General features: G+C 43.0%; 7 protein-coding genes and 2 long non-coding RNA genes across 24 annotated transcripts in view; 6 read left to right on the forward strand and 3 right to left on the reverse strand.

Moving 5' to 3' along the window:
• The first annotated feature begins 27,523 nt into the window (after positions 1–27,523).
• On the forward strand, positions 27,524–30,728 carry msx3 (muscle segment homeobox 3). Its single transcript, XM_064317506.1, has 2 exons — positions 27,524–28,124; positions 28,679–30,728. Exons 1-2 carry the CDS (start codon positions 27,725–27,727, stop codon positions 29,092–29,094), a joined length of 816 nt encoding a protein of 271 aa, XP_064173576.1. The 5' UTR covers positions 27,524–27,724; the 3' UTR covers positions 29,095–30,728.
• Positions 30,729–32,094: 1,366 nt separating this feature from the next.
• On the reverse strand, positions 32,095–36,716 carry znf511 (zinc finger protein 511). 2 transcript variants are annotated; one of them, XM_064317505.1, is made up of 6 exons: positions 36,348–36,716; positions 36,077–36,150; positions 35,164–35,365; positions 34,454–34,578; positions 33,721–33,897; positions 32,095–32,310 (listed from the first exon to the last, which is right to left on the reverse strand). In XM_064317505.1, the coding sequence occupies exons 1-6, from the start codon at positions 36,564–36,566 to the stop codon at positions 32,241–32,243; spliced, it is 867 nt and encodes a 288-aa protein (XP_064173575.1). In that variant the 5' UTR covers positions 36,567–36,716; the 3' UTR covers positions 32,095–32,240. The 2 variants fall into 2 exon arrangements, with proteins under 2 accessions (XP_064173575.1, XP_064173574.1); XM_064317504.1 differs by having other exon boundaries at positions 33,721–33,900; positions 36,348–36,715.
• A 3,763-nt stretch (positions 36,717–40,479) lies between these two features.
• adam8a (ADAM metallopeptidase domain 8a) lies at positions 40,480–57,768 on the forward strand. Of its 2 annotated transcripts, none has more exons than XM_064317425.1 (25): positions 40,480–40,637; positions 41,071–41,177; positions 42,133–42,206; positions 42,714–42,792; positions 43,977–44,053; positions 46,914–47,097; positions 47,619–47,684; positions 47,832–47,903; positions 48,200–48,369; positions 48,954–49,035; positions 49,303–49,445; positions 49,582–49,759; positions 50,460–50,549; positions 50,927–51,122; positions 52,736–52,838; positions 53,501–53,672; positions 53,942–54,022; positions 54,133–54,217; positions 54,417–54,537; positions 55,304–55,478; positions 55,572–55,616; positions 55,758–55,814; positions 56,256–56,318; positions 56,592–56,657; positions 57,429–57,768. In XM_064317425.1, the coding sequence occupies exons 1-25, from the start codon at positions 40,589–40,591 to the stop codon at positions 57,477–57,479; spliced, it is 2,586 nt and encodes an 861-aa protein (XP_064173495.1). In that variant the 5' UTR covers positions 40,480–40,588; the 3' UTR covers positions 57,480–57,768. The 2 variants fall into 2 exon arrangements, with proteins under 2 accessions (XP_064173495.1, XP_064173496.1); XM_064317426.1 differs by having other exon boundaries at positions 56,256–56,306; positions 56,586–56,657.
• A 1,174-nt stretch (positions 57,769–58,942) lies between these two features.
• spef1 (sperm flagellar 1) lies at positions 58,943–68,694 on the forward strand. Its single transcript, XM_064317626.1, has 7 exons — positions 58,943–59,143; positions 59,587–59,698; positions 60,333–60,486; positions 60,817–60,859; positions 64,681–64,768; positions 65,688–65,790; positions 67,139–68,694. The coding sequence occupies exons 1-7, from the start codon at positions 59,035–59,037 to the stop codon at positions 67,250–67,252; spliced, it is 723 nt and encodes a 240-aa protein (XP_064173696.1). The 5' UTR covers positions 58,943–59,034; the 3' UTR covers positions 67,253–68,694.
• A 990-nt stretch (positions 68,695–69,684) lies between these two features.
• Positions 69,685–78,526, forward strand: LOC135244934 (uncharacterized). The gene is made up of 2 exons (XR_010327097.1): positions 69,685–70,954; positions 76,330–78,526. It is a non-coding gene; the product is annotated as an uncharacterized LOC135244934 (long non-coding RNA).
• Positions 78,527–83,209: 4,683 nt separating this feature from the next.
• Positions 83,210–91,741, reverse strand: erlin1 (ER lipid raft associated 1). Of its 2 annotated transcripts, none has more exons than XM_064316746.1 (12): positions 91,574–91,741; positions 90,259–90,372; positions 88,077–88,158; positions 87,835–87,881; positions 87,140–87,201; positions 86,918–87,043; positions 86,725–86,798; positions 86,438–86,496; positions 85,234–85,325; positions 84,678–84,767; positions 84,515–84,594; positions 83,210–83,887 (listed from the first exon to the last, which is right to left on the reverse strand). In XM_064316746.1, the coding sequence occupies exons 2-12, from the start codon at positions 90,369–90,371 to the stop codon at positions 83,651–83,653; spliced, it is 1,062 nt and encodes a 353-aa protein (XP_064172816.1). In that variant the 5' UTR covers position 90,372; positions 91,574–91,741; the 3' UTR covers positions 83,210–83,650. The 2 variants fall into 2 exon arrangements, with proteins under 2 accessions (XP_064172816.1, XP_064172817.1); XM_064316747.1 differs by lacking the exon at positions 91,574–91,741 and adding an exon at positions 91,224–91,396.
• An 8,141-nt stretch (positions 91,742–99,882) lies between these two features.
• Positions 99,883–110,926, forward strand: LOC135245325 (tissue-type plasminogen activator-like). 8 transcript variants are annotated; one of them, XM_064318333.1, is made up of 12 exons: positions 99,884–100,005; positions 102,572–102,660; positions 103,332–103,371; positions 103,692–103,790; positions 103,892–104,045; positions 105,019–105,146; positions 105,865–106,060; positions 106,568–106,719; positions 107,636–107,776; positions 108,827–108,975; positions 109,927–110,128; positions 110,187–110,926. In XM_064318333.1, the coding sequence occupies exons 2-11, from the start codon at positions 102,604–102,606 to the stop codon at positions 110,119–110,121; spliced, it is 1,311 nt and encodes a 436-aa protein (XP_064174403.1). In that variant the 5' UTR covers positions 99,884–100,005; positions 102,572–102,603; the 3' UTR covers positions 110,122–110,128; positions 110,187–110,926. The 8 variants fall into 8 exon arrangements, with proteins under 8 accessions (XP_064174405.1, XP_064174403.1, XP_064174406.1 ...); XM_064318335.1 differs by lacking the exon at positions 110,187–110,926 and having other exon boundaries at positions 99,883–100,005; positions 103,344–103,371; positions 109,927–110,178; XM_064318336.1 differs by lacking the exon at positions 110,187–110,926 and having other exon boundaries at positions 105,019–105,131; positions 109,927–110,177.
• Positions 110,927–113,018: 2,092 nt separating this feature from the next.
• On the reverse strand, positions 113,019–118,610 carry LOC135245344 (uncharacterized). Its single transcript, XR_010327197.1, has 2 exons — positions 118,487–118,610; positions 113,019–113,472 (listed from the first exon to the last, which is right to left on the reverse strand). It is a non-coding gene; the product is annotated as an uncharacterized LOC135245344 (long non-coding RNA).
• A 179-nt stretch (positions 118,611–118,789) lies between these two features.
• LOC135245316 (vinculin-like) overlaps positions 118,790–142,698 on the forward strand; it is a 54,505-nt gene continuing 30,596 nt past the window's right edge. For 4 of the 6 annotated variants that reach the window (XM_064318310.1, XM_064318313.1, XM_064318311.1 and 1 more), the window contains exons 1-2: positions 118,790–119,149; positions 138,149–138,219. In XM_064318310.1, the coding sequence (XP_064174380.1) occupies positions 118,982–119,149; positions 138,149–138,219 (239 nt within the window). In that variant the 5' untranslated portion in view covers positions 118,790–118,981. Of the gene's footprint in view, positions 119,150–136,809; positions 136,966–138,148; positions 138,322–142,698 lie in introns of those variants that run through there. The other 2 variants (XM_064318314.1, XM_064318316.1) reach the window with 2 other exon arrangements.

Here is a 142,698-nt window from a genome sequence, read left to right on the forward strand (position 1 = left end):
CACTGCTGCACTGCACAGCTCTGGACATCAGCATTAGATGGAGTGATTCTTGTGCAATGAGGTGGGGAGGATCCTGCCACCTGAATTCCTGAAGTTGAAGGCACTTAAGCTCCACCCCACCAGCCTGCTGGCTCCGCCCCACATGCTAGATGGCTCCGCCCCACAGGCCCACTAGGCCATAGTCACAGCACTGAGAGCCAGCGCTATAGCTCAATGAGTCGTCTGACCACCCCGAAAATAACACCTTGAAAGAGGGTTCAAAAGAGAGACCCTGACATTACCCAAAAAAACATTTTGCACCTGTTTACAACTGAAATGAACACGACCTTTAGAATGAATTACACCAGTAAGCAGAAAAGTAATCAAAGGAAAAAAAAATTCAGTAGCCATAAAAAACATCATGATTCATGGAAAGCAGCCCAGAATCTGTCTGGGTTTATTCCATCAGAGCCACTTTGATCATTTTGATAACAACATGCTACTATGGGTTTTTTAAAAAGCTAATACACATATGGTTAACGATTCCATTTACGCACTGTCTGCCAGAGAATATAAGCTTTACTTTTAACAGATGGAATAAACTCTAGTGACTTTGCTACAGTAAAGGTCACGTGTGAGAAATAGCTACACAAGGTCAACTGTGGGGCCTTATGAGTTCATGAATTTTAAATCTCTCCCTCTGTATTTGAAAAACACTTGGCTCTCATAATTCAGCTCCAAATCAAGGCTGGCACAGCATCGTCAAGCAGAGACGTCAAGGGAGGGGGGAAAAAAAGAGTTTTGTTTGCATGTGAAAGTCGCCTGCATTTCAACGATTTTTGAATTATGCTGGAGATCATGCTGTTCGAGTTTGGAAGGAAGCCTCTCGAAGGCCTATCAGATTTCATGAATTCTGCTCTTTCATCCTTATGAAATAAATGTGTGCTCTATCTCAGACATTATGAACACGAACTGACCTCTTCAAAGGTCCTGCTGGTTCGTGTTTTTTTGCCAATAATCTTAATTCCACTGCAGGAGCTAAAACGAAGAAGAAGAAAAAAATCTAAGTTGAAACATTTGACGTCCTTTGTGTCAAGCTATGTATTGGAGGGGAAAAAATGTATAAGTGAATCCACAGCAGTACGTTTGAAATACTTCCATGAATATAGAATTTGCTTTACACAATACATGTTTCAGTACTGGAAAATGGTAATTCACATTTCTAAATATAGTTGCTCACAGACTCACATTGTAGATTGACTAATGCTGGGGTAGGAAATCCCAATGTGACCCACAGACCGAAGCACTGAAATGAACTACAGCCTACTGTAGTTAAATAGGCGATGGTAAAGTCTTCATATTTTATAATATAATATAAAATAATAAAAATGAGGAGTGCATTAACATGTTTACAAAGTCAGCGTGTAATCGTACTACTATTTTTCGAACATAAAAAAAATTATAAAATGGAAAATCTCATCCGGGCAAGTCTCATCTGGACTGCACTTAATTAATTAAACGAGCCGCGTTTAAGGCTCGATCTCGGGTTCCCGGTCGGCGAGTTAGGGTGTTAGCAGTTCGCCGCGCGAGCGCGCCGTATTCTCCTGTTTCCCGGGAAGCGCCGCAGAAGCGACGTGCTTGTTTTCTGCTCTTCGGGAGAAGGCTGCACGTCTGCGCAGCATCTAGACCCGAGGACCAGCCGCGCAGAGAGGCTCTCCCCCGCTAACAGAAAACACGCTTTCCCGCATTTCCCCGCGAGCTTCGCTCGAAGGCTTCGCAGCGATCACAAAAAAAATAAAACAGGGTGTTTTGCGGGCTCGTGTCCTCGTTCCAAATCCATTTGATCCTGCACTTTTATGACTTGTCCTCTTAAAAACGTCGGCCCGGGAGATTTGCGGCAGTTTGAAATCTGCGGCGCATTCGCGGGACGCGGCGTAAGAATATTCGAAACATCGGTCGCGCCCGACGTCCATTGATTGCAATTGGCTAAGACAGTGCGTTGACACCCCCCCGTAAATGCAATTCTCTCCAGACTTCACACTTTAATTGGGCTGGTGCCACAGCCCCACAGTCTGGGGTCGAGGGTGGGAGGGTAGGGGGGGGTAGGGGGGGTAGGGGGATTGGGTCCACAGAGCCACTGTTGCACCGAGCATTCGACTCTCTCGATGGCCATGACTCCAACTCATTTTTGCCGTGAATCTTTCCTCATGAATCTTTCACAAAATCCCTAGAAGCTGCCTGCCTGGTTACTGTGGACCATTCTGGCGGGAGCATCTGGCCCGCAGTCACCAAGTGCGTTTCTGTGGCCACACTTTTGCACAAATGCCCTTCTCTGCTATGACCACGAATGTGATCTCCATCACCGTGGCGATTATGATTGGGTCCTTATGGCCTCCAGGGGCAATTTTCAGCCAAGTTAAGTTCATAAGTTATGTCCAAAATGGCAAATGAATGGAGCCTAAAGTGAAGGGCTGATTATGATTATAGTCTGGTTATTGTGATAATTGTGAATACTGTTAAGAGTTACTCTATGGTGGTGATTATCACTATTGTTGTTACTTATTTTGCATGATATAGCTAAAAATCGCATCATTAGGTCGTAGAAACTTGTGAAAGTCGGCGCGAGAAACACATAAAACCAATCGCTATGGGAGTCCCCCCAGACCCGGGTTATTGGGCGAATTTATTTCAAAGGCCGCGGGGATGAAGATCACAGCGCTGATAGCCACCACATGCGTCTCATCACGCTAATTGAAGCAGCCTGCTAAGCCCCAGATGAACAGGACAAAACCAACAGCTATCGCGGAGACAGAAACAACGTCGGGCCTCATGACTGACGTTCTGTAATGAAAAGCAGCCCTTAGCGTGGGCTAACGGGCTAGGTGTCCTCCTGAAGCAGGCTATCTGCGTCCTCAAACGTGACAAAGAGGATCCGGAGAAGAGCAACTACAAAAAAAATATTGTCGCTATTAATTAAATATTACCCTAATACCGTCACTCAAGTGTTCTTCACTCAGTAAGACAGTTCATGTTGCCGTTATCATACTGGCTGTCTATTTTTTGTCTTGTCATTTCAGTCAATTACAGACAGCATCTATATGGTATAACAGCAGTGCCTATATGGCTCATTAATTAAACTACTTAGAAGTAGGCCTACTTCTTCTATGTAATTATTCAGGGACATAATTTCAAGAAGTATTCTGAGATTCAGTGGTTTTAAAAGTTTACAGTGTACAATATGCATCGATGTGAAATATTCACCCTGAATGGGTCTACAAAAGCTCTACTATTTTTACTATTATTTTACTATTATTCTAAATGATAAATTAAATTTTTTATGCATCAAATGTAAGACATGACATGTTTGATTATCTATATGCATGCACTACAATTCTGTATAATACCAGTACAACAGAACTGCATAACAATTTTCTGCATTCAAAAGAGAAAAAAATGTGCATAACATAATTAGATAATTACATTTAATTTACATCCATACCATGTCTAAATCATTTTCAGCTAAAGAAAGGGAGACAAAAACAGCCTTTTGATTTATTACAATTTAAAAAAAAAATTCTTTACTTTTGATTATTTTGAAGTGTTTTTTTATGGTCCTTCTTACATTTGTTTTAAATCAAATTGCATTTATTTGTGTTTATTGTGTATTAAGAGCCAGTTCTCTGAGGAAGTAAGCACTTAATTACAGGAGAGGTTGGGCACTCCCAGAGAGATGAAACACCATAAATCTTGCAGTGATGCCTGATCAGCGCAAAATATTTTCTACACTTTATAGACAAATAAATGCAAATGAGGATGATGATGATGATGATGATGATTGTTATTATTATTATCATTATTATTTTGTTTATTGACTTCATGAAATCATATGGATCATTAAACATTGTTTTTTTCACAGCAAAACACTTCACTTTTTAAAATTTTTATCTTGCTGAGGGTTTTAGAGCATTAATAATTGCATTGGAAGGCTTAAAAAGTAAATGGTTGCATAATATAGACCTTTAAAAATAGTATGAGCAGCGATGGTTTCTGCTTTTATTGTATTTGTTTCAATGACAAACTACTCTTGCAAGCCAGAGAAAATTCAGATTAAGCATGCAATGGTTAAAATATATATATATATATATTTTAAATGCCTAAGACCTTGAAAGATAATCTATTCTAAAAATGTGTGTGTGGGGGGGGGGGGGCATATCTATAATAATGCAGGTACTTTAATAAATCAGATACCTGAACATGCATCTTTATACCACAAAAACATGTTTGTTTTCAGGCAAAGTTTAAATTTGCCTTTAATATTATTTGTCTTTACAATGTAAACATACTGCATTTTAATATCATGCATAGAGTAAACACTGAAAAGCCGCAAGCCAGATATGTTTCCAGTTGTTTTCATTTATCCATATAAATCAAAGGGAATCTTTCTCAGAACCAAAGACTGATTCAACCAAGGTGCAGACAGAAACACGGGAAAAAAAGAAAGGTCTAAGCCTGATTTTCTTGCAACATATATGTCATATATACATATATACACACATGTCTTCGACTGAAATGTGTGTATATTACATATGTAACATTTTTGTTAATTGTTTGGAGAGGTAGAATAATTTAACGGTGAAGGAAGCTGGTTTGTAAATCAAAGCTTTTGGGATTAAAACCCAGCCACAGCATTGCTGTTGTATTCGTAAGAAAGGTCCTTAGCCTGGATTACTTCAGTAAAAATGCCCTGCTGTATAAACGGATTGTGGCAATATAATGTGTGTAAGTTGCACTAGATAAGCTCATGTGCAAAATTTTAAATAATAAAATATCGGCCAGTTAAATTGTCTCAATTAAGTGAGGATAGTTATTTGTTGTTTCAGGACTCAAACCAGATCAATGTTAATCCACCGGTTAATGAATCAGGTTTTAACTGCCATTGCACTGGCAAAAGAAGCAGGGAGAAAGACAGAATTGTATTGGAAGCAGGTACAACACAAAGCATGGATTGCAATTACCTGGCAAATGATGACAGTGTCAATTGAGCGTTTGACTAACCAGCCGATCATAGCAATGAAAAGAACTAAGATCAGCCAAAACCGTGCGCCCTCAGGACCAAAATTTTGGGGGAAACACCCCTCGACACGAGATTGTTTCATTCTGGGCTCACGCTGGAATAACAGTCTTTATTTCCGAACCTTTGTGAGGGCTACCACAGGCCCCTGGCAACAAGCCGTTCGCGGGATGTTTTTTATTTAGTTTCGGAACCCTTGTGGCTTCAAGGTCTCGCAGTGAGTTACGAGACTTGACGTCTTTAAAAAAACATACATCCAAGGTCAAAGATGGCGCTCATTAAGAGATATTACGCTAACATAACTCAGGAGGCTAAAACGCTACGTTCAGTTAAGCTCACGGACCTAATCATTGGTCTTAAGCTCCTTGACTCCAGCACAAAATATCTAGGCTTTTCCTGCTTTGGATACCGATAATTCTTTTTTTTTTGCTTTCATCATCTTAGACGCTGCTCACGGTGTTTCATTATTTCAACAAAAATCGGACAATAGCTTCAGTTTCAAAGCCATAGCCAATTGCTCTGCAAGAAACCAAATCTTCAGTAAAGTCTTTTTTTGTTAGCTTTTCAAAACAGTTGGTGAATTAATTTGCATTACACTTAGGTAGGTAGGACCAACTAAATATTTTCTCATTTTCTCAAACGCATTCCGTTTTAACTTCAAGAAAAAATTTAAATGAATCTCATATGCTCAATGATAATTTAAAGTAATGAAAAGTAAAAGTTTTTTTTCGGCATTGCAGAATCTCAGAAGGCTCTTTGATGGTAGCAGTCCCAAGTGAAAAGGCCTCACATTTCACTCTCTCAGCAGTATATGACAGGGCAGATCATATCTTGAAATTACCGAGAGGTCAGATGCACTTAGCGAGCATGTCAGCTGCACCTCCTGGCCGTATCAAAGGGGCTCACAGGGACTGCTGTCTACTGTATTTCAACATCACAGAGAGCTTTTTTTTTTATTGAAAAAAGAGGCAGTCACTTCACAACATGGTAATGTCCACCTCACAAATGTTTGCTTGTTTGCCATAAAGGCTTCACCAGACCTGGGTCAGATTATTCCTGGAAAGCACGTTTAACCCTTTAGACACCAGTACAATTTCTGCCGGTTACTGACAGTTTAAAAAAATCATTTATGAATCTCATTAAATGCAGCAGGAGATCTGGAATAAAAGGAGGCAACAGTTTCATAGGTACTCATGCCAGTAAAATGTCTTGACAATGTTGTATTTCAGTTAACTGTATTTGAAGACCTTGGGGCCGTAGTCTCAAGGAGACTGGTTGTTTTCGCCAGGAAGGTTGCCAGTTTGAACCCTTTGGGGGGCACAGCCATTGTGACATTAAGCACTTAACCTGAACTGCTGAAAAAATCAAGATTATGTGCCATGCAATTTGTTTTTAAAGAAGGAATCTGCCATGCAAAAAAAAAAAAAAAAGGTAATTAATTGCACTTTATGTCACAGTTCACCTCATTGGAGAAAGAGGCTCCTGTGACGGCATTCCACTTGCGGTTGCGGTGCGGTCATGTGACTTCCTGTAACGAAAAACTGGACGACCTCATTAATGATGCAGGCAGCCGGGTTTGTGTGCCGTTTCCTTTAAAAAAAAGAAGAAAGAAAACGAATGGAAACGTCGAGCTAATGACAATGGCTGCTGCCTCTCGTTGTTGCGGTCCAGGTTTACGTTCCTTTCAGATGGCTGGTATATGTGCACACATGTACCATCTTTGAGATGGCTGGTATATATGCACACATGTACCATCTTTGAGATGGCTGGTACATGTGCACACATGTACCATCTTACCATCCAGAGTACAAAAAATCTGTGTACTATGCTACAGTACAAGAGCCCCTCTCTGCATGGGCCACTTGAAAGCCTGGGGAGGGCTTTTAATTTGTCATCTTATATTGGAGCAACTATCAATTATTTTGTTAATGGTTACATTACATATTTTTGTTCTATGATTATCTAATTATCTACGAAAAATGTTCAGTTTGAGGCAATTACACTGAACAATGTTTTGACACCCCGCAAGATCTGAACAATACTCTGACATCCATTCAGCCTCAAAAACACTTCATAGGATTGACTTTTATTATGAAGTTAATTTTATTAGACCCCCCAACCACCCTCAAAGCATTCAACGAAATACTTACGTTCAGCGAAGGGAACCCATTTACCTGCAACAGAGGAGGCGTTCTAATCATTTGCCCAAAACGATCAGCCGCTCCGATTTATTAATGGACACTCTGAGGAAATGATTCGTATTTTAAATGAATCACCGTATCAAAATTGAAACGAGTAAAAAAAAAATAACAGTGTATATCGGTCAGCCAATCAATCAATCAATACATATAGCAAAGAAACATTGATATGCACTGCAATCTGATGAGGCATGTTCTAACCTTCAAAGGCCCCAGTTCAGTGCTAAGTTGGACCCCCCCCTTTGCATGCCATAACTGTGTTACTGTGAAATTTGATCTGGTGATGCCTTCTCTACCAATTTAATCTGATGTGTGTCACCTCTACACTACTCTAGTCCAAGTTTGTGTAATTATGAAAAGGCTTGCAGTTATGAAATATGCTGACTATAATGTAATTTGTGTACAATTATATTGGTGATCATATCATGACATCATCAGTATATGTAATATTATTGCTGAATCTTTAAAATGTATTTTAAAGTGTGTGTGTGTGCCTCGTCTGAGTTGCAGAACATTGCGTTGGGAAACGGTGAGTTGCAAAACCGCACGGCAGAGGAGGGATTGCTCAACTCGGCACGGCCTCAGAATAGAACAGCTTTCAGTTCTCCTGATCTCAGTGTCAAACTCCAGCAAGTCTCTGGGAGTCCACAGAAATGCCTGCCCCTTCTTTCTTTATATAAATTGCTTTGCGTAAATAATGTAAGATTGAAAAAGGTTTCTGCTTAACTGGATCACAATTACATTATTTGTTTGTACGGTCTCCTGAAAATATCCCCTGGGGGGAGAAGTTTCCTTGGCAGAAAGTTGCATTTAATATGTCTCTAAATTGTTACCAGCTGCCGTGCCCACAGGACGTTTTTTCTACGCTCTTAAAACCTCAAAGCAAATAAGTGAAGTAATATGCGATATTCAGAGACGCAGTCTGCATTACCGCAGCCCGTCCGTACGCTCCTGTGGATTTAGTTCTTCGGAATGCCTCTGCTATCTACGCTGTAAAATGTAGTAGATACGTGCGTGTTTATCTGAGGATATGAATAGGCCTCACATACAGTAAATGCCATATTTCGGGTATTAGAATGGCGCAGTCGTCGAAGCTAGTTCTTACGAGTGCAGGTTGAGCCCCGTGGCGTGGACATCACTAGATTAAATCCGAGCTACATCGTTAGCTTATTAGCATTTGTTCCACCACTTCACCATACCGTGCCGTGCTACACTGTAACCCGAAACCAAGACCCCCAGGATCTGTTAATGCTTGCAGTGCCAACAGAGCTGCATTGTAGCTAGTTCTGAGGACTAAATTTTGTTTCTGCTGTTTCTCGGCTAGGTAGCAGATGAACCCAACATGAACTGATGGGTGGAGCTAGCAATATTAGAGACCCCAGCTACTGAAATCTTGCACTTGGGTCCAGTAGTATTGCTGGTTCTCCATTGATTGGTCAAACCAAAATCCATCAGCATACCAGTACCAATATGTATTCACTTTAGCTAGCACCTCCAACTGACTTATAAGTTCTCCCATTGTTACAGTTCTCAAAGCATTCTGGGGGGGGAAAAACAGAGACTAGTTTGGCAAAGCAAACATAGGTTCGGATCAAAGTGGTTCTCGTATCACTTGTGGTAAGGAAAAACACCCTGTGACTGGGAGTCTGCAAAAGCCAGGTCTGGGTGCTACCAGGCTAAAGGTGAGCACACCTATTTTTCTATGTGCCCTTTGAAGTTCAGACCCAGACAGCCTAAACTTCACATTTCACTATCCCAGATATATACAATGAGACATGAGGTCATATCTACTGTTAAAACATCAGATGTCATTCAGCGAACATGATACTTGTCTGCGCCATCTCAAGGCCATAGCCAAGAGTTGCTCATTTGCTTCAGTTTAGAAAAATGGATTCGGGCACATCACATCCTGCAAAACCCTCTTTGTGGTTTCCTTTACGGTGGCGAAGTTGCCGTTTCTCAGCCACTCAATCCGAGGCTCACGTCGCCCGCAGACGACTTCATAAGCCTTTTTCAAGCTGCTACGGGGATAGCCCGCGATACACAGTATAAGTAATAAGGCGGCACAAGTAAGAGATGTATATTATCTTAAAGGTTGTGTAACATGTGGGGGAAGATCTGAGGAAGATCTTACCTCCTTATTGCCCTCCCAGTCATTACGCAAGCCTGTCTGCCCACAGCCACGCTAAGCCTCCACTTCGTAACTGAAATGCAATTATGTCATTCGACAGGAAACCAAACAACGTTCGGCAAAACGGAACAGAGGGAGGGCGGCTCGGAATGAGGGTTGTTATTCCCGGGAAATAAGGTGGGAGGCCCATGATGAAAATGATGAAAAAAGGTGAACAGGTACACAAAAAGTTATTTTTAAAAAAGGCATAGATTCTACTGTCGACCTCAAAGTGTATTTCTGTACTAATTGTGTTCCGTTCTCATAAGCACTAGGGGAGCCCATATTTCCCATATTTGCTCTATAGTCCCTTACGCTGCCTATTCAGTCATTATATAACTTCTTATGTGAACCAACAAACACGATCCCTGGAGATCAGAATCGCAGTCAGCCTCTGACACCGGCCAATGAAATCGGAGAATAAACTTGAGGCTCTGAACGTCCAATTACAGCATCAGCTCTCCCGGTTTGCTAAGTGCAGACCGTCAAACCGCAGATGTGTGTGTGTGTGTTCCTACAGCCATTCCCTCCGCTGGCTTTCACAATTCATACGCCCCAACCCCCACCACCCCACCCCACCTCACCTGCACTTACTACCAAACTAATCTACAATTGATCTCAGTTAAAAATACAGCAATTAACAAAAAAAAAAAAAATGTTTGGATTAAGGTTAAGAGTGGAAAAAGGTTTTGGAGGGAAATGTCTGCGGTTGTAGGAATGATGACAGTCAACTTTAAGTAAGCAAACGAGGCTTGAGACATTCATAAAGTTAGAGAAAGGGGGCGATTGGTGAAAACTCTCTTCAGCGATGCAGAAATGCAGTGTTTCACGAGGAGAAAAAACAGCAGTCCCTTATTTTATGTCTAAATGTAAAATTAAATGAGAGAACAGTGGTGATGTCACCATTTTTCTTATTTCCAGTTGCTTCTCTCATTTATGTTTAGAGTTTGTATGAAGGTGACACACAATTTTATCATCCCTGGTAAAAGTTTAAGGGTTTAAGCCATAAGACCACAAATAAGTGATTAGAAGGTTCTTAAATGAACGTTCCAATGTTGATGTAACATCCACTACTGGTAAAGCAATGAAGTTCTAGAACACTGACTTAGAATTTTGAAAAAATACATACAAAAAACATATTTTGAAACAACAAAGGGTTAAAGGAGTAGGTTAAAAATGGAGTTTGAATCAAGAGACCCAGCCGATCACCCTCAACTCCCTGTGCGAGACCCAGACGCAGGGACCAGTGAAACCACCGGGGTGGGCGGGGTGGACGTGTCATCATTACAACCCCGGGGGGGGCGGGGCAGGGGCAAAACGATTTGCCTCTCGAGGGGCTTCAAAAGAGGGCAATTACACTGAAGCAACCAAAACGAACAGATACCCCGGGTTTGAGAAAACACAGGAGGCCTTTGAGGGGAGCGCCACACCTTATGAGTAATAGGGGCCTGGATGATAATTACGGGATTTGGGAATCGGGGGAGGGAGGGGTGGCAGGGGGTGAAACATTGTACCCTTGGACCAAAGGAGAACTGAGGCAACCATTGGCTCTGATTGGATACAAAAAAAAAGAGGAGGGGGGGGGGGGTTGGCGGGGGGCGGGGGGAATAGGGAGATGGCTGGTAGGAGCAGAGCCGTGTGTTTAGAGTAGGCGTTCATTGTGAGCCCCCGCTCGGGGACAGCGGCACATACGAAGTCGCCCCCCCCCCACCCCACCCCACCCCATTGAACGGGCCTGAAAGAGCCTTTGATTGGAGATGGCTTTGGCAGGAGAGCTCACCTGCAGAGAGGGGTCTATAGCCTTTTTACAGGCTCCAGCAGCTGCCAGGGCTGTAAGTCTGGGCACCTAGTGGGGCGAAGAATGGGAGATGTGGAGCTTTTCACTGCCACGCCACTTAGTAACAGAAGGCATGTGCCAAGCCTGCGAAAAGCCAGAATGAAAAGTACCCTTCGGAGTTGACTAAATATCTGGGGGAGAGACTTTTATCCACCCCCCCCAAAACCACCCTTCTCCCCTCTTCAACGCCCCCCAACCCCCCTTCAAGCCTTCTGTAAAGGACAATGGGCCATTCCAAGGATCCGCACCACAGAAATATATCAACAATCGCCAGGGAGAGGGTAAAGAACTGGGGCGAAGTGTGGAAGCCATCAATTACACAGAGCAAAAAGTTAAAAGTCCCCCGGTGGGGCAGGGGTATTAGAATGCAGAGATATGCCCCACGCTGTGGTCAGGAGGGCGGCAGCCCAGAGAATGCGTTGAATGGACGAGGGACCTGGAGTGAAGCCTCTTTTTTTCTACATATACAAAAACAGCAGAGTAAAAACGCCACTGCATGAGCTTTGTAGAAACTCTGGTTTGGAAAGAGTTTCTACAAAGCTCCCCTTAACAGCACTCTTCCAGAGAAGAAATTCAATTTTATTCTGGGAAAAAGCAGCTCTAAACTTGACCAAAGTTTCTGATAGGTTTGAATAATATTAGGTTAATGGAGTTGTTCTTTGTTTTTTTAAACTGCTTAACTGCTTTAAAAGGTGAACTACAGCTGGGGTGGTGCGATATGAAACTGGTTGTTTGGTTGGATATCAATATGCTGCTTCACAATGAAGAGCCACCAGCTCACTGACAGAAGAGCGCACAGAATTCAAGGCTGAAAGTTTAGATTTTCTACTTTTATCAGAAACCAATTTTTAAAAAGGCGCAAGAGGGTTTTTTATTTTTAAAAAGGGATATTAAAAACACGCCCTTGTGGTCTTTTGGTATGTTGCAGAAATGGCTGACACACGGACTGTGTGCCGAGCGCACAAAGGTTCATCAATTCAAGCATCTCCCAGCAGCTAATTTATGATGCCCTCAAAGCAATTTTCACAGTCAGAAAAGTGCAATTGTATTTTCCAGCTCATTAAGCACCAGCACCACAAAGAGTTCCCTCACCATAACCCTCCACCCCCATCCCCGAAACCCCTCCCCCAGTATCCCCCTCCCCCAACCCCCGGCTCCTCCCCCCTCCTGCGTCAAACAGAGAGAGAGCAAGAAAGACAGAGAGCGAGAGAGAGAGAGAGAGAGAGAGAGAGAGGCACAGAGGGACAGAGAGAGCTATAAGCTAGAGCAACATATTAAACAAAACCTTCACTGCTCCGCTGGACACTTTCTCGTGTGTAAACGGACCTGTGCGATTGGCTGGAGATGCCGCACATTGCAAACCCCCCCCCGTCCCCCCGCCCCCCCGTCCGTCCGTCCCGCGCCAGGCCGCTCTCGGCGAAAGTGGGTTTTTTTTTTTTTAACGGCTGTTTATTCAGGGGGGCGTTTAACATTCCTCCCTCCCTATTGTTCAGGGGTGCATGGGAGGGCCTGATCGGAGACTCGGGACAATCCAGCCAAACTCCTATTTGTTCAGTTCCTTTCTTACGGGCGATCGCAGTATGAGCCGCGATCGCGTAAACATCTGTTCTGTCAGGGCTCCGGGCTTCTGCGCAAAGGGCAAATTTATCGCTCCCTTCTCTTGGCTCCGGGAGCAACCGCTGAAATAGCAATGGGGCTGGAAGAAAGCTAGTTATGTGTACTGTATATATATATATATAAAGAGAGAGAGATAGAGAGAGAAAGAGAGGGGGGAGAGGGTGAGGGAGAGAGAGGGAGAGATAGAGAGAGAGGGGGGAGGGAGAGAGAGAGAGAGAGAGAGAGAGAGGAGCAGAGTGAGAGACAGAGACACATAGAGATTATTATAAACTAGATGAGCATGTTGTTTTTGATTAAACCTTGAGCGCTGGAGCTATATCCCCTATGAGTGCATGAGGAGTTTCTCAGCAAGAGGGCCATTTGACCCAGCATAAAAAAATAATTGTCTTAAGAGCCCTGTTCCATTGTCCCTGTCTTAATCCTACCGATATCCCTGAACAGAAACAGATGGACTGCAGCAGCACTAATGCCTCGTGACATCATCAGGTACACACATACACAACTGGCAGTTACCTGAGCCAGCTCACTCAAGGAGGCTTCACGTCAGAAAGCCCAGTTGCTTCACATCATAATGTACCTGAGAGATGGTGAAGGCAGGTGAATAGTAGAGAATGAAGGTAAGTGTTCAAGTTTAGGTGAGTGTTTAGGGGGTGTGGAATTGTGGAGGTCTGTAGGTGTGGGGGGGGGGGCACCTTGGACAATTTGGCTATCCATCATAGGGCACACACACTCATACCTATGGGCAATTAGCCTCCAATTAACCTACTGCATGTCTTTGGACCGTGGAAGGAAACCAGAGTACCCGGAGGACACAGTGAGAACATACACACTCCACACAGGACGTTTCTGCCTCAGGATTTGAACTGGGAGCTTTCTTAATGTGAGGCAACAGTGCTACACCACCTCACCTCTGTGCCACCCTTCCATCCTTCAGAACATTTAAAGAAATACGGAAAATATTTATAATTGTGTTGATTTCTGGCCGCACATTGAAACTGCTGTGAGTTTCGGTGTGTCATGAATATTTTTATGGCACAATGAGGAGGGGAAACAAACATCAGGAAGTCCAAAAATGTTCTGCAGAGTAAAAGATACATCAACTGTAAACGGTAGAATGAACTATTAAAATGCTCTTGGGTTACACTGTTTCACGAAATAGGTTAAGGACAGCCGACAGCAGGTATTTGTCGGTATTCTGATGTGCTGAACAATGATTAAGGAGTTCAGCTTTGTAGCAGATGTCATACATATGGGTACATGCGCTGTAACTTTAACCGTCTAAAACGGTTAGCCATTACCCTCTGCCTCCTGAAGATCACACCAATCCAAAACTCACACACCGGAGAGAGAGGCACTTCAGAGTTAACGCCGCTTCAGTCGGTCCAAAGTGTTCCTTCTAGCTTCTGGCGAAACAGGCATTCTTTCATGCCAAACGTAGTGCCGCTCAATAATATACACAATAATTTTTTTCAGCAAATACAAGTTGCTCGCTTCATTTCCATACGGCGTTAAATCTAAGGAAACTGTAAGTCAGTGACCACGGACCAGCAATTGCAAGAATGCTTATAAATAGTTACAGTGCAGTCCGAAAGTATTTGGACAGTGAAACTATTTTTCTTGTCTTGGCTCTGTACTCCAGCACACCGGATTTGAAATGAAACAGTGAATATGAGGTTAAACTGCAGACAGTCAGCTTTAATTTGTGGGTATTTACATCCATATTGGGTAAACCATGTAGGATTTACAGGACTTTTAATACATTATATTATCGAACATAAGAGGAGTTGACCTCATTCTGGCAACTTTTATTTAAATCAAATAAAACCAAGGACACAAAATGAATCCTTTATTTTTGCTTATTAAATTACCAGAAAGTTTATCTTAAAGTAAAAACGGTCCATTTTCCAATGTTTGGTATCTTCATGTGCTGCGGAGAACACTGAACTGAGTTTAGCATGCTTGAGAATGTGTGAGCCAGAGCCTTTAAGCATGAAAAGGTGGGCATTTTAAAGAGTAATCGAACCAATCAGTCAGAAGCATGCGTGCCAGTATTTCATTAAACTAATTTTTGTTTGCTATAAACTTACTTTCAGTTGCTGTATTGTGAGTAAAATCAGCACTGGATTAATCTTCGGGGTTTCATTGAATTGCATATGCCCTTACACCCTTAAAAAGAGCTTGTGACTGAATTTGATATCTTTTCTCTTTTCCATTCATTAGTTGGCAAAGGAAGAATTAGTGATAAAGCATTGAATCACTGGGGGGCAGAACATGGAGTTATCAATTCCACACCCACTGATCCACCACCCCACTCAAAAAACATCATTTTGTAAGTACGAATGTCTTCCCTGGTTCATATTTCTGCGATGAACGTCTGCGCACAATGGGCTGCTTTCAGTCGCATCGATTACAGAGGCCACGTGAAGCCGCCCGCGATTTTAATCCATGGAGGAGACGCGGTGAATCGTCTATTAACCAGCAGAAGCACAAAAACGATGAAAGGCCCTCTCGAAACAAAGCGGTCGCTTGTAAAATACGATCAGGATAAAGCCAAAATGGCATTTTAAAAGAAGTTCTTTTTATAGAACTCACTCCAAACCTCTCCAGAGTTTAATTGCCATTTTTTTTTAACCACTGCTTGGAAATTTATCTAATTTAAGATTATGAGATAAAGTGGAGATAAACTTAACATACGCAAACACATTTATATATGCTGCATTTTTGTATCCCCGCCCACTGTGTGTGTGTGTAAGCATTCATTTCTGTCCATATGTTCCAGTGATCTGCAGTACCACTATTAAAGTAGAGATAAGGAACTGCCACCTAAATTCAAAAGGAATCAAATAAATCATTTTTTCAAATAAAGTAAATCAGCCAGTATTTCACAGCACTTTGGATTCAAGATTCCTCTTCATATGGAGTAAATCATTTCTACAAAACTGAAATCTGATAGATTGAACGTTCCCAAGGAAGACACCATTTCAAGAATGCTTATCCCTTTCCATAAGTCAGTTATACAGACTCCTTTACTCGTTCTTAAAAGAAAAACCAAAGAATTTTTCAAGTGTGCCTTAAGGCAAGGGTGGGCATTTCAGGGATTCTGCAGGACTAGGATCCCCCAGGCCGAAAACATACAGTATCAATTACCGCCAATAGAATCCAACAGTGACAGGTGAGATGACTTTCCACCCAGAAGGGTGACTTCAATTAAGCAATTAAGGGCCGACCCAAACAAAAGCACCTGGTTCTGTTCGGGTTCCGCCGCCCTGGTCCCGGAGAGCCGCAGGGTCTGCTGATTTTCATTTTCACCCCAAAATCAGCAACAAACTCCTGGACTCCTGGAACCATGTGAGGTGTGGGGTAATTGTGAAATAAACCGCTTTCATTGATCCAGTAAGTGCTGGGGAACAATGAAAACCAGCAGGCCCTGCAGCCCCGCAGCCCTCCAGGACCAGGGTTGTGTAGCCCTTCATCTGGGCTAGGGGTCGTTCCAACCAATTATTCAGCTGTGCTTTTATGAACCGCTGTACGTAATGATGCCGATTCGCTGCTGTGTTTCGCCACGGTAACAGCACTGTCACCAAGGAAACACGAACCGCCGCTGTGGCCGATAACGTTATGATAAACATCAGGTTAAATAAATGAGGGGGATCTTTTGGGAGTCCTGAAGCAGATCAGCACCATACAGCTCTGGTCTACATTCAGTCTGATCATGCGTTTTAAAGGCTAAAAATGGGGCAATGCAGATTTTAGGATGTTTTGGACTCATTTGTGTGCCTTGACAAAGACTATAAGGCTTATAAAATAGGGAATGTTCTACAGCAGACAAACTGAACTTGAAAAGTTAAAATAATAGAGGTGGCTATCTGAGGAGTCTAAAGAGGCTGTTGCAGAAACAAGATTGATTTACCTATATATATATATCAGCAGTGTTACCAAACTGCAACTAAAAAATAAACTTGTTTCAAATGTGTTAAAATTTGTGATAGAAAAAAAATGTATTGTGGCCTTTTGGTATGGCAACTTATTGTTGCTTCTCTTGACTTTTTTTTTCTCTTCTTCAAACCAAAATCCCAGCAGGAGGTATTCTTTAGAACTGTTTTTGAGTCACAAGTTAAACGGTTAGTTAAAAGTCCCCGTTGCATGCTTTGCTCATAGTAGAAAAATAAATTGAGCATGTGCTCCATAACTAATTTGCATTACATTTTGTAACTGTATCTAATTACCAAAATATTCATCGGGTATATTTTGTCTTTAATATGTTGCGATCCCTCCTGTGGATCTGACAACAGTGACATTGTGTTTATTGTCTGGGAGTATTTTGAGTTGGTCTGTAACTAATTTCCTTTTGAATGATAATATAGTCTGTGAAGAAGACCCAATGAAATTAGAACTCAGGGGCCTCAGAGCTTGGGAGAAAGCAGAGGAAGATTAAAGAAAAACAGGAAAAAAGAAAAAAAATATTTCAAATAAATTGCAGTACAGTGACATACAATGAAGACTACAGTAAAACTGACTTGTTAAAATGATTTTAGCCATTGCAGTGTCCTCAAACCCCATCATATTTTAGATGATACATTGCACTGCCATACCAGAAAAAAAGAAGAAAATTCTAGATGTAATATGGCTGTTTCTTATGCAGTGGTCTGTAGCCTGACGTGGTGAGTAGCTAGGCAGAAAGCTGAAAGGAGGATTGATACTGTGGCCTGACGCTTTTGCGAAAACGAATGTATTGTCTGTCTGGCTTCTGGTGAGGAAGTAAGATAGGGAGAGAGCAAGAGAAATAAAGAGAGAGACAGAGAGAGGGAGAGAGAGTGAGGGAGGGGGGAGGGAAAGAGAGGAGCATTTAAGTGTGGTCACATTCCTTGGTTACTCTCGGAGCCACAAAGTGGCCACAATTAGTTTTCGGGTCCATATATTCAAATGTATGTAATCTTCTCCATTGTCCTCGGCCTCTCCACATAATTTCTGGAGGGTTTCCATGGTGATAGTCCAGAGGAAACAGTCCATCGTAATCTCTGCGGCATGCCTAAAAAGTCGTTTCTCACTCGGTGCACTGGTGTACCGTTCCAAGAATGCAGTAAAGCGCCAGGATTTTGCGGGAAGAGCCCATCTCTGTAAGTCTGAGGTTAAGCAAGCTGCGAACGTTTTACTTCCCACCATTCGGGTCTGAGGTTTACCTCGCACGAAGGAATTGGACACGTTCTGAGATCTCATTTTGCATCATCTGTGTAGCACCATCTGATTTTTGAACACTGAATTCAGGGGTGTACTAAAGGACTTGAATTTTAGTTTGAATGCTGTTTTTGTTTCAAGCAGCTACCCTATCAAAATGAGACAATCTTCTTCCTTCAGAAGATTCATTTTAGTCTGCATAATCGTGCATCCGCAAAAAACGCAATCATCTTAATGCGGGCATGTTTTTGAAAGAAGTCAATGGTTTTTCAGGTTAGGTCAAGCTGCTGTCAAATAAAAGGCCAAGATGCTCTCTGTTCTTATGTGTCACCCCGAGGCCAGAGAGATTAGTGGCTGTCCTGAGGTAAATGCCTTCAATGCTCTTTACCTGGAAATCTTAATGTGATGCAGAGAGGTAGAACCTGGCAGTCCGCGGTTTTATGAAACTTAAACACACCAGGTTTCACTCCTGACACAAGGTTTTAACGAAAAAGAGCTAATGGACTAATGCTGGTCAGATAAAGGGACAAAACCAGCAGAAATAACTCTCTATTATTTGATTCATAAGCACAGGGAATATGGTTAAAATTTAACAAAGCAGAGCTCCTTTTGCGCCACTGACCCAGTCGGGTGATTGAAATCGATGACCTCAGAATTCCTTACGTTACACGGCGAGTTATTCCAGATCCGCCAGAACCATGACAGAGAAACCCCACAGTGCATAATGACGGAAGACCTATTTTTGGGATTTTATGTTAACTTCATGCTCTTGATGTTCAATTTATCCAGTTATTTATTTACTTAATCTGACATTTTTCGGTGAATATTTTTCACTGTGGTCGAATATGAGAGCATCGACGCATACAGCTGCTGTTTGGAAAGTGTGGCCAGAATAATTGGTCTGAACAAAACGGCAGTGTGATAAACGGGGCTTGCGACCAAAGGTTTGCGGGTTTGATTCCCACACAGGAACACTGCCGCTGTGTCCTTGAGCAAGGTACCCGGCCCGGCTTTCTTCAGTATACAGCATATCCAGCCGTATAAACGGATACTATGTAAAGGAAGAGAAAAAATAATGCAGAAGTTGTGCAAGTGGCTCTGGGTAATATGATGTAATTTAATGTGATTTAATTGGCTTAAAAATGTTCTCTCCCTTCAGTGGAGCTGCTTATTGGCCAGCAATAGAGGATTGTGGTTGTACTGGGCAGCTCCCAGGTGTGAATGTGTATGAGTGTGAAGCAGGGCGTTCCTGCAAAAGAGCGTCCGTGCTCAGTTGAACCTACCCTGGGCAAATAAAGGTTAAATAAAAGTAAAATAAAAAGGCCTGTCATACACGCGCTGGCCCTGCAGGGGGCGGGGCAGTGAGCCCCTGGGTGGCTCCGCGCCGATTTTCATCCCCGGCGCCGCCCGCCCGGCCCGTCACGTCAACGGCCCGTCTCTCGCACCGGCTCACCACGAGCCCCCTCCCGCAGCCCTTTGTGTCTCCGTCTGGTACCGCCGGGGTTTAGGGTTCCCGTTCCCGTCCCCCCCCCACCCCCCCTGCACCCCTCGCCCCAGGTGTAATTCAGCAAACGCCCCTCTCCGAGTGCACTTTCATGGGCATTGTGTGAGAATCCCTCCGCTAGGCTACATTACCTGAGGCTCGGGAACCCACCCCTCCATTAGGCCAAAGCGGCGATCCCAGCTCTCTGTGCAGTGTGATGGCAGACGCCCCGCTGGCCAGATAGGGGTCCCGTTCGGAGGGGTCCCATGGTTTTGGACAGGCAACTGGTAAAACAGTCTGCCAAGCGCCTGTGGCATGCTTCCGGGTTATGCTGGAGTATTGTGATATGTGATTAGAATGTTCTTAACTGAACATTCTAGTGCTGATGTAACAATCATTACTGGTAATTGAAAGCAATGTTGTAGTTCTAGAACACAGACTTGTGAAAAAAAACATTCCAAAAAACTTACGCAAGGACCTCTCCACACACAATAGAGAGAGGAAGGCCAAGCCTTGACAAGGCTGTGACAGACCGCACCCACTCTGCTCCAACGAGAGGGCCTGGGACACGCCCTCCCCCCCCCCAAAAAAAATGCACAAAACTGAACTACTGTAGTGTGAGGGAAGAGATCAGTGTTGACAAGTCAGTCTATGTATTCCCTCTATATACTCTGATTTAAAAAAAACAGCCTCAGGCATGGTTCTAGTCCCTCCTGATGAGAGGTTCACAGATACAGGGAACCTCCTGTAAGGAAAGACATTTACATTTCCAAAACAATTCTCATATGGAGCTGGTTATTGCTGCTGTCACCTCTTTTTGAAACGTAGATCAAAGGAGAAAACAAGATTCTAACATAAACATGACACGTTGGACCCAGTGCTGTGCTCCCTCATATCTAAGAAGGCATCATTGATTGGTTGGTTGGTTGGTTGGTTGAAAAAAGGAGTGGTTGATAGATTGGTTGTTCAGTTAAGTGAAGTGCTATGAATTTAAATATTGCAAAACACTGTGAGACAAGCACCACAGTGTTGAGGTGAGGGGGGGAAATCTTATCCAGAGAACCTCAGCTCTTCAGAGTGTAGCTGTTCATGCTTTAGACCATTAAGCACGGATGTTAGATGTAAAAGGTCAGTCTTGTTACATTCTGGACATAGTGCCCACTTATGACCTTTCCAAAATTTTCCAAAATTTCTTAAACATTCTGTAGGCTGTTGCTTTGGTGATCATTTTTTCTCTCAAATGCAAAACGTAACAAACTAAAGTTCACCTTTGTCAGACTCCAGTTAATTGACATAAAATCGGATGTCAAACACAAAAAGTCGCCCGTTAAACACACAAGCTCTCTCACAAATTGAATTTCAATGACCTTGTTTACTCCCTGCAGAACAAGCCTTTTGATTTGCATGACAGTCATATGCTAGCATGGGATCAACAGCAAATTGGCCTGTCAGGCCAATCAGGCGAGTTATGAAATGCATAAAAGCCGCAAAGAAAAGATCCTCTTGTTCCTCGGAATCTGTTCAACAACGCTTGTGGAAAAGGCCAATATTGCGCGGATTACACTGGAACAAGTTGCCAAGAGTATGAGATGTCACTTTGAATGAATGTCATTTTTTATGGCAACTCATTAGGTATGAAAATCAATATTCACAGATGGAGCAATCCCACCACAGCGCGTGAAAAGTCTGCTGGTAGACCCCCCCCCACCCCACATCGCCCCCACGCCCCCCCCCCGCGACCATGCGAACTGTGAGATGTCCTTGTGTGACTTTGCTGGTGGGGGGGAGACGAGTGTATAATCGCCCATGGCATGTGATAAGCGGGATTACTGAGCAAAAAAAAAAAAAAAACACACACACACGTTTAAACGCTCGCTTACGGGGTCGAATGTAACGCGACCGATCCGACGCCGCGGTCGCTTGAGGAGCCAGCCAGCCAGCCCGCCAGCCCACCGCTAAGTCCCCCGGTCTTTAACTCTCAATTAGCAATTCGGGGGATAGGATTAAAAAGAGCTGACAAGGCTTGGCAAAGAGTGACATGGTAACCGTGACCACAGACTGCGCCACGTTCGCCGAAGCTGAGAGCTCCGTAGCGGAACCGACCCTTAGAAATACAGGAAATGCCATATTTATTAAAGAAAACACTACATGCGTCGTGCGTTTTTAGCATATCAAAGGTTATCATAAAGAAAATAAAATTTGGGGAAGAATATATATTTTTTTCTCTAGTAGTCCCTCAGTGGTGAACCACGTGCAGCCTGCTGAACTTGTGGTTCAAGGGAACCTCATTTGTTTATGAGAGAGTCAAAAATCTGAACAAAAAATGAAAGTGCATTGTGTCCAACTTACAAATGCAGTTTCTCCAACTCTCAATGCAACTCCACAATGCAAGACTGTTTATCCCTGAATAAACAATTTATTAGCATATACAATGTGATGTTTGTGACAAAAGGAAAATAAATCAAGATGATTGCTCAGACAGGCCCATTTCAAATGACCACTTTATAAAAAAAATTTTTATTAAAAAAGCACACACTTCCTAAGACAATCCCTGTGAAAACAATACGTTTTGTCTTTTTTATTTCTGCAGAAACCGGGCAGAGGACACACGAGAAATGTACATAACCTAGAACCCTAGAAGTGGATAAACATTCCACATCAGAAATCAGCACGTGGTAAATCCCTGAACTCAAAGAGGGAACGGCGAAGAAAAACAGCCAATGGGCAGGCTGCTGTGCAGCCGTTCTGTTGGCATGACTACAGTCAGCTCACGGGGGGAAAAGTATTCCATGTTAACTTTTTCAAGCAGTTACACTAACCCTAAATGATGGACTGGAGGGGTAAAATATGGTGAATTAGAAAGCTTTAGAAGGCATTGACAGTTTTCAGCAAAGTTTCAAAAGGCAGCCTGGAGGGAAAAAAAGACCAGTCTGTACTTTCCAATTCCCTCCAGTCATAGTTTCTAGATGAGCAGCCAGTGCTACAGAAGTGGCATGCTGTGTGTACACTCCAAGAGCATTGCGTCTGGAAGAAACTCTCTCTTATGTATCAAACAGTGGTACGCTGGTGCCAGAACACAACTGTCAGTGTGCAGTGGATGAATATGTCAGTTCATACAGTGACACCTTGAGGAACAGAGAGACTACCGTTGCTGGCACAGCAGCCAGACATGGGCATAATATACGGGGGGGGGGGTCATGTCCCCAGCACTTTTACAGATGGGTCAGATAAGGAAGAAAAGGTGAAAGCTTGGCAGGTGTAAGATAAAAAGTAGATATATTTTATCTCTAATCTAGTCACCTAGCCTCCCAGAAGCCACTGAAATGCAGGATCGACTTCCTTAATAGCAAAATTTTTCCTGGGGGGAAGGACCACCAGACCCACCCTCCCACACGCACTCACAACATCAACACGAGGCCCAAAGCGATCCAGTAAAGACCCTCACAGTTGAGATCCGTTATGATTCAGCAAAGACGCCATGATCCAGTGGCTCCCCGGCCGGCTCCGTGACTATTAGGAATGTCAAACGGGGGCCCCCAAAAACCGCTGATCCAGACTAATCCCCGGTCGCTGGGTTGCCGCGCGCGGGGGCCTCCAGCTTGTGCAGGCACGAAGCCCATTGTGCACGGCTAATGCGGAGAGCGGCTCATTGTGCAGGAGGCATTAGAGGAAGCGCCAGACTCTACCTTCGGAAATGTGATCCGGCAGGTGATCTAATCACTTAATTTAGCCATGATTACTTAATTGACCCCGCCGGTGAAAATCACTTGAATAATTGAAGGCGGTTCTGGAGCCACCGCACGAGGCCCTGGAGGCGGGTGGGGGGGGCGGGCAAACAGCAGCCGGTTTGTGACATCACCAGGACAGACCCCGGTCGGAGATGATACCCAGCCTGATAGATTGAGCATACGCCGACAGATTAAAAGGGGACTTGACCTCAGTCTGGAACAAGGCAGAAGTTAAAAAGATGAAGAAAAAAAAACTGACCTCTTTTAAAGCTACAGACAAGATTCATGTAGAGAGCTTGGTTTGATGTTTTATTGACATACCCTGTCATAGCCACACATCTATTCAACCTAGTCTCTCCCTGTGTGTGCTTTTGCCCTTTGTTCTGAGCGAGACATTTAAGAACGTGTTGAAAGTTTGTTTCTTTATGCAACCATTCAAAGTTGCTTGTGTGACTGTCCCAATCCATAATGCGGTAAAAGAAAGAAAAAAATGTAAAACGAGCTAAGATACTGGAGGCAGTGTTATGGACAGTGTGCATTGCTGTTCTGCTGAATGGACAGAAAAGGGCCCCATTTTAGACTGCGAATGGCAGGCGATTTTTGGTTATTTAGGCTAAGCATTTACAAAAATGCTTAGCCTTACTGGGTGAATGTTATACATTTAGCGACTAATTACAACTTTATAAACTGTTCAGACATTGATATCCCATCAAAAAAAATAAATAAATAAAATAAACAAACGCAGTTTATTTTCTTAAGTCGGTGACGGTGCTACTTTGTGCGCAACCGTTTTGTGGTTAGAGAAAACTTACTCTCCAGCAGCAATTGCTTGCATCCAACAACGTAATCAAACAAACGTTTATCTGAGCCAGACAAGGCCCTTTACAGCTTATATGGTTCGTTTTTTAACATGTGTAATATTCTGAATGTTCTAAAGTAGGTCTCCCTTTCAAACAAGAACATAGAGGCGCACTGTTTATTCTGTTCCGTAATAAATCTGGCGACCACATCCCTCGGTGTCATAAACGCTTCAATATGTGCACTGTTTTTGAACAACACGGTGAGAGCGGTATTCGCGAGGGAGGAGGCTACAGGGGCCTTCTGATTACGCTTGCATAGAATTCGAGTGGCATCCCAACTTTCAAAGACTGATTCACAACGCGCCGGGGGGTCGCTGCCTGAGCTAGGGTATTCCGATCACATTTGACGAGATTTGAAAGTGAAGAGGAGACAGTACGGCAAAAAGTTCGGAACATGCCATAGCTACTCGGTTGGCGTTTTGGCTCTCGAATATCTTTTAGCCAGCTAGCAAAAAAGATGCTAAAAGATGTTAAAGATTAATTGAGACATTTTGGGCCCGTTTCCGTTTTTATGTAAGATTTCACCTTTTTTTTTCCTTCTAAAAGCTATTAGAATAAGACCTATGTCGATACTGAAAAATAAATGATCTGAATGACATGTGAAACTTCGAATCTTTGTGACATATTAGTTATTTCAGCATATATCTGTTTATTTGGAGTAATGTATATCTTATAATCGAGACATTAGACTCATACGCTTTCCAAAATGCCACATAAATGAGTCGTTCATGTGACATTCTGGTTCATGTGACATTCTATAGTAGGCTAATTGTAATTTAAAAAATTATAATTAAAATTTTTGTCAAATAGGCTAATATGAACTAAGACATTGCATCTTAATTATTTTATTCCGGGAAAATAATGAATAGGCTCCAATTTATCAGGTTTCAGTCCGAAAAGTTTGTCTCCATTAATGACAGTAATAATCACCTATTAAATACAGAATCATGGATTTAATATCTAACCATTTTTCCGCCTTTTGTTTTTCATTGTGAATTTACAGGACCACTCCTTCAGAATAGATTCAATATCGCTTCGCTTAAAACAAACTATAGAGAATAGCCCTTTCTATAAATTAAGAATTTGCCCTTGTCACTGTCGGCTTGTTGGTTTGGGAGTTTTAGGCTGGGGTATGCTGTGAAGCTCTTTGTGACCAAAAAAATGAATTTTCTGTATAAATTAGATTTTATTTCAGATAATAGTCTATTCATGTGTATGCGGAGGTAAGTTTGACAATAGGCTTTACACTGGATCAGCAGAAAGAGTCATCTGTTGAACATATACTCTTGGAATATGTTTATAATAGCTATTACAAACTGAAGATTACAATGATGTATTAACGACTTGCTATAAAATTGTCACTGATACATTTTAGCCTTCCTTATGTTGGGCTTGTACGTAGCCAAAAGGCCCGCTCTTATAGAAGCGGTGATGTGGCTGATGCAGATCTGTTTATAAATCGCAGACAACAGATCATGGGTTCACGTTCACGTCACCATTCAAGGTGTAAACATGTCCTTTAGATTTTAGTTTATCTATATATTCTCAATTTAAAGTGTACTGGTGTATGTATATTTAAAGGTAGGCCTACGCCATTAAAACTTTTCAGTAAGATGCAGTAAAATATCAAACTAAGCGGCTTTGATGCTTTTAACGTTAGGCTATTTAAAGCATACTTCTTTAAAAGATATTGGGTTAAATAATGATAATTGAATTGAGTTCTCATTACCCTGAATCGTCACTTCAACCAATTAACAAACATGTCATATGTACTGGTTTTTTTATTTTTTTATTTTAATTAGAGGACCAAGAGGACTATGAGACTCACAGAAACACGAGTTCTGTGTGTTAGAGCACTGGACATAAACTCAAAACTTTCTCGAACTTTCCCTTTTTGTGCTTTCTTTGTCTTTCTTATTGAATATAATTTTTACAGTAAATAACATTTTATAGCTTTAAAAAACTTGGTAATTAATAGCATGAACAGTTAAATATTTATGAGCAGGTTAGTGAAGAAATAACAGTATTTTTGTTTTCCTCCGGGACCTGGATCATTTTACTAATAAAGGTAACTTTATAATTTCCCCCTTGCAATATAATTCCACAGCAAAATTACACTATAAAAATAATTATGGACATCAAATTCTTAATTAAATCCCATCAGACATATTCAGAGATTATATATGAAGATATTTTTATTCGGACACTTTTTAAAACTGATATAACGCGGCTGACGAACACATGAAATTAAATGGCTTTTCATCATATTATAAAACCGTACACCAAGTTATATATTCATCATGACAAAAAAAATATTTTGAATTTAACATAAGACTGTACATTTCTCAACATTATAATAAGATTCATTCTCAGAACTGACTGTTTTCTTAGCGGTCAATTCCCTGTAGCTAAACAGTAAAAACATTGCCAACAACAGAAACATTTTATCTTTTTTTCTGGACATTTAATACGCAGCGCAGCGCAGCACATGTCAGTTGTAGTTCAAAAATCCAGAAACGCAACAGTTAACATACTTGCAGCAAGCAGGAGTCTGTGAGAACCGTCCCCCCCTCCAGCTATGCACGAGACATTAAACTTTTCGTGGACAATTGGTTAAGTGGAGTTAACTGTTGCCTTTTCTCCCTGAGGTAGCTTCCTTTTTGATCCCGCCGAGCCTGCGCGGCGCCTTCCAAAACATAACTTGTCTACCTTATTAAATGCTTTGACTTGCGGTGAAGGATTGCCCGTTGCTTTTCAAATGAAGCTTTTGTAGGCCTTAAAAGGCCGAGACAAGCTTTAAATTGCTGTAATGCCGTGTGACTAATAATCATGCATCATTCGGTTATATCAGAGAACCCAGTTTAGGTTACAAAACTATTTTTGGAAATTCGTTTTAATATATACATTTTAAACGCCTCTAACACAACTCCAGCAATTTCCAGTTGACTAAATACTCTGGTCCTCGAATTAGACATTTTCTTTTTCTCCATCACAGCCTATCGGGAGCCCTACATAGCCTAAAAGTGAATAAATAATTGACATTTGAACAAGTAAACTATTCTGGTTAACTGAATACGTGTAAGCGGTTTTGAAATGTCTGTCAGTTTCATGCAGCATTCGGTAGAATAAAAATAACGGTAAGATCTTAGGTTTTTAATTTTTTTAAATCCGTAGGCTAAATGATTATTCTGGGCATATTCGTTTAAATAATAAAGAATCTATTTCTCGACTGCCTTTCTTGCTGATTGTAAGTCTAAAATTTCAACAGTGGCGTGTGCTCGTAAGAGGAGCCAGTGAATAACAGTATCAATAAACCTCCCGGACAAGACGCCTATGATTAACTATACTGTCTTCCCAAATTATTCCTGATGGGCTTTACAAAAGACTGACCAATCACAACAGAGAGCACGCAACGTCACGAGGCCAAGTTGTCAAGCTGATTGGAAGGCGGCGAGTTAAGAGGGAACTTGTGGAACTTTTATGCCCAAAAGCAAAGCGCCGTCACAACACTGCTAGTATTTTGACAGCGCGCGTTGCGCTTCACGGAACGGTAGCACGCCAGGACGCGGTTCAGGACTGTCAAGCTACTTATTAGCCTAAAGGTGTATGGCCCCATACTCTGTCATGAATCCTGACCAGCGGTCTCTCTCCCAAGAGATAAAACTACAGGAAAGAGAGGATTCTGATAAGGAAGACGGGCAGTCAAATGTAACGACAACTCCCAAAGGATACAGAAGCAAGACGTTCAGTCTCCCTTTTAGTGTTGAATCGCTAATTTCTGACAGAACTCCATGTCGGACCCAAAGTTTTTTCCATGAATCGGAACTAGTTCCACCGTCTACGCCAGAACGGACACTACTACACTCTCCAAAGACATTTAACGTGGAGAAAAACTCTGTAAAGAACTTTCAAAATATCCCAGACTGCAAGAAAAAGGAGGGCGAAGATGAAAATGATAACGAGCACAGTACTTGGTTTCAAACTTCGGCGTACTCCACCCCTCCAAGTAAGTTCATTATATTATGTTTTCCCTCTCTCAAATACACGCAATCGCAAATATTTTTAAAAAAGTGCTGCAGTAAGCAATAGTTCAGTAGTTAGCTCCCTTCCATACTGCCATTTTACAAGTGATCACAATGAAACGTTAATTCATAATTATAGTAGTAAATTATAAATGTTAACAATGCCGTTGTGTATGTTTACTCGTTTAAAAATGACATATTGTCAAGAGTAGTCAAAGAGTAGACAAAATTAAAACGGTGCTGAATTCGGACGATGGGTAGCCTATCACCACTCCTTCATTGTTTCTGGTTTCTTAATTCCGTTAAAGACACTTGCTTGTGTGACAATTTATTTTCACCGTGTTTCCAGAAAAAGGGGTAGGCTAATATGCAGGGATGTAGACAATATGCTATTTCACTGCAATACAGAAGCCTATTTTGGATTAGGCCGATGCAATGTCGACACTGGCCTTGCTGACTTTCATTGTTAACAAGTTGGACAACCCGAACCCCAAAAATACACTGATCGCTGTATTCATGCATTTTTTCTTGTTGACAGGACCTCCCAGTCCATCCGCGTGCACCTTAAGGAAGCACAAAAACAACAGGAAGCCGCGAACGCCGTTCACCACTTCGCAGTTGCTGGCGTTGGAGAGAAAGTTTCGCCAGAAACAGTACCTCTCAATTGCGGAGAGAGCGGAATTCTCAAACTCGCTCAGTCTCACGGAGACGCAGGTCAAAATTTGGTTCCAGAACAGAAGGGCTAAAGCCAAGAGACTGCAAGAGGCCGAGCTGGAAAAATTCAAACTCGCAACAAAGCCTCTGCTACCCGCTTTTGCGTTTCCATTCCCGCTGGGAGCTCACATTGGCTCGCCTTCTCTCTACGGACCCTCTAATTCTTTTCCAAGACCGACCTTGCCAGTTCCCGGACTTTTCAGCGGACCAGTGACATATGGAATGTACTATTTGTCTTAAATAGGTAAATTGTGTGCAAGTTTTCGCAACCCTTTGTAAAACCGCGTTTATACGCACAGCTACGCAGAACATGTATATATGATAGTAATTCAAATATATATAGACCTTCAAACCGGCCCATTAAAATGTGTAGGCTGCTACTACCTGTGCTGCGACAACCCTGTATCCCCGATTTCACATTAACCAGCTCTGAAAACACCAGTTCACAGTAAAATGTCCAGTGTTAATGAGTCCAGCAGGGACCATATATGCTCTGTAAGAGTTGACTTAACACTTAATATTTCAGTGTGTTCATTGCGAAGCCATAGCCCACAGGAATGGGGGACAGCAACTTTTTCGCTGTGGGGTTTGGCATCAGGATTTAACTAAATTAAGTGCGGCTGGTCCTTGTACTTACACAAATAATCAGGCTGCCGTGAAAATATATGAAATACTAGGCTATACAAGCAACAAAAACAAAATACGTTGCTAAAAATGCAAAATATTAATGCAAAAATGCAAAATGGAACCACAGAGTATACTTATTGTGTGAAATTCGAAAACACTGACTGTCAATTAAAGTTTTTTAAAAATCTCGCAATGCTGTTTTGTTGATTACACGAGGCTTTATCGTTGATAGTGTTCAAATGCAGCCCATATTCTTTACGCATGTCTACATTTAGCCTATTCGGGCCTTATGCCGCGCTGTGTCCCCTTCTAAGGAATCCCTTACAGTTGCTGGTTGTTCAGGGACGGTGCTAACTGAAAATATATATTTTAAAACATATTTTAAAAATAGAATAAAATAACTAAATAAATTGAGTAGGCCCAATATACAGAAATAAAATAAATTTACAACAGGCATACTTATTTTGCAACAGACATCAAGCCCAGCTATAACAGACTATTTTAACAATGATAGGACTAATATTGTCTTCCAAGACTACATACACTTCTGTAGTAGACTCACTAAGTATAACATGCCGGCGATTTAAAAAGCATTTTAACTGTATACACTGCAGCTTTGTTGTTTTCAGGTTAGTGTCAAGGGCATGTGTCAGAACGTTCTAAAATACGAAGGACACTATTTTAAAATGATTTTAAAGTTTTCGTTTAGAAACCAAATATCCATCAGCTCGAAACAAAGATTGTAAAATAATTATAAATTCAAATTTACAATTCTTATAACGTTGTAGTAGCCTACAGAAGATAATCTGGAATTTGTTTTTTTCGGGTCAAGACCTCAAGTGTATTTGTATATTTCAATAATCTTTATTTTACACAATGAAAGTATATTCCTGTCAACAAAATAAAAGGGTGTATTTTTCTAAATCCCGTAACGTTTTTTCCTATTTGAACATTTTCACAGGATGTTCGGTCAACTATATGCTTTGTTGCGTATGTGTGTCTATTTTTTAAACTTTTGAGAACTTTATGGGCTACTTGGAAAAACAGTAAACTTTATAAGTTTCCATGTTTCCTGTGATTTTGTCTTTTTTAATGAATATAGAATGAACCAGTATTTTATGTTCAGATTGAGCTCTTAATAAAGAAGGCACCATCCGAAATGCAGTCCCACCCGGAAAGGTACAGCACATAGCTATGCTGGTTTTATATATTGTATGCAAAACTGACAATAAAAATCTATTAGGCTACACTTGAAAAATAAGTTTATAAATAATAATGTGTGTTTACATTTTGTGTGTGCGATTGTGCGATATATATACAACCACACATCAAATATATATATAAATCAGAGGGGAACTGCTTGTACAAAATATTCAATAAAATATTTTAAATGACACTTAGAACAACGAAATCTGCTTCGGCAGTGACGTCCGTATAATAAAACGTGCTTAATAATAATGACCGAGCCTACTCATTAGACATTAGGAGGAACACTGAAAAGAAAGGAATGGGAGTTGAGTTGTATATTACTCATTTGTTGAGCAGCATAACCACTGCATCGCTAATTCAAGAGTTTTGCTTAATTTTCAGTAATAAATTCAGCCTGGCTTTCCTTGATACTTAAGGGAACGTTTTTCCAACTGATGAAAATGGAACACTGGCTTAAATGTAAAAATATTACATGAGTCACCCCTCAATATTCTATTTACATAAAACACTGTAGGACATCTTCGCGTAGATATTAGCCTGAAAAATCGGTATAACATTTCAGTGTGATTTACAAGGTACAGGTTTGAAAGCGTATAGACAGCCCGTTTCAAGCTTAGTGTTAAAAGAAAACTGGGTGTTTCGAGTGTTTCTCCGTGGTAACAATGTTCAATAATTAAAAAGGCACTAAATTAAATTACTAAATAATGAAGTACAACAAAACGTAACTGATGTATTTGACCATCTTACTTAAATAAGATAAAAATACATCTTACATAAAAATAAGATGTACATCAAAGTGAAGCCATTTAGATAACACATATGACACAGTAAAGGGTATTTAGCTTTAATTTAAAATAACTGAGGTTAAAGCTACCATTTCTGGTAGAATTTGTAAATAATAATAATAATAATAGTGCTGAGATGTGAATATTCATATGTATGTAATAAACGGCGCTGATAATTATGCATACTGAGATGCAGAATAACCTCACCAACTACTGCCCAACTTTTCAGCAACACATCTGCGCCACCATCTGGGCGAATCGTGAACAGCACTACATTAACTTTAAATACAGAAATTGAACAGCAGAAAAGTGAATGCGTTTGTGGCTTTGTGGCTGAACGGGATTGTGGCTTGTAGTTCAGAACACGAGCTTGACACAATCCAGTTCCAGTTCTCTACACACAAACCAGGCTAGAACGCCAAACTTTGACGGTGTTTCTTCTTACTTGCAGAAAATGTCCCAATACATCTTACCACAAACAGTAGCCTATCACATAAATTAGAACTACGCTGATTCTTTAAGTCTCTTATTGGGAACAATACCAAGTTAACGCTTGTTAATTTTTATAAGATACGACTTGTGGAAAAAAAAAAGAAAAATAAACACAGGATATTACATGTCCTAATGCACTTCATGATTTTATTGTTGAAAACACAATACATCACACCACGCCCTGGGGACCGCTACCAGTGGACATACGGGGAGCGTGTGTGTGTGTGTGGGGGGGGGGGGGGGGTTACACTCATCTGCAGAAAACGCTTTGGTCTACTTCTTCCTTCTGCTGCCTCTAAAGCCTCGGGTCGAGCCCTGACCGAAGCAAATGGTGTGCGGCACCCTGGAAACGGCAAACACAAGGACCCGGTCACCCGTCAGCCATTTTATAAGTCATGGTCATCTTGTTTACAGGCATTTAGCAGACACTCTTATCCGGAGCAATTTACACTGTATCCAATTATACCGCTGGATATATACTGGAGCAATGCAGGTCAAGGTCAAGTACCTTGCTCAAGGGTACAACGGCAATGCCCAACCAGGGACTCGAACCTGCGACCTTTAGATTACAAGACCAACTCCTTAGTCATTATACTACAGTGCTGCCTCATCTATTGGTCATTTGTAAGATCCCAGTCACCTGTGGATCATTTTAAAAGTCCCAGTCACCTCTTGGGATATTTAAAATTCCCAGTCACCTGTTGGTCATTTTAAAAGTTCCAGCCACCTGTTGGTCAATTTAAAAGTCCTATTTTCATATAAAAGTCCCACAGATCATTTTTAAGGCTCCAGTCACTTGCTGGTCCAAGTACCAGAGCAATGTAATTTAATTTTTTTTTAAAAATTTTTTAAAACAGCTTACCTGTTGGTCAATTTCAAAGTCCTAGTTCTCTCAGTCATAAAAGTCCGCAGCAAATCACTTTTCAAGCATCCACTCAGTTGGGCTGGTCCAAAAGAGATGGTTTACATGATTCCTTTGGACTGACAGCTCAGCAGGACCCCTCCTTTCTTAGCCCCCCCTCGCATTTGTTTTTGGATGCTAATGGACTATTTGCTCCATACAGGCCTCATTCCATACCCCATTTGATGTCTCTCTGCGCACCCCTCCACTTGAGGAACCGCTGAGCTACAGCAGCAGGCAGCTATGACCCACAGCAGTGACACACGTTTGGTTCCCCCACTTACCGTTGTGTTAGCCATGCAATAGCCATACATTAGCTGTGCATTAGCAGGGCATTAGCCATGCATTAGCCGCGCATTGGCTGTTCATTAGTAGTGCATTGGCTGCACATTTGCTGTGCATTAGCTGAGCATTAGCCCTGCATTAGCCGTGCATTGGCTGTTTATTAGTTGAGCATTAGACATGAATTTGCTGCAGCATCAGCTGTAGTACCTCCAGGGAGTAGGAAATACAGAAATAATTTATAGTAGGGCTTTTTGTCGTGATTTTTGTTCTTACTTTGTCCCGTACGGACTCCAGAATTCCCCTCCTGTTGCAGTACATATTGCCAACAGTCTGTATAATCATCACAATTCTGAGGTGTGAGTATGGCTTCAGAATATTCACATTTTTTGCATTTTGCAATGGTTACGCAGCCAAAGAGAAGCAGACATATGATTCCATAAATACTACTTTAAATCTCAACATTTAAAAACTCACTCCTCAACCTGGCACCACACATAATGCACAGTCTTTATATTGACTTTTTTTATAGGAAGGATTGACATCCGGCTGCAAACTGTGATTACTGACCTGTAAGAATAGCGCGGTTTTGGCTGCTCCTCTTTTTTTTGGCCGTCGTGCTCGCTGGAGGCACAGAACTCCATCGACTCCCCGGGTTCTGACTCGCGCGCCGCGGCGTCCGTCGCTACGGAAACCTCCATGCCCGAGTCGCTCGCTGCGCTCTTCGGCGGGGTTTTCTCTTGCGTCCTGCTGGAAAACGGCCGTTATGAGTTCGGTCATTCAGTCTCAGAAATAAAACGACGTCGCACCTCCTAGCGGCTCTTACGGCTCCGCGCCGACACCAATCGCATTCGAATGCTCAAGGCGGAAGAACACCGAAGAACAGACACACCTGATCTCTTTTTCTGATCAGTCAGATTACAGCTTTTTAAATTTTATTTGTAGTTGCTGAGACAGTTGCTTGCAGTTATGAAGTTATATTGATGGGGTCAACCAAAATGGTCTGGCTGTGGAGCCAGGAAACACAGGTGCTTACATTTTTGGCGAGGCAATTTTCCAAATCTCAGAAACTTCACACTACTATTCATTTAAACCATTTTTTGATTTGATTCTCTACATAGTAGTCTAACTGTATTGCCTCCAAATGTTTGTATTACATAGTTGGCCATGACTAAAAAGTGAATAATGATATTCAAGTTATGGCTTGAACCTCAGATGTTGTCCACCCAATGTTGTTTTCAAAAGTATGGGATAAAGAGAAAGAAGAAATCAGATAAAAATAGATTATGTTTGACTTTTTTACCTTTTACTCTTCTTTGATCGGTCAAATCTGAAGTCTGGAGGGTAACGATGAATTTTGATCAAATGATTTTTTCTTTCCTTGCTGGTCTTGAACTTCAAATCACATCCTTCTACTAAGCACTGGTACTGAAAAAAATACAAACACAATTACGTGATATAGCCACAAGAGGGCAGCACAAGACAAAATGACAACAGAACCAGCAGATCTGTTGAACGACATTACCATTAAAATAATTTAATATCTATTTAATTTAATGATCCCCCCCCACTCCCAAATTGGATCACCAGTTAAGCCTCCCAGGTCACTAACTGTGTCAGCCCCACCAGACGCACTGCAGCTGAACCAGTGTGTTCCACCAATACACTCTCCAATACACTCTCCCTGGTGGTGGCCCTGAGCCTATGTGGCGGTTGTGAAGCATTATGTGTAAGGGACGGGCCCCCGCAACCTAAAGATCGCAGGTTTGATTCCCAGGTGGGGCACAGCCATTGTACCCTTGAGCGAGGTACTTAACATGCACTGCTTCAGTATACATACAACTGCGTGCAAGTCACTCAGGATAAGAGTGTCTGCTAAATGCCTGCATGAGGCATGTGCAGTATTTTGTATGACATTACATTACACAACAGACAATTAGCAAACGCGCTTATCCACAGCGACTAACACAACTATTTACATAGCATGACGTGATGTGGGAAAAAGCCTGTTACCATGCTCTGCTTCTCTGCCATGATCTGGAAGTAGGAGTCGTGCCACTCCAGGATGTGGATGTCCAGGAGGCGGTCGGAAGGGAAAGACCTCCGGCAGCTGGAGCACACGTGCCTGTGGAGGGAACTGTAGTGGTGCTCGTATCCTTCCAGCGTGTCAAACAGCTGGCTGCAGCCCGCAATGTGACATCTGAACGCCGAGACCCTGCGAGACAGAGAAAGATTACGAATAAGCGACAATTAAACATCCGATTCTACTTCAGAAGTTTGGCACAAATTTGACATGCATGATGAGCTTTGGATTTGGAAACAGTTACGGCAGCCACCAGCTGGCACTAAATGATTCAACCCCTACTGTGATTTTATTGTATTACATGGTTGATCTACTGAGAAACTCGATTCTCATTTTCAGTGCTGACAGGATTTACTGAAGTGAGTTAAATTGGGAATACAAAGGATTGTGCAGCCAATAAACTGTATAAGAGTAGATTAGGTCATCAAGAGCCACCCAGCTTCAGTGTTACAATCTGACCCAGAGGATGCCATGCTCAAAAACATAAGTGCACAGTAAAATGTCCAGTGTTAATCCAACTCTAACAGAGTACATACAAGTCCAATACGGACCATGTGTACTCTGTAAGAGCTGATTTAACGCTGAATATTTAGCTGTGTAGTGTTATCCCCCGACAACACTGTATCCCCGCTAATCCGGAGGAAATGATGCATCCAGCTTCACGCACCAGTACCACACCCAGGATAAGTATGATTTCCCCAGGTAGTCTCTCATCCAGTTCCAACCAAACATAAACCCACTGATATTCTGTGGTTTAAAGTCAGAAGGTTACATATCATTGCACTGTTAAGCAACCAACTGTGTATAACGATACGGGTAATCATTTTACTTTATGCTACTCACGTTGGCGTTTCAGAAACCTCAGCTGAAGTGGTCGCAACATCTTGCAAGTATAAATGTCTGTGTATGTCGCCATCCTGCAGAGACAAGACCACCAGTCTTAAACGTAGTATAGCATAACAACAAGGATGATGGTGATTAAAAAACAGGTTTAATTATTGCCCACGCTCGAAAGAAAGAGGAAAGTTAAGTTGCGCCGTGGCATTAAATCCGTGCAGTTACGGTGCAGTTGCAGAGTCAAAATGTTTCCAATTCCTGTCCCATAGAAACGTACTTCAAACATTTCATGGTCCTTGCTCAGCCGAATTTGTTGCGGCGTGAAAGTGAAGGGTGAGCCGATTTCTTCGGTTCCGTCATCTCCGCAAACACTTGCTAACTTTTCTAAATTAGGCTCCTTTGGTTTTGTATCGGCTTGCAAAACTGGAATCGCCAAAATATCCGTGTCCACGGATTCAGTCTGTATTAAAAATCGAAGCAATTCAGATTGCAACATAGTATCAATAAATATTTATCAAACAAACTGATATTATCAGACATTAAAAGCACAACACGGCAGACTACATTATTTCAATCGACCACAAGCGCCCTCCCTTCACCCGCTTCAACGTTTACAAACGTACTAGCAGACGTCATTTCTGCCAAACCGTCCCCCGGGTCCTAAACTATGTTTAAACTAAAGGCAAACATTTAGCACCTGTTAAAATCAGTAAATATTCAACGTGAACAAATGCCAGTTTACGTCATACGATACGTAGTGTATAGTTCATTATTTCCTTGCGATAAGTGAGAATTAATTTCGTTTTTCTCCCCGTCTTCCCCTAATTTTTTAAAAAAGAATGGAACCTTTAAACCGTATCAGTGTTTCCCTACGTAGACGGAAGTTCAATGTAGATGGAGCAGAGACCCTTCACGAAACGGGTTGCCAAATACGGGGATTAATCGGTTTGTGGGAGGATTTCCTGAAACTGTATAAATTGCCGGATGTATATGATCAGTTTCTCATTTATCCACAAGATAGCGCCAAATAGCTTCTCTGTTTAGGATTATGGAATGTACTGCAGTACATATACCCTTGTCTTTAGTATAAAATCAATTTGAAACGATATTTAATCTTCTGGGGTTTTATATATTATTTCAGTTTAATGCATATTTCCTGATTGTCCTAGACAGTGTTTTATGTATAATGACGAGTATATGTAAGTTAGATGCAAAAGTCTGTGACAACCAGCTGGCTTTGGCTGGTGTAGACACATTAAGGGTTTTTGGTCTAAACCAAGAAAAAACACTTAAAGTAACTCTGATGCAGCTTGAATAGTGACATTATTTTTTCCAATGTGTGTCACTACTTTCTTTCATGCACATGTGCCCTGGAAAGTAATTCCAAGCAAAGATAAGATTATACCAATTTTATTTTTTATTTTTTATTTATATATATTTATTTTTTGAAGAAAAGTCAGGTAATATACACTGAACTCGAGACCTATGACCTCTGGAGGTACAATGTCGCTGTACAAGCTGCTATGGAGTTGAAGTGTAGTTTCTTGATTTAGACCACAATCCCCACAATGCCTTTAAACCTGCGATTGTAAAGCCAGCAGGTCATCAGAAACTAATGTAAATCAGAAATTCAATGTGTCACTCATTGCACAGACACATTTTCTGGGCCTACCAAAAACAGACACACATAAATTGAATTAAAATTGAAACAAAGACCGCAAAAATTGAAATATCCCTTTAATGGTTCGCTATTACGTTTCACAAATGAAATTAACTCATACCACTCAATGATATATCAGTTTGCATGATGCAGCATGATATCATGGTGTAGCGGTCATGAGTTCTGGTAATGGAGACCAATACAGTAAGAGGGTATTGTGAACATGGACCTCTCTGACCATCACTCATCATCTACAGATAAAGACTCTTACCTGTGAGCACCTACACCTTTCCAGCATGTTATAAATAACTATTACCTTACATTACAGGCGTTTGGCAGATGCTCTTATCCAGAGCGACGTACAACAAAGTGTATAACCATAACCAGGAACAAGTGAACAACTGGTGTAAAACGTGCGGACTAGCAGTAAAATGACAAAGCGACCCTCACTGCTTCTAAATGAGGAGTAGGCAGAGACATATAAATATTTCCTATTTACAGGTTGATTCCAGGTTGAAATAAGGTGATTCATTTAGGCCCTGGTCTGTGGGGACTTTTTAAAATGAGAGAATGGGAACGGGCATGCTATGCTTAGTCCCAAACATTTACATGATGCATGAGGTCATAGAGATGGTGCAGCCAGCTCCAGGAAATGAATCCTCAGGCCTATTGAATTGAGTAGCCAAGGCTAAACTACTTCCACTATTATACACGTCATTCCAAAGCCTTATCCTCTTTGTCTATGCCAGGGATGACCAATATTATTGCAAAAGGGCCGGTGTGGGTGCAGGTTTTTTGTTTTTGTTTTAGGCTAACACCACAACACCGGATTCTACATGTCAAGGATTAGTCAATTAGCTGAATCAGGTGTCTTCCATTGTCTTGTGTTTTATGTCAGGTCCCCCTTGCGAAAGAGATTTCAATCTCAGTGGGGTTTTCCTGGTTAAATAAAGGTTAAATAAAAAAATTAAAGTAAAGTATTTGCGGGCTAAAACATAAACCTGCACCTGTACCCACACTGGCCCTTCTCCAATGAGACTGAACTCCCCTGGCCGATATGAAATCCTAGAAAACGGACTTCCTTGGAAACAAAATACATTTTAAACTGAAAAATATGACTTTTCCCACTGTTCTTCCTGGTTGAAATGTAGTCTACTGGTGGAGATGTCTCTGCATAAGGATGTAACTGTGGTTCAAAGTGATGCTATGAACCACATCAGTTGAACATCATTCCCATCCAAAGGCAGATGATTTTATCGGACACACTTTATCGTGTTTCTGCACACTCAGCGCCGGATGAACCACATGCTAACCGGCTCCATATGGGCCTGATAAAATGGAGTCTTAAAGTGACCGGTGTTTCGGCTATGTTGCTGAGCAGTATTTATCTGAGCCTGAATTTACCGGTGAGGAGGTGCCACAGAGAAAGGCTGAGCGGTTGAAGATGGAGGGGTGAATTGAGGGTTGAGGATAATTAGCCACATTTTCATACATTTAGTGTCTACATGTCCTACAAGTTGGAACAACACAAGTACATACTGTTTTCAGTCCCGTAAATTTGTTGTTGCTTATGTGTCATGCAGTAATGTCACTGCTTCTCTCCGCATGTAGTCCTGATGACACAAGAAGCTGCACTGTGTCTTTCTGTGGATGCAGCAGTCTCACTTTAAAACATATATGAGTCATAGGAACTAGCGTCAACGGAAGTTAAGACAAAATGTAATTCAAAAAATAATCAGGTAATATGTACAACCTACGAGGCTTAAAATTGCTGTGCGGGCTGCTTTGGGAGTATATTTTATTGCTTTAGCCTTATACTGTACCACAAACTCGGTGATGCCCCTATACCAGCCAGTGTGAAGCCAGCAGGTGTCTAAAATATCCTTAATCGCACACAAACTGTCAGTGCCAATGTAATACAAACACTAATGCTGGATAATAATAATAATAATAATAATAATAATAATAATAATAATAATAATAATAATAAAACTATCTTTTTAAGAGCACTGCATTAAAAGGAAATCTCAGACCAAAACTCACTAGTCACCACTCCACTGTCTCCCAGAGCACCAAGGGTGGAGTGGCTCTCAGGGACTGCACTTCCGCTCTCTTTGATGCCTTGTCACGCATCAGCGGTATCTTAGCCCACGCGCTGTTCCTTCCTGGGAGGAACCGCTCGGACCGCCTCAGATGACGCCGATAATCTATAATCCTGTAGAAATGTGGGTCGCGCGGATCTTGCCGGGAAAAGAGCCCCCCCCCCCCCCCGAACTCCCCATACATCTATCGATGACTATACCCATTATTTATTACACACAAATTAAATTAATGTGACCAATATCTTAATTCTCTTAAGCACGTGGGGATATTGGCGTTATTGTTATTTTTATTTATTTTTTCGTTTGACTTGTTTGTTATTTCCATTTACACAGAGGAGAGGAGTTAACTATCGCTCTGCATTTATTTGACTAAATACAATCTGCACGACTGTTCCGTCATATGTCCTGCATGCGTGGATAGAATTTTTAGTTTCTGGAATGGTTGTTTATTATTGGCACATCAAATTATGTAAGTCATACTGTAGCCTACCAGGAGAATTGGGAGTAGATATGTTTTACGGACTTCTTGTATTGTTTCAGAATTAACGGCCTTCCGGTAATATCTGACTTTAGAATGAATCACCGGATGACTCCGTTTAATGCGCTGTTACCGGATAGGAGCTCAAAGCTTGTATGCAAATACACAGGATATCAGTCAGCGTACTCGGAGGCAGGACTACAGCGAAACTCCTAAGCAAGACTCCCAAGTCTGAGAATCGTTTTCAGGACCGGAGAGTAGCGGGCGCGTTGTCAGCAATGCGATACTATCTATTTATTCTGTCACTCATTGGCCTTTCGTCATGGGGTAAGTTCAAAATCCAGTTTTGAGGAAAAATATGTACATCTTTATTATTTATAGAAAATTCATTCGGCGACGTTGTGTGCAGTACAATTTATGGATTTTTAAATTCATATTCCTGGGAAGGAATATGAAGTATAAAACATGGATTTTTAAATTTATATTGCTGGAAGGAACAGTTTGTCTAAGAAGCTTTCGTAGAATACGAAATCGGCTTGGTTTTGTCTAGTTCTGTTGATGTGAATCGTTTCGTTGTGTGTGCGTTAAAATTTAATGTAAAATTACACTATTGTCCGTGTGTGCGCTGTAGCCAAATGTATTTTCTGTATTTTGTATTCATGTCTATATTTGATAGCTACGACAGGCTTATTTTGTCTGCATTGCTTGTACGTGTGCGTTTAGCCTAAATGATTTTAAAAAACTTCGTAATATTTTTCAGGACTGTTCGTGGAAAGTTTACGCACGCTGCCTCATGTGATGGACTACGCCGTTGTCAGACCTCAGAAACTTACCGTTCGGGCGAAAAGGAGCGCATCGTCCACACAGGTGCGTGCGTCGTGGAGCGCAGAGGCGAGCTGAATAGGCTTTTAAAACAGAATCAATACTAATTTTATTACATGTTTCACAGATGTTTCTTTCCTTAGCCAATGTTTCTTTCCGACCTCCTTGGTTCCCAAAGTATACAACGCGAATATTGCATTTGATTGCCCGTAACTTCAATTCTGACTAGTCGCCTTTAAGCTCTTAAAAGTTCGGACGTTCTTTGTCCAGAAAGCAAGGGCTTCCGCTTATAGTTAATATTTGATTGTTGTTATCATGTGCAGTCAGGCTGCCTCACAGCACCCGTGCCACCAGTGTTTCAAGAGTTAGTGTTATCGAATTATCTGGGCCTTCTGCTGATGCATCCTTCATTCCACTGTTTTATAGGCTACTGCATCGTAAATGTTACCTATTCAGTACTTTGGGGATCTGTTTAATAGCATCCGTGGTTCCATCGATAATGCTCTCTGCCTGCACAATCCGGCTTCGTCAAGAAGAAGAAAAAATGCGAGGTCTCCAAAGCACGCCTCGCGCTGCACTGTGTTGTTTCTGCGTAAACTACACGTTGAACCAGAAATAGTTTTTGTCGAGTTTTTTCTTTTCGGGAAAGAAAAGCATTGGCCAACAGTGGTGGGAACAATGCGGTTTCCTGTGGTATTGAGTGCCTTCGTCCGCATAGATAATAATTAGAATCATATGGGTTTAATAAACCGATCTGCTCATGGCTTAACCATGACCATTTTATAGCTATCACTAGAGCCATTCTTTGGCTGTTGCATTAGGCCCTTTAATTATGTTTTATTGTATTTTCATTAAGTATTTACGAATTTACTGTCACTCTTCTGAGTTTCAAATTCAAAATTCCTTTTGGAAAAGGTGGTTTATTTTTCAAGAGTACTGTAGTACTTGTCATCAAAATATAGACACAGGCAAATTCTAACTTATTATTTTCTGACCATAGTCTTATCCTGACGAGCTTCATTATGCTTTGGCTGTGGAGGGAAAGAACTTTACTCTTCATCTTGAGAAGAACAGGTGAGACTTTTCATCAAGGGACACAGTCTGAGCAAATACAATTAATAATAACAAAAATAATAATACATTATATATATATATATATAGCACCTATCCAGAGCCCAAGGTCACTTAACAAAGTTAAAAGGTTAAAAAACAGAAAGTACAGTAAATACAGAAGGCAAAGCATATACATAGGACAGTAATACGGACAGACGGCAGTGCAAGATAACATACAAATAATAAACATACAAAGCAAGGCAATAGAGAAGCTAAGGATAACTTATGCTGAAGAGATGGGTCTTGAGTAGGGATTTAAAAAATGTCAAAACTCTCTACATCCCTGATGCTCATTGGAAGAGCATTCCACACAGAGGGAGCAGCCGCAGAGAAAGCCCAGTTGCAGAATATAGCCCACACACAGCCCTGAAATGACTGCGTTTTTTATTTGCATTTCAGGAAATGAAACCTTAACAAACTGAAACCGCGTCTCAATGAGTGAGCTTTGCGTGCCGTTTCCTTTGACAGGTTTCTCATGGGAAAGCATTACACGGAGACGCACTACTTGGAAGACGGGACAGAGGTGACCACATCGCCTGATCGTGAGGTAAGGGAGTAGAGATTTCGTTTAGTGGGTCCTCCGTGGCCTTGGGTCCGGAATGCAGTGCATTTAAACTCACCCGCGGGCCCCAGCCTGGGAGTCAGCCGCGCCACTGCCACAGGTCTCACCAGCGGATGACCTCACTCACAGCACAGTACCAGACCCAGCCATATAAGTGTAGAGTTTGATTAGTGGTAGGAATTTATCATTAAGTGCGAGTACAGTGAATTGTTATGTGGGAGGACGGTGGAAAAAATATTCTATTACTGTTATCAACTCCATAATCATTGTCAGTTTGTTCATTAATTATAATTGTACCACAGTATTGATTGCAGTTGTGTAATTCTAGCTTCTATCCTGTTCAACACATTGAGTATTGATAAATCACTAAGCCTAGTAAACATTATTATTATTATTATTAGTTGTTGTTGTTGTTGTTGTTGATATTGTTGTTGTTGTTGAAGATTGAGTGGAGCAGGGTATTTTGACCTGCGTTTATCACAAGCTATTTCCGTCGGTTTACCTCTTGAACCATCGCCAGGGGACACGTGCCCGGCCTGTAAATCCAGGGCATGTTCTTACACTGAGAAGCTGGAATGGGACTCCACAGCGGGGCCTTTTGGGGTGGAGTCCCGTTCCAGCCTCTGTTTGGCTCAGATCACTGTGTTCCTCCTGGCTCCGTGTTGGGACCGGCCCATTGAAATCACACCCGGTCCTCAGACACTACAGAAGTTCTTCTTGTCATTACTACACGCTCTCTCCTCACTCACAAAGTCTCTGAGTTTATGATCTTTGGCTGTATGGCATTGCACTTACGTGCATATGTGTCTCTGTGTAGACATATGAGAGCTTTCCGATATGTCAATATTCCCAGCCTACATTTCTTTATATTGTGTTGTTGAATTCTTCATGTTTCCAGGAGTGTTTCTAGCCTTTTTTTCAGGGTCAGGGAATCCTCTTCCTGGTTTTCCCCTCTTAGTTCTGGCTCTTCAGTTTTCTTCTTCCTATGGAAAATGCACGTTTCCATTCATGTTTCAGTTTCATTGGGGGAAAAAATGTAACATGACAAAGTATTTTCCAAATGATTAATACAGTATCAGTGTACCAAAGAAAAGGATCCCCATTGGCTGCTGTCTCACACTGCGATTACACTACATTTAATTCCTCTGTGGTTTATTTTGTGTCAACAGGATCACTGCTATTACCAGGGGCATATCCAAGGTGTGGGAGATTCTTCTGTCAGTGTTGGACTCTGCTCTGGAATACGGTATGTACTGGTCAGCTTTATTCACCTATGCCTGTGTAGAGCTGCTCAGCAGACCTGGGTCAAATACGTATTTGTTTTGAATTCAAATACTTTACTGTGCTTCATTGATCTTGCCTGGTGTAACTGAGCCTGCCAATATGACCAGAATGCAGAGTTTGCACTTTTTGAGAGTACTTCATTGGTTCCAATACACCAGACAAGATCAGTAAAGCGTAGAAAAGTATCTGAATACAAAACAAATAAGTATTTGACCCAGGTTTGCTACTCAGATAGGTGGACTCAGCCATGAGAATTTAATAGTCCATGAAGGAGGATTTTAAGTTTGACATCCCTCATCATGAAGTGTCATGAGGTAGACTGAGGTAATTCTAAGAATTCCCTCTGAGATGAGTTTTTCATGATGCCGTCAACATCGCACATTATCTTGAATTTAATAAAAGGTGTTACATCCTGCTTGAGAAGATAGACTGGTGTACCTCCATATTTGGCAATGAGGGTTACTGAGAAAAGGCGCTGTTGAAGTCTTTAGTGTGGTTCTTGCGTACGAATGTCATGCATTATGTAATGTGAAGTCAGGCCAGTCATTTCTTGGACCACATCTGTTCTGTCAAAATTATGTTATTTTTTTTGAGTGGAGTTGCTTGGTTGTAATGTGCAGGGTTAGAATTTAGAAAATTGTGTGTAGAATGTGAAGGGAACATTTTGCTGACAGTATGAAAAAAGAAAAGAATGTGCTTTGAGCTGTAGCTTCATCCAAATGGATATTTATCCAAACAATGGAGATTGGTCGAATTATGAAATCCTTGTTGCGAAATGTTCGTTCAGAGTGCCACATGCTGAGTTCTTTATTCGGTCAGGTTTTGGTTGTGGACTTCAGAACTGGTTTGCTAGTCTGCATTACTTGCAGTGAAGTTGAAGTGCTTCTTATCTCAGAAAATATATTATCTTAGGTATCTAACATTTATATTCCCGAGTTCACGTACATCAATATAGACATATATTGAGTCATATCTAGAGACACCAGTTTATCTGGGGCATGTGACCCAAAATGATTTCCGCTTGCATTACCATCTAAAGGCACTGTGTGGTCGCTGTGGGTGTTGGATTCTCCCAGCCCCTCCCCCCCTGACTAATTATACAATGGGTGATGAATTGTGACTCTCATAAAAGTGGTTTGCTGAGGTGATACACCTTGTGAGAAAGACAGGAATGTGACGTGGATTTCAAGCAGTATCCAAACAGCGGGTTGTGCCATATGGTGTCTCTAATCAGTGCAATAGAGCAAAGGTTCAGATTCTACCATAAAACCATGCAAAATTACATTTTCAGTTTTTTTTTTTCTGCTGTACAGGTAAAAGCTATTCTGCTGTACTATACCATGCAATGCTTCAGTTTATACTCCAGATTTGTGGACCTTGGAAATTTACCCTGCAGCAAATATTGTTGTGTTGGCACAGCTGTGGTAGTTTTTGCACATCAAGGGTTTAGGAGCACCGCATACTGGAAGTTGTTGGCGGAACATGGCAAAAGGTCCAGTTGAAATGTTCCACTGATTTGAGCAGAGAGGTCTGAGTACAAGAAACGTACTGTAAGGCTGAACAGCTGACAAATGAATGCCAAACAGTGGCCCAACAGACACGCAGACATGAGTGCAAATTAATACATGACCACTGCCTCGAAACATTCAAAGAAGTTACTGAGAAACTGCTAGAACGCATTCCAAAAGAAACCATGGTTCTTTCAGCAAAATGTGTAATTAGTGGGAAGTGAGGTAGAATACTGGGGAGGGGGAGTTTGCTAATTAATTTGCTTGTTGAGAAATGAATGAATTGCAGTTAAGAAAACAGTTGTGGATAAATTTGTGTCCCTAATTGTATCTGATATCGGACATATCTGTGTCTCATCTTGTATGAGAAACTGATGTTTTTTTGGTCTCATACCGTATATTTAATGTCTGGGGTTATCTTAAAGCTGCTGTTTTTGACTGCAGTTTAATTGATATCCGGGGTTATCTTCAAGCTGTCGCTGTTGTTGTTTAACTGTCTCATTTTAATGCTTCGACAACAGTTGGGAATGCGAGGCAGTAAAATGTTTCCTTTTTTTCTTCTCAGTCGAATTGAGCTGTGCAGTGTTGCGCAGCCTGTTAATGGCTAACGTGGCTTTTTGGGGGAGTGAATTGTGCCTTGAGGGCTGTGATTCACTTGCTGTGCATTTGCAGCTTGGTCATAACCCCTGTAAGAAAGAAAAAAAAACAGCACGTTCTGTCCAGAGACTCACTGAGACACTGTTTCTTCTGCTTAATAACTGACTGAATTCTGATTTATATGACTATGTAGCATGTGGTGTTTTGTGTCCTTAGACAGCCTTTTAAAGATCTGCAGCTGTTGTAATGCGCACTTATGACTGAATCACTTATCATAAGCTTATGACACAGCAATGAAATTGATTTATGCTCTATGATCTATTAGTATCGCTTTAGCCATTAAAGGACACATGGTCATTTCTGTAGTTAACAACATTACAGAATAAAAAAAAATTAATACATGTTTTCATAGCTTAAGGAGGTCTTTGAAACAGTTATATTTATATTTTAAACTTCTGCAAATACACACAATGGATTGGTATCATTCTGATGTTCCCCCTGGGAAAAATAAATCTATTCTATTGTATTCTATTGTATTCTATTCTATTCTATTATATTCTATGTTGTTCTGTTCTGTTCTATTCTATTCTATCCTATATAATTGATCGGTGTATGGTGGATTTGTTTATGAATGCTACATTAGTATGTATGCGTGTTGCATGTATGCTGTGGAGAAGCAGGGGTGCTGGGCCTGATGTGCTCTTTGCCCTCCTGTAGGGGCTTCCTAAGGGCCGAGCAGCAGGTGTACCTGATCGAGCCCTTGGGACGGTCGGCGGAAGACGACCATGCGGTGTACCGGCCGGACCGCCTTCGAGGGAAGAGGGCCACCTGCAGCCACCCCAACAAAACCGCCTACGACCTCGGCCCCAGGGCCTCCGGGCTGCTCAGCCTCGCCAACTGGGTACAGGAGCGCACGCACGTGCACACATATGGATACACAAAGACACATTCATACACGCACACACATACACACACACGCACACACACATTCATACACACACACACACCCACACACACACACACTCACACACATTCATACACGCACACACACACATTCATACACACGCACACGCACACACACACACACACACACTCACACACATTCATACACACACACACACACACACATTCATACACATACACACACACACACACACACACACACACACACACTGTTTTCATGGGAGATTAAAGTAATTTCAGAACTTCCAGTAGAGATGGGGCATTCATTTTTCATGAATTATATATACCATTCATCAGTACATTTGATATCAATGTATACTCTCGCCCAGGTTATATGTAATTACAGAGACAATTTCATTAGTCTTGAAATCTAAAATCAGTTTAAATCCACCCTGAATACAGTGAAAACAGAAAAAAACATGCCTTTTGAGGAAATGTAATCATACTCTTTGTTTTCAGGAAAGCAAGCCCTTTTCTGACGTCCAAAGATTTGTGGAGATGTATTTGGTGGTTGACAAAACAGAGGTGATTTTTCTCTTGCCATTTTACTTGTATTTGTATTTCTAATCTGTGATTGGTACAGCTTTTCTCAATTTTCTATACACGTAGTCAAAACAATGGTCCTAACATTTATTGTGGGTATTTACTTGTTTTTATCTGATGTGTTTTCAGTTTAAGAAACATGGGGAAAGTATGAAGACTATACAAGCCAGAATGCTGGAAATTGCAAATCATGTTGATAAGGTATCGGAGACTTTATTTATTATTTATTTGTGTGACGTGCATGTTCGTGCTTCTAAAATCAGTCCTGAAATTACTTTGAATGTGATTACAGTCCTGGAAAGTGTCTGCAAGCCTTTGTGGTTTCCTTTAAATCAGCAGCTAATTCAGGTCTTGGAAACAAGTTGTGTAAACTCTAGCCGATCAATGACTTCAGCTATTTGAATCGCACCATAAACCAGCCGATACTGCAGCCCTCTGGGGTTGACTTGGCTGAAGAACCTAAACGAGGAATCTAAATGTTTCCTGTGGCTTTTCAGCTGTATCGGCCTGTGAACATCCGAGTCATGCTCGTGGGCTTGGAGGTCTGGTCCTACCAGGACCAGATTGAGGTCAGCTCCGATCCTGACGAGACCCTCACCAGATTTCTCAAGTGGCGGCAGAGCAGCCTGCTCAAGAAGAAGAAGCACGACAACGCGCAGTTCGTCACGTGAGTAGCAGGAGCCGCCATCTTGTCCTGGGCATTTCTGGCATGGTCAAGCAGGGGCAAGAAGGGTTGCCAGACTGGAGGAGGTACCCCTAAATGTAGGGGATTCAAAAGATGGTGGGTTTGGAGGAGTTTTTAGGGGGAATTATTTGAGCCAGCTGGTAACGGTGGTTCAAAAAAAAACACAGTAACTTTATCACTCAGACCATAATACAACCCATATCATGGCAGGTTGACTGGTTATTGTTGTAGTTTAATTGTTGTAGTTCATTTCATGAACAGGAGGTTGAAGGTAGCCTTTTGTGGCCTGGTGATATCAGTGAAATTCGTACGTGTACACTCAGGAAGAAAATCTGTTTTTCCTTTTTGAATGGGAGCAACCAGCCTTGCTATCAGGGCCAGCACTAGTGGGGTGAAAGGTGGTGACCATTCTAGGGACCCTCAGTTTTTTTTAAAATCCTCAGATTATGGGTGCAGATTATAGTTCTGTAGTTTAAGAGTGTGAGTCTGTTTGTGCAAAAATATACCTGCCTTTGTTTCTCCTTTCTTCATTTTAATAGTTTTGTGTTGCGTTTTCCTCTCTCCAGCGGTATAGATTTTGAAGGCACCACTGTCGGCTTGGCAACCAAATTTGCCATGTGTACCGGAGGCTCTGGAGCTGTGAATGAGGTACAGTCCCGCCTCTGCCTGAACCCCATTTTCCATTAAAGCCGCATCTATCTGACACATCTGGGGCGCTCAGGCTAGGATTCAACCAACATTTTTCACTAACCCTTGATTAACAATTTAAAAATCTATGTTGTTTCCTTCACACAGTTTGGTGAGTTCAGCGGTTGCTGAATCTAAAACATAGGCTGAATTTATAAGAAAGAGTGCAATGCTTGCGAGGGAAGTTGACTTGACAGGCAGAAATGACACGACCCTTGTTCTTCTCAGGACCACAACAGAAACCCTATCGGGGTGGCATCCACTATCGCCCATGAGATGGGGCACAACCTGGGCATGTCCCACGATGACTCACACTGCGGCTGTGGGGCATCGGGCTTCAGCAGGAACTGCATCATGGCCGACAGCGTTGGGTGAGATTCCCCATCTCCTGAAACGGCCGTTCCCAAACTTCGCTTTTCTTTAAAATATTCATCTTTTTTTTTAAAATGAACATCTATATGACTATTCTTTTTTAAGAATGTAAATATGATTTTTTTTTTTTTTTAGGTTTATCTTCCCAAAGGAGTTCAGCCACTGCAGTCAGACACAGCTGAGGTCCTTTCTGGAGAAGGCCAATCCCAGCTGCCTGCTGGACACCCCGAACGCCGACCAGCTTTATGGGGGTCCCGTCTGTGGAAATGCCTTTTTGGAAGCTGGAGAGGAGTGTGACTGTGGCACTGTAGAGGTAAGACACTATGTTCCCCGACTGTCCAGGAAGTGGGCCGTGTATGGTCCCGCAACCAAGATCCTGGGTCTGAGGGCTGCAAGTTTGAATCCTTACAGTAGCACAGCCAATGAACCACAAATAAGCTATTTCAATGAACTTATCTTTTTCTAATATAAAAATGCGCAAAAGAGTTTATGAGTGATTAACATGTGCAAGTGCTAGAAGCCACCTTAGGTAACAGTAGCAGTAATTAGCAAATAATTAATGCGATCTATAAATTAATCAAATCTACCCATTGTACCCAGTCCATTATCATCACTAAAACCATTATATTATCATTGAATACAATTGACATTTATTTCATGATGATGATCTTGTCTGTGGACTTACTTGGTGAGGAGTGTGCTCTGTGGTGTTACTGTTTCTTTTGGAGTAAAGGTCTTACACTGGCTATGTCATACCGGGTGAGGTTTCTGTTGGCCGTCACATTGACATTCCTGGCATTTGGCGGACGCTCTTATCCAGAGCAATTTATATAACGTCTTACACAGGATCCGTTTATACAGCTGGATACACACTGAAGCAATTCAGGTTAAGTATCTTGCTCAAGGGTGCAGCCGTAGTGTCCTACCCAGGAAATGAACCTTTGAGTTAAAAGCCCAGTTCACAAATAATTATACCACACTGCCACCCCAATTTGATCCTTTGACTTTCGCAGGAATGCCAAAACCCATGCTGTAACGCCACCACTTGCCTCCTGTCCGAGGGGGCCCAGTGCGCACACGGGGAGTGCTGCCAGAACTGCCAGGTAAGGACACCTTATTATGATATGGAAATGAACTTACCTCTCAGGTAAGGACAGCACAGTGCACTATTAAAATGAACGTATCTCTCAGGTAAGGGAAGAGCTCACTGCACTATTAAAATTAATGTACGGACAATATAAGTAGCATGCAATACAAGATGGGAAGTAATCATTATAGCACCCTGTTCACAAGGGTTTTTTCTTTTCAGGTTTATTTCTGTGCAAGTAAAACATATTTGTGATTTAACGTAACCGCCAGTGAGTTAGGGTTATTCAGTGCGCGGTCGGTCACAGAGCCAGGACGATCCTCGTGTTCGAGCGAAGCGTTTTGTTTCTTTTAAACGTGTTTCCTCGCTGCCCCCCACTCCCCCCCTCCCCAGCTCAAACAGGCGGGGACCCTCTGCCGAAAAAGCGCTGGCGACTGTGACCTGGCGGAGTACTGCACAGGAAATGCCCCGCAGTGCCCCAGCGACGCCTTCAGGATGAACGGCCTTCCCTGCAGCTCCAACCGGGGCTACTGCCACAACGGGCACTGCCCCACTCACCAGCAGCACTGCACCAAGCTGTGGGGAGCAGGTACACTGCGCTACACACGGTGCTACACGCTAACAGTGCACTACATGCTGTGCTAAACATCAACACTGTGCTACACACTGTGCTAAACATCAGCACTGCACTACACACTGTACTACACACCAACACTGCACTACACGCTGTGCTACACATCAACATTGCACCAAGCTGTGGGGAGCAGGTACACTGCGCTACACACGGTGCTACACGCTAACAGTGCACTACACGCTGTGCTACACATCAACACTGCGCTACACACTGTGCTAAACATCAGCACTGCACTACACACTGTACTACACACCAACACTGCACTACACACTGTACTACACACCAACACTGCACTACACGCTGTACTGCACACCAACACTGCACTACACGCTGTATTGCACACTACACTACACACTGTACTACACACCAACACTGCACTACACGCTGTCCTACACACCAGCACTGCGCTACACACTGTGCTACACATCAACACTGTGCTACACACTGTGCTAAACATCAGCACTGCACTACACACTGTACTACACACCAACACTGCACTACACGCTGTATTGCACACTGCACTACACACTGTAGTACACACCAACACTGCACTACACGCTGTACTGCACACCAACACTGCACTACACGCTGTATTGCACACTGCACTACACACTGTACTGCACACCAACACTGCACTACACGCTGTATTGCACACTGCACTACACACTGTACTACACACCAACACTGCACTGCACGCTGTCCTACACACCAGCACTGCGCTACACACTGTCCTATACACTAGCACTGCACTACACACTGTCATACACACCAACATTGCACAAAGGCTTGTTTCCTCCTTGTTTCCACAACCATAGCTATAAATTTAAGCGATAAACTATGAATTGGGCCTCCATAAATTGTGTGTCTGTGCCTTCTTGGTGACAGCGCATGTTTATATTCCTAAGAGTTACGCTGATGTTCTCCACTACTGTACATCATTCTGGAAAAGAGCGTCTGCCAAGTGACTGTAACATAATAAATCTTTTACTAGGATGTAAAGATAGTAAAACAGTTGCTAGATTAGAGTAAAACATTTCACGGGGACTGAAATAAGGAACACTGGAGCACTCTTTTCTCAGGGCAGGTGCTAGATTGTTTTATCAGGATTGCTGCTCATAAATATGCAAACTGTGATAGATAAGCCAGCATCATTCTTTCAGAACTCCTGACGACAAATAGTGAGCTCACTGCAGGCCCACAACTGCTCAGCACTCAAATTCCAGATCAGTGGAGACTGAGCAGCACAGTCACATACACAGCACAGAGCAGGGCGCAGGTTCATAACAGTGAGTTAGTTAAATTATATTACATTACAGGCATTTAGCAGACGCTCTTATCTTATCCAGAGCAACTTACACAACATTTGGCATTGCATTTTTTACATTGCATCCATTTATAACGCTGGATACGTACTGAAGCAATGCAGGTTAAGTACCTTGCTCAAGGGTACAACAGCATTGTCCTACCCAGGAATCGAACCTGTGACCTTTCGGGTTACAGTACCAGTATCCCTAACCATTATACTACACTGCCGTCCCTCATGTCTGTCTATCTCTCTTACCCTGCAGGGGCACAGGTCGCTCCGGATTCCTGCTTCTATCAGAACACCCAAGGGAGCCGGGATGCCAACTGTGGCAGGAACCCATATGGCTATCAGAAGTGCCCAGCACAGTAAGCACAGCTTCTCTCCCACCGCTCTCAGAAATACCTGTGCAATAAGCACAGTCCCCCCTTTTTCCTGTGCTCACAACAGCAATGTTTTTTTAATTCTTAATCCCGGTTTGGATCAAAGCCTTGACAGCAGGCAAGACAAATTGAGAATTTCATTTTTTTTTTTTAATCTTAGAATGTTATTGAGTAATGACTACACCTTCCAACAGCATTAGCATTAAAAGATTATTTCCATAACAACGAGTTACAAGTTGGCTGAGTGCATCCATCTCCAGACTAAAGATTGGATTGATTCTCGGAGAGTACTGCAACAGATGTCCTAAAACATGGTGGATTGAAAAAAAAATTCTTCTTAAACAGTTGCGTGAGCTGATGATTTTTGATCTGAACCACTGTTTTTAGGCCAAAGTCAATGGTACAATGGCAGTATCCCAGCAAGGAAACAAGCCCACAGCCTTTGAACACAAGCCCAATTCCTGAACCATTATTCTGCACTGATATGTAATCTGCGTAAAATTTAAACCATACATAACTCATTTATAAATGCTTAATACAGCCAACTGAAAACTTTCTCTGGATTTTAAATTTCTCATAGTATCGTGAATATCAGGAAATGTAATCAGTGGAAGATGAAAACATGGATGTTCTCTCCTGTCTCTCAGGGACATTAAATGTGGGAAGATCTTCTGCTCAGGCGGAAACGAGTTCCCCATCACGGGTCAGAAAGCCATCCTGACTTTAATGTTCAGGACGCAGTGCAACATCGCAGTGGATCCTTCGGAAACAGACAACTTAGGGATGGTTCCGACGGGAACTAAGTGTGGAGTTAACAAGGTGAGTTTAACATTTCTTCCATGCTCTTTGCATTGTAGTTAAAAAGCAGCTGTGATTATTGGTTAATGTATGAGAGTGTTGAAATGCAGTTGAAGCCTTTGTTTGGACACACAAATGCGTTGATCTCCTCCAGAACACATCAGTATTCACTGACAACTTGGTAACGCGTGATTTAGACGAAGATTGGAATGTGCAGCACTGGAATTCTTTGTTCACGTTTGAGGCATTGCACTTTTTCAGCAAGCGTCTGTTTTTCTACGTTTTGACAGGTGTGCTACGACAACCGGTGCCAGGACGTTACAGTCTACGGCACGGAAGAAGAGTGTTCTGCCAAATGCAACAATCACGGGGTGAGCCAATACAACATCTGCGCTTTCGGCCTCATTTGCACCAAAGCTATTATTCAAATAATGCTGAATCGGTTATGGGTTTGAACACGTCTTCTCTCTTCACCTGGCAGGTGTGCAATCACGAGCGGGCGTGTCACTGTGACCCCGGCTGGGCTCCGCCCTACTGCAACGTCAAACTGTCTGACCTTCCCGCAGGTAAGGCCTCAGGAGAGTTCCCGGATCAGCCTCAGCTGTGCTGCGTAATGAATGGCCAAGGTGTTTTTGCAAATAATGTAATTGGGATTATTAGGGTGCTTTTGCAGACGGTGGGATTGGGTCGTTTTTGTAGATGATGTGACTGTGATTTTTCGGGAGGTGTCTTGCTGACGTTGTGATACGGTTGTTTTTTTTGCAGATGACAGCATGCTGGTAATCGGGGCGTCGGTGGCAGGGGTGGTGCTGGTGCTGATCTCGCTTGTGGTCGGTGGGCTCCTGTTCTACCGAAAGCCCAGGAAGCAGAAATACCCAGGGGAGAAGTGAGTGCTTTTCCTCCTCCTCCATCTCTCACTGTCTAACTCCTTAAGGTGTGAGATCACAAATATGCGATTAGAATGCTCTTAACTGAACACTCTAATGATGATGTAACAATCGCTACAGTTCTAGAACACTGACTTAGAATTTTGAAAAAAAAACATTCTAAAAAACCTACTCTTCAAAGTGTTCAGAGAAATGCCCACTTGTGTGAAAATTGCAGAGCACAAACATGTATAGCTTACAGTCAATGCTTCACAGAAAGCATTTATTTTCAGTTTCACCATGGAAAATTTGGAGGGGATTTGAGACAGAAATGTGAAAGGATTTGTTGGTGTCCTGTTAAGTGACAGATTCCGACAGAGTGAAAATCCCTCTCAAGATTACAATTGCTGACATTTACTCTCAAAATAACAACCAAAATGGGTTGTATGTTGTTTCCAAATTTCTGTTCATGATACGCATAGTATCCAGATGTACTGCTTACTTATAGGGCAGCCATTCCGTTCTGATGACACTTCATTTTTTATGGAAAAAGCTGAACACACACAGCAGAGCTTCTCCTGGAGTGGATCTTTAACCACACTCAAACACCTGGACCTCTTCCTTGTGCGGAGCAAGCTGTGTGTTTATTGGCCAGCTGTCTGTGACTGAAAGTTGTATTTTCCATCGTCCTCTTGCCGTCTGTCTGTGATGTCTGAGAGTTCCCGTCGTCCTCTCGCGCTCTGACTGTGATGTCTGATAGTTCTATTTCCCATCATCCACTTGCAGGAAGCCGCACTCTGCCTCGGGCCTGTCCAACCCTCTGTTTTTGGAGAGGGGCGGGAAGGGTAGCCCACGGTGCGGGGCCCCTCGGATCAGTGAGCCCACCTTCCTGGAGTCGTCCGCCACTCAGGCCTGCACCCCGCTGGTCGTCAGGGTGGTGCCCAGCCGACCCCCCCCACAGGTGAGACTGCCCCAGCCAATCAGCATCCTGGAGGTCCAGCTGGGTATTTTCCCAGAAGTACACTAATGTTTTATTCTTTTTTTTCTTTTATAGCCCCCCAAGAAAGCACAGACAGAAAAACCTCCAAATCCTGTACAGGTACAACAATATGCCCATTATGTGAAAACAAACCTTTATCTGTAGTGATAGCATGGAGTATTACCTGTATTATCAGTTAATTTTACACATTGCTATGCACTAATATCTTGAATATTTTCTTTTATGTTTTGCTTCTTTCAGGTGGCAAGACCCAATATTCCACCTCCTGTTGCTCCAAACAAACCATCATATTTAAAGGTGAGAACATAGACATGCTGTTATGTAGCAAACTACTTTCCTAGTATGTGCTAACTTTGGTCATATTTTAAAACATATTGGGCCTCATTCACAAAACACGCATTGGATCAGATTAAATCGAAAACTGTGCTTACAAACGTTTCCACAAACATTTTGGAATTCACTGTTTTTTCTTATTTGAATATTTTCTTTGGTATGATCAAAATTGGTACTTTGTTATAGGTATATAGGCAGAACATGTTTCTGTTTAAATTGCTTTATGATCTATGCAAAAAAAAAGTCAGTAAATGTGTTAAATGTTTCTTGGCCAGTATTTATTTCTCATTTATAGTTTTATCAAATGACTTGGTCATCCCATTGTTTATTTTATACAATTGGGTAAATAAATCTTTGGTTGAATTCAATATTTTTGCGATAATAATTAATGTTGTGTTGTCACAGAATAAACCAATACCTCCAATGAAGCCTTTACCACAGCTGAATGAGAAGCAGGTGAACAACATTCTCATCTTTCATTTATAACAATTTAGCAAAATTTTATAACAAGCGGTTGTTTTATTTTCATTTTACTTTTTATTTTAATTTATTGCTCAGTGGCCATGTCACTTATTCCTAACAGTCAATCATGTACAGTATGTTGATATCTTTGTGTGTGCATGTGTGTACATATATACTGTATATATATATAATAAATTATCTTACAGACAGACGCCTTTATCTGGGCTGAATTGCTTTGTTTTAGACATTATAGTGTAATATATCTGTTCCTAGGGCAACAAGCCAAAGCCTCCAGTGCCCCCTGTGAAGCCAGCAGGAGCCCAGTCACCCTGGAAACAGCCTCAGGTGGGTGCTCATTTCACATGCACTTCCTTTTACCGCTCCACATGATCCATGCGTGTGATTGGTCACTCTGATCTTGTGCCTTCGCATGAACACATGATCCAGTGGCTGCCTGACTTTTATGACACCCGTGGCTTCCTCAATGGCACCCATTTACACTGTCATATTTCATTATGGCAAATACTCTTTCCACATTGCCTGCACCAGGGGCTGCACAGCCCTGTTCCTGGAGAACTACCGTCCTGTAGTTTACATTTCAATCTTAATTTGGCACACCTGATTTTACTAATTAGCCGGTCAACAAGATCTTTAGCTGTTGAATGAGGTGCGCTTTGTTAGGGTTTGAGTGAAAACCTACAGGACAGTTGAGCTCCAAGAACAGGGTTGGGCAACGCTGGCTTACATTATGGCCACTTCTAGGTCCTTGTCTCCTTTTGTGTGCCTAACATCTATTTTTACCAATATTCATAACAAAATTCTTCTTTCACATGATTGTATGCTTTTTTGGTACGGTTTTGGTCGACATGTTTCTCAGAAATCTATCAGTGTTTTCACATTTTTTACCAGCATCTAAAGAGTCAAACTTTTTAAGATGCGCATTTGCCCTGGCTCTGCTCAGCCAACGCCACGTTGCTCCAATGACCCCCTCCAACGTTTTGGCACGAACGCAGAGAAGCCATCTGGGGCTTCTCGTGGCGTCTTGAGTCACAGCAGAAGGCCGTCTCGAAGCAGAGTTAGCGCTGACTCGTTTCGGGTGTCTGATCTTTCCCGTAGGTCTCCGCGGGGCCGAAGGTTCCTCTGAAGCCCCCCACCAGGCCCAGATGAAGCCGAGAGATTGATTTTGCGCTGACTCATCGAAACCCGCGAAGGGGTTCTGACCACCAGCCGTGTGGCCTAGTCAGGGAAGGCCTCTTTGAAGACGGATGCAACAGTGGATTCGTATCCGCAGTGTTTTCGGGCCCCCAAAAGCCCAGGAAAGGGATTGGAAAGGAGGGGAGAGCCTCCCCTCGTCAAATGGACAGGGGGTTTTGGAAACCTTCCGGCGTGTGGCCGCACAGACTAAACAGATTCAGAGACTTTCCGCTTTTGTTTTTCTTTTGTTTTTCTTTTTTTTTTTAAACAAAAATTCGTTCTCAGTTGATTACGTTTTTGGTACGAGTTTGGTAAGACAAGACAAGAGCTCCTCTCTTTTTACTAGTGCAAGAGCTGCATATTATTGCTATGTCATCTAAGGTAAGGAATGTTTGAAAGATGCCAACTGCTATTTAAAGGTTTTATTACATTGCTACATTGTTTCTTGGTTGTTTTTTATTTATGTCATTTTTTTGTTGGGGGGCGGGGGTTAAAGTTGATGTTCCTTCCTGAAGAATTCATCTTCAAGGGCGTTTTGTTGTCAATTCATGCCCTTATTGAGCGGTACAGGCACTTTAAGAGACCTCAGACCAACTTGGCATCATTTAAATGTTCACCCTGATCAGGGCAGGGATTCACAATGTAAATTATTATTGCCGTTATTTATTTATTTAGCAAATGCCTTTGTGCTTTATTTGTTGTCATTGCACACAGCTTAGTATCTACTGACAAAAGAATGAAAAAACTGTGTATAGTTTTTTTAATTACTTGTTAAACTTGCATTCAGCTGGGCTGGATACTACAGAATTGCACAAACCATTAGGCTTTACACTGTTTTTACTTTTTTCCCTCATTTTAAATATTTACTCTTGTAGCTTGCTATTTTAATAATAATAATAATCACATTGCAATTCATAACCAACTTGATCAAAATACTGTGATTTCATTTTTTACCTGTTTTCCAGAACAATAAAAAACATTTTCAAAAAAGAAACAAAGGTCTTCTCTTACTGGCTTCTTCTTATGGGTTTCTATTTATGTAAAAACCGAAACCCATTAGAAGGTAAAGTTTTCTATTGTCAGGCAAAAATTCTAATTCTGTTGTGTGTGTGCGTGTGTGTGTGTGTGTGTGTGCCCATTCGGGAGAGGGAGAGGGCAAGAGAGAGAGTGTGTGTGTGTTTATACACATCATGCACACATGACCCTGCCTTCATAAGAAATTCCTGCAGTTGCCTTACAGTGTAACACCTCGCACATTAATTTAAGCCAAACGCAAATATTTGGTGTTACTGTAGGCCAGGCAATTTACTAAACAGAAAACTGGCTTCAGCACAGTCGGACGAAATTTCATGGACTTTTAAATCCATTGAGATAACGCAACGCCTTTCATGAAGGTACTTTTGTCTATTCACACCCACCGTAGGAGAAAACTATGACGCGTGGTTACCTAGTAACCGCAGTAACAATCGATCTTGGAGGGCCAGCTCACTTATGAACGTAAATTAAGTTAAGGTGTTTACGTCAAACAATGAATAAAGAACTAGATGAAGAGACATTGCAAGATCTGTATGCTTGGATTGACAAAATACCACTTTCCAGACCAAAACGGAATATAACAAGGGACTTCAGTGACGGAGGTAACGAGCTAGAAATTGCAATATTTAGGTATAGACTAACGTTGGCTAGCAGTCCTTGTCGAATGGTTCCGTTCAATTTGGTTGTGTAGATGTGGTGAACGTTAACTACCTGAAATTTAACATGAAGGCTTCAAGAAAAGGCCGGTTCTTAGTTGGCCAGATAAACAATTCTAATCAACAGCAAATGAATAAATAAATAGTGGCAACCATAAAAAGTGTTTTCAAAGCTTCCTGTGCTGAATTTCAGAGGCAAACATCTTAGTAGGTCTTCGAATACCTTGAATCATTAACGGTAAATCACCATGCAATTGCCTGCAAATAACCATCTAATTATCTATTCTTTCTCATTTACGTGTTCATTTTACATTTAAAAGTTTCTTTCTTAAATGTAAAATAGGTTCGTGAATAATCGATACATTCTTTCTTACGTTATATATCTGTAGTGATGGCAGCTGAGGTGGTGAAGTTTTATTTTCCAAAACTCGTGGAGCTGCATAACTACACTCCTGCCAACTCGACCCACCAGAAGCTGAACAACTGGGGCACTCTGAACAGGCAAGATGCATTTTCCACAAATTAGACAGATGGAAAAATAAATAAATAAAATAAAAATAAATAAAGTTAAAAAAATTTTTTTTTAAACTAATCTTGCCCTGCTCCTGCGTGGGAGGAGTGGGAACAGTACTGTAGCTAGCTATCGGGAGGATGGGGTCGTGTTTACGGTTTGGTTTGGACCGTGTCCTACGTCGTAGATTTGACCTACTTCTTGTATGGATATTTTGTACAGCATAATTCACACAGTGTCACTCCTGTTCTGTTTTTATTTCTGATTTATTGCTGTTAATTATTTACTTATTGGCCACTCAGATATATGGGCCGGAATTTTACTTTGAACCAGATGTTCATAAGTTTCAAACCATATTATTGTGGTTATAGTGAACAAGAATTGTTTATCACATAAGCAAGCTTGTTGATAATACTGGACATATAATGTGTTGAATTTTAAGGATTTTCAATCTTGCAAGCAAATGACAAAGGTAGTGATATGTGATAATAACTATATCACAATGGGAAAGTTGAACTGCAGCTTTCAAAATACTTCCAAAGTCAGCCTCAATTTTTCATTTTGTTCAGTAAATATGAGGGTTTGAGGGTTTTTTTTCCCTAATAGTTGAAAATTTTATTTTAGGAAGGTCTTCGCAAAGTTGAACTTCCATGTTCCAGAAGACACCATAAAGAAAATATCACTATGCACAGCTGGGCTTATTGAGTCTGTTCTCTGCACATTGAGAGAGAAGATTGAAGACAAGCGGCTGGGAGCTCTCGAAGAGAGAGGGCCACAGGTGTGTGTGTGTGTGTCTGTGTGCCTGTGAAGGTGTGTATGCGTGTGCGTGTGTATGTGTGCATGTGTATGTGCAAGTGTGTGTGTGCGTACGTACGTGTGTGTGTGTGCGTGTGTACGTGTGTGTGTGTGTGTGTGTGTGTGTGTATTGTGTGAAGAAAGGGCTGTGTGTGAGAGAGTGCTGCTAAATGCTCCTGTTTTCAAATCCTCTTAACCCATTGTCAAGTGACTTTAAATGTTCTCTTTAAATACTTTTAAAGAAACACGTTATTTAAAAGAAAAACTATTGAAAAGAAAAAAGAAAACTATCATTTTGGTTTTTTTTTTCTAGGACTTGGAGTACTACAGCACCACAAATGAAAAATCAAAAACAGGTATGACAGCTCCACTGTATTTAAGGTTCAACAGGGACAAGTGGTCAGTCAAACCAAGAAGGTCTTAGAAATGTTAGAAGATGACATGTGTCCTGGGAAGTAAATATACTACAAACCTATACCTATAGCACACATATACCAAACTTATATAACTTTTGTGAAACTACTCAAAAAACTCTCCGCATTGACCTGGTATTATTGGTGGGTGTTCAGTGCTTTACAGTACATGCATTCCACACCCACACTGAAGAGTATGACTGTGTCCCACTGTAGCACATCGACATGTTCCTGCCACACTCACACTGAAGAGTACAGCTGTATCCAACTATAGTCATTGCCATGCTCTACATCGCTAAACTTAAGCTCTTCCTCTTTTGTGCAGTAGCCTATCAGGGTGTGATTTCTGTCTTGTTGCTTGGCAGTTTCTCTTCTACCATGCAAGAGTGTACATCTAACATTAGTGGGGACACAACTGACCATTGTCCTGCGGACTACTAATTGCCCTTCCCCCCATCCAGAGTGCACAAACACACGCACACACACACACGCAAACACACACACACACACAAACACAGTATACATTCATGTATAAGTTGTATACTATATGTTTCCAGATTCTGATTACTTAGCAAGTGAACTATCAATGACATTGGTGTGCCACAGTGTAAACTCTCTTCTGCATGTTTCTAGTTTACCCAATACCTGAACCCTCGAAAGGGAAGCTCATAACCTCTAATTCAGGTCAAAAACAAATAGTAAAAAATGGAGTCTCTGTAAATACTTCTATTTTGTATGTAAAGGTTGTATGAATGTTGCATCAGAAACATTGGCTGTAGATCTCTTTCCAGGACTTTGAAGCCTTCTCACGACCACCTGGTTTTTTGTTGCTGAATGAATATTAGGTGACATGCTTATTTAGTATTTTTAAGAACAGAACAGTTTCCTCCCTTTCGATTCATTAGAACAGGTCAGCATGTGTCCCGGGGAAACCCCAGAACAATCCTCATCCCCACAATGAGGAATTAGACCCAGTTTTCTGGAAAATTCTTTTGATGACTGTCTGCGGTTCTGGTGAGGTCACGTTGCAGCGTCGCTTGTTTCTGGGCCGTGATCAAAGGTGGCACGATCCACAAGAAAAGAGAGAGAGAGAGAGAAACTGCCGTCCGCTGTGAAGGAAAGGCATTTAACAGGCAGTTTTCATCTCCGGACAAGTTTGTTTGGAGCGGCGCGCTGCATTTCGGCTGTTTTGTGCAGCGTTCGCAGAAAGGAAAATAAATGTTTTTTGGGGGAGGTTGCGTTTTTTTTTTTTTTAAATCCTCTTGGCCTACATTCTGAGGCGGAAAAATAAAGAACTGGAGTCATCGGAGGCCATGGCCTCTCCCTCGGTCAGCTCCGCTCCGAGGACGCCTCCCCCTCTTCAGCTGAAAAGGCTAATTTAGCAAAACACCAGAAAGGCATAAACCATCTCTTCTACCCCCCCCCCCCTTTTATAAACATGCAGTCTCCTAGTTCTGACTCTATTTTGACTAATTCGGAGACATCATTACTGATATTTTAAGCAGCTCCAATGCTTCCATTAACAGGGGGTATAAATAATCTAACACGATAAACCAGTACTCAAAAGGTGGATGTATAATAATGGTTTTTATAATATATGGTCCGATCTGAATGTAGTTTAAGTGTCTGCGTACCTGGATACTGAAACTGTAGTTTCTGGATGATACCGTGATTAGAAGCTAATGCCACACCCCATTACTGATGACAGTGTGTGTTCCATTGTGCCGCTCGCAAGAGTGGTTGCATACTAAAAGCGCAGGAAAGTTTATTTTTCTAACGTGACTCAGACATTTTCTAAGATTTGTACTGCTCTTGAACTGACGAGAATTGAATATGGTGTCAGTTTTGTAGACCATCAAACAGGAAGGTAGGGAAAAATTTTCAAGGCTATAAATTTTACCTGTACTTTCATTTATTCATACAACACCACGCACGTGTGTGCGTGTGCGTGTCTTCTTTGGTTCTGTTTAAAAATGTCTCAATGAATTAGCATGTGATGTGAGAACAAGTATCACACACAACCTTAAATGTCATCAGCTGACAAAGTGTCTTCACAGCTGTAGACATATTTCATAAACAGTGGAGCCCTGTCTCACACACTACCACCAAGCCTGCACAGGCAACAGATGGTGATATCTGCACAAGATACACACACACACTCACTTACACACTTACACGCATGCTCACACACACAGACACGCACACAAACACACACACACACACACACACAGAAGGGATGAGAGCGGAGAGGGGAAAGAGGAGAGCAGAGAAGAGAGGGCTTACAGAGGGGAGAGGAAAGAGTTTTTTAGGGAAGAGATTTTATAACCGTTTCTTCACTGACTTGGCCTGCCACAAAATCTCCCCCCTCCCTTCTCTGTTCTCTGGAAAAGAGTTGAGTCAGACAGCAAACCACAGACCCCAGCAGCACATGAGCCTGTTCTGCTCAGTGGGAGACCCGCACTCTGGGGGGGGGTGAGGTGGGGGGTGTGAGGGGGGAGGACGGCCGTATGTGACTCTCTGTTCAACGTGGCTTTTGGGTTGAGCCCCAGAGTGCGGTCTCTCCAGGTTCCCCAGGCCACTGGCTGGAGCTTAAGAGCCGCGAGGGACGCTTATCTCTGCATATCTGACCCCCAGTTTCTTATCCTCGGCCATTTGCTCACCCATGCCGGGGCCGGTGGAACGTTTGCCCTCACAGCTGAAGTAAAATGCAGGACTATGACTGGGCCCACGAAGATTCCTTTAAAGGGTACCGATTGGCCACGCTGCGTTGGACCCCCCCCCATTTCAGCTGCTCTTTAATGGCACGTGTTCACATTTTTCCTCATGACATCATTCTGAGAAACAGGGCCCACGCGGAGGCTAATTACCCCAGGCTACCGGGGTTAAGCTGTTCCCATGGGCCATTGAGAGTATGGAGGTGTGGCACTGAGACGGGTTGCAGACAGTTTACACGCTCAGCTGCTTTTCACTGGAAAGTAAATGCCGTTTATAAACATGTGTAGATAACCACATATTCCATAGGCCCACAACATACTCAGCTCTGTATTCTGAGCATCGAAGGCTTCTGACTCCTTGCAGTTGAAGCCAGAACATTCCTACATTCTAATACATCTAATGCAAAATTAAAATGCTATTGGTCATCTGTTTACTCGTGATTTTTCACGTGTTGTGCAGTAGGTCCAATTCCACGCGTGTTGGCTGAGATCGCATTCCTCCTAGCTGTTGAACGCGTATCAGATGGCCCGCCGGACACAACAGGGTCTCACGAGTCCTGCACACATATTATGGGATGTTATCCCGTAAATAGAATGTTGGTGACAGGAAGGAGATGCATGCTGGGGCATTTATATTCGTATCCAACCCTGGCAGAAATCGGGCCACACTTTCTCCGGGGACGATTCATGAAATTAGATGTATGTGGCATTAAAAAGATTAAAAAGTGTAAAGGGCCGAGGGGTCATAGCCAATGGATGCTCTGTACTGTAATAAGGCAGGAGCTTGGGTAGGTGGTGAGTGTATAGCAGGGGATAAGTCAACCTCCAGTCTGGGAGGACCACAGTATCTACTCGCTTTGTTATTTCTGTTCAGTCTTCAGCTAACATAGGCCTTGGAGACAAGGTGTGTGGACTCTTTAGCCAATCAACTGACTTAAAGTAAGCACTCACGTGTGCGAACGCACCAGAAACCAACAGAAACGACATCTCTGTGTAAGATTCCCGGTTAAAAGGATCCGCAGTCTTACCGTGCCACCATTTTGTGTGCAGATCACCTCCGTATCCCAGCGGCACCCTCTCACGTGAAGCCGGGTCCCGGGCCGAGGAAAGACGACAACAGACTTGTGCAGAAAACCAGGTACCGTGTGATACCCTGCCGTCCCAGCAAAGCCAAGCGATGAGGCAATGGGTTCCATCAAGGTGGACCTTCCACCAGTATCCACAGGAAATGGCTCATGGAAACAATGGCTGCGCAGCTCAGCGTTTAAAGGAGCGCTCCAACCAAAAATCATTATGATGTGGGTCCTCACCTTATTTCCAGCACGTATATTTTAGCCACAACAAAGCAAAATTATTTAGGGCTCCACCTCAAACAATGATGTCATACCTGGGTATAACATTCCCCACCCCCACCGCCTTTTCCTCATTGTATAGCATGAATTGCACACAAAGTACAGATCATGTCAGTTATTCTCGGGGTAAAATGTAACATATGGACTATAGATACTGGGAACCAAAAATGAATCAACCAAAATACTCCAATGGGATTGTGACGGCTTCTCTCCGTGTGACTAGTACAACAAATTGAGGCGATTTTCTTGCTGACGCTTTCCTGAAAAATCTGATGTAAACTGCCAGCCATGCAGAGATGCTAAATTATAATTAAGTAGAATTCAGTACACTACCATACAACATTGGTGGTATATTTCATAGCATGCGGAACATGTTGATGTTTTTGATTCTGGACTTGCCGTCTAGGCTCCATGAGGCTGCTGATCTCCCAGTAGGACATCAGTGACTAAGAGAAAGTAATATTTTTTAAAAACAGTGATAAAGGTGGAGGTGGGTAGAAGGAGAGCCGCTGGAAACAGCTGTCACAAGGGATTATAGGCATGTGATGATTTAGACCTGGAGGGAGAAATAAATTTAGCCTGTTGCTAATTTTCATAAGGGATCATCTAAAAAGTTCTCTCCAGAAGCTATAAAACTCCTGTAGTTGGTAAAGCTGATGGACCTGTGTCTGTGTCCGAGTCAGCCCGTTTTTTGCATGTCCCCAGGGCCCAGCCCACCACGGTGACCACCTCCCACATGGACCCCACGTTCCGCCTTCTGATGGAGGAGAAGGAGCAGGCCCTCTTAGCCCTGAAGGAGACAGTGGAGGTGAGAAAAGGGAGGAGTATATCTTAGCAGTTAGACCTGCAGGAGACAGCGGAGGTCAGGGAAGAGAGGAGCAGCCTTTTCCGGCTACCTTATTCAGTGCTACTGATCATGTAAAATTCTTTAAAACCCACCCAGAACATTCAACGGGTGGAAAGGGGTTTGAACACTAAAATGTCAAAAGAAATCTGCAACATAAATTTACCCGGGCGAAATACTGACTGAGTGCCTCGCCATTTGACACTTTAGCACAGTTACACTACTTGAACCTTTAAGGCCACATAGTGATGTAAATATTTTATACCAGTAGTTCTCAAGTTTTGTCCTGGGGGAGCCCTGTGTATGGTGGTTTTCATTCCAACCAATCGCTTGCTCGATTAAGCTTCTGAACACATGTGTTTAAGTTCTTCCATAATTTTTTCCTTAAACTTGTTAACACAGTGCAGGTTTAACTCATTGTCATTTACTTTGTCTTTGAATTCTTCATTATCTAGAATTATCTGTTTTGTTCTAGTGGCCATGGGCCCACACTTTCAATCAAAAGAGCCTGTTGATTTATCTCTGTGTTCAATTTGATCAGTACATTTTTTTTTTTACCTTATTTGCAACATAGCACAATATGAATATGGACTTGCGTAGCTATTTCTGATATAGTGTGGCTTAAGAGAGTAAGTAATCTTTCAATTCATGAAAACCATAATTTAGAAAATATAACTGCTTGCTACAATTTGGAAATTGAAATTGTGGTTGGAACGAAAGCCAGCATACTCTTGCGAACTTGAGAACTGCTGTTTTATGCGATTACAATCTACCCTTACTTAAGAAATGCAGTTCTGCAGAATGTGACAATTTTGCAAGCAATAGTATCATCCTTTCTGTGAAGTGACTTTGGGAAGTGACTGGTACTTCCTCAACTGGCATCTGGACAGGAAGTGTGTGTTTGGTTGGGGGGGTGCAGATCGGCCTTCAGTGAAGCGGTGGTTCCTGACACTCCGCTGTAAGTTGGTGAGCAAAGCTTAGTTTTGGGCGGAAAAGGCAGGACACATCAGCACTGGTCAGTGAGTCACATCAGCGTAGCCAGATTTGAACTTCCCCTGAGCAGAGTGGTCATCGCAGATGTGCAATACTGCAGGGAAGTTAGTGTTATTGCATCTGCACAGGACCTCCCAAATTTCATCCCCCATATGAAAGCAATAAGGTCAAAATAGCAGTATATGGTTTTTCATTAAAAAAAATTTTTTTTTTAAATATGTCCGGAAATATTTTGATAGTTTGATAAAGATCTTTGATGTATCTCTTTCTCACTTTTTATTTTTGCATCTGTCACTGACCGCCTTCTTCTTGCTCACAGATCTTGCAGATCAAAGTGAACAGGCTTGAGCACCTGGTTCAGCTGAAAGACCTGCGCATTGAGGATTTAACCCGACATGTAGAGCGGTACAGGACCCGGGCTAACATGGCATGAGTTCCAGTCCCAGCTACAGGTGGATGCTGGGCGCTAGGTTACCACCCAGCTGTGGGAGGATGCTGGGTGCTAAGTTACCACCCAGCTGTGGGAGGATGCTGGGTGCTAAGTTACCACCCAGCTGTGGGAGGATGCTGGGTGCTAGGTTACCACCCATCTGCAGAATGATGCTGAGCGCTAGGTTACCACCCAGCTGTGGAAGGATGCTGGGTGCTAGGTTACCGTTCGGCTGTCACTGTGTCTCTAAAAGAGTGAGTTAACGGCTTTATAGGATTGTGTTATATTTCTCTATATATTGCTTGTTTTTTGAGACGTATGCTAACGTTACATATGACTACAATGGAACTGTTACTACCCAGGGCACTTTTAAAAAAAGATTCAATCATGACACTATCCCCAGTTAAAGGAGAAATATAATGGTTTTCAGGTTTGCATTTCCAAATGTATCCTGTTTAGTGAGCCGGCTGGATGTCTAAAGTGTGTGATATTCTGTCTGGCCTAGTTTGCAGTGAGGTAATATTGCTGTGCTGTGAGTTGAGAAGCCGGAGTTTGCTTCCCACATCTGACAAGCAGAGTCATCACCTGCCCAAAAAGCACTGTCAACACGACACCTTCCTGTTAGAGGTGAATGACAAACCAACTGTTATGAAGAAAAAAAAGAAGCATTCTTGTTGTGCCTGACACCAGTTTCATAAGACTGGATAAAACGGAATTTCAAACAAGCAAGACACAAAGTGAACGGGTTGCTTGGTGGCTTATCCTGTTAAGGCCATGTTCCAATGCAATATATTAATATATTGCAATAATATAGAAATATATTAGTGTGCTCATATTCAAATTATATTGTATATAAATGCTAATGCTGTTGATTACTGAAGTAAATACGAATTGTAGAAATCCAAATGCTATGAGTGCCTGAGCAGCCTCTCATGCTTCTCAGCCTCTCATTTCTCATATATATATATTTTTTTTTTAAAACAAAATTCTGGAAGTGGTCCATCCCTAATTTACTCAGTTGAATATGGCCGCATTGTGACATGTAAAAGTTTTGGGGTGGTTTTAATTGCTCATTAGTTTTCAGCTATTTCAATAGTTGATTTCAATAGTTCAATAGTTCCCCTTTAAGGGAACTGTATGCCTTCACGAAATCAAAGAATCAAGTGGTTAAGACTAAAGCTAATCGATGTCATAGACAATTACATTGCTTTTCATAAAAGATAAAATTTTTACTAGTGTTTTTACTACAAGTAGGCTTTTTTATTCAGTCTTCTGGTCCAATAAAGTATATTCTTCAGTGAGACTGAAGACATGATTATGTACACTGTAATATTTATGTACTGTGTGAACAGCGCTTGTACAAGCAAGTCCTTTGTGACCTTTTGAGATGATTCTTATGCGCCTCTGTCTTCAGTCTTAAATAAAAATGAAATTGCAGTGGTAGAAAAAAACTGAAAAATATCTGGTGAATCTGCATTACTGAAGTGTGTGTGTGTGTTGGAGGACTGTATCTCTTTATCATACCTTAAAGCCACATAGCATCATTGGAATTTCTTTAAACTGATAAGACCCCTATGTGAAAAGGGAAGTTTTTTTTTTTTTTTTAAACGACAGCATGTCGCCATGGATCGGAATGCCCGTCATCGCACCCTCGTTCGGGCACGCCCCTCCGCATTAGTCAGCAGGGGCGCCGGCGTTTTCGGGAGAGGAACGCACGGCGTTAGCGCATGCCTTAGCGGCGGAGGCGCTCCGGCTATTTCCGGGTCCCGGCGGTTCCGGATTTTTTCCGCGTCCTCTGGTCAGAGCTCAACCGGTTCCAGATGCCCACGGGGAAACCCGAGCTGGGCTGCGCCGGGCTGAGTGCCCTGACCTTCGGCTCGCCTGCGGGACCACCTACGACAGACCTGCTCAAACTGTGTAATTGGTCTTGTTTTGGGTGCTGGCTCCTAAAAATATTAATTTGGCAACCTCCTCCTCCTCCTCCCATCCCCAGGCCTCAGTGTTATTTTTTTTGTCCTAATTCATGCCTTCGTGTGGGAGAGGGGCTGTAAGACAAACAGAGAGGTCTGTTGTGGATCCTCTGCTCCGGGGGGGGAACTGAAATCTGGCCCACGAGGTACTGTCGATCCTCTTTTCTACCCGACAGTTAATTGATTGATTAATGCTACTGATTGGCCAGAGATTTAACTCACCTGGGGGTCCCAGGTTTAAATCAGACCTGATTGGAGGGGAATAATTAAAACCAGCAGTGCTGCTGGTCTCAAGGGCCAGATCTGACTATCCCTATTCTACTTTCATCCATTATTTACTCTCTTTCTCTATGCCAGTGGTCTCCAACCCTGGTCCTGGAGAGCTACAGGGTCTGCTGGTTTTTGTTTTTGTTAAAATCAGCACCCAATTGAGACCCAAGACACCAGGTGAGTTGAGTTAATTGTGTAATGAACTGCTCTAATTGATTCATGAAGTGCAGAGTCACTATGAAAACCAGCAGACCCTGTAGCTCTCCAGGACCAGGGTTGGAGACCAGTGCTCTATGCTCTGTCTGTGTGCTTCAGGTTTTATGTTCGCTCGTTTCCATAGTGCTACCTCCACTCTGTTCATCCAATCAAATTTTTGCTGGACTGCACCCAATGTTGACTAGCAATTAAAAGAAATAATTTTATTTCATTGCAAACACAGTTTGGCAAGTTTGGCAATCAGCTCAAATTAACTTGCCAAGCTGAGCATGTGAGAAAAAGTGTAATGATTGCATTTACGTGCAAGTCAAAGTTAAGGAGAAAAGCAGATTGAATACAGGCCATTATCTGGCATTGTTATCCCATGTGACCCACAGAGGGCTAGTTTTACATATCATCCAGTTACACAGACATGCCGTAGAGAGTCCGTTCACCTTCTCCAGTACAGAAGTACCCCACCAGGGAAGGCAACCTGCATCCTCCTGATTACAAGCAGCAATAAGCCCTGGGAAAACGTGACAGCTTCAATTCACATCCTCTAGTATCAAGGGAGACCGTCACCATCAACCCCCAAGTCATTGGACCACCTTCACAAAACTTTATTTCAACAAGATACTGAATTTGAATCTAGTATTTTAATCCACGAGGCTGACAGTGATACTATACTACTAGTTCAGTAACACGTGTGTTGAATATGACCACTTTTGCTGTATCAAACCGCTCATAAGATACTAACTATGGATTTGATATCGCAATGGAATCAACGTGTTTAAAAGCATCTACGTTGTTTTTTTCACTGGCTACGTTGCCATTCTACTTGTATTGCTGCTTTATACTGTGTTTATAGTCTTCATTTTGTTTTATTTAATTATCTTTTATTGTGTAAAGCGCTTGTTTTATGTTTGTAAGATACAGCGCGAGTGCATTTTTCCGTGCAATTATTTATAGTCAGCGGCCTGGATTTGAACCGTCCCCGCTGTGAATTGAGCTCTGTTCCATAGACACTTGAGGTGCATGTTTCTCGCGTTACCTGTCCTGTGTCGAAACCACAAGACGAACAGAGGGTGGCTGTTTTTATTCCTGATCCTGCGATGCACAGCTGCGTCCGCTGCCAAGCGCGCTCTGGTCCCGCTGACAGCTCGCGCTGACTCACGCTCCTCATCCCTCCGTGTCTCCGTGGCGCGGGAGAGCGGAGATGTCAGGAATGTGGAGATGGAGCGGGATATGACCTCCCGAGCGGATCCACATGGTGAGTAACCCTGATTCACGGTCATTAGTGAGATTAAAAACTGCAGGTTCCCCGGCAGCTTTGAGCTGATGCCCGGGCTAGTGCAGTGAAATCAAAGCGACCGGAGTTCTCCCGCACCAAGAGCATTTTTTACTTAAAGGGCGTTGTAAAGATTTTTCACGTGAGGTCATCAGATATCAGCTGCACCGGCATGCCTCCTGGCTACTCCCAAACGCATTCTTAAAATGTAAAGGGCGTTTCTACGGAATAAATAATAAGCTGCCAAACTTAGCCTATGGTTAAAGTTTAACGACCTGCAGCTGTGTAAAACTGTAATAGAAATAAATTTTCTAGAAAAGGAAAACATTTTAAAATTCGAAACGTTTGAAACAAATTCTCAAGGCCAAGCAATAATGTGAAGAAGGAAAAAAAAAAAGTACTGCTACTTTTGGGACAGAAAACTGATGTAATGGGAATAAAGAACAGACACTGAAGGCATCACAAACTGACATAAATTGATCTAAGTAATGTGCTGCACAACCCCTGCATGACTCCATCAGCAAAGTAAACCAGGAAAAAAGGAACTACATTTCTCTCTTCTCGGGAAGAAAACAAACCTTTGTGCCCAATTTACGACAGAAACTCAGAAACCTGATTCCTGGCACCATAAAAACAGAAGATAAGAAAAATCGTGTCACCTCGCAGTGTTGGAAGCAACTACCAGGGTCGGCAACAAACTGAAGGCCATGCAATCAACGAACAACCTTGAAATCCATGGCTTTCTGATTGTCAGTCAAAATACCCAGCATGCACCGGGTTTGCGTCTCAAACCACCTGCCGATTAGGGCCACCGCCAACGCTTCCTGCTTCCCGGTTCTTGATAAGTCTGTGGGTGGGGTCTGCTGAAACAATTGCTCATCCCGCCATATCCGGGGTACTGCATTGACCGGGGCGAGCTCTGTGACACACTCGACTCGATGTGGCCAGTTCCTGCTGCGCCCGGTTGCCCTCCGACATCTGTTTCCCCTATTTTGCAGAGATTCGGTATTCATCAGATACCCTTATCCAAGTTCACACACTGCTGGATGTTTGCTGACCCAGCTGGGATTTGAACCTGCAACCTTCTGATAACAGCTGGGTTTCCGCTAAGGCCACATGCTGTCATGCCTCCCTTGAAAGGACACATGGGTCAGTTCCCTGATAAAAAAGTTTGATTACTGGTGTTTTTGTTATCATTTCGCATTCTGGCATAAAGGCAGCTTAGCATTTAAAGCACTTTTTTTTTTAAAGACAATGAACTTTTTAAAGTCAAGCTCAGGGAAGGTGTTTGGTTAGGTGGGTCAAGTCACATGGAAACTAGCCGGCTAATAAGACGTAGTTTGACGAAGGCCTGTTGTGTCCAAGGAAAACTTTATTGCCACGGTTTAACTTCTTCATATCCTTAAACTCCACTTTTTATTTTTGTTAGTGTACTATTTGTTAACGTGGGGGGTGACCTTAACATTTACAACTGTTAACATTAACAGTTGCGTGATACACAGGAGGACGCGGACAGCAAATACTTGGAAAAAAAATTATCTTTTTTTTGACCCTTGCTGAATCAGCATACACTGTAAACACCGAATGCTTGCCTGTCAAACTCACCAACCTCAAATATGGCAGCCATTTTGTGCCTGCGTGTGAAATTTACACGCACCGTCTAAGAGTCTTGAACTAATTTTACCAAGTTTCTGCAGTCAAGGTTTCGACCTTGTTTTGCAACCAAGAACATTATTTTTTACTTCTGAGCAAGGTGAACTAGCGGCGATTTTGGATGTCGTGTGATTGCTCAACCATTTTTAACTTCTCCACCCGCAAATTCAGCCGACAGGCATTCTCGCCGACTAGCCCGTCACAGCTGTGCTGGTCCAAGAACTGAACCATCTGTTTCTGTTCGAATCTTCAGAGTCATGATTAACCAGCTATAATCCAGTCAGCCGCGTTTGGATTTCCAAATGAAATTTTACAAAGGGGTTTTATTAATGACGCATCAAAGTGCTACAATTCCTGTGTTGAATTATAAGAGAAACACCCACTTAATCATGACTGGCATCGAATGGAAGTCTATGAATAACACATCAAACAGGCAGCAGCTTGCGTCTCTGCTACGGTGCTAGGTGGTCACCTTGACCACCAATCCAAACAAAGATCAGCGCTTTTTTGGTGTGCTCTTGGATTCCGAGTAAGCTTTAATATACATCAAATTAATTGAAATTGGACGGCATATGTACTCAGGTTCTGAAAAAAAAACAATCCAAATGTGTGAAAGTAACCTAATTTTTAAAGCAAGGCATGATTTGTTTTTACTGTACACACCAGAAAAGAAGATGGCTGCGACTGGATGCCTGTTGATATCGTGCAAAATCCCCAGTTCTGTGTTGTAACTACCTTCACATTCACCTGATTAAGCCTGACACGCGTATGTGAAAAACCTAACCCCACAGGTAACAGCTCCAAATAGCTGGAAAAGGAAGTGGTTGACAGATTGGTGCTGATGACCGCCGTAAAGGGGATTTAGCAGGTATTTGCCAACTCTTCTCTCGTCTCTGTTATGTGAAGCGGAGAGACAGAAACTAGTGGAGGGAGACGTGAGCCCTGTTGGGGGTCTGATAAGGAGAACCTGCCCTGGCTCTGGTGTCTGCTGTAGAAATTTAGGCTTTCTCTACCCAGGGTCGGTGGAGTTTTTATTTTTATGTTTTAAAAAAAAACAACAGTTTTGTCATCCTTGTTATTTATGGTCAGCAGGAATCCATACAGTCCATACAGTTCTGCCGAAATAGCACCAGGTTCACTCGGTCACATATTAATAAATGACCATAAAATGACTCCCTATATGGCGTTAGCTATACATAGCAAATCTAGCTATGGTTGGGCTATCACCCCTGTCACTCCAACTGCCTGCAGTCTAGAGCACCAGCGCATTTCTTATAGGAAGGATTTGAAATGCATCCCCATGTGAATACGCATGTAAAAATTCCATTGTTTTTATTGGAGCCCAGAATTCATGTTTTGCTGTGATGATGTCACCTAACCCAACTACAGCCCTCACAGTTCCCAGGGAAACCCCCCCTCCCCCCCATCCATCACCCAATCAGGACTCATCTCGGGGGATTTCCCAGTCAGCCAGGGTGTCTTCAAATGCTCAAACAGACAGGCCTTGTCTGGCTCCATGGCAAAGGCTTCACTGACCTACTGTCCCAGATGCAGGCTAAATACCATAACCCTAGAGCTGGCAGACAAGCAGTCTCCTTCAGTCTGTATACAGCCTTGCACCATGAACATCATGCTGAAATGTATTTCTAACCTAAAGGTTGCAGGTTCAAATCCCAGGTAGAACACTGTCTTTGTACCGTTGAGCAACCCGAATTGCTTCACAATATACCCAGCTGTATAAATGGATACTATGTAAAAAAAACAAAAAACAAAAGATGTGTAAGAACATCTTACTACATGCTGGATAAGAGCCTCTAACTAAATAGCCGTAATGTAATGTAATCTAATGTGATGTGCAGCAATGAATAACAACAAAAAAAAAAAAAGTTTTAAGAAATCATTTCTTCCTGAGAGTTGCACAAAAACAGAGAAGATGGACCAGACAAGTAAGAACAACCACACGAGCCGTTTCTCCTGGACCTCCGCGGCGTCCGCAGCCGGGGAAACGTCTGGAAAACAAACATTTGGGCCGAGGAATGCGTCTTCGTCTGGGTGCCGGCCGGCTTCACCGCGAGGTCAGAGCCGTTGTGCTGCTCTCTCTCTCTCCCTCTCTCTCTCTCTCTCTCTCCCTCTCGCTACCCTTTCAGCTCGCGCGCCTCCCTTTAAAAAAAAACAAAAAACCCCAGCCTCCATCCCGCTCGGGCCTTCTGTTTATCAGATCCGCTTCAAACAGATTCGCGGAGAGTCTGGAGGCCTCCGATTGGCTGTAAATTCTTCCTCGGAGATAACGGGGTAGAAATGTACACAGATGAGTGGAGGCTCTCGGTATGTCTTTTTTTTTAAACTCCGGCTCAAGGTGTCAGCGATGAACGATCGGCAGGCGGAATTCTGGGAATTCAACCTTCCGTTAGATTAAGAACTCCCTTTCGTAGCCTCACACGCTGTTTTCAGTTCATTTTGTTTTGTGTGTGCGTGCGTGCGTGCGTGCATGTGTGTGTGTTTGGAGTGTGTCTGCTTGTAGAGTTATATACTGTATATGGTTCTTCGGTGACTTTTATTGTTAGACTTTTAGAACTAGAAATCTGTTCCGTATTTTGGACTTCAAAGTAATTTTCACATATATTTCTTTTTCCTAGGGGTGAATATACATTTAACTCCTTTGGGTTTTTGTCAAATGAAAGTCATGCCATTTGACAGCGGTGGCCTATACACACAACCATGAAATACATGTGAAATACACACACAACCATGTATGATTATGCCATGCACACACAAACGCACACACGCACACACACACAGCCATGTATGCATAAGCACATGCACACACACAAACGTGCACATACACAACCATGTATGCATAAGCACATGCACACACACACACCATCTGTTAAATAAGCTGTTTTCGTTCCTATCTGATGGCCCCAAGTATGTCCTTCACTTGATGAATCATATTTTTTTTTTGGATAAACAACATGAAAGCAGGGTGCTGAAAGAGAAGGCGATAAATAAGCTGTTGAAATGTGTGTCTGTGCGTGGGGGCGTTAGGAGGAGGCACCGCTGTCGGTGACTCAGGATGGGATTGGCGGTGAGATATCGGCCCCTGGAGAATCCACCGGCACCCTCACAGGGAACCTTAGGACACCTACATTTCTGTCAGGATACTAGTGTGTGTGAGTGAGTGTGCGGGGGAAGGGTGTTGGGTCGTGCGTGTGAGTGTGTGTCTGCGTGTGTGTGTGTGAGTGTGTGTCTGCGTGTGCGTGTGTGTGAGTGTGTGTCTGCGTGTGTGAGTGTGTGTGTGTCTGCGTGTGTGTGTGTGTGTGTGTGTGCGCGTGTGGATTGTGTCAGCCTCTCTCTTTCTTTCTCACTTTAAATTTTTCTCTGTCTTTATTTCTCCCTATTTCATTCTCTTTATATCTTCCTCTTCCTCTCTCTCTTCTTCCCTCACTGCCTCTCTCTCTCTCTCTCTCTCTCTCTCTCAGAAAGCCATATTTTCCCACAGACTCGTTGAGCAGCAGTTCCAACCCAACCCCCCCCCCCTCCCTTCAGGGGTACTGGTGGCCAAAAGCTGTGCTATGGGTGGGGGCTGGGGGCAGAGTGCTGGGGGGAGGGGTTGAGGGGAGCGCGCCGCTGCAGCATTAGCAGTGCAATGCTAACGCCTCTCCTTGGTGCCAGGCCAGTTCACCTTCATCATCATCTCCTGACAGGGTGGCTCGGCCCCAGCTGAGGAGCAGACCAGCGGCCCACGGGTTCAACATCATCAAATCTGCTTTACAAGCCTCACGGGACAGGAACTCTGTCACTGCCAACTCTACCCCAGCAAAAGTCCAAAGAAAATGACCAGACCAGCGCTGAATGTGCACTTTAAACACCAGAATTAACCTATAAAAATCAGCTTCAGAATCTTTTATGAAAAAAGAATGTTCTCTGAATGTTTTGTTCTGAACATGGGTTGAAACTGAATGATTTCCTTGTCAGGAATTTTAAGGGGTCTTCCTGGTGCCAAAAGGTTTAAAGCCACGATTTCAGTCTCAAGTCTTGGACAACCACTGTATGACATGATGGCTTATTAGTCACCAGAGCTATTAATAAAGTCCACATACCTTGTTCCCAATTGGCTCCTGATTAAAGGGTGATCACAAATACCTGCAAGCACTGCGGCCCCCCAGGACTGGAGCGTGACACCTCTGGGTTAAGAGGTGTTTTCATGACGTATTTAGCCCACGTCAGGAAGTGACACAAACATGTCGCACGAGGCTGTCGCCCGGGTGTCCCCTCGCTCCCCGTCCTCAGATGCATGGCCGGCGGGAGGGGGAGGGGGGGGGGCTACTTCCTGTGGATCCACTGACCAAGGCCACGGACAGGAAGGGCTCAGGCACATCCAGGAAGCTGTGCCTGGTGCCTATCAGGGAGGAAGCGCGGGCAAATGCTGACAGGGTCCATTCGGTTCCAACTCGGGTTGCGGCAAATATGGTCAGGAGGAAGAGAGGAGCACCTGAGACTGCGAGCTTCATCGCGAGCCGAGACGTCGCGGGTTCGATTCTGGGTTTGCGTCACCGGTGGACTGTTCAGTTCGATTGAGTTTTATTTGCGTGGCGCTTTTTTACGGAGACCGTCTCGAACAGGTTGCTCTACAGAGGAAACAGAAAGCAAAATGGGGCAAAAACCCAAAAACCCCTGACCTGAACGATTACGATCGTGACCATGGTAGTCTGCAGCAGCGGGACACGGGTCGGTTTGGCAGGATTCCGTCATTTACCGCTGAAACCGTCACCTTCCTGGGGTGGGGGGTGGGGGGGGATATATTTTAGTATGTTTTGTGACCAGTTTGCGATCACAAATTCCCCTACTTCACCCAGTTTACGATTGCAATCTGAACCTCGCCCCACCCCACGTGATTGCGAATCACTCACCTCCCCTCCCGCCCGGTTCTTGATTGCAATCTGATATCCCCCAGTCTGTGACGACCGACCCCCCCCCAACCCCCCGTGCTTAAGCACCAAACTCCACCTATGATGGGAAGTGATTCAGACCCCAGGTTTGGGCGTGAGAACAGGACACCTTTTCACAAGCGGTGCTATGCCACGACAACAGCATTCTGCCATTCAAAATCAAAACAACACGCTGGGAAGACAGAGCGGCCGTGTTTTCACTTTTTCACGGATGCGGTTCAGCTCGTTTCCTGTTGTCTGACGCCAAGGCTGAAAACGAACATCCGCTGCCTGATCTTCTCAAATTCAGCTTCAGCCCAGAATGCGGTTTGGGAAGGGTGACGCGCAACGGTCACCCTTCACGGTGAGTTCTTTTTGCTGCTCATCACCGCAGTCAACTATCTCTAAACATATGTACCCGTGTGTGTTAATTTCGACACCGTCCAAAGCACCGGTACATCATTTTTAGTGCGTGTGCACATGGTGTTACAAATGGGCTCTTGTTTGTGACATGAAAGAGAAACCATGCACAAAATCAAAGATAAGAACAAGAGTTGTTCACTTAAAGACATCATCAAAATCAAAGGAGGTGTGCAATTGTAGATATTATCTTTTTAAACTAAGTCTACACAAAAGCATAATACATAAGCACAGGGTGTATGTATGAGATATCAGAGGTGTGAACAGTGAACACTTCAGTAAGTGTAAAGCAATGTAAGGATGAATGTTAAGTGTGGTATTGAGATGTTGGAAAGGTAAAAAGCCACCCCCCCCCACAAAGGACATAGCCCGCTTGGCAAGCAGGCCAGATGTAAGGACCAAGAGGGACACAAACAGCCCTCTTAAACCACACCAGCCACACCCACAGGTGCTGCCAATTTGCTCTGATGAACCACTCAGCTCTGATGACCAGCGCCTGCAAAGAGGGGTCGGCCAGAATCGATACACATTCCCTTTAAATACTTTTTGCACAGAGCTGGCAGTGTTCAGGTACGGTTTTACCGCACGCACCTAATCTCACGCTTCCCAGCAGATTCTAACTGCCACAGTTACCATGACGATAAGTTTATCTGAAGAGTGCTTTTTTTTATGAGGCGCAAACAGCATCGAACACAGAAAAAAGTATAGAGAAAGAAGGCTGAATAAAGACGATAAATATTGAATGCATCTGTAATGCAAGTACAATAGTTCCATAAGTTTGACTTTAGTATGCATTATGGAATTATGCACATATTGGAATTTTTCACTAAAAGGTTTTTTAAAATATATATATATATATATATATATATATAATGAAGCCTGGTAATATGCAGTATAATCGGATACTGGCCTCATGACTGGGAAGGGAGACGAGGCAAAGCAGAATCGTTCATTGTCCTCACACAAGCGTCTCGGACATTTCCTGCACCTAAACAAATAACTCTTTGGAGCTCATTTTCTTGGGGGTTGGGGGGGGGGGATACAGAAATATGGGTCATAGCGACAGCCAGCACACAGCTCCTCTGCTAGGCCTCCATGAATCATGTTTGTACACTGACTCTCTCAGAGAACACTTCCTGGTTTTTTCTTTCTTTTTTTTTTGTTTTTTTGTCTGGGTCTGTTTTAAGAAAATTAGAACAGACAGACCCCCGAGCTGCAGAAAGGAAAAAAGGCAAATGAAATTAATCTAAGTCATACTGGAGGCCAGGTTCGTTCTGAGGTCAAAGTCCTCTCACAAATGACTGCTATTCACCATCCCATTTTACAGTTGCATTGTTAGTGTTCTTTCAACCAGGATTTGAAATCAGTTGCTCAAACAACAAACCCTGTCCATAGACACTACATACGCAGCACAAATTGATCGGCAATCTTTACTGATTTAGAAACCACAAGTCTATTTAGGTTTTACTGGACCGAGATTGTTCTTAGAGTAAGTATGCCAAACAAAAATTCTTAAAAGCATTTACAATTTTCGTCAAAATCTCTCAACCCAGCCGCAAAGAAATTCAAAAGATAATTACACAGGGGCACACACAGTTACACTCAACAAAAAAATGGTTTTCTCATAATTTTCCATCCTGTGGTTTCCCTGCAAAGAACAAGCAGCAACTTCTTAAATATTCTGTTCAAGGAGACCGGCAAATGACTAGATGTTTAGTCAGAGCATAAACTAAGCCTCTCAAATTGTCATCATGGGCCATTATCATCATAACCTCTCATTATTCAGGATGACATGCAGAGCCTGCACGTGATATTTTATGCATTACTTGAGTTTTTATTTACTGAACCAGGCCAGGGTAAGTGCTGTGTCCCAGTGTGCAATGGCCTATGGGAAATGAAAGTGCAATTCCTTGGCCACTAACACTGTAGCTCCAATGTGCATTGTAAATATACACAGTGACCCACTGAAGGGGAAACAGTCCAGTCTGTAAACATGTGGGCCTCCCACGTTAATGTTCGGGTGTAACGTTTCATTTTCTTGTATCCAGTCCAGCATTGTGCAAGACAATCGTTTTCAATTCTGCACAACTATGCAGCAAACAAGTTTAAGAGCCTTTAAACATGCACACACTCACACACACACACACACACACACACACAAATAACCACACAGTTTCATTTGCTATCAAAATATTTTTTATTTTTAAGTGAACATTGTCAAAACTTTATGCAAAGTTCATTAAAAAACATTTCAATTTGAGGAGATATCTTTAAAAAAAAAAAAATTATTTGCTAAATTGTATCAGTTGATGAAAATTATATTTCACTCTTTGCATCACATTCCTCTTCAGGAACAAGCAAAAAAATAAAAAAAACAATTACCACTGTTAAACAAGCAGACTTCAGATATTATTTCAGGTATGACTGACTGCACTAAACATTCAAGCAAAAAAATGGGTTATAAATTCCCACAGATCCACAAATTTCTGCAGTGGTTTCAAAAATGGTGCGACAACATCAGCTTTTTTTGGCCTAGAGTTAATCAGTTAAACTCCCAGGCCTGCTCTCTAAAATATTATCATTCAGGTGGTCTGTCAAAGCAGAAGCCGAAATGAATGTTCGGAGGAAAATCAGTAAGCGTTTCGGTGGAACCGCCGCTGGGGCAAGCATTTACTTTGACATGAATAGAAAACGTGTTCATATTTTTTGCTGCATAGCTTGTAAACAATCACTTTCCCAGGCTGGGAGTAATGTCCTCACAAAACAAACGGAGGGGCCCCTTAAACCACATCCCCTTCAAGCACGGGGTCAATACAAAAGACAGCCTACAGGGGGCGCACAATAGCATCAGAGTCGGATCAGTATCGGCCGACAAGCGTTCAAATGAGCTTACTGGCTACAGCCTACAGCCTGGTCTGACAGGCCCACATACACACACCGGGGGGGGGGGGGACGTATCGGACGCATCGCTGATGCAGCATCGTTGAAGTGGAACTGTCACGCTCATCAAGTGGCCTAAATCACAGTCATCTGAGCCTTCACAGGCACCGCTACGCAGACTCAGTGGCTCTCAAAACGCACGCGCTCTGTTCAATAAAGAAAGCTGGATTTTTTTTCCACCCGCCCCGCACAAGTAGAATTTGTTACACGTTCCCTTCGTAAGTCCAGGTTTGCGCTGAACAACTTCCTCCATGAACGTGCCAACTCGGCTGCAGTTTTCGTGCGTGTTACAATGCAAAACATCAGCCAGTAAGGCTAGCAAAATATCACTTATTGACACAAGCCCCACAATTGCCATATTTATGCAGCCTTATATTTTTAAAGATTACGCAGCTAATTAAAATGTTTTCATAATCTTTAACTATAATTCACATCATAAAATTCTGGATTCTTCATTAGCTTCAAAGGACAACTGCCCTTTCTTGTATAGGGACTTACCTAGAGTAAGATTACTCTCTTGAATTAAGCCAAAAAGGATTTAAACATATGTCCAGCAAGACCTCAACATAATCAAAGCACACAGAATTAGAACCTCACAGTTAGAGATCACATTAATGACATTACACATGCGCACACTTTCTGCATTTAATCAGTGTGTTCAAATAATATTTCACCCCTTTCAAACAGACAGTTTTCCCACCACCTGCAATCTAAACTTCACCAATTAACCCATTAGGGAAACAGAAATTTAATCAAAGAAACTAAACTAAATCGCATACTTGAATCTCAGCTACAGGTTAGTTACTTGTAAAGTCCAGTCAAATTGCAAATATACATTTATCTTTCTTGTGAGACAGAGTGCCAAACAAGTTAATTATATTAATGCTCCAGTACATTTTATTATTTTATTATTAAATGGCTGTCTCTCTAAATAGCACATTGACAAACCCTTTGAAAGTAAATTATGGCCGGTAGTGTACAAAGGGAGTGAAAGTGCTTCCCCTGGTGGCGGAAACATATGGCTTTTTTCAGGTGGACCCATAGTGAAAGCAGGGAAAAAAGAACAAAATTAACAGAACACATATTAAAACGGGAGGGATTCTGTTCCTTTTCCACTGTTAAATGAGTCACAAGCCCTTGATGATTAGTTTGTCACTTTCAGTGCGATTTAAATGGAAATGACAAACAAAACTCAAACAGAACTTCACTGATCATAAACACCATGTAATCAGACAGATTATACACACTCCTTGGTATCAGAGACTGTGACAGTTCAGTAAACAGCAGTATGAGCCTGTATAAGCATGGCTCTTTAAGAACGCCTTCTCTCCAAAGTTTGTTTTCGATGGTAAATGGATCTGCCTACTAATACGGTCATAAAACACACCGATCATGTGGAGAAATGAACCCGAGGGAAGCATTTCACTGCTGCACGCACTCAAACAGCACAGGTAGGCGCGTTTCGGATGCAGGACGCGGACAGTAAGATGTCTAGACCACAGATATGTTTTTTTTTTTTTTTTTAGGAGCCAACAGTGGAGGGATCAATAAAACAACGACAAATCGATCGCGACTGCTTCGTAATTCGTTGCACGCAATCGAAAACATCTCCCCGGATTAACGCGCGATCCTCGTTGACTAGCGAGGCTCGTTTCTTGCGCCGTAGTGCACCCGTATGCACAGACCTCAGGTGTACAAGGGGGGAGAAGCCTTTTAAAATCCACTCTGCGCTTTCACAGAACACACAATCTGGAGCGCCATTCCCAAAAAAAAAAAAAAAAGACCCTACCTCCACCTGTCTATAATTTCTGTGCCTGGCTAAGAGCCTGTGAGCACCTGGTTACTCCAGACCGGTTCAGCCTTGGACCAAAGACACGGAATTCATATCCACAGCAGGGTTTATGCCCATAAAACTCAGCCGTAAAAAAAAACACCTGAGCAGTAACAGCACAGGTCAGAGACTTTGTTCCTCCAACAACTTTCTATCCTGTGGGATCTTAATGCTAATGATCGCTGGTACGTTATTAATGAGCTGAACCAACTTTCAAAAAAAAAAAAAAAATGTAAATCGCTGAATTTTAACCATGGCAACGTGTGAACTACTGCACTCCCTACGCAACACGAACTGCTCACATGTCAACGCACCACCTATTCCCTCAAGCAAAAGAAAAGGCATTAAAATAATACCTTGAAGAAAAAAAAAAAATCATAGTGCCATTTTCCAGACGCATAAAGCACCCTCCATGATAATTAGTGTGAATCCTGGCCATTCCAGTAGCAAAAATGAGGAACGCAATTAATTAGGAACCTTTTTATCAAAATCAAGCCTCTGCACTGATACAACAGTATTACACCAACAGGAACATTCAAAACAAAAGGAAGCTAGGAAACAAGCATTCTCTTCTGCATAAAAATAGATCACTTTGATAAACATTCAGAGGACAGAGTGCGGCTTCACCCCGCCTCATTTGGGCAGCGGTGTTTGAGGCGATTGCTGCCATTTTATCTCCAAATCGGTCTGTCCTGCTGCTTAAAGACTGAATCCAGCGGCTTCCCTCTATCTATCCCTTTGAAAAACCAGATGCATCATTCACCCCCAACACACCAGCAGCCTGGGATTACCTCTGCTGCCATCAATCCAACCCCAGGAAAGAAAAAAAAAAAAAAGTACAAAAGCATGCCACACAAACTCTTCAGGTCTGAGAGGCCAGGGGCCCCCAGCTCTGGGTGGGGCCCCTCAGTCCTCAGGGCTTGTTTTGGGGTCTCTTGTTGCCGAGCGCCCTCCTTTCCTGTGCTTCTCCGCCTTGCCCACGGCATCAGACTGCTCGGGGGAGTCCGTCGCGTCTGGCCTCGTGCCGGAGGGGGCGCTGTTGTCCACGAACATGCTGGGTATGTCCTGGCCGAAGTAGATCTTGCTGTTGGCCGCGATGGCCTGGTACTTCATTAGCTCCAGGTATTCGGGGGTCAGCTTAAGCTACGGGTAGGGAGGGGGGAGGGGGTGGTCATGAAAATCGTCAACCAAACAAGCAGCCGTGTGAAACATGAAATGTCATGTTTTAATTCTGGTATGCAGAATGGAATCTAACTGAGAGGCTGTGTACATGGCTCCTTTAAGAACATTGCTCTGTTCTGTCTGTGACACGCTGATTGTTGTGGTGCATTGTGGGAATTGTTGATGTGGCACGGGCTGACAGGCTGAACTGGGTCAGTAACAGGCGTTATCTGAGCAAGACCAGTGCCAGTGTTAAAGCCTTTGTCCAACATTTAGGCAAGAAAGAAATATATAACCTGAGATTTATTTCCCTTAAACCAAAGTTTTGACATGAAATGCACCTTCAACAGTGTAGAATGGATCTTGATTTTCCATTAACACTGAGTGTTGAATATGGTTTTTCATCATTAATATGGTCTGTCATACATAATAAACATTGTGCACTTGTAATATTTGAGCACTCGTTTTAAAGGAACAAAAACCTTCCATTTAGCATTTCAAACCACTCTGTGACCATATACGCTTTGCTTTAGTAAAGCTGAATAAAGATGATTTTGGGCAAAGGACCCCGACTGTGTTCCCTTTAAAAAAAAGAGAAAGACCGGTTACCGCGTTGGCCTCGGTGTACTTTGCCGCGGTGTAGAACTCTGCGTCGGCTCTGGCCCTCTCTCTGGCCAAGAACGCCCCGTCTGTAACCCAACGCAGGGGACACGGTTACCGCCTAAACCCCGCCCACAGGAGAATCAACAGGTCGACAACGAGAAAGACAGACCCTCGATTTCAGAAATCCTCTTCTCCGTTTCCTTCTCCATCACCTTCTGCTGGAAATTAATTTCCGCCACCTGGGCCGACTTCTGGGCCTCTGAAATGAGATAAAATGCACACGGAAGATGAAAGCCTTCGAACCGATAAGGGAAGACAATCTACCCCCTATGACGCACTGTTCCTAACTGAGTAATAAAGTTACGTGACACTCTTCCAGGGGAAGAAAAAAAAAAAAGACCACTTCCTGTGGGGTGTTGATATGGCAGACAATCAGCAGCCAGGCCATGCAGCTTCCATGTGATTGTGTGACGTCGTTTACAGTACAACAAAGATGAATAGAAAGCCAATACACCACACAGCTGTGATAACTGCTATTGCTCTCAAAAAAAAAAAAAAAAAAAAAGGAGGAATCGAACCCTTGGCCACATCACAGGATTCATATATGGGCATAACCACGCTCACGTCTCCCCATCAACCAGTACTACTGATGAATAATTACCCACAGTGCTAAGCGTGAGTGAGTTTGTGCTTATTGCTGGTAAGGTTACGCTTTTCCACCTCACCGATAATGGCCTTCTTCCTCTCCGTTTCCGCCTCTTTCTCCACCACTTTCTGAGTCTGAACTGTGATGAGTAGCCGGGTCTTCTCTGCCTCCCTGCAGGAAACGTAATTAAACGTAAAAACATTTTTTGATTTATAAAACATAGCCTAGCTTTGTCTATATTTTTTCCCCCAGAATAGCTAAATAAAAGGATGATCAAACAATGCCTGTGGCCTATCAGTCTACTAAAGCCTGATAATTATTGGAAAGAGGACAGAAAGCTGTTGGGTGGTTTCCCGCAGCGGTGTTCAGTGCAGTCTGAGAAAATGTTCTGTGACACCTTTAAAGTAAACAGTATACTTCGTAAGAAGTAGTTACTTTTTGAGCAAAACGAAGCAATGAGAACAAAAAGACGTGGTGGTGTGTGTTTATGCGGTGCAGTGTGCGACGGCCTCCAGGGAGAACTTTTGGAAAACTTCTTTCTTGTTCTCCGACCTCCCCCTCTCAGCTATTGGTCCAAATATCACATGGTTGGTTACGTCACGGTTGAGACTTCACATGCTAATGTACGGAGAGTCAACGCCAATCTCTCTTCTGTAGAGATGGGAATTCTGTGAGTTCCCGCATGTTTGATGAATGGTGCTACTCGTTTCAGCAAGTCATCAAAATGCCTAGCACACATTCGGAAATAAGAGAAAGTGGACCCCCTCGTCTAACCTCCACATTTGCCGAATGTACAGACAGAATTCCATTCTCTGTCCTACTCTGATTTAGAGGGTGATCGTACCATCTCCTCCGCCTTTTTCTCTTCTTTTGCATAACTAGATAAACTAAAGCCACTTTAAACACTTTAAACTTTTTGTTTTGTGTTGTGATCTCGCGTAGCCCTTCTCTTTATACATCCATGGCGTAGCCGCGAGACGGAGGTCTGGGCGAGATTCCAGCCCCGGTTAATAGCTGCCTCGTAATTATTCGTAATTATTCACGCCCCAGCAGCGTGGAGTGACTTTAAATGGTGCTGTGTTCTCACTGAGTATACCGACAACAGTGTTCGTGGAAATGTTCGCCGGTAGTTCTCAATCCTGAAGTTCTTTCTTCTTACTGAGTATACTGCCAGCTTAAGGGAGCCTGCTGCTGTAAAATGAACTTTAGGCACCAACCCCTCCCCCCCAAATATATTTTCAAAGTAACCCCCACCCTCCAACCTTAACTGCCACTACACTCACATCAGCTCAAAGTTCCTTCTGATCGACTCTGGGATTTTCGGCTTGGTGACACGAACCGCCTAAAACAGAAAAAAAGGAGCACGAAAGAGAAGAAAAGCATCATTTCAATGAGAGATTGCTTCACAGATTTTACAACTCGAGTATAGTATAACACAGCCTCTTATTATACATGAGCAAACCCAGGTCAAGACAGGTACGTTACATCATCTTCAAAGAGGATGGAATTCCGTATGTGGTTTACACTACCCACAAATGCAGTTTGTGTTAAAAGCTGCCAGTGGTCTCACCTGGATGGTGAGCCCAGGTGCCATGACGTTCAGGTCCTTCTGGAGGGCGATTTTCAGATTCTCATCTATGATGTCTAAGAGCAATAATAAACAATAAATACACTCACATCCATTCACAGAAGCACACCGAGTACAGCCTACTGTGGTCTTTAAAAAAAAGCCCATCAACAACAATACTTCATTAACGCATTACCGAATAATTCGATGTAGACCTCTTGGAGAGTGTGGACGCTGCAGAACTGGTTGAGTTCGTGGTGGATCTTGTTGAATATCAGCGTCTTGTCGTAATCCGCGGTGTAGTTCTTCACGATCTCCAACACTGAGCAAGCGGGCAGAGTAACAGGCAGGTTAGGTGGGTGGGGGATCGGGACTGACAGGTCCGGTTAAAGGCCAGAGGAGCACCACAGATCCCTACCTGCAGAGGGCACCAGCATGTTCACCACCTCGATTCGGTCAAAGTAGATCATGACGCCACCACTGTTGAAAACGAGGAAGTAACGCAAAGCACAAGCCTGAGGGTTATGAAATCCTGTTAGAATTAATGTCATACCGTTAGAATATCCAAATGGGTATCAGTACATCAGTACCCAACTGGCTTTAACTCCTGTGCTACCATTTAATCTTCCAGGACAACATGTATTCATTACATTACATTACAGGCATTTAGCAGACGCTCTTATCCAGAGCGACTTACACAACTTTTTACATACCATTTTACATTATATCCATTTATACAGCTGGATATATACTGAAGCAATTTTGGTTAAGTACCTTGCTCAAGGGTACAACAGCAGTGCCCTACCCGGGAATCGAACCTGCAACCTTTCGGTTACAAGCCCAGTTCCTTACCCACTGTGCTACACTCCGTCCAGCCTCATTTTCACAGACCCTTCCGGAAACATCCGCAGTCAAATGGCACGCGTACGTTTTTTTTTGTTCCCCACAATGTGGAGTTTAGCTCTCAGAAGAAAGACGTCATTGTTGCAGTGAGTTAGAACTGTGCCGCGGCTCAACTGCATGAGAAACAGGCCTTCTTTTGTGTGGTGCGTTTTCCTGGTCCACCTACACAGTTTATTTATGCCATGAAGAAAGCATCAGTGGGTACAGTACCTTGTTCCACAAGGCACGTTCTTTATTTCGTCCGTTTGAAGGGTTGTCTGCAAAACACACATTAATGAGTCAACATTTCAGCCTTAAGAAATCCTGAGAAATTTCTCGCTTGCCTAACACAAGCTGCCACCTGTTCAGGTGGATGGCATTCCTAACCTATGAAGCACAGCACACTGACCTATATGTGGTTATGAATCACACTGACCTGTACACATCTGTATGTGGTTATGAAGCACACTGACCTGTACGGATCTGTACGTGGTTATGAAGGGCAGCATGATGTGGTAGCCTGGTCCATTGGGAGCGGTCAGCAAAGCCCCGCCCCTGAGCAGAGAAAAAGGAAGAAGAGGGTGGGTATGGTGGGCGGGGCCTAAGAAATTTGTTTCACCGCTCAACGCAAACAACAGGAAAAAAAAACCAAAGTACTCAAAGCACAAATACAACAAAATCATTGTATTACATATGAAAGCGGAATCAAACTAGAAATACCGCCTCGCGGTTGTATGCCTCCGCCAACCAGTAGCCAGTCTGGATATAAAATGTCATCACTTCATCAAGGCTTCATGCATGTGATAATTCACTCCTTCCCTGGTTCCTTTTCCTGGCTAGATTGACCATTTGGATATAAAATGTCATCACTTCATTATTTTATCCTATTAGACATGTGTGAAACTTTGCCATAATTAGCGTATGAATTCTTGAGTTTTGTGAAGTCACAGTGACCTTGACCTTTGACCACCAAAATCTAATCAGTTCATCTTTGAGTCCAAGTGGACGTTTTTGCCAAATTTGAAGAAATTCCCTCAAGGCGTTCCTGAGATATCGCATTCACGAGAGAATGGGATGGACGTGAGGTCACAGTGACCTTGACCTTTGACCATCAAAATCTGATCAGTTCATCCTTGAGTCCAAGTTGACGTTTGTGCCAAATTTGAAGAAATTCCCTCAAGGCATTCCTGAGATATCGCGTTCACGAGAATCGGGACGGAGGGACGGACGGACGGACGGACGGACAACCTGAAAACATAATGCCTCCGGCCACGGCCATGCCGTCGCAGAGGCATAAAAACGTTGACACCTGCATAACTGCAACCGGGTGTAGTTATGTTCTCTTTTGCTTAAATTTGCTCTGAATAAGAGCTTCTACTGAATGCATGTAATGTAATGCAATTGAGAAACGACAACACTCAATGGTCACGTTAGATTTTGGCATTTTGCAGATACTCTTATCCAGAACATACATTACATTACATTACATTATAGGCATTTAGCAGACGCTCTTATCAGAGCGACTACCATTTTATGCACTTACATGTATCCATTTATACAGGATATACTGAAGCAATGCAGGTTAATCCTTGTCAGGTACAACGGCAGGTCCTTACCGGGATCGAACCTGGACTTCGTTCCGCAGTTCTTACCACTGTGCCACCTCGCCCTGGATTATCGATTACACAACTATTGTACAGCAGGATTGAATTGGGTGCAGACCTTGCTCAAGATCTGTAGCCAACGGAACTAAACCCAGAGTCTTTGAGTTAGAAGCCCAGTTCCTCCACCATGATACTACTACACTAGCCCCGTTGGACAAACTGAACCATTACATAACACCAGGTTGGCAGATGCTCTTTTCTAACGCAACTTACACAATGACAGGCATGAGTCCACACAAATAAGTAACTAAAAACAACACCAAAGAGTCAGCACTCAGAGTGCGAGAGGAAGTTCGGATGCGTGCTATGCAAATTTGCCCTGAAGCCCAAGAAGGTGAAAGATGCGTTTTGAAGAAAAACCATTTCCAAGAAAAGCCACCTTTTTAAAAAAAAAAAAAACTGTTCTAAAGAAGTGGTTGCCCAACCCGGTTCCTGCAGATCTACCGTCCTGCAGGGTTTCACTCCAACCCAAACAAAACACACCTCATCCAACAGCTAATGAACTGCCACAGCTGATAATTAAGTAGAATTCACATGTTCCAAATTAGGGGTGAAATGAAAGCCTACAGGGCGGCAGATCTCCAGGTACAGGGCTGGGCAGCCCAGGTTTAAACAAACATTTTCCCCACAACTGATATGAAAGCCATTGCCTATAACAGAGCAGGCACGCCCACAGCAATCAGGAAGTAAACCACCCTGAGGCCAGAGGGCACCTTGGGAAGGCGTTTAAGAAAATTAAATTCAAGGAAAGTGTGTGGCTGGGTTACGCAACCTTCCCAGACGTTTCCCCCCAAAAAAAATTCATTTCAAGAAACTGCAGGTCATTTTCATTTCTGAATATGAGGTAAAACACTGATCATGTGAAAACACCGTGGAACCCAGAGTTTTTTTTCACAGGAGGAAAATAAATTTTAGACAACATCCCAGACAACACCAGCCACTGAATCTTGAAAACACATTACCGAAAGCCCGTGGCAAACGCAAATCTCACCTGTAGTAAACAGCCAGGTGTCCTTCCTCAATCTTGTGTATGGACGAGTGTAGCAGGATGAACAACACCCCCGTGATGGCAGCAACTATAGCCCCGACATGCGCCATTACCATCCTGCAAGACATTCACAGAAATTCAGGTGGAACCGGAGATAATGCTAAATCCATGTAGCCTTTGCTGATATTCACACCAGGAGAAGTCCTTCCAAGCTGTGGGCCATTTGCCTACAAAGTGCTTAATCTGTAGCTGGGTTTGACACTGGGTAACTCAACATTGGCCATGGTGACAACACAGGAAAAGAGGCAAAGAAAGGCAAGGTATCATTTAACATAGCACCCTCAGGAAGTATTTATGAATTGAATACACATAACGTTACAGGTGGTCAATTCCAGACACCTCATCCGTAACAAAATTATTAATATCGAAGTGCGAAGAGAAAGATCTTAAAGCCACAAAGCTGTACATCTCCTATGCTGCAAACCAAACTGAATGGGCTACCTCCTCAAATACTATTATTAAAAGGTACTCAAGAACGTTTGACACGTGATGTGCTCGAGAGATATTGCTCGGCAAAATAAGGATCCAAGGGGGAATGTTCAAGCAATCCCAGGAAGGCTAAAGGTTAAAGGTTACAACGTTACTAGCTCCTACGGAGACTAACGTTAGCTTACAAATCAACTACCGTTAGATACATTTTACAGTTGTGCCACATGATCAAACAATTAGGGGTCAGAAATGTTTTTGGAGCAGGCAGTATGACACGTTAGAAGTGTCACGGATCATTCAGCGAGATAGAAAACGATCCAGCTCTGCCATATGTTAACCTAGGCTTATACCAAATCATATAGACCAAGTTACTGTAACGCTGGCTATCCGCATAAACATGCGAACTAAACCAAAACATGTGCGCATGTTATTACTGGCACTAGCTAGACTCAAGTCAATATTCAAACAATACAAACTACCTTCGCTGCCCAAGTTATACATTAGCTAAGGAGTGTGGCTGGTTGACAAAACAGTTGTTAGCAGTTGGCAAGAACTTCTGCTTTCCTCGCATGCGCCCGAATTCAACCGTCGATAGAAATCCGCAAAACACAAGTAGCTAAACAGGTCATCTTTATAGTAAGACGTCTTGTGAACTGTGATCAGTCGGAGTAAAAGGAAAACCAAACGGGAAGAGAGCCAGACTTGGGAGCAGCTAGCTCGTTAGGAAGTTTTTTGGCAACAGATAGCGTTAGCTAGCAATCCAGCTAACGTTAGCCAAATTAACTAATATGCATTAGCGCAACAAATAGAGGCACTGAAGTTTACCAACCTTTCGATCAGACACCTCTTCTACAACTATTATCATTTAATTTCCGTCCGACTACCCATGTTCATTGAATAGCAATTACTAGCGGTATCATATATTTCACTTGTGTACTGGCATAAGCTAAAACCACTCCGACAACACGACCAGTCTTCCCTTCCGGGTGAACTTGAGACACAGGCATTAAGCTTTGTGTTAAAGGCGCAGTACCGTGATTAAAGCAGAGAAAATAAAAGTCCATCTATGCTCTGATGGGAAATGTACTGTCGCCCCATCTCGACAATGTGTCAGTGTTGCCTTTGTTTTCTCGCACAGTTTGTTTTTTGGGTGAGAAAAAACAGTCTGACAATGTATGGCGGTTTAAATTATGTTGGCCTATCATCCCATGAAAAGCATGGTCATTCTATCCCCACCCTGGGGGCTTGTTTCCTAGCTAGAAATACTGGTAATGCAAACTAATTACCCGGTTGCCTATATTTCAGTATGGGAGAAACGAGCAAGAGCTCGCTAGATTTTGGAGGGGAAAGCCCTACAAACGCGAATGTCAATGACTGAGTGACTGAGTGAGTGATGAAGTTACACCATTGGTCGGCCGAGTTACAAAGTTACACCATTGGTCGGCCAGATGAAGTGTGTTAGGTCCGGCCATACACTAGGTTTTGACCTGGTCTTTTTCACATTTAAGTATTTAAGTAGAACAAGTAAATTCAGAATATCAGAATGGCATGCATCTACATTTCAGAAGGGGGCGCCAATACCATCAAAAAATGTGAGCTCCCACAGCTTGGGTGGGTACAGACAAATCTCTATTATAAAAAACTGCTTTGTTTTTAATCAATATATTTCACGCATTTGACTGGCTCTTGAGTAAATTAAAATCCTGTTTGTAAAAAAAAAAAAGGAAAAGGATTGATCGGTTGTGCAAAGCATTTATAATTCACCCAGTTATGCTGGATGCTGGAACCTTGTAGGCTGAGGGTGTGGCCTGAATCAGCACCAGAAGAAAGGCAAGAACTCCTTGTATTGCTATTGTCTGGATTTTAGGCAACAATCATGAAGTGGCCTTCCCCTTATGCTAGCGTGAGCTATGATAAGGGGGGGGGGGGGGGGGGGGAGGCCCTCTATGAAGTGTTTAAGCAATATTTATAGTATATGCAATATAAATGACCATATCATAAGTTCACTCATGTTCATATTATATTGCGTGAGCAGTTTGCACTTTGGTGACGAAGGTCCAGTCACTGGAACGGACTGTACAGCCCTGTCATGCCTATGACCTGCAGTATGGCAAACCACTTGAGACTTGAGAAATCACAGGTGACTAACCTGTGACGAGTGCTCAGCTGTACGTCATTTTAATGGAACCTTTCAAAGTGAAACCAAGAGCTCTGAGTTGTGGAGTTTTGCAGATCATCATAGTTTTGAGATTTAGGAGCTTAAGAATTTTCAGCCTCCACATTACTGCTTTACTCTGCTACTGATTACATTTTAACATCTTTCAAAAAAAATAAAAATAAATAATTAACATGTATAACCTATAAGCAGCAATAGTTAATGACAAAAAGTGTCCCTATCAAAAGTATCCATTTCTTTTACTCCTGATTTGGAGTGGCCAATCAGATTACTTGGCCCCTCACACTACTGTTTTTTTCCTGACAGTTCTTGTGACAGCCACACTCTCTTCTGAACAGTATGCTGCTCACCACTGTTTATTTTCACTGCGCAGTCGCAGCCATTTCGCCGAGCTGCCATGCCGAGCTGCGCAGCCATTTTGTGGGTGTGCATACGCGCAGCTAGCTGCTGCAGGCAGGATGTGGGTGCCTGACCCACCAGAGCAGTCACTCTAGCACAACAACTAAAATGACCAACTTACACCCTCGCTCCCTGAACGAGGCGATTACCGAAAATGAATTTCGGCTGATCAGCCCTGCATTGATTAGCCCCTGCGTCAGCATTGGCACAGTCCCTTTTTTGTCCTGAACTGTTTGTTGGGACACCGTTATGGCCGAAAAATCTGTTGCAACAACCCCCCCCCCCCCCCCACAATGGGAAGGTAGACCTGAAATCCTCAGACCTGCCTGCCAACGCTAAGACAAAATAAACTAAAACAAGCCCTAAAAAAATAGAACAAGCAAAAACGTAAATGCAGGGACGCTGCTATAAAAGCTGTTACAAGACACCAACCGAATTTTAAGAAGACGCCACCGCAAGGCGAGGAGTGAGGAATATATAGACTTCGAGGACACAGGTGGGGATAGCTCCCCAATTAGCACAGCTGCTGGTACTTTCCAGTTAGCACAGGCGGTAGGACGTCAGTACAGCACAGACAGGAATAGCAGACATGAAAAAGGCACCTGCAGCCCATGACACTGGGGGGAGGGTGGTATAACAGGCACTGCAGTGGCACCAATCACTAGTACATGATTTATTAAGTAATTATTTCACAAAGAGGTCACGCCGGACCAAATTACTTTAAGTTGTATTTAAGCATTATAAATTCTCATGCCGTTCGATGATGCAACCGTGCAGAGTGCCCCAGTGGTGTAAACGTGTGGCAGGTCCACTGTGTCTCTCCCCACTGTGTGGCAATATCCTGGCCTTTCAAACGCTTCTCCGTAAGTTGCATATTTATATCTGCTTTATTGTGGCTGGGAGGAAGTGAATCAGCTGCGCATTCTGCCGATTGCTCATCATTTTGGATTCACAGATGACATCAAACAAGCTGTTGGCAATCCTGTCGTAGCTTTTTGCATTGAAAGCCTCATTGTTGAGCTTAACTGTGTCATTCATTGTTGAGCCTTGCCTTTATAGTTTAAAGCAGCCAGAAATTGAGAAAGAGGACAAAGTGGGAAAGACAGTGGGGAAAAAAAAATTCTCCCGTTGCACAGGATGAATCACGTTTCCATGGTAACAATAATACTGCTGCAACTGCAGTCTGTAATTGTGGGGATAACTCAATGCAATGCTAGGAGCCTGCTCGTTTCAGTACTTCTGGCAGCCCGAACACTGCAGGAAAATCCTCATCAGGCCATGGTGCTTGAACCCTCATTCCCCACAGCCTGCACACACAGGAATCTGGTAAAGACATGACCAAGCCAAAATCTGATGATGACGTGCTGTTTTTTAAAGATGAAACCTAGCTAATGCACAGTCGACCACTTGGCCATATCTGCCTGTAGATAAATAGATTGGTTATAACTAAACAGATGACCACTAAGGAGTCTAATCGAGTGTAGTTTATCTATGTGGAGAAACACTGGGTTTGGATACATGACAGTGATGGCTCCATTATGTTTCTCAAGCACTTCCTGTGGCTTTCTCATAGTTTTCTCACTGAGTACTGTGGAAGGCTGTTTCGCTTATGTTGTATATTTGTTTTGAAAATACATCAACCGCTGTTTTTGCACATCCTTTCATCGCTGTTTCCCACAGTAAAGGCCTTTAAAGATAACATGCACTGCAAACGACAGACTCTCTCTGCCTGTGGCCATGTGGTCAAAGACCTTCGCCATGGGCCTTAGCATTGAGTGTGGAATCCTCGATGGAACAGCTGTTTAATGATACCAGAACGGGTGTGTGTGTGACTTTGTTCTGGAAACTGCGCGAATTCGCAAGCCTGGCAGAATGAGTGCTCATAGCCCTGGTTCTTTTCCCTTTCCGTGTTCTGATTGATCCAGACTAGTTTTTATCGAGTTCCTTATTTCTCTCTGTTAACCGGGTTTGTAGCTGTTCTCTCCGCCAATGGTGACATTGTGGGACTTGAGTCTTGTTCTCACTCACTACAAGTCGCCCTGGTTATGAAGACCTGATAAATGAAAGTAAATGACGCTGTTCAGAGGTAACTACTACCTTGCTGTTCTTTTCACCCCAACAAGGGAGCGGTAAACTATCATTACTGGCCTGCACTGTTCAGGAAGCTTCCTGAGAATAAGCGCATGAGTGAATGAGATCATAGGCATTCAGCGAGTGAGTCAGTGAATGGTTGAATGAGTGAGCAAATTAGTGAGTGAGTGAGTGAGTGATAGACAATTTCCTCTGAGCACAGTCAAAATGCTATCTTGAAGGTTTTCAGACAAAACATGCACTTTTTTGATAGTTGCTCATTTAATAATTTGTATCAAGGATTGGACTTCCTGCAGGCCTAGAGGTTAATGCTCTTCTGGCTAACAACGTGATCTGGCTTTACCCTCAGCCAGGGTTTGCATTAGAGGGGAGTGAGACTGTGATCCCTTTTAAAAATATTCATTTTCCATGAATAATAGACCCACTTATTATTTATTATTAAAGAAAATAAATTCTACGTTGCATCAACATGTTCTTTATGATAGTTTCATTTTTTACAAATTAACATGAAACTTTTGAACTAAAGAGTGATGACACTCATTAACCCTTTTAGTGGAGATTGATTAAGTGGTTAAGTGGGGGTCTAAGCTTTGCTTTTCAGTAATTTCAAAATAAAATTTTAAGAAACAGAAGTGTAGAATGTACCAAATGCTGTTATTAAGCTAATGTTATTGCTTTTAATACTTACTTTATTATTATCTGTAGGGCTCTTCTGTTCTAGTGGGTCTTAGTGGTCTCACTACACAGGCTTTTTGATTTCATAAACATTGCCAAAAGAAAACTTCCACGAAACAGGATGTTTGCATCAAGAGTCAGACACGAAAAAGGCAATTCTGGAAGTTTTCCTGATGCATGTACCGAAGAAGCACAAACATTTCATTTGTTTGTCTGCGTGTTTTGTGATCATTTCTCCCATCATAAACAACCTGTTACGAACATGGTGCGTTTGAGAGGGAGGATGAGCAGCTGAAAAAAGTTTTTACAAAAACATCTGCGGTGGATCTGAAAATAAAAACCACGGACTGCAGAAGTGTGAATTCCTGGTAACTGAAAGGGTGCTGGGAAAAATGATTAAATACACAGGAAGTGAACCATATATATCATTAAACAAACGTAGAAACTGTTTCTCACTGATCGTGTATTTTTCCTTCAGTGAAAGGGAAGTGGGTGGATCTCACACCATTGCACTGCAGTGGATATATATATGCATGTATGTATACATCTGATCACTTCCTTGACTCATAATATGATTAACCCTTTTTTACCCACACTCCTCTAAACTAATTGTGAACCAATTCCTTCCTCTTGTCTAAGGAACACACATTCTGACAAAAAGTGCAAGATGTTTCTTATTACCAGTTTCAATGGGCTTGTCATGACAATGTCCAGACACATAGTTAGTACAAGAAAAATATATTTTTGTCCCCAAAGGAGCACAAGTGTGATTGTATTTCAGGCAAGTGAAGAATTAACCATGGCCCAGACAAAACTCATTACACTACCAAGCAATGTGACACTTTGTAGCTGTGACCACAAACACCCTTGGACTTCAAGAATAATAATACTCAGAGAAACTACTCAGAGTTTTGAAATTCTAATGAATCGTGTGAAAGTAATAAAACACATACACACGCACACACAGTGAGCGCCATAACGTTTGAGACAAAGACATTTTTTTTTTTATTTGGCTCTGTACTCTGTACCACAATTTTAGATTTGTGATAAAGCAATTCATATGTGGCGAAAGTGCAAATTCGCTGCTTTTATTTGAGGGTTTTATATGTTTTGGTTTCACTGCGTAGAAATTACACCACTTGTCATAAATAGAGCCCCCTTTTAGGACGTCATAATGTTTGGGACAAATGGCGTCAGAAGTGTTTCTGATTAGTCCGCTGTGTTTAAGTGCTTCCTTAGTGCAGTTATAAGAGAGCTTTCAGTATGTAGTTAGCCCTTGGAGTCTGTTGTGCCAAATTAAAGTCAAGTGAGCCATTATGAGGCTGAGAAATAAGAAAAAACAGTCAGAGATATTGGCCAGACCTAAGATTAGCCAAAATCAACTCTTTGTGATTTGATCTCACCTGGGCTCTCTTTCTTCTTAATGATGTTCCAAACAGGTGGTTTAGGTTAGGCTGAGGTTTGGTCTTTGTCTCTGACTGTTCTTACTTTCTTATTTCTAAGCCCCATAATAGCTTCCTTGACTTTCATTTGGCACAACAGACTCCAAGGGCTAACTACATACTGAAAGCTCTCTTATAACTGCACTAAGGAAGCACTTAAACACAGCGGACTAATCAGAAACACTTCTGACGCCAACTAGATACTGAAAGCTCTGTTATAACTAAGGAAGTAATTGAACACATGTGACTTATCAGAAATGGTAGTGATGCCATTTGTCCCAAACATTCTGCCACTCACTGTCTGCATATGTCCATACCTTGCAAGGTTCCAGCTTTCTGTATCCCCTGCAGAACTGTAACTTTGATTAGAACCCAGAGGAGACTGAGAGTGAGATTTTTGGCCATGCACAGCAGTGGTGGGTTTACCATTGGAATCCTATGATGAAAAGGACACTGTGCCTCAGGTGAGAATGATATAGTGGGTCCTTGCATCAAGGGTCGACCACTATGTCTTGTTGTCAGTATAATGTAGGGTTGTTTCGCACCGATGGGCCCTGGAGCTCAAGGTCAATACTAATAAGGAGTACCAAGACATTCTGGCCAAAAGATGATTAGGATCTTGATGATCCTAAACATCCCTCAGTATCAACCAAGAAGTAATTAGCTGACCACAAAATAACGGTTTTTCAGCGGCTAGTATAGTCCCCAGGCTTATTTGTGTCTTATTTTATAGCAGCCATTTTTCTCATCTTTATAAAGAGAGGCAGTGCTGGCGGGCACTGTATCATCTCAATGGGTCTGATAATACAAACAGTTTACAGTAGACATGTTGGTAGAAAATTTGCGATTGTAAAACTAGCCTTGATTGCGAGGGGAGGGGTTTGTTTGTCCATTGACACAATTTCCATGTTTGCATGGGTGCTTTTCCTGTTCTGTATTAACTTAATGGCAATTAGGAGAGTAGCGGAAGTCGGAAGGCTGTGGTTTATCAGCATGAATCATTTCTTTTTTTTAATCTTTTTTAAAAAAAAATTTAATTAACAAAAGGATAATATACAAACAGTCCGGTAAACAATAACAGCACATATACGTTACATTTATGGGACATAAGAGCATATGAAGAACAAAGAACAAAGCTATTAAAGGACAATTGTATAAAAATAAAGGGCAAAATCACACATATACACAAATAAACATTTTTAGTCTGAGATTTCAGGGAAAAAAGTTCCATAATGTTTCAAAAGCTTATTATTTTTGTTGTTTAATAAACTCAGTGATTTAATGAGAGAATTTAGTTCTAGGAGAAAGGATGAGATCTTAGGTAATGATTTCGAAAATTTTTGTTTGTGAATAAAAAACGTTGCATATAGAATAATGAAATTAACTAAATATTCAAGAGCACCATCATCTGGGTTATCATAGTAACAGATAATATCCCTAAGACTAAAAGAGTAGACAAAATTAGCAGCTTCAAAAAAGTGAGACTCTAGATCTGTCCAAAATTTTTGGGAAATTTCACAATCAAAAAATAGGTGAGAAATTGTTACTATATTATGTTTACAGAAGGTACAAGAGTTATCAAATGTCTGTAAATTTAGCAATAAGACAATTAGCAGGGTATATTTTATGTAAAATTTTGAAACGTACTTCCTTAGCCTTGTTTGAAATACAGTACTTATAAGGTAAGAGCCAAGGCCTTCTCCAGTTTATGCTCTCAATTTTAGACCTCCAGAAAACTAGCAGTTGTACAGTTTTATTCTTCATTTGAAAAGTTTGGTGAATATGCTTGTTGTTACACTTCATATTTGTTAGTTCAATTCCATCTAACATCAGTAAAGGCTGTGTTATATTATTCTCACCATAACATGAGTGGCTTTTCACAAGTTGAATCAATCCATTTGGAATAGCACGAGTTAAAGAATTAAATTATTTGAAAGGAATTGGAAAATACTGTGTACAGACATAAACCGTTCATAAGACAGCATATTACCAAATTCATCAAAAAGCTTGAGAATATGATTTATATCTCTTTGGAACCATTTAGGAAAGAATAATGATTTGTTTCTGATAATTATGTCGCAGTTGTTCCAGGGAAAAGTTTTGTGAGGTGAGAAATTGTGGACAAAAGACAGCTTCTAAGCTAGAAGGGCTTGCTGGTGGAATTTTGACAATTTGATTGGCAATCTGTTTGGTAAGAAATTACATGTTAAAAGAAAAGAAAGACCTCAATTTTCGCTGAAAATGTGATTTAGGATGAAGTACCAAATTGAATGGGAATTTTAAGACACATTTTAACCAGTTAAAGCATGAATCATTTCTGGTTTCGATTTAAATCACTCATGACACAGACCCTACGACACCAGCCAATCAGACTCCTTATTTATATAACGAGTCGGCTCCACCTAGCTCAAGAGCGGCTTTATAAACACTTCTAGCAGCGCTACAAGACAAGAAACGTCGAGTTCATCTCTGAGAAAGGTAGGCTTTTTTGTGAATGCTAAGTGCACCTCGATGCTTTAGGTTGCTGAGACACATGCATAAAAAACACATTCTGTTATGCTTTCGTTTTTTGGAATTTGTTCAAATAAAAACTAGATTCATTGCCTACAGTAATATCGTTTAGTGCATTTACGGCGCTGGTCACATCTCACAAGGAAAGAAAATCAAAAGGCGGCATTTTACGTTTATGTAAGAGTTTGTAGTGTATTAAATAAGGCTGAAGCTCGTAAATTCTGTCAACGCTGTTATGCAGCGTTAGTCATACGTCTTATATTGGTGACTAATTTGGACATGGCAGAATTTTTAGGCTAGTGCTGAAGTATTGAAGACACGCTGGCATGATAGTATTTTGTTTCGTGCGAGTAAAACAAACTATAAAGCATGCTACTGTAGTTTATCTGATTCAGTCCTGCAAGGCTACAATAAAGTTTACAGAATGTTTCAAATCAAGTGGATGAAATTCCTCTTTGTTTGGACCCTGTTAGGGTGACTTCGCTATGGTAAGCTTGTTGTTACCCTGTTGGAATAGCTTAATTAGATGCTTCTTTAAAAACAAAAACAAAACATTTTGTGCTCAGGTAGGAGCCTCTATTTGATGGCTCTTTGTGGTTTTCTTTGCAGTCATCTGTCTGTGGTGGGTGGATAGTGAGTATGTTTTCCCCCAATAATAAATAAATGCCAAATTGTGTTGACGTTGGGATAAAATCAACCTTTCAAATGTCTCACTTTCAGGGGAAATGTTTATGTTCTTCTGGAGCTTAATCACATTGAATAGTTTTATGTCCTTCAGGCAAAGTTTAAAAGAAAGACTGATATTTTGACCTAATGAATGGATTTTAAACTCAGCGAATGTTTTTAAAAAAGGGCAGTTTGACTACCACAGCAACATTTTCAGTGTGAAATCAACTATGATAGAGTTCTTTTAACTCTAAACGTGTACATCTGGAGTCATACGAACCATTAAAAGTTCATTGAACGCTTGAGAATTATTGAAGCAGGTTCAAGTGTAGCATCAGTGCAGTGGCAAACGTTTCTACAGGGCGAGTCATAAAACACTGGCTGCGCTCTCAGAAGAAAGGCGCTCCAGAAGGCTCCTCTCCACTGAGGATCCCTCTCTAGTTCAAAGGGTTCTTCAGTGGGTGAAGTGGTTCAGTCTAGGAGCTTTCACACTTTTCACTCCTACCAGATAGATGGGTACTATACCCCTATCCAGATAGATATACACCTACCCATAGAGGGTTCCATAAAGAACTGAAAATGGAGACATGCCATAAAACTCTTTTTTTTTTTCCCCCCCCTTAAGAGTGTATATATTCACTGTCCTCATGCTTTTACTTGATTAGCTGCATTACAAATTGAAAACAACATTTTTGAAAATGAAATAGTCCAAACCAAAAGCACAAAAGTAGAAGCCCATTACTGTACGTTTGTGAGTCATCTCGCACATTCATCTGCTTTTAATAGATACGTGTTGTGCTTTTTTTTTTTTTTTTTCTCTGCCTGGAGCCAACACTCCACATGTTGTCAGGAGATCAAACTCTAGTGACTTGCGGGGTCCTGTCGGCAGTGCCCGACTTACTCTTTCTTTTCGTACTGACATTGTTATTTGTGAGTCTTCCTGTCCTGAACTCTGACAATGAACAGCTGCATTTCTCACGCATTGCTCGGTCTTGTAACGAGCTAAACAGGAAACGCTGTGTCCAGCTCTGATAGCCCCATGGTAATGGTGGTCATAGAGTGGGTGTAATCATTGTTCTTGGTGAGCGGGCCCTCTCAGGATGTACGGATTAAGTAGAAATTCAGATTGTGGCAGGAAAGGTTCACGGGTCCTACAGTGGGCCGACCCATTCATATTTAACCCACTTGGACAGCCATTATCTTTTTTTCCCCCCCAGTCGGTTGCGAAGAAGAATTCTTCATTTTCAGGTCACTACTGTCCCTCTCGTTGTTCATATCTTAATTTCTAAGGACACGTTGGATTGTGTCCGCTGATGCAAAACAAGTTTGTACTTAATATGCATTACATGCACGTTAACCAGGAAGCACTTGAGAAATGGTTGTGTGCTTGTACATATTGTCAAAGTGGTTCTGAATGCGAGAAGAGTTACGGACATAATGTACGTATGCTGGTGGCAGTGTGCCTGTGCAGGTTGCACATGAAGTGTACCCTTCAGACTGTAAGAGCCAAAATGGTGGACTGCGGGTTGAAAAGAAGCGGTGGCTAACCTCAGTGTTTCGGAAGGGAGCGTGTGCTTGTATGCGGAGGGTGCGACAACAAGCAACTAAGCAATAGGCATTTGAAGTTAGGAGAGGATGGGGGTAAAATAAAAACAACCCCCCCCCCCCGACCCCGCCCCCGCCCAAAAAAAAAAAAAGAAAAAAAAAAGAAATGCACATGATGATGATGACGAGAGGTACCTCCCAGGGACTTGCATTTCCAAAAAAGGAGGTGCATCGGCTAGATGTTGAATTCCCCGTGAGAACCGCCAGTCACATGAAGGTGCATTGTTCCTCATATCCGCAGCTGTCTTTTCTTTTCTTTCAGAAACTCCAAATAAGGAAGGACACGTGCTAAAAATGAAATTGTTGCTGAGCTTCTTACTGACGGTGGCCAGCGTCTCCAGCCTCCAGGCGGTAAGGACAACGACGACGCAGGGAAATGATTTAGAGGGGGAACACGATCGCTTCTGCTTTCACTTCCCGGAATAACCACAGTAACCTCATTAATCGCTGCACGTCACCATAGTATACAAAAAATGATTTTGTGAAAGTATACTAACATTTTTGTGTATGTGAGAGGCTTAAAAACAACTGAGTAAAACAAGACTTAAGAATATGAATAATTTATTTTAAAAACACCAGCAGTACAAACCTTCTCTCTCCCTGTCCCTGCTGACAGACACTTAAATAGTTGAGCCAATCAGTTGCACCTGGTTACAATCATATCAAATTAACAAATTAAACAATAAATACACAATCAATTAATTAAATGCAATCAGTTAAACAACTAGTGAAGGGTCACTCCTTCACAGTGTATATTACATGTATTCTCTGAATATTTTACAGTAAAATGTTGTATGTCTTTAAAACACGATTTTATAGATGTGTGGAATTGCCGGTAAAGGACACATTTCGAACTTTAAAATACGACTGAGAACAAGGAGATTATGTTAAAAGTAAGGAGTTGTTACCCATTTATTCATTGTAGAGGGGAGCGGTTGGTATGGTGAGGGTTTTAGGACAGTGAGAGTAGGACACGGTCGCTCCTTTAGAGATTGTGACTGCAGTGTGTTTATTTTTCCCAGGACTCCCTGAAGAGCTGGAATCTGGGCCGTCGGCACTCAGGTACGTCCACTCAAGGCTGGCTCCGACAATATAACAAAACCTATTTAAAACATATACACACACACACACAACAACACACAACACAACACGCACCTACACACACCAACTACACATGCTCCAGCAGTCACTGCATCAGATGCACTCACACGTACATTTGCACGCAGCTCCACACACACTCACACATCACATGCACTCACACACACACACACCCGCACGCACTCACACGTACACATGCACGCACTCGCACTCACACGTGCACTCGCACACGCACTCACACGTACACGTGCACGCACTCACACACACTGTTCATTTCTTTAAAGGTCCCAGGTGTCAGAATGGAGGAACCTTCATTTCCTTACGTTATCAGCGGGGGTACTGTGAATGCCCCAAAGAATTCAGCGGGGCGGAGTGCGAAATCAGTAAGGGACATCCTGTTCTCTAAACCCATTTCTGACTCAACACGATGTGTGTGTGAATATCACCTGTCTGATTTACCTGACACTTTACTTTTTCTGTTCGGGCCAACCAGGACAGTGCTTCACCGGTGATGGGCAGGACTACAGAGGCACGATTGCCCGATCAGAGAGTGGGCAAACGTGTCTGCGCTGGGACTACATCACAAACACATATGGATCTGTACCTGTTGTAAGAAATGCAAAGGATAACTACTGCAGGTAAATATAGCTCTTTTAGAGACTCCTTTTAAATTCTACACATACTGCAAATTAAAAACTAAATTGTACTCTGCGTGGAACTGTTTTTACACTAGAAGGGTTTCTACCAAAACTTTGAAGTCAGCAGTCTAACTCTGGTGTGAAAATCCAGGCCAGTGATTTCTGTCTGCTGACTGGGGCTAATATGGTGGGGCTGGGGGGAAGTACCCGCTTTCCAATAATACTTCTTTCCAAAAAAAAAAAAAAAACACAAAAATATCCTTCCTCAAACTATATCTGCAGTCTGTTATGAGTCATTGCAATGCAATGTTTCACACACTAAAGCTAAAAACATCTTACACAGTCCCCATTCAAAACTGTGTCAGAGCAAATTCTTTATGTACACCTGAGGTATTTCTCCAGAATATTATCAATAGTTCAACTTAAATGTTGCACTTGAATGTCTTTGTTGTTTTCAATTACACACAGCAGTGGAATATTAGTAGAAGCATAAGAACCGTACAGTGGCAATAACGGTGGCAATGCGTTTGAAATCATGATTGGGCGGACACGGTGGCACAGTGGTTAGCACTGTCGCCTCACAGCAAAAAGGTCGTGGGTTCGAATCTCGGCTTGGGGCCTTTCTGTGTGGAGTTTGCATGTTCTCCCCGTGTTCACGTGGGTTTACTTTGGGTACTCCGGTTTCCTCCCACGCTCAAAGACATGCATGTTAGGTGCGCTCCAGCAGGTGCCCTTGACCAAGGCACTTGCCTCAGAACTGGAGTTGGTCCCCGGGGGCCGCACAGTGGCTGCCCACTGCTCCTAAGTAACTAGGATGGGTCAAAATGCAGAGGACAAATTACCCCACAGGGTTCAATAAAGTATATCTTATCTTATCTCGTAAATTTAATGAGAATGTCAATGGTATTATTGGGAATGCGGCTGGGAATGTCATTTGGAATGCAGTCAGGAACATGGTCTCCTTTTCCTGCAGGAATCCAGACCAGCGTGCCAGGCCTTGGTGCTGGGTTCGGTCAGGTCGTGGAGTCATCGCAAAATTCTGCAATGTCCCAGTTTGTGAGGAGGAATTGAGTGAGGAGGAATTGAGTGAGGAGGAATTGAGTAAGTGTTGGAAACCCTTTTTTTAAATTTATTTATTTATTTTTTTTTAAAAACCTTCCCTGCCTTATATCCGTCATCCCGATTCGGAAACGGAAACGGTAGCAGAGATTCTGCAGCGGAATGATCCAGTTCGATCAGTTGCCTCCTCATGCATCTGTTGTATCTGTAGTAAACCGTCACTGCCTAGTGCAGGGGTGCACAACTCCGATCTGTGTGCTGGTTTTTGTTCCAACGAGTTACCTTAGTTTTAAGTTTCTGAGAACTGTATAAACTATGCTGGTTGACTCCTGCACAAATAACATAAATTGGTTTCCATTGTAAACCACCCTAATCTGTGCCTTGAATCCAGCAACATTTGACTGTATGGAAGAATTAGTTTTTGTTCAGTGACAAATTTCTCAGATTTGCAGTATGCATGTTTCAGACCAGTTATGACATTATTGTGTGACTGAACACAATAGGGCAAAAATCCATTCAGATGATTGACAGTCAAACAAGACAAAGCACAAAGGGCTGGTTTCTGAGTCAAGGATTAAGCCTAGTCTTGGATTAAACACATTTCCCCAATGGCGATATCATCTGAAAAAGAAAACTTAGTCTGGGACTAGGATTAATCCTTGATCCACTGACTGTTGGGGTTTACTGGCGGTTTGGGGTACACTGAGTGTTGTGTTTATTGCCGGTTTGGGGTACACTGAGTATTGGGGTTTATTGACAGTGCTCGAGTCATGTGGAAAGAGACCCCAGAAGCAGTTTAAAGTGGTTGGAGGGACGATAACCACAGTGGAGTCCCACCCCTGGATTGCGTCCATCTTCCAGAGAGTCCGCACGTCCCGGAAATCCGTGTTCCTGTGTGGGGGCACACTTATCGCCCCCTGCTGGATACTTACGGCAGCGCACTGCTTCCCCGATGGGTAAGGAGGGGGCGCCTTTCAGTGGGGGGGAAAATCTCTGACAAAATATATCACACCTGCTAAACTTTCAAAAATGGCAGAGCCTTTGCATCATGGCACAGCGGTATGGACCATTAAAGCATAAAATCCAAATGACATGCACATTAGGTGGGTCATCCTGAGGGGTAGGTCTATTTGTCACAGCGCTGGCACAACGTCCCCCTCCATGAGTTGAGAATTTTGAACGCAGACAAAAATAACTGCAGCCCAAAATGCGCATAATTTTGCAATTCCCCCCCTCCATTGAAAATGAATGATTTTTCTGGTCATACTATAACCATTTTTCCACGCTCGGTGAAAACCTCCATATTCGGTCATCATAAGTTATAAGTTATTCTCAGTTCCTTTTTTTTTTTTTTTGATTCTGCCCGGATGCAGAGCAGATTCGCCCGGCAGAATTACTTCCTCGCGGAAAAAACCCTTCCTTTTTTCTCACGCACGGCCTCCCGCTGTTTTCCCTTTCATCAGAGCGGCGACCAGCGTCAACCGGCTGTCCGTCATCCTGGGAAAGAACGCGCTCAACGAGACCGACGGCGAGAGAGAGCAGCGGTTCAGCGTGAGCAAAGTCATCCCTCACAAGGGGTTCGATAACCGCCAGGGGAGCTACAACAATGACATCGGCAAGTTCCGCGGGACTTTTATTTCTGCGTCGGCCAGCTGCTCCTATGGCACGTTTGCTTGGGTCCACCAAACCGCTTGCAATTGTGGGTTTACTGTAAAGGGCTCCTTGGAGAATACCTGAAAGAAACAGCCCACAGCAGGGCTGTCCAGTCTTATCCAGAAAGGGCCGGTGTGGGGTGCAGGCTTTTGTTTCAGTCCAGGACTACGACACCTGATTCAGCTAATTAACTGATGATGGTCTTCAATCAAGACAGCAATAGAATCAGGTGTCTTAGCGCTGAGTTAAAACAAAAACCTGCACCCACACCGGCCCTTCTCGAAAAGGATTGGACACTCCTGGCCTGCAGTATGAACACAGTGCATGTGAGTGGATTTAAGAATTGTCCTTATCTGGCCCAGTTTACCATTTGGTCAAAAAGAAATAAATAAATGTAATGGTCAGACATACCCAGCTTCTAACAACGACAGTTTTCTTCATGAACTTCCCCTTTTATTTCAGCCAAAATCTGACGCAGGCTGAGTGGCGCATATGTGTGGTTGCATGCACAACGTCCGATAACAAGGGAACTTCAGTGTCGCATAAAGCAAGGCAGCTTTCCAGCAGTGGAAAGGGGAATAAATAAATTCACTGTGCGCAAATTAACTTAGTCAAAAAAAAGATGCTTACGGTGTAACAGGGATGCTAACAGTGTGTGCCAGGAATGCTAACGCAGGGGTGCTAACATATGTGCAGGGATGCTAACAAAGGGATGCTATCATGTGTGCAGGGATGCTATCAAAGGGATGCTAACGGTATATGCAGGGATGCTAACTTGAGGATGTTAACATGTGTGAAGGGATGCTAATGCAGGGATGCTAACAAAGGGATGCTAACGTGTGTGCAGGATGCTAACGGTGTGTGCTGGTGCCTTGCAGCGCTGTTGCAGATCCACGGGAGTTCGGGACAGTGTGCGAAGCGGACCGAGTCGGTGCTCACCGCCTGCCTGCCCCCAGAACACCGGATGTTGCCTCCGGGGGTATTCTGTGATGTGGTGGGGTACGGAAAGGAAAGCGAGAGTAAGATTTCTTTTTCTCTTTTCTTTTTTTTTTTTCCTTCAAGCATGTCACTCCCTGTGCCTGCAGGGCCATATCCATTTCTGGATTTCATGGTAACTTCTGTTTCCACCAGTCACCCGGCCCATATTCGCTTAAAGGTTAGACCGTAGTGAGATGTTTTTATATACAGGGACAGGGATAACCGTCGTGAACTGCCGCTCATGAGCTTATCAAGTATACTAAGCCATAATGCGAGATGACGCATAACATGCTTGGGCTGATTAAATAATTAAGAGCAGAAAGCTGGCACGAAATCCAGAAACGGATCTAACCGTCCCGGAGCAGGGTTCCCCACCACTTCTTTAGGCAGACCTCCGCTCCCTCTGACATATGAGCCTGTGAGGGGGCTTAGCATGGGAACCGTAGAACCCAATAGTTCTGTACCCCCTATGCTTCTGACTACACATTACACATAACTATCATTTCAGAAAAATGATTTCAATATTTTTATTTATTTATTTATTTTTAAAGCTACCCAAACCAAATGAGAAGATGTCCATGGCGGCCATGGTGACTAATTATTCATTGATTGTGCTTCTACATTGTTCTCACATTGCAATGGAACGAATATCCATAAACAGTCTTGTAATTTTGCTAACTAGCACTTATTATATTTTAGTATTTTGCAGTCGTCTTGTATTTACACTAATGGGCTTCACTAGTTTTACAGTTAATTCTATGTTTTCACATTCGTGGTTTTTGAGTGTTTACCTCCCACCTGTAGGGCAGTTGCTCTTAACCCAGATTTATGCACTTTGTCTTCTCGCTGTATGGCACTCTGGATAAGTGTCTGCTACTGTTCACACGCTGAAGAAGTGTGTGCAGTCCTTATCTCATTTTTGCATATTTAACGCAGGACCCGCAACCCAAGTTCCCATACTATTGAGCTGAGGGCATTTCTTTTCCTTTATTTCCTAAGCGTCTGTTGTGCCAGTATGTGACGTATGCCCAGTTCCTGTAATGTAATATCGTTTAATGTTCTAATCTGAAGTTTCACCATATGCTTTCCAGGACTCTGGTACAACTCCCAATACCTCAGAGAAGCCAAGGTGAAGCTTCTGCCTCAGGACGTCTGCACGGGCAAGGATTACTATGGGAGTCTGGTCACCAAAAACATGTTTTGTGCTGGCAGTCCTGACTGGAGCAAAGATGCTTGCAAGGTAGGCTATACTGTACTTCACTCTGTCCGCTGTAAAGAAGTCAAAACAGCTCTGCTTAATAGGCATCACGGCTTAATAAAAAAAATAAATAAAAAAAATATTGTCACTCGTGAAGGAAAAACAACATCGTGGTCTGTAATCACTTTTTAATCCAACTGCGTGTCCGCACTGTACACGCCAACAGAACTCAGACTTGTTGGCATCCTTTTTTTTTTTTTTTAACTTTTATAACTGTAGAGCATCTCAAAACTCCCTGACCTCAGGAATAGGGAGTGCTAAACAATTACAGCAAACCAAAAAACGTTTCAAATTTGGGCTGCAGGTTAGCTTATTGAGCCGAAACGCAAGGTTTTTGGGCAGTGAACACGGTCCGGGATCACTGGGGTCTACCGGCACACGTAACCGGCTGGCCACAGAGGGAGGGATTCATTCAGCCGAATGTTTTCCCACCTTGCTGAGCAGTCGCGACTCTATTGGCCGATGGGGGCGCCTGCAGCCTGCCTGCACCAGCTGCGTGAGCCGCGCAGACCCGCGGCAGGACGTCTGCGCAGCTCAGCTGGTGGGCTGCAGAGCCGAAGGACCCAGAAGGCTGCGTGCCATCTGTTGCCATGACGCATTCTGCCCATCCCGAAGGCATTCCTGAACTTCCCCAGCTGGGAGACACGGGGATACAGTGCAAACCGCGAAAAAAAAATCTCGCTCGTACTGGTGCACCGTAAGAAGCAGGAGTGAACCCGTGAACCCCCCCCCCCTCTCTCTCTCTCTCTCCCTCTCTCTTTTCTCTAGCTATTTCTCTCTTTTCTGCCTGTGGTTAGTTTGTTAATTGTTTTTCTCTTTATGTTGCTTGTATATTATTTTTGTTTTGAAGTACAGTAATTTCTGTGCAATGTCCCAATAAAAGGGTTTTTAAAATCTCAAAATCTCTCTCCCTCTTCCCCCCCCCCCCCACAGGGAGACTCAGGGGGACCGCTGGTCTGCGAGGTCAGCGACCGCATGTTTCTCTTCGGCGTAGTCAGCTGGGGGGAGGGCTGTTCCAGAGCGCGCCGGCCAGGCGTCTACACCAGGGTCACCAACTACAACCGATGGATCAAAGAGAACACCGGACTCGCCTCAATCACCACCGGATCCATGTACCCCCAAAAGTGAACCCCAACCCCGCCCCCCCCTTGATCCCTCCTGCCCCCGACCCCGACACCCTTCGGCCCCTCCTGCCCCGTCCCCTCCTGCCCCCGACCCCGACACCCTTCGACCCCTTCTGCCCCGTCCCCTCCTGCCCCCGACCCCGACACCCTTCGACCCCTCCTGCCCCGCCCTCTCCTGCCCCGCCCCCCTTGTGTTCCGGAAGGCAGCTGCTTTCATGCACGGGCGTGAGGAAATCGCTTTTCTTTGGCTACACGTCGTTACTGAATCGCTCTGGCTCTCCCTGGTGGACGCGCCAGCGCATTGCAGATCCTCTCTGTGGTGTGGGGGTCCTCCCGTCATTGTGTTGGATCCTCAGTATCTGAATTCTCAGGTTTTGAAATGTTAAAGCAAAGCACAATGCAATGCTGGAGGCTATGCTATTCTGTCAGAGGGCTCATGCAAAAAAAACAAACATTTTTTAATGGTTTTTAAAAAAACATTTTACAGAATGTGTACAGTGCACAGCAATGTCCATGTCAGCCAGGAGAACTGATGGACCAATCAAAAGTGTAGCTTAGAGGAGTTCTCAGTCGTCTGTGGCTGGTTTAAGGGTGATGCAAAATTATATTTGTTACATTTTACATTTTATTTATATAAGAGCTCTTGGGGAACCCAGGTTGGAGGACCATTAGCATGCTCTCAGTGTGAGTCACGGCTTAACTTTGCACAAGGAGCTTAAGGGCTTCACGGTTCAGTGTTACGTTCATTCTCACTCTTAATCATTATGCCTGTGGCCGTTGGGAAAACCCAGTATTGTTTAAAAGAAAAATCAGGTTATCAAGGCCCGTCATCCATGCTCGTTATTCTGAGTAGCTTCCGGGTCTTGCTTAATGACCGGATGACTGGATAACCAGTTCACTGGGGCACTGGAACAGTCCGACATTTTTATTTATTTTTTTTACATGAGTTACTCATTCCAGCTGGTTTTGTATGAGCTTCTGTGACTGCATGAGGCTGGGAGATTAGCTGCTCTGTGCAGGATCCCCTGGGAAAGACTGCTCCCTGCTCTTTCTTTAAAGTGGGTTTGCTGTGTGAATATTTTGATGCATTAAGTTAAGAAGTGTTTTGTTTTATTGTATTTAATTTTGTGATATATTAAATTGTCAGCTGTTCTTTAATATTTTATATGCATTGTTTTTTATATTTAAGTTTGAAATGATTCACTGTGATGAATAATAATCATTATGTTGCTTGTAGGCATTTGCCACATATTTCAGTAATTTGTTTACTGCAATAGGCTGGAACCTGTTTGTATGCATTTCCTCTGTAATGTGAAAATTTATACATTTTTATTTATGCAATGGCCCGCTTTCGGGCAGCAATAAAGCTTTTCAGCACATTTTAAATTCTATTATGTACCCTGGTTATTGGATGTTTTGACCGGAGTTTAAGTGGATCTATTGTAGCGTGTTCAGGTTAGATGAATTTTTTTTTTTTTGCATTCCTTGAATTTGTGGCTCTTTATTGTCAACATAGGAGACATCTACCAGAATCCCACAGCACTGCTGTAACTGGAACAAGAGTACATGTGTTCATCAATCTCTAAATCACCTGGATGGGAAGTAGTTTAGCCAGTGCAGTTTTTGCTGCATTAAATTGAGTGTTCTGAAATTTAATGGCTAAGTACAACTGGGTATTTATTCTTGAATTCTTCAATATACTGTAGGTGTTTACAAGAAAATAGGTTTGATTTTAACATTGATGGGGACACATTGTCCTCACACACACACACACACACATGCATACACACATGCAGTACACCATGAAGTACATGCAGTTCCATTAAAGTTCCCCTGAGCTACCTTACATGACCATAAAATTCAAATCTCAGTAAAATAGGTTAAATTGGGGCCCACTGTATTTGGCTGTCCTAACCTGAAGGAAATTATTTATATTTGTGTTATTTATGAGAATCATCAACTGTGAATTAACTAAGTGTTATAAAGCTAGTATGTGTTACAAAGGCTCAATGATCATTTAGGTGATATTAAGAAGGAATGCAGAACAGCTGAGCATGAACAGTTTAAGGTTTATTACAATCTGATGAAAGATCTTTTAATAACTTTAAATAATGCTGTTAAAGAGTGAAGCATTCTCCCAAACGTATATCTGCAAATGCTCATAATTCATGAGTCCCATTCAACACAATTGTGTTGTCAACCACTGCTCAAAATGGAAATGAGTCATCTCCTGAGGATTGTCAAAAGTTTAATAACAGAAGTCAGATTTCTCCGCCAATGCATGATGTGACTGTTGATCCAATTTTTATCAGATGATCCCAGACTGTTTCTGTCCCTTAGACGTTCCTACTAGGGGAGGTGTTGGGGAAGATTATAAATAGCCATTATAAATACTGTGCCTTTTCAGCAACAGGGTCTTTTTTCAGCCGCACTTTAAACCAAGTGTTAATCATGAAGGCTTCGTACAGCATACATAATGCCTGCAGAAACACGACACAGGGGCTTCAGAACGGTGCTGTGCCACAAGCTGTTGAGCCCAGGCGATCCCATACAGTGTCTGTCCCGCAGATATTATTAATGACTACCAACGGGAAACGTTTTTTGTTATTCCCCAAAATTACCCCAAGTTGCTACACCTGCCGTTGCACGTCATTCTCACTGCAGTCCACACAGTTTCCCACAGCTCCCCCTTCGGGTAAGGTCATGCCTTTATCCCGTTTGTAGGGAAATTCCAGTGTTTTGCAAAATGAGTTCCAAGAAGATTTTCAAAAAAAAAAAAAAGTATGCTTACATGTGTGGGCGAGAAACATGTTTGGACTCTGAATCATGACACACCACAGGCAACAACAATTAGGCTGGTTTTCTCTACAGAGTCTTTTTTAATGTCTGGTTTTTGAACAATGAGAGCCTCCATCATTTATATATTTTTTCTTTACAAAGAGCCAAAAAAATATAAAAATGTTTTGTTTGGTTCTGTATTCATCTGTATATCAATTAAGTGGTCAACTGGCATTGCTATTTTCTGCTCTACATCATTAAACGGATTCACAGCAATTACATTTTTAAAAATTAAGATTCATTTTGAAAACTTCCTTATTCAATAGTTTCTGATAGAAGTATTTTTGTCAAGCTATACCATTTCTAGTTATTACACTCTTTAAAGCAGTGTTTATAGAAATAACTTTTTCCCTATGTATACTGTGTGGTTTCCAGCAATTAGTAACACACTTGTGGCCTTTAAAGAAATCTATATTATAAGCTTTTGCAGCACTTCATGGATACGTGTACTTTTTTCTCATGTGAATTTACGACTTCAAGATGGCTGGAGTAACTGAAGCATCGGCCGCCATTTTCTCTGAAAAAAAACACAAAATAGAGAATTATTTTCACGAGCCGGAACTCCCAGAGGGAACCACGGCCATATAGATTATGATGCAGGGCACAAATGGCCACACAAGTAGCCTACTTATTTCTTTAAAAAAGGGCATTGCGTCCAAAATGCAGGGCATCCATGCCAGGGCAGTGGCCGTACGGTAATTTTAGCTCTGCCATATAGTTCTATTCATACAAACCAAGTATGTCACAACAAAACGTATACCTTATAATCAGATCACGTTTTGTGGCTGATAATATCCGGGGACTGCACTGTGTAAAATTAGGCACACCGGGCCCCACTCAAGGTTCAAGGCAGGCTCACCGCTGTAAGGCAGGCTCGCCGCTCTCGGCTACGCTACTTTCTCCTTCACTCACAGGGAACTGCATACTCAAGACTGGCGGCATGCTCAAGAAACCGTGGACCTGTCGGCACGTGATCCGAATTGCAACCGCAGATAGGATTCGCGTTATTCTGCGATTCCCCAAATTCCATGGTGCATCGAGAGTGGAATTAATGCGGAAACCGGGCGTGGGAATTCCAAAAGGCGGGTCAAAAACATTTAATTCATTCCTTTAAAAAAATAAAATTTAAAAAACCTTCCAGTCGTTCATTGGATAAGGTATGAGAATGTGTGACGTGTCTTTCTCATTGCTAATTTTAATTGAAAGGCCCTGCAACTACAATTCCACAATAAAAAGCAAAAATCAATATCTTCCCTACTCGTGTGAAAGAACAAGAGGTGAAAGGTCTTTCCCAGAGTGCTTTGTGTGGGAAATACTGCCAGCGAAATCCTAATGAGACTTCCTCACCAGTCTCAAAAATTCCCACAGCACTTATTCTTTCCCCTGCACGCGGTTGGAGAGAGATGGATAATAGCATCAATTTATGAGCAGATGCGTTCCTGTCAGCAGAGGGACTACGGAAAAGCTTCTTTTGCCTTTCTGTCTCTCTCCTGCACACACTCTCCCTCACCATCCCACCTTACCTTTATTATCCAAAAATGGAATTTATTTTCTAAATTTGTAGTTAGTGTTCTAAAACTCCACTGCTTTCTCTCACCAGTGGTGATTGTTACATCAGCATTAGAATGTACAGTTAAGCTCATTCTAATCACACATTTGCACCTTAAAGAGCACACCCTACAGTGCCAAGTCATTGGTATTTTGTCCAAAGGGAAGAGTAGCACACCTGTCCCAATTGGCCCACAAGCATCTACCCCAGCAACAACTTATCTCTCCCAGGATGTCTCCCATCGAAGTGTAAATCAAACCCACGCCTGCTCAGCAGCATGGCGTGAGAAGTTGTTATACACCCATGAATGAGAGCGAACACGTAAATCTCTGTTTCTCAGCACAGCAGCACATTTTGATCCAAGAGGAATGCGTTCCGAAGTGCCGTTATGGAGGAGAATATCACCCACCAGGTGGGCTGTTCATCTCCTGTACTGAATCCAAAATAAAAATGTAAATAGACTCCTGTCATTGAGGGTGCTCCATCTGCTAATAGTTATTTCGGTATGCCACTTGATCTGCTTGAGCATCCAGTGTGGGGGGGGATCTGTACCATAACGGAAAACACTGAGTTTAGGCAGCCATTTTATGATACTACATCTTGTTCTGAAATATATTGAAGCATAGACATCGCTTATAAAGAAATACCCTCACATTAGCTGACTTGATTTAATAATGGAGGGCTCTCAAACTGAAATTTTGGGGTGGCTATGGTGTGTTGGTTTTGGCTATGGTGTGCCGGTTTTTGGTGTGATTTAAGAGCCTAATTGAAGGCAATGATTGGTGAAAGAGTCCATGCAGATTTTATTGCCAAGGCCCACACTGTCTGCTGACTGACAGTAAATCACAAAAATACAACAGACACTACAACCCACTGAAGCTCTGTTATAAAGTCTCAAAAAGAAACTAAATTTGCTCATATGTGTTTTCTTAATATAAACCCATGGCTTCTATGCTACATTATCTGATTAGTGAAAATACAGTTTTCTGTATTTAATGCCAAGACCCGTTATTGATAATTTATAAATTGATTGGAAATTGTCCATTAAATATTTGTGTTTGTTTTACCAATACCATCTCATAAGCCTGCTTGATACATTTAAATTCCCATATGTGCAGTCAATGTTTACTATCTCTCCAGCGGGGGGCAGCAAATCATCTGTTATCACCTCCAGAGGGCTCAATGCCATACTCAATACACTGAAGGCAGAACACGGTTTCAAACAGCAACGAAATATACAGTACAGCACCCGGTACAGTGGAAACTGAATGATATAAACAGGGCAGGAATACATTTATTGATTGTAACCGTTTATATAAATTCCTAGGTACAATGGAGACGGAGTCATGTCATTTGTATAAGATCACATTTCTCAAGAATATTTCTCACAGTGGCTACTAGTAAAATAGTTCTGTAACTAGCAAGATAGTTCTATTCACGAACACTGTCTCGATTGCACATGCCCCACTTCAAAATGCAGTGTATGATAATAATTTACCTGTATTTGTATGTATTCTTATGCCTATGTATTTACTGCAAACCTCTGGCAATCTGTTTTAAACCTGCAGTGTCAAATTTAAAAAATGTTAAAGTAATTATGCAGCAAGTGGCCAAAAATGCTAAACCAATTAAATGAAGGAGGCAAAGTGTATTGAAAGCAGGTGTTTCTGCACAGGTGTAACTGAGTTATTTAAGAAATTAACATCCCTGTATGCTCATGAATTCTGGGCAAGACTGGCTGCCTAGAGACCTCAATGACTTTGAAAGAAGGGTGTTTGTTTGGGCAGGTTGGGCAGGATGAAGAAAATTCTTGCGATCTTGTGAGGAATATTGTCTAAAGTGATGTTGCCATGGAACTCGTGGATCGTGGTGCCCGTCTATCAGATCAAGGCGCAAGGCCAAACAGGCGAACAACTCGAAAATCAATTCAGAGCAAATTTCAATCTAGGGTGCGAGCAGGCAGTTTCATTCAAAAAGAGTGATCCACCAAGAACTCTACAGAGCCAGGACGCCATAGTTGGGTTCTGATCACAAACTACTCATTATACTTGCTGATGCACATTTGAGCATAGAGTGTTACAAAGAGCATATGCTATGGACTAGTGTGCCATGGAGTAATGTGAAATGGTCAGACGAATCACCCTGCATCGTGTCCTGGATAAAGGGTGAGTGCATGTGTGGCCTGTACCTAAAGCGGCCCACAGGTGTGAATGCATCATTCGAACAGTGAAGGGTTCTGGCAGTTCTATACTGGCACGGGACACATTTTCACAGGCACGTTTTGGGCGCGACCGGTCCCCTCAGAATACTGGATCAATGCTAATCGCTAAGTTATCCGTTGTCACCTTTATTCGCTTATTGCAGCTAATAAAGGGGTGACAACTGGTCTTCCAGGGTGACACTACGCCGATCCACAGAGCTCACACAGTCACTCAAGGGTCTGATGAACACAACAGCATTATCCATATGCCACAATCCTCTCAGGGACCAAACCTGAACCCCATCTGGCATTTATTTCAGATTCTGGAATTTATTGTAGACAGCATTTCCCCCTCCGTCAATAACGTACGAGTTGACGGACTTACTAACAGAAGAACTATGCACCGTCCCTCCTGTAAAACGGTGGTACATTCCAGATGCTGGCGGATTCCACAAGGTATACAATTTAGATTGCTGTTGCGGTTTCGTCTTTTCCAAGGCTGCGCTATGTCTCTTTTGCCCAGGATATTATGAGTACGCCATCTAGTGGCTGTGACTATTAAGAACCCCGACAGGCAATTCACCTGACTCTCAGCATCTTTCCGGTTTATAAAAAAAACAAAACATTATTGAAGTTATATTGTTATATGATTTTTAAAAAAAATTTATTTTATGGCACGTTTCGCAAGCTTCTACCAAATGATTATTCAGAAGCAATGATTTCCACCCTACACGCAAATTTACAGAATTGAACAAATGTTCAAATAATATCCCAATCTAAATTCACACTGAAAACATGGAGTTAGACCACCACGCGGGTTTCTTTGGCAGTTATACGCGTGTAAACAGAACAGAACTCAGATCTCCAGTGCACTCGCAAGTGGAGAGATATTCAACAAGAACATAGGACTAATGAGAACCGTTCCAGGGAACTCCTTGAGCCCAGTGTCCCACGCAATCAGGTTTATTCTGGGGGTTGTTTGCATACCGCTATTTGAAAACTATGACTAAGCACTGGCACCTGGGCGATGAAGAAAGCCGGGCGCTATATTGAGTTTTCCCTGGATGTGCTGATTTACGGATGGCAATCCGGTAAACAAGCAAAATACACACACACACGCTCGAGCGCGAGCGCGCATACCATCAATTAAAGCTTTGACTGGGGGACGAGCCAATTCAAGAACACCGTTTCGTTTCATGAGACAGCTCCAATTGACCGGCTTTAAACATCGCAATTTAAAATAATTACTGGGTTGGACATTAACGGATTTGGTACAGTAAGCATCAATGCTCGCATACCTACAGCAGAGCAATCTCACTCAACAAAGTTGGCATCGCGGGCCTTAAATTACCTTTGAGATGCGTTTAGAATTCGGTACAGCAGATAACCCTCCCCTCAGAAAACAAGCTGAAAAGTTTCAAAGGGTTACCAACCAGTCTTATTTTAGATCTGGTGTCAAGGACTGGGTAAACATGTGAACTTGTGACCTACCTTTAAATGAAGAGGAGTCATATGACGGGGGCAACGGCTTCTCAGCTTAATAAAAATACCGTTAACATCAGCGTTTTGACATCATTCTCACTATTAAACATGTCTCCATATGTCTATATAAACTGGGATAATTGTGGAACTGTATATATGTTACATACGTGTGATTAGACCCCACTAAGTTTCCCTTAAAACTGGCGAGCGTTACAGCATAAATTATCGCCAGAGACCAGTGATTAAATCTACGACCTAATTTTAGCATGCATGGAGGGACTGGCGCTGGTTTTATGTTACTTTGTTACTGTCCAACATGATGCGGCGCAATAATTCATTGCTCTCTGAAATCCTCACTTCACGACTCCGATCCAGCGTTTTCCTTTTTTAGGCAAGAGAATGCATGACGTAATTTGCGAAGAGCTCGCGTCTCCAGCAAACTCGGCAGGAAAGGTAGCGTGGGGGGTGACCGAGGACGAGAGCAGCGTTAGCGCGCACCAATCGGGTCTGCGGTTACGCGCGATAACTGGTCCCCCTATTGGCCAGAGGGCGGTGAATCATTTTGTGGAGGTTTAGGTTGCTCACACGCTAGAAATTGCTGCTGAGAGTCTCACAGTTGCTGGGTTGGAGGGGGAGTGAGGCTTGTAGTTTCCCTCTTAAAGTGAAACTCTCCCGAAAGACATTTGGATTTTTGTCTTTTTGTCGAAACATAACATTAAAATATAGCATAAAAAGAGCGTTTGAGCAAACGCATATTTTTTTCCTCTTTTTGGGCAGCGGATTTAAGTTATCAACATGCCGGTATTTCACACTAAGACCATAGAGAGTATCCTGGAGCCCGTGGCTCAGCAGATATCCCACTTAGTGATAATGCACGAGGAAGGGGAGGTGGACGGCAAGGCAATCCCAGATCTCACCGGACCAGTGGCCGTAGTGCAGGCGGCGGTCAGCAACCTCGTCAGGGTGAGTCCTCTGCTTACTTAGCTGCTGCATTTAAATCCGAGAGAAAATATTAAGCGCACCTGCTTTCACGCCACCGACTTAACCCCGTGGTTTCACCTACACGTGATTTCGAAGATGCTGTCACGCAGAATGAACAATTGCATCGACTCTGTCTATTCCGAGTAACATTTCACGCATGCCCATGCACAACTGCCGGAGAAAGTTTGCAGAAGGCATTGGTCGATACAATGAATGGATATCATTGCACTACAACGGATGTGGCGCTCTCTTGCACTGGCAAACAGCTGGGCAAGGCTGGCAATGATATCAGGAAAAATTGATTATTATTTGACAATTGTATGAGCTGCGTGCGAATCATTCAGGCTGTATTGAATGGCATTCCATAACATGCACTTTTTAATTTAAACATAATGTTGAACGAAGTGTACACGTTGTTCTACGCGCGAGGTGTGTTTCGGGCGCACCAGTATTACCTGCGTAGAGGCAGTTGAGTGGTTTTCGTTTGGTAATCCCAGCTGCATTCGTTACTTGCTCTTTCTCATCCCCTCTGAATTGATTGATAACAATCAGTCACTACGAACGCTCTCATAGCTGCTTAACAACCGTAAATAAAACCTTGTAATTCCAAGGACAAATCGATCAGTTTTGATGGCCGTATATGGTTTATTTATGTGCAAAGACTGCTTTCTGTGTGGTGTAATTCTGACATTTTGGAGAGCTGAGTTTTTGCCTTGTATAGAAGAAAACGTCTGTATTGATACAGAATGCAGGTCATCAGAAATCCGAAGGTAAGTCAGAAAGCATTCTGCACAGGGTTGAATTCAGTGCAGTGAGCAGGGAAGCCCCATTCTAGTTTTAGATTAGTCATATTTTGGCAGGCACCCAGCTGCTCTCGCGGTAAAAAAAATCCTGCCTGGACTACGTAACAATAGCAACAGGCAGCCACATTCTCACAGGACCTTAAATTGTCACTACTAGAAAGAAAATAGCTCTGATGGTTCTTGCTACAGTACATGCAACAAGGTTAGTGATTTAAAAAAGGTATAATTTCTAATAATAAAGTTTTGTAAAGCACAGCATGCTGCCCTTTTCCTCATAAATGTTGTTTTAAGAAAGTATCTGATTTCCCAGTATCTCACTACATTAAGGCATTGCTTTTTTTTGTTTAAAGTTTTTAATTGAAAACATTGAGCGAGGCCCAATTTAAATTGATGGAAATTCTGTGCAGCTCACAATTTCAGGCTTTAGGCTGCTACAGCTGAAAGAGTGCACTGAATTCTGGGAAATATGATGTCTTGCTGGCTTCAGATATTCAGTGTATTGAAGTCGAGTGTTACGGGATTATGAAAGGAGTCTTTCCTCATTTTTTCTTACTGCTGTTATTAGATGAACCGAGCTTCTATGAAGAAGTCTCTGTTGGTGCTCAACATTTGCATTTTACCCGTGCACAACAGTCACGGTGGAAAACCGGCAGACTGAAAATAGTGGAAAAGATTCTCAGCGTCCCCCAAAGGATTGAGACGCAAGCAAGCAGAGGATGACAGACTGCAGTGTTCAGCTGCCATGGCAGAACCGAGCCTTCAAATCTGTTTCAGAAAAGCACATGCGCTTGGAAAAAGTTGTGCCGTATGTGCAGTACAGCGCTGGTGTTGGAACAGTGGCTTTACTGTCCCAGAAACAGATTATTTCAGTGAGCAGACAAGCGGACAGTCACGTGGGTCTTCATAAGATGATAGGAAGTAAAGTCACTGGTATCGGGGGCAAAAGGGTGAAGCTCGGAGAATTAGCACATTGTAATGCTTGGATGATTTGGCGTTGGAAGGGAGTGGGTTTCTTGAGGGTTCAGTTTAAAAATGAAAAATAAAAAGTTGTGTTAATGTCCAGTGTAATTCATCCCGTGGAGGACCAGCTCCAGTGGGGGATCGTCAGTCCCACAATGCCTTCCCGATGGTTACTGGCGCTGTGCCGTGCAACGATTCCCTCGTTCTTCAGCTGCAGAAATGAAAATCCGTCACCGAGTTCATTCTCCTCTGCGTCCCCCTCTGGCATCGCTCCATGGATGGGGTGCATGTGGGGGCGCTTCCGTACCCTCACAGGAAGCCCGTCTCCTGTAGCCTGGGCCGGAGTTGGCAACTTTTTGTACGTGATGTCACTGGCGAGAGGCCGACTCACCACTAGAAGCTGCTAGGTGACGTGGGAAAGTGGCGATGAGTGCTGGAGGATGCTGATGATATCACTGACTGGGTGGGTGGAATGGGGGGGGGAGGGGGGGTGGTGGAGTGGGGGGGGGAGGGTAGGGGGGGTTGCCTGATTTAATTGCCCATCAAAGCAGCCTGCTAGGGCCCCAGCCAGCAAGTGAAATTAACTGTGCGGCAAGCAGCTGTTGTTTCGCTAACAGATCCATTTTGAAAAGTGGCCAAAGTCTCGTCAGGTAAATTCTGAAAAAAAGTCTCAAAAAATGTCCTCTGCCACTTTCGGGGGGGTAGGGGGGGGGGGGGGGCACGGGAGGGGCTGGCATCTGGGTGGTCTGAAAAGTTGCTAGATCTTGCGACGAAGGTGCTAAGTTGGCAACGCTGAGCCTTGAGGGGCCTATTTCTGGGACGTCCTCTTTGGTGATGATTGGGAGGCCCAGGGCAGTTGTTGGGGTTAAATTTGGATCAGTGCAGTGCAGTGACATTTTTATCTTGTGACTGAGGAATGCTGCTCATGAAGCCTGTATCTCCATCTTTGTTGGAGCAAAGTGTACTGGCATGCACATGCTATGGCCTGCTAATATGAAAGCGTACAGCTTTTTAAGTGCTCCTCTATCTACCTCAGTTTTTTATGATACTCATTCATTGCACAGCGTAGCTCGTTGGAGGTGCAGATTGTAAACAAATTACTAAACAAATTAATAATTTGTCGCACCACCTTTAGCAGCAACTGCAACCAAATGCTTCCTATAATATGATATCAGTCTTTCACATCTCAGTGGAGGAATTTTAGGAAATCAGGAAGGGAGAAAATACTTTTTCATGGCACCGTATATTATTCTTGTGATTAAGAAGGGAGACTTATGTCCCCTATAGAGGAAAAAAAAGACTTCCTGGGTCTTAGCAGGATACTGATATATTAACTCAATACACCATGTTGTGCATATTTTGTCCTTTGTCTGATGAAGACTGAGTCAGAACACATTAGCTTGACCGATAGATAGATTGAAGTAAGGTTGCTGTCTGAGCCCTTATTTTTAGGAGTGTTTCCTCCTCCCCATTGCTTTTGCTGGGAAGAGGCAAGGAAATCTAATTATATGCCTTGTTCTTCTTTTTTTTTTAAGCATATTTTCACAAAAATACCCCGCAAAGTATTTTTGATAAAAGCACCTGATCCGTCTTGTTTCATGTGAATACATTAGATTACATCCATTAAGCGGCCATTCTGGTCCAGAGCTGTGTTATTTTATTTTTGTATATTTTCACATATGATACCACGGCCAAATATTTCTGTTAAAAGCACCTGTTCCATCTTGTTTCAAGTAAATACATTCAGTAGATTACATCCATTTACCAGCTGCTCTTATCCAGAGCAATTTATAAAACAAAGTACATGGGTGCATTCAGTATGTTTACAAAAGCAGCAGTATTACTACAGGGTTAGAGACAGAAGATACTCATTCTGTCTTATTATATAAGAGAAAGAATTGGGTTAAGGAGTGCTAAGTTGTCATATTTTTCTATGTGTGGTTTTTCAGTGTTGATTGAGCAATAAAGCTATATTAACTTAAGTGTGCTTGTACCATTGTCTGAGTCTATCTGAATCAGGGATATCTGTGGTCTTAGCTTCAACAAAACTAACCTCCTTTGCCCGTTTAACGAGTTCAGGTGGATTAATTCTCTGCTGCAGTGTCTCCTCTGGGCCAAGCATTTGGTGACAGTTTTATTTGAGTCTAAGAAGCGGGAAGTTGATGACAATAGTTGTTTTCCAAATGAAATTACCCTGTTTACTGTATGTGTTGGACAGAGCATTAGTTAGCGTAGAGCACTGTGTTCATTCTCACCGAATTTACTGAGCTGAGAAATCAATTCAGACGACTAATTATTCTCAACCATAAGGGAATGCCATTTTTTCCGTGCTCCTTGGTCAATTATAACAAAGTTTATAATGCAACACCCTGGAACATAAGCTGTAGAAAGAGCTGCTTCAAGGCTTCGCACAAAAATATCCCACAGAGAAATATCCTGTTGGACAAACATTTTGCTACAGCGCTGATCATAAATTAGCCAATTTATGAAATTCTCCGGGATGCATTTTTGCAAGGGCAGCCACAGTAATGACCTCCATGTAAACAGTAACTGCATTATTCAGTAAGAATGTTCAGTCAGTAGAATTACTATTATTGTGAAATGCAGCTGCACTCTCCTCAAATCAGAATTCAGAAGTGCAACTATTTTTTTTCCTGCAGTAAAAAGTGCCTGACACATCCACGCCTCCGTGTATTAAAATGGTGGCTTAACAGGATGCGCCACCCAACAACCCCAAGATTGCAGAAAAGCATGGGATGATGGACCGCAAGGCCACAGGCGTTCAAGCTTTTCTCTATTTAGACCACAGGCACTCAGATCTGAGGGAAGTTAAATTGGTTCAATTGAGGCAATTTACAGTGGAGTCAGATGGTTCAGTGCCTGACCTGAACAAAAGCTTGTAGTCACTGCGCCCTTACGAGAGCAAGGCGGGGTGTCAGCGCTGCTTTCGCTGGTTTGGTAGTTAAAGGGCCTTTATCTGTGTGATGAGTTTTACTTTAAAGTTGCTGCATCCATGGTGATAATCGGGGCATGAATGCATGCCAAGTCTGTTTAACCCATTGACGTGTAAGATCACAAATATGTGATTATAATGTTCTCATTGGAACATTCTAATGCTGTTCTGTCAATCACTACTGGTAATTGACAGCAGTGAAGTTCTAGAACACTGACTTAGAATTCTGAGAAAGCATTCTGAAAAAACCAAAGTGTTCATAGTAGTTTGCTGTAATGTCTGTTCAGGTGTATCTTGAAACAGATCCGTTTTGCATATTGGTCACAAATTCCTTACAAATGCTTTGCAAATAACAATGCAATAACCTCTCTTCTGTTGCATTATCCTACTGTTCCAGTTGTGAAATGGATAACGATAATAAGCCTTCGCATGCACATGTGTGCTGTTGACTGGAGATCGCATGTATTTTTGCTCCACTCCAAATTCATTATGAAAAATCTGTACCATTCAGGTGCTGTTTTACGGGGCCAATCAGTTGCTGGTTTAGGGGGTCTTATAGTGTTTAGGGCTGTGGATATCTCAGACAAGAGATGCACACTCATAGATGGACATTTAAGGGTTCTGATGTGTCTCAAGAACACAATAGCCCTTTTTATTCAGCTGTATTTAAACGTCAGATGTTCAGCCAACCACCAGGAGCCAGTCCTCTTCCTTGACGCCAAATCATTGTGCTTTTTAGTCTTTGAGTTTTCGACAAGCTGAGACACATCTGGCCGGCTCTTCAAAGAGAGGGTTTGTTTATTGTTTATTGGAGATTTTGGAAAGCCCACTTATTTTTTTTTTTAGAGATAAATATCTGTTTTAATGAGATAAATATAGGCCTGTATTTTCTGCAAGAGAATTGTTGACTGTTTTTGTTTTAGGTTGGATTGGGGCAAGACACGGAAAAGTACGGCATCCTAGGCGATGGATATTAGATTCAGTGGGAGTGAGAACAATTCACATGAGATAGATCACTGAAAATATGTACATATACATAGTTGAAGGCATGTCTTTTTGATAGGTGGTTGGCTCCTGATCCTTATCCCTTGTGACAGGTAGTAAGCCCCACCCCCTTATTCTTTGTGACAGATAGTTGGCACCCTTACGTTTGAGTGGGACCTGCTTATCATTTTGTCTGATAAATCACAGTTGATGTTATCTGCCTCTGTTCTTGTAAGCTTCTAGAATATTCTAGATGTGCAAGAGCTTTATAATTCAACTAAGCCTATTATGACCAACGATATGAATCCCTGATTGGTCCTAATTCAATTTTCTGGGAAAGCCATTTAAAATGATGGGAATTACTTATTTTGATTGATAATGTTTATATTTCCTTGAGTTATTAAAGAAAACTCATCACTCTGTCTAGTCAATCCATTACCATTCTTTCGCTAAACCTCCTATGAATTTCTTGACTTATTATGTGCATGTGAAGGGTTGTTTACGGGATGAAATTGTCACCTTCTCAGTGAGCTTTTCCTCCTCTCTTCTGCGGCTGGGTTTGCTGTTCTCTTACACCCAGGTGGCATCGATATAGCCCCTGAGTAGCCTAAGGGTGTGATACAGTGTTTAAGATGGCAAAAAAAGAAGAAAAAAAAAAGAAAACGGTGATCTGAATACTAGTGGGTGAGGGTAGGGGTATGATGTGGAATGCTAAAAAGAGCTCTGAGGTCATGAATCTGAGTGGCTGCTGAGAGGGCCTTTGGCTCTTGCCGTTGATTAGGTCCGCTGGTCTTCCCAGCCTGGTCTTTATCGTGGAGAAAAGATTTTTATATGCCGTTCACAGTGCTCCTGACTCTGAAGCAGAGCAGTGATTTGGGGGGGGGGGGGTGTGTAAAAAAACAAGACACTGGGGGGGGGGGTACCCTGAAAATAGGAGATCAGGAAGGCGGAGGCACTTTCAACTTGATCAATGGCGGCGTAATCTGCGAGCCTATGGGTGAAATTAACATATAACATGATTAGGCAGTATATTTTAGCAATATAATATTAGCAATATAAATGTGGCAATGCAGTGTGCTGTGCTGTTTTGCAGGACCCTGTATGTTGTAAGTTGGAACAGTCAGTCCTGTATGTGTGTGTGTGTGTGTGCATGTGTGTATGTCTGTCTATCTGTGTGTGTGTGTGTGTGTGTGTGTGTGTGTCTGTGTGCATGTGTGTGTGTATGTGTGTACATGTGTGTATGTCTGTCTGTCTATGTGTGTGTGTGTGTGTGTGTGTGTGTGTATGTTTCTGTACGTGAGGGAAACGGGCCTCTCTTGGCTCGGCGTGTGTAACAAACACCACAGGCCTTTGCATAATCCAAGCTTTTAAATGGCAGCGGGCTTCGCATTCAGGTAACACAATCCAGGGAGTCTGCCCTACGAGATGTTTATGTCTGCCTCTCAATATCTGTTCACATGGGGAGCTTTCAGCGTAGTGAATGCTTTTTCTGGGAGGGGTTCCTTTGTAAGGTACCGATGGATTTAGTTTGGATCAGAGTCAGGTTCATTTTCTCTTACTGTACCAGATGCACACGTTTACAGCACAGTTCTAATATCTGGTTCAGACCAGCAGTAATGGACATTTTACTCCATTTAAAAGAAATGGTACCGGTGAGTGGTATTGTGAAGCACCGGGTCCACCGGGTCCAAAGCCAGCAGTACTGGTACATATATCAATAAATTCCTAGCAATACCCAACCCTACCTCTAGGAGGGAGTAGTGGTGGCTTTTTGTGCTGGGAGTTAAGTATGTGAGGTGTTATATCGTGTGCTTGTAAAAGGGGATGTAACAGAATTCAAGTAATTAAGCGCGGGAGGAATAAATAGGTTTACTGGTTTGGAGGGGGGTGGGGGGTGTGAGTGCTGGGGCCAGTGACGGTCAGTGGAGCTGAAAACTAAAAAGAGGTCATGGGGGGACTGGGGCCTCCGTACGGGGGGGGGGGGGGGGGGGGGGTGGTCTAGCGTCACCTGTTCCTCACTACAGTGTCACTCCCCAAGCCATTTAGAGACCAGGGGGGCAGGTGCATTCAGGATCCTAAATTCTTTGTTACAGTTCCCTTGAGGAGCTGGGGGGGGGGGGGGGGGGGCTGTGGAGCGGTACGTGTCCTGATCCGTGCTGCGTGTCCTGATCCGTGCGGTAGAGCAGGGCGGGATCTGCGCGATGTTAGCGGCGTACGGGTTGTGGCGCGCGCGGCGGTCCTCACCGCGGCCGTGCCCTGCTTCCCTCAGCGCGCGCGTCAACAGGCCCGTTACTGACGTTGAGAGGACCGGGGCCTTGAGCTCCACACGGCCCCACTCCACTCGCACCCTTCCACAAGTGGGTCCTTGTCACGGCGCGTATTTTTTCCAAGTGCCTGGTTAACAAAGGAGAGCGATCGGGGGGAGATTTCATACAAGGGCTTTTAACCCTGCCCCCACCCCCCCCCCACCCACAACCTGGCCAGAGAATAGGAGAAATACAGATGTCCTCCATTGTAATGACGTGTGAGAAGGACCTGTTTGAAGGGCTGCTGCTCGGGCTGTAAAGACGTGGACATTTTTAAGCCGGGAGGGAAAGCGGTGACCGAACTCACCCGTTCTAATGAGTGCCTGAGGGATTTTCACCACCACACTTCAGACCCCCCCCCCACCCCTTCTCTCCCATCTCCCCCCCCCCTCCCCACCCATCCTCCCCATCTTCTCCTTGCTGGCTTTTTATGGCGGTCAGAGAAACCCGAGGTTCGGCCAGCCTTGGCTTCGGAATGCAGGAGGGTCTTCACACCTGTCTGTCTGTCTGTCTGTCCATCTCCGAAGCCCGGTCTGGCCAGTGGCCCCGCCCCATCATTGTGACATCCTCACGCACGAAGCTCTCTGATTGGCTTTGGAGAAGTGCCAGGAAGCAGCACTGCTGGGATTCTGTTGCTGGTTTGTTTTTAACCTCCCGCTACGCGACTGTGTCACTTCCTCCTTTACACTGAACCAGTATGTTTACAAATGAATCGTTCTATCTGCTGTGCAATGTTTCGTGAAAAAACAAAATTAAGAGGTATGGAATTTTTAGCTTTTTTGCCTTTATTTCTTTTTCAGGATTTACTTTTTATTTGCAGTATATAAACTTAAACAAAATTAAACCAAACTAAAAGCCAAACATAGCACACTTTAAGGACTGGATGTATAAAACTGTTACTTTGTACAGTAATTAGATTCTGCGATAAACTGAGTTCATATGTTCCTTAAATTAACAACAAAAAAAAAGAAATGGAGCCAGTAACACTGTTAAGGGAAAATTGCAGTATTTAATTCAGCCTTAAATCTCCCTTTCCCAGAATCCTGAGCTAATTAAATATATTCAATGCACATGACAGACCATCTATTTGCAGTCATTGTTTGGACTGGGTTATTGTTCCTTTTTTCCCCTAATGAATACATAACTTCAAGATCTTGAGTCGAGTCAGTAGTTCTTCCTGGTTTGAACACACAGACACAGACAGTGTTGGAGAGGGTGGGCGCACCAAATCTCCCAGACCTTAAAATACTCCAGGGGGGCTACTGACCTCACCCCACACTTTCCCTCTGTCCTTGTAAACCTACGTTAAGTTCTCGGACACATAAGGAAAGGAAGACCACTCTCCTGCAAAAAGTGTTGCTGTCGCCAAAATTCATAGAAGGTACGACCCAAAGGTACCGAGGGTCAGCGCCCTTTTGCCACCCTGGCCTAGTTTGGCCTCCCCTAATGTCTTCCCTATTTGTGTCCCGCGTATGTGGGGGGCGCGGTCAACGTGAGCGTGCAGCTATGAGTCAGCAAGACTGCAGCTCGGTCATCAATCCCCCGTTTTGCGCGTAACATCTCATGAAACGGCCATTCGGAGTCCGATTCAGGCTGCTGTATAATCACAGCATGTTTTTCTGGTCCAAAGTGGCCTGAATGGGAATCTGTAGAAGGCCCCGAGAACGTTACTGTATGTAAGCATTATCACAGTACAGCGTGTTGTCCTTAGGGCAAATAGATTAGGATGGCTGATACGGTGCACTATGATTGTTGATATCATTGTACAGATTGCTGTGCTTAGAACACCTACAATAGGATTGCTGATATCACACTATAGTGTGCTGTCCTTAGAGCTCCTACACTAGGATCACCAGTATCGTAGTACAGAATGCTGTCCTTAGTGGACGCACACTGAAACCAGAACCCTAACATCACGTTGTTTGAAGAACCCAACTAAGTTGCAGATTCATGCAATCTTAAAGATGCAGTGAGTCATCGATTTATTATAGCAAAATCACGGCAGACCCACTTCCCTCCGAGTGTGTTAGTGCTCTCTGTGGTGCTAAATTCAAGAGTTCAAGATGCTAATGTGTCGATTCTGGACATGGGTTTGCTTTTGAGTTGGAGCACACTTTGTATGCCGTTGGCTGGGGCTGGGGAAACAGGTGGTACACTGTGGTTTTCAGTTCTTGGTATCATCGTCTAAATATAGTTCGTTTCTGTGTGCTTATGTGTATGTGCGTTTGTTGAAGATCCCGTATGGTGTCCTCAATAACTGTATGGTGATATTTTATTTGAACACACAGAAAGGATGATCTTTCTAAGAACTGTGGTGTGCTCAGTTCTCAGCACCTACCCCGCCCGAAAGCCCCCCCCCCCCCCAGTGCATTTTATTTACAAAAGTGGCCCCAACTATTTTACAAACATTTGCATTTATATACATATACAAAACAAAAGAATCAGCTCATCAATTATACCCATTCAATTATACCCACCTACTGCCAGCCACATCTGACAGCAAATTACCTCTGCTTATATACACTACACGTTATCCAGACTATACCATTTCCATATAATATTCAATATTTTATTCATAATATTCAATTATATTCAATATTCAATGACAGTATATGTTTTTACAGATAGAAATCGTTATACATTTGTTATCAGTTGATACTTTATATCTAATAATAACATATCTAATTGGGTTTGAGAAAATATTACGAATTCACTTTATGGTTTTCCCCACGTCTAAAATAGCCAATTCTTCTTGTACAGCGCTTCCGATAAAATTGCACAAAATCGTGACGTTCGGATTACGTCAGTCCAGTTTGAACATGGAACAATTTGAATAAACAACGGTTAGTAGCAACTCCTAACATTCCGTTTAATGAACATGGCATAGTTAAATAAATATATTTAGTGTTTGAAACCAGATGTGTATGTTTAAGTTGTTGCATTATGTTGGTGAACAGATGTACAGTAGCGAATGTGTTTGACTGGCAAACATAAATGGTACGCACTACATTTATGAAAGCGACGTACTCGCGCCAAACTGCCGCTGCCATAAGCAGTTACACAGTTAAAACCCGGTCGTTTAAAAAAATAGTGTCCTTGCAGGAACGGAGGGTTCGCTCAACATACACTTCCTGGTAAGTTTGTAACTGTTCCAGATGTTTAAAATATTTTATAAAAACATAGTATTATTGTGCTAAACGTTGGCCCTATATTTAGCCTTGTGTGTATTTTTGTACCCATTGCATGATTTGTTTAGGCCAGCCGTCTGCCTCTGTTAATTTGACAATTATTTGGCTTTCCCCATGGAAATTAATGACAAAGAGATTTTACGTGTGTTGCCTCATTCTTGTGCTATATTATAGCTGATACACTATTCTTAAATTTGGGGTAATATACTGTAGCTTTCACCTGTGATAATGTTATCCCTGACCTTTGGCCCTCCCATACACCATCAGTGCGCACTGTTATTGTTCTTTTGGCCTTGGCTTCTTTTTGATATTTATCAATAAAACACGTTTTTTAAAGAATAATTATGATGAAATAAGAATTAATTTTCATGTCTTTGAGCATGAAGTATAGGTCATGATCTGTGTTGTTGATCTTATACTGTATAGCCTTTTTTCCTCATTTTCATCAAGGGCATGAATAATTCTGGACCTGAGTGTATGTAACTGCTGTTTGAATTCGCTCGTCAAGCCTATGGTCAATGCACAGTTGCAGTCAATACGGTCTTGCCTGTTTTTTTTTTTTTGTTTTTTTTTGGACAGGTTGCAGGAATAAAGGAGATGCTCATCAGCGAAGCGTCACGTGACCTTGACCGGACTCTTCTAGAATCCATTACCAAGGCACTTTGATGAATAACGTCTGATTAGAAGGCCTTTATTAGAACACAAGGCAGCTAATGCTACCAGCTCCCTTCTTTAATTATGCATTAAAGCAGTTCATCAATACAGCCACTTCCGTGCCTGCCGCCGTTCCAGTCATTTTTTTCTTTTTTTCTTCCTGAAACAATCACAGCGACTGTGAATAATGGTTTTTCCCCTCCTTTTTTTTTGCCTGGAACCCACAATAAGCCTTTGTGACTGGAATGAGATTCCCTAAAAGACTCCGTTCCTTTCTTTAAGGGGGTTGCCTCTGAAATGGTGCCGGTCGATGCTACAGTAGCTTGCATTGGTTTACAGGAGCGCTTCGCGGCTATGCTCAAAGCTTCAAGTGAAAGCCAGGTGTCCTCAGAGAGAGAAAAAGAACAAACACTGTTCTGACATTACCGTTCTGGGCTCCGTCGGCATGCCGACTTCTTTCCATGAAGGCTGTAACCAGATGCCTCTTGGGGAGCCTCAGTGCTGGTGTTTGTCATCGCTTCTGTTCAGGAAACGTCCTCAGCTTTCACTGCCCACGTGAGCAAGCGCTGTCCTCAACATTTAGTAACCACGTGAGAAGATCAGCCATTTTTAATCCTTTGAAGAGTAGCTATTTTGGAATCTTTTTTCAGTGTCCTAGAACTCCATTTGGAGAAGTTGTTATCACTTATACATTTTATGTACATCGCAAATAATTATTTTGAGCACTCAGGCTTGTCAATAGATTCTGTAATGACTAGTAATTCTGTAATGTAATTCTGTAAGTTATTTATGGAGATCAAAGAAACTATTTACTAATACCTATATACGGCTGTTTTATTTATTTACAGTAGCTTCTTTGGCTCTATAACATGTACATGTGTAAATATGTTCTTCTGAAGTCTGTTTAAGCATTCTGGGTGCACATCTTATAAACAGCACGGCTGGTCACTTAGTGTGCCATCTGTCTTGGGGCTGCCGTCTGGGGAAAAAGAAATCCACACGTTTTCGTCCCTCCACCCCAGTTTGCAATCGCTGTCACCCCGCCACACGCACGCACCCACTGACACACACACTCACACACACACACACTCACACTCACACACACACGCACACACACTCACACACACACACACACTCTCACACACACGCACACACACACACGCACACTCACACTCACACACACACGCACACACACTCACACACACACACACACACTCACACACACTCACACACACACACACACTCTCACACACACGCACACACACACACGCACACTCACACTCACACACACACGCACACACACTCACACACACACACACACTCACACACACGCACACACACACTCACACACACATGCACACACACACACACACACACACACTACACACACACAACACACACGCACACCACACTACCACACAGCACACACACACACACACTCACACACACACACACACACACTCACGCACACACACACTCACACACACACACACACAACCCAGTCTCGCCATGGTGGCAGACGGGCTACAGCCGTCCCTGTGCGTGTGAAGTGTGCTCCTTGAAGCCAATAGCTGCGCAGCTCACGGTGGACTGCAGTGCGACTGCGCAGGAGGTGTACTCAGTGACTGATGCCTGTTCAAGGCAGAGGTTGAAATTTGCTGCACGTGCCCGAATGCAAGTATAGGGGAGCCCTCGCTGTGTCTGCTTGCTTATTGAGCCCTTTTCAAGGAACTCTTAGCTGCTGTGCTTTAAAAATGTGAATAATCGAATTTTTTCATGACCGTAGTTACTGCCTCTTCGTTTTTGAATAGTGTGAGTGAAGATGGTGGGACATGCTACACCGTAGCAGGTGGTTTTCACTCAGCTTTTTAAAAGTCAGATTTTTCTTTAACTACTTTTTAAGTGAATTTTTCTAAGTTAAAGACAAGGCCCAAACGTTTGCCCGCATGGGTCTTATCAGCAAAATGGCATTAAATTCGGTGCTTTATCTGCCATCGGAGAGGCACGACAGACCCGCCCCAAACCATCTGCTGCGGAAATGAGATGTGACCCGCTGCCACCTCCGCAGGCCAAGCGTTTCGGGCGACATTTGGTGTGGGAGCCACGGAACTCCCAAAAAGAACATATCGGACAAAATACATCGTGACATTTAAGGCCAAGATTAGCCATTTCAAATTCATCGTTTTTGGGCGAAATAATCGTGGATAAAGAGCTGAACTGTTCACCCCGTCTCCCGGCACTAAACGCCCTCCCCGTGGGCAGAGAGGGGGGGGGGACTCTTATAAACTCAAGCCCTCGCACAGAGGAGCCCAACAAAGCCGAGTCTGTTCCACAGCCCTGCCACTTCATCTCCCTCAGAGGGGGCCGGCTGGGCGTCGCACCCGCTGCCAGCTCGGGCAGGAGAGCCATCTTCTTTTTTCGGCAGCAAGGGACAGCTTGCGTGGCCTGCGTGCGGGTGTGTTTGTGTGGCCGAGAACAGGACGTGTTTCCCTGTGTGTGTGGTATGTCACAACACGCCGTGTGTGGGGCTTGTTCGTGTGGTTTGTTACAACAAGCCGGGTGTGGTTTGTGCGGTTTGTCACAACGGGCCGTGTGTGGTCTGTTTGTGCGGTTTGTCACAACGGGCCGTGTGTGGTCTGTTTGTGCGGTTTGTCACAACGGGCCGTGTGTGGTTTGTTTGTGCGGTTTGTCACAACAGACCATTTCTAGTTTGCGCGGTATGTTGCAGCAGGCTATGGTGTTGGGCGGCTCAGCCGACCTTTCGGTACTGCTCACTATTACTCTGTTTCCCATCATGCTTTTAGGCCAGAACAGAATTGGCATACGGCTGGCTTGATTATGTTTCTCCTGTGTATGGATGCAGTTTTCATCAGGGCCTCCCAAGTAATGTGGGCATTGATTTATTTCTAAATTTGCAGAGATCGCGATCAAAATAATTATTTTGTAAGAAGTTCTTCCATATATGACAGGAGTGTGTCCCACAAAATGTCCCTTACATTGAATTCACATAAAACAATTTTGTAATGCTCCGCCCCCTCTCCTCAGACACTCTTGATGTCAGTTGCCCCTTCTTATTACACTGCAGTTTGCAAATCAGACTCACGCAGACATGAGTTGGAGGAAGGAATTTCATGTGCAAATTTGTGCGCACCCGATCAACCAGCAGGGGTCGCTGCTGTGTGATGAAATGCTGTCATCCCATCTGACTGAAGCCCTCTTTTGCCTGGGACTGAGCTTGCACCAGTCCTTCGTCACTCTGCAGGACTGCTGGCCGCAGTCAGCACTGGCGCAGTGCGGACTTGATATGAGAATGTGGGGCCCATCCACACGATAGAACAGTGTTTTTACAGGATTCGCCTCCCAACAGCTCCTTCACATACAGTTTTGATAAGTTTTAGATGAACATCTGTAAACAGATGTAAAGATGCTCTCACAGTGTGTTTTCATGTAATACGGCATGTAATAGTCTGAGTTTTATTGGCTGTTTTGGCCACACTTTGTTTGTAGTGAGAGTCCATTAAATGTGTTGAAAAGCAGCCACAGTGCGGAGACTTTGTTGTTCTGGCGCTCGTAAATATAGGGATGTCTGCACTGATGATTGGTGTTGCCATGGCAGCCCCCTGCCGACCCTGCCAGCCAATGGTGATCGAGCGGAGCGTGGGCGATGACGGCAGTTATATCCCGGGTTTCCTTCTCACTGGCTGGCACACAGCGCTAATAATACCTATGGAATTCTGGGAATGGGCGTCTCATCCAAGCTTCTCTGGCACAGTGCGGAAGTTAGGGCGGCGGTGGGGGGGGGGGATGGGGTGTCTCCCTCAGATTACAGCGGTGTTAAAATAAGCAGATGGGACATCGTAAGACCCTGGTTTCAGAGCTGGCACTGAGGGCACATTTGCTCAACACGGCTGGTTTCACGTAGAATACTTTAAATCAGGGGTCCTCAGTCTTATCCAGAAAGGGCTGGCGTGGGTGCAAGCTTTCATTCCCACCAAGCAGTTACACACCTGATTCAACTACTCAGCCATGACAGTCTTTGCTAAGGACCTTGATTAGTAGAATCAGGTGTGTAACTGCCTGGTTGGAACGAAAGCCTGCACCGGCCCTTTCTGGATAAGACTGAGGACCCCTGCTTTAAATGATGAGGTGTTTTTATTGGTTTGTGTAAGTACTTAATGTAAGCATAAATGGTACGTCTTGTTAGTGTCTTAGATGGTCCCCTTTAGTCCATTTAAAGACACCCAGAGCTGTTGGCTAATTTGTTATTAGCTATTGGTGGTTTAGCTGACAATCAATATCTAGCTCAAATATCCCGCGTGAGATCAAACAGATCTTTTCTATGTGTAAAAACAGCTACTATGTATCTGAAAATGAAAAATAGGGAAAGTTAGTCGTTGGATGCACAATGAAAATTTTCACGAGATGCTGTACCTGACAGCTGGAACCCCTCGTTCCTGGGCGAGGTGAAGGCCAGCAGCTCATTCCCCTGAGGGGTTGCAGGCCACAGTCTGCACTGGCATGGCCCTGATTCAGAACCAGTCCGTGGGGCCCACCCAAACTCAACAGCTGTGCCTTACCAGGATGAGTTACCCAGAAGCCCACAGTTTACAGGTTGGACTCACCTGAAAAAAGAAGCAGTTTCTCCACAACTGAATTTTGACCCCTCGCACACCTTAAGGTGCCTTTTAAGGACGTCGAGCAGTTCGGTGTTCCTAGCCTCCCCCGTGAGCGATTCGGCCAGCAGTGCCCCTAATTCCCTGGCCCCTGTCCTGTGTCGTTCAGAGGAGGGAATGTTAGATTTGGCCCCTGGCAGGATTTCGGCCTCGGTTCCTCCTCTCCCAGGAAACGGGAGGCCTGTGCCGCGGCTCCTGATTTAGCTCCGCTGCAGACTGACTGCAGATAATTTATGGCTGCCCGCTTGTCCAGGAGAAGTGAATAGAACTGCAGAGATGTGCAGCAGGTGCAGATTTTTCTCTGTGGGGGGAAAAAAGCCGACCGCACGAGCGTGTTTTTCTTCCACCTGTGGCTGACTCTCGTAGCACAAGGACACAGGGCATGTGAGGTGTGTCTCTGCTCTCTCCATAGTGGAGGCTAAGGTGTGTCTCTACGCTCCATAGTGGAGTCTAAGGTGTGTTTCTATGCTCCATAGTGGAGTTTGAAGTGTGTCTGTGCTCCCTCCATAGTGGCGTTTAAGGTGTGTCTCTGTACTTGCCATTATTCTCGCCAAATTCTTTTAGTTCAGACCACAAGAGCACGACTTCTTTTGCAAGGAAAGAAATGCATTTTCAGTCTGGCATCCATAAAGGGCTGAACTGCAGATTCCCGTCCAACTGCACTCTTTTCCTTATTCCTATGTTCTCATTGGGCAGCCCTGGGGACCTTCTGATTGGAGGCGAATAGATCCATTGTCATAAGTGTGCTTAGATGATTGCTTTTGGTATCGTCGATTGAGGGGCACAGTTGAGGTCACAGTCGGGCCGGTTTTTACAGTCTTCAGCCCGCTAGTTTGCGTGCGTTTCCGCAGGTTCTCTGACTTATTTAAACTTAAAGCGACGGGCGCCGTTGTCCTCCCACAGCCTCCGGACGTCCCGCAGCCCTCGGGAACTTATTAGCCGCCGTCCCGAGACGCAGATTGGAAAATTGATGCTGCTGCTCCCGCCGTAATTGCATCTGCCGGAGAGGGCTTGCGGGGGCAGGAGGGCCATGTGGTTTCGGAGATAGCGAGCGTCTTCCTGCCACGCCCTCTGCATATTAGCAAGGCGGGGCACGCCACCGATCGGGTTAACGTCAGCCGCCCGTCTCCAAGGGCAAGCGCGTGCTGACAGGAGTTCATCTGTTAATTACAAGAGCGGCAAAAGCCGGGCCATGTTTTTTAAATTTTTTTTTATTTTCCCTACATGCTTGCAGGCACCCTCTAATAGAATCTAAAAGACTAAAAGAATTTACTCTGGTAAGCTGGAAATCAGAACCATTTCATGTTTCGTATGTGTATGAAAATTACAGTGGGGGAGAGGCTGGGAGAGGTAGCAGGTGGGCGCTAAGTGGACTGCTGTCACGATGCAAATGATAAATGCCTGGAATGTTCAGGCAAACTCTCCCCCCCCCCGAGTGCTTTTAAGATCTGACACGTATGTAAGCTCCTAATGTCTGCCGTGTTATGTAAAATCATGTGTGGAGTGATCAGTAAGGACCTGTGTTCAGTAAAAGCATACGGAGCGTGATAAAGGAGAGGTAGTGCAAAGTCATGGTGAGAGTGAGATGTATGGAGTTGATATGGTGCAAAATCATGCGTGGAGTGATACATAATAGAGTAGATGTGATGTAGGCTAATATGGTATGATGTAAAGTAGTAGATGTGGTATAAGATCTTGCTTGGAGAGCTACATATGGAGTAGAGAGGTGGTGTAGGATGTGGGAGTTTTGGTAACTAGAAACTGTACAGAGGGATTATAGGTAAACGTGTGCCATACAGAGGGATTATGGGGAAATGTGTGCTGTACAGAGGGATTATCAGTAAATCTGCACTGTACAAAGGTATTATGGGTAAGTGTGTGCTATACAGAGTGATTATGGGTAAATGTGTGCTGTATGAAGGGATTAGGAGTAAACCTGTGATGTGCAGGGGGATTATGGGGAAGTCTGCTGTACAGAGGAATTATGGGGAAGTGTGTGCTGTACTGAGGGATTATGGATAAATCTGTGCCATGCAGAGGGATTAGGGGAAAACCTGTGCTGTACAGAGGGATTATGGGGAAGTCTGTCCTGTACAGAGGGATTATGGGTAAATCTGTCCTGTACAGAGGGATTATGGGGAAGTCTGTCCTGTACAGAGGGATTGTGGGTAAATCTGTCCTGTACTGAGGGCTTGTGGGTGAGGGACATGGGTTTACTGCTCTGGGGAGACAGTGACACGTTGTCCTCAGGCTCAGAACTGGACTGTGTGAGCCAGCCACTCTCCACATGAGACCATTTAACTTAATTAACTGTGTTGAGCATCATCTGGTCACCCCTGCTGCCTTTAATTTTTACCTGATATTTTCATTTTTTGGGTTTTTGGTCATGCTCTGTCACCTCGTTTGGCCACGGTTTGGTTTTAAATAAAGTTCTCTTCCTGCCTGTCATCCGTTCTGCAGGTGGGGAAAGAGACAGTTCAGACCACAGAAGACCAGATAATGAAGAGAGACATGCCGCCGGCTTTCATTAAGTAAGTAGACTGCTTAGCTCCTCTGTGACACCTCCTGCTCATTGGCACAGACTCGTCATGTGACCCCGCCTTGGCCTAATAACATCTAGCCGAGTTTATTCAGTGAGTGTTGCCCTGTGTGTGTGTGTGTGTGTGTGTGTGTGTGTATTTGTGTGTGAGAGAGAGAGACAGACATTCTGCAGATGCACATGGTGGTTTCTGGCTTTTTCAAAGTTAGCCAAGACTCTGCATGCCAGTACCTGGTTTCTTCAATGGGTAACTCCAACCAAAAATCATTGTTGGTTCTTACTTGAAGAATAATTGATGTATCTCACTTTTCATGTGTCATATATAAATAGGGTCATGATTTCTTAATTTCTTTTTTAAACCTATTTAACCTTCCTCCACCACGAAGAGGTTGATAACAGACTTGTTAAGCCATCAGCCCATTACCGAGCCTTTATCATCATAACAAATCATTGAGATGCCACAGGGATGTTCAGTCGTATCTGAGCAGGGGTGGTGTTGGGGAAAGCAGAACTAAAACATCTGATTCAACTAATCGTGGTTTTCAGGCAATACCTTGATGAGTTTCATAAGGTGTTTAATTGAACTTTAATTTAGTGCCTGCTTGTACTCAACCAATAAAAGATGTCATTGCATGTCGTGCGTTCACTGAATGATATATTTACTGTATAAACGGCGGGGTCTTTGAATGGGCCTGATGCAGTTCACTTTTAGCTGCACTGCCGATGGGATTGTTCAGTAAATGATCTTAAGCCTGAAAATAGACATTTTTACCATCAAACCTCGGATTGATGGTAGATAGTGATTTTATGAAAATTTTTTGATATTTTTTTTTCTTGAAGGTCTGCCCTGCAAGTTAGTGTCTTTGATTGTAATACAGTGATCTTTAGTGATTATCCCACAAAACCTCAAATTGATTTAGTATGACCGCTTGATACTCATGGAAACTGTAGCTTGTAGAGGCCCTGGATTCACAGCACTGCATCTTTAATCAAAGTGCCTTGAGCACTTTTTCCTGAGCTTTCATTTGACTGCACATTGACAGTAAACAGTCTACCACGATGCATGTAAACACAGACCTCTCACCTACCACTGCTGTGAAGCTGCTTGTCATGAGTGGCCCTGATGATTTCAAAGGGCTGTAGGTCGAAGCATCTTTTTTTAGTAGATGAAATACATAATTAATAAGTGCAGATGGAGTCTGTGAGCATGTCCCCCTGAGCCTCATACACTGGAGCCTATAAGAATGAAGGGATGTTAACAGGTAGAAATGAGAAATTGAAAATGGAAGATGTTTTTTATATTTGTATATTGTATGTACTGAATGTGTGTGCGCGCTAGTGTGTGTGTGTGCGCATGTGTGTGCGTGCATGTGCGTGCGTGCATGTGCGTGTCTATGAGTGTGTGTGTGTGCACGCATGTGTGTGTGTGTGTGTGTGTGTGTTGAGTGTGGTGGGATTATAGGAGCCTCAACAGTGACTATGTTATTGTGTTGTATAACTTCACCTCCGGGTAAGAGAGAGGTGTGAAGTAGCTGTGATAGATTATTCCAGCACATATTACTAACAGCACACAGACTCTATTCTCGGCTGTCGGCCACCTCTTGTATGCAAATCACTGCAGATTCTGCTACTGTCAGGAATAAATCAGCATTCACTCAGCGTTGTCAACCTAGAATTTCAGAGTCGACGTGAATCAGAGTCGACGTCTTGTTTGATAGCGCTTTATTGCATGCCCCTGAATAATGTGTCAGAGATGTTCACAATTTTTGATGTTCAATAGATAAAACAGAATTTACTGTACTAAGATGGTGAATGAGAAAAGTTTGTTGCATGGAGTGAATTCAAGAAGGTTACCTATACTATGAGGTGGCTTTTTAAACTGACGAGGAAGAGTGGGGGGGGAGGGGGAGAGAGAAAGCGATGTCTCAGTTAACCCTTTAAGATGTAAGATCACAAATATGAGATTAGAATGTTCTTAACTGAACATTCTAATGCAGATGTAACAATCAGTACTGGTAATTCAAAGCAGTGGAGTTCTTGAGCACTGTCTTAGAATTTCAAAAAGCCTACTCTTCAAAGGATTATGGGATACGTCTGATACCTAGCTGTTCCTCCTGTGACAGAGTTCATAAATCTACTGCCGTTAGCAAATAGACCGCAGCTGAATCCTAATGATGGCATCACTGTTTCATAGATAGCTCAGATAGTAGTAGTCATAGTAGCAGTAGTCGCCTGTGGAGGCAGTTTGGGTAGTGTTTGATGTCACAGCTCAAGAACTTGTTAATTACCTTCCTGAAAATAGATGTTCTAATTGGCTGTTGCTCTTTAATTAAATTTATTTAATTAACAGCTGCATGGGGCTGTTTGAGAGGTTGGCAGAGATATAGTTTCTCTCATGAAGGTAGCATGTCAAAGCATTTGAATCGTTGGCTTCATCATTACTGAACATTTCGATTTCACACTCATCGAAAACATGAGTGAAATATTGTTAACGGAGAATAGAGTTGGATAGACCTTCTTGTGATCATCTGTACACCTCTGCACTCACATGGTTCGACCAATGAAAGCTTGTTATATAGTAATGATGATATGTATAGGACTGTTCATGCAGATGTAGTCCAACATCATTGACAAAAAGGTGATTAAAAATAGAAAAGTAAGACAGAATAGAAAACCGGAAAAAGAGATGCCTTTAGAAATTTCAGTGAGATAACTACAGTGATTTAGTACAATAAATAAAGTAATCTTTTCCTGGGTTACAGTGACATAATCTTTCCATGGAAATAAATAGAGCTTCCTTGTTAGACTAGGACTCAATATTTCTTTTTCTGGCCTGCATTCAGACGCTATTTGTTATACATTCAGACCCAACTTTTGCCTGTGTTCATTCAACAGTTGTCTTTAATGTTAATGCAAGCCTTACGTTCTTTCTTCACAAAGTTTTGTGCCTTAGTTTTTGTGATTGAAGTTGTTTGTTGAAGAGAACAGTAGTGAGTTTTGCTTTTAACTGTGAGTCAAAGTTAAGGGACAAATGTTGAGCGAATTCGAAATGCAGTATTTTCTTCACACAGTTTGGTGAGTTAAGCTGTGACAAATACTAACTCGCCAAACTGTGTTTGTAAAACCGAAAAAAAAGCACATTTGGGTTTGTTTGCAAGTCGGAGTTTAGGACAAGTGTTGATTTGCTCCAGGCTGGACAGTGACGCGTGAACTTATCGGCTCCTCGAGAGAGGAGCTTTATTCCACACATCCATCCAAAATGTCTGTGTGAATGCTAGCAGCACTGTTCCACAATCCTGGCCAAGGCACCCCCCTTGCCGGGGTGCTGCATGAGTACACATATAGTCACCAAAAATACCAGTGCTTCATAGTGTGGGGCAGGGGTGTCCCATCATAACCAAAAAGGGCCAGTGTGGATGTAGATTTTTTTTAGCTCTAGGAATAAGAGGTGCAGATGGGATTTCTGTTTTTTTTTCCAGCAGAAGTTCTTGTTCTCTGTGCACTGGCCTGGTACTGACACATACTGCTGCGCTCACCTTGCCAGCGCTGGCTGTGGGTTTGAATCCTGCTAGGCGACGCGTGATTGGTCACAGCTTGACTGGGAGGGGCTAACCCTGCAGGGTTTCCTCCTTCTGGTGGAGTGTGAAAGGGACTCCTGGTGGATTGAGAGCCTGTGCTCTGCCTGCGTAAGCAGCGCAGTTTCCCTGACACAGTGACTGCGCAGCTCGGCAGGTGGACTGCAGAGTGAAAACAAGCACAGGCCTGCAGCATGTGTCCCGCTGGGAGATGCTCGTGCAAGCTTGCACCCTCCCAAAGTTGACATGACATGACAATTGAGGATGTCACGGCAACTTCACAGGCCCACCAAATACCAGCTAGGCTCCCAAGTCCAAATCTGGCTCTGGTTTTCTTTTCTCCCTGGTAATCAGCTGTGGTAATCAGTTAGTGCTAGTGATTGGCCAGGCTTTCCTCACACCTGACTCCTTGGGTGAAGGGAGGGTGGAAAACCAGCAGTTTTCAGCCCTCGAGAACTGTGATTTGAGTAACGGGGATCTTGGCATTCTGAATCAGCGGAACAATATAAAACATCAGGAGATGGATGGATGTGGAAAAAAAGTACAAGCTGTCCTCTGCTGATCTTACATGCTCACAAACGAGGGGGAGTGAGAGAGTGGGCGGGTAATGGAGGGAGGGGGATGTTTTAAAAAGCAATGAAAGGAGACAAATCCTGCAGGGTGACACATTTGGCACCGTGAACACACTCCATGTCTCCACCATCAATCACTGGCCACGTGCCTGCGTGGGGAATGTGGCTATTTATATCACCCGAGGGGCTCCCTGGAGCACGATTCGGGGGACTCAGGGGGCCTGAATTCGCAGACACGCCCTCGTAGAGCGCAGTGTCCGACAGACGCCGCTCTGTGACTGCGTGAATTGCCTTTTCCCCCCCCAGACAATCGAGCGCTGCTAG

This window comes from Anguilla rostrata, chromosome 18 (assembly GCF_018555375.3).
Source record: "Anguilla rostrata isolate EN2019 chromosome 18, ASM1855537v3, whole genome shotgun sequence".
NCBI lineage: Eukaryota > Metazoa > Chordata > Actinopteri > Anguilliformes > Anguillidae > Anguilla > Anguilla rostrata.

What these genes read in the sequence shown, in the direction of transcription:
- LOC135245325 (XM_064318333.1), top strand. Translation starts at nt 102,604, where the DNA reads ATGAAATTGTTGCTGAGCTTCTTACTGACGGTGGCCAGCGTCTCCAGC. An exon ending in GCGTCTCCAGCCTCCAGGCG is followed by an intron (nt 102,661 to 103,331) that starts GTAAGGACAACG and finishes TATTTTTCCCAG; the next exon opens with GACTCCCTGAAGAGCTGGAA. An exon ending in GGAGCAAAGATGCTTGCAAG is followed by an intron (nt 108,976 to 109,926) that starts GTAGGCTATACT and finishes CCCCCCCCACAG; the next exon opens with GGAGACTCAGGGGGACCGCT.
- msx3 (XM_064317506.1), top strand. Translation starts at nt 27,725, where the DNA reads ATGGCCCCATACTCTGTCATGAATCCTGACCAGCGGTCTCTCTCCCAA. An exon ending in GGCGTACTCCACCCCTCCAA is followed by an intron (nt 28,125 to 28,678) that starts GTAAGTTCATTA and finishes TCTTGTTGACAG; the next exon opens with GACCTCCCAGTCCATCCGCG.
- znf511 (XM_064317504.1), bottom strand. Translation starts at nt 36,566, where the DNA reads ATGTTGCAATCTGAATTGCTTCGATTTTTAATACAGACTGAATCCGTG. An exon ending in AGGACCATGAAATGTTTGAA is followed by an intron (nt 36,151 to 36,347) that starts GTACGTTTCTAT and finishes TTGTCTCTGCAG; the next exon opens with GATGGCGACATACACAGACA. An exon ending in CGATCAAAGAAGAGTAAAAG is followed by an intron (nt 33,901 to 34,453) that starts GTAAAAAAGTCA and finishes GCCGTTTTCCAG; the next exon opens with CAGGACGCAAGAGAAAACCC.
- erlin1 (XM_064316746.1), bottom strand. Translation starts at nt 90,371, where the DNA reads ATGGTAATGGCGCATGTCGGGGCTATAGTTGCTGCCATCACGGGGGTG. An exon ending in CATGCTGGTGCCCTCTGCAG is followed by an intron (nt 87,044 to 87,139) that starts GTAGGGATCTGT and finishes CCGCTTGCTCAG; the next exon opens with TGTTGGAGATCGTGAAGAAC. An exon ending in AGTACACCGAGGCCAACGCG is followed by an intron (nt 83,888 to 84,514) that starts GTAACCGGTCTT and finishes CCCTACCCGTAG; the next exon opens with CTTAAGCTGACCCCCGAATA.
- adam8a (XM_064317425.1), top strand. Translation starts at nt 40,589, where the DNA reads ATGCGATACTATCTATTTATTCTGTCACTCATTGGCCTTTCGTCATGG. An exon ending in CCACATCGCCTGATCGTGAG is followed by an intron (nt 42,793 to 43,976) that starts GTAAGGGAGTAG and finishes TTGTGTCAACAG; the next exon opens with GATCACTGCTATTACCAGGG. An exon ending in TATCAGAAGTGCCCAGCACA is followed by an intron (nt 52,839 to 53,500) that starts GTAAGCACAGCT and finishes CCTGTCTCTCAG; the next exon opens with GGACATTAAATGTGGGAAGA.
- spef1 (XM_064317626.1), top strand. Translation starts at nt 59,035, where the DNA reads ATGAATAAAGAACTAGATGAAGAGACATTGCAAGATCTGTATGCTTGG. An exon ending in AAGGGACTTCAGTGACGGAG is followed by an intron (nt 59,144 to 59,586) that starts GTAACGAGCTAG and finishes ATATATCTGTAG; the next exon opens with TGATGGCAGCTGAGGTGGTG. An exon ending in TCGAAGAGAGAGGGCCACAG is followed by an intron (nt 60,487 to 60,816) that starts GTGTGTGTGTGT and finishes TTTTTTTTCTAG; the next exon opens with GACTTGGAGTACTACAGCAC.